This window comes from Hevea brasiliensis, chromosome 1 (assembly GCF_030052815.1).
Source record: "Hevea brasiliensis isolate MT/VB/25A 57/8 chromosome 1, ASM3005281v1, whole genome shotgun sequence".
Lineage (NCBI taxonomy): Eukaryota > Viridiplantae > Streptophyta > Magnoliopsida > Malpighiales > Euphorbiaceae > Hevea > Hevea brasiliensis.
Window position 1 is genome coordinate 16287560 of NC_079493.1, and position 144179 is coordinate 16431738.

The window sequence follows — 144179 nt, forward strand, 5'->3', positions numbered from 1 at the left end:
AGGCACCACATCACAAACTACCTCATCAGGGTACTTCCCAATGCTAAAAGGCACTACAACCTGTTTGGTAACTCTCAATTTTCCACAATCATTAAGCCATTAGAGACCATATGGCTTTGGATGTAAAGTGGTAGGCAATCCCAATTTCTCAACCAATAAGCTACTAGCAACATTGTCACATCCTACCCCTCAGTAAGATATAATATGATCCCATAGTATATCTAATGAATTACCGTATTTTGCTTACCGGTAACCCATTAAATATACTACAAGGGATTTTAAAATAATTTTCTTACTTTTCGAAGGTGGTGAGCACTTTTGGTAGGAATTAAAAACTTTCACTTAAAGTTTAAAGACTAGTTAAAATTTCTGTACATTTTTATTTTTACGCAAATTTTGAAAAATTTTCGGCAGAATGCCGTCTATATTTGGGAAAAACAATTCTTTAAACACCTATAAAAACACTTCCAATAATTTATTTCATCAAAATCAACCACTTCCACAACAAAAATCAACATCATTTCTCCCAACTCCATAATTCAAAACAATTCTCAATTCAATTGTCTTCAAAAATAATATTAAATGACTTCATTCATTACAAAACTCAAAAATAAATTTGAACATTACAATAATTTGCATTTCATTACATACCAAAATAATGTTACAAGAGTTTTTGTACAACTGCTCAAATAATTTACACACATATATTTACATGCATAATCAAAATCTAATATACAATGGTATACCTATAATATACCCGAGGCTAGTCACAAGTAGTCTTCAAGGTGTAGCTGCAGGAATCTCACTCAACTGCTCTATCTCTACTCTCACCTGCGACAGCATACAAAGCTATCGCTAAGTGGTGAACTCAGTGGTGCACAACTATAATTTAAAATGTAATACAATATACATTGACAATAATTATATCAAAAATTTTGAAATCTCGAAGTTTAACCAATTTCCAAATGTCAAAATTTTCATGCCAATAATAATAATCACTTGTTAAAATAACCTTGATCAAAATTTCAATTTGTCAAATCACAACTGAACAATAAAAATATTCCTGCAATTATAGAAATAAACAATTATTTTAACAAAATCATTTGTGCACAATCTCATTTAAAATCACAATTTCTTATCAATCAAAACCCATTCCTTATCTCACTAACTATGCAAGACTAATCCGAAAGGGCCATCTTCGGGGTGATTCTAACTCCCTATCGTCAGATAGGTCGAATAGGGATTCTAACTCCTTATGGTCGGGGAGGTCGAATCATCGTGCATAGTACACAATACAATAATGAAACTTCCGACGGGTCAATAACAAATACTTAGATCTAACCTCTAATAAGAAGAGAATCTAAGCCTGTGCACATACCATGGTATTCAAAACAAAATAAAGCTAACTTCATTGTCTCATCAACAAATGATATAGAGATGAGTAATAACCTAGTTAAGCATATATAGTGAGATATAAAACCATATCATGCATTTTTTTGGTCCTTTTTGTGAGCATAAATCACAACACAATATTAATTCAAGATCAATTTCCATATTCCACAATTTTTTTATGCTCATCACAATCCAAAAGAAAATTTTGTATTTTATTCATGCAAATTGCCCGTCACAATTCAAAATATAATTCAAACGCAATTTTTTAAACATAATTTATCCAGTCTAAAACAATATTCAATAATTGTTGAAATAATATTTCACAAAACTAAACTCATGCTTGCTATACCAATTTCAATAATCATTGAAATAAATCTCATAATTGATAAACATAGTGCATAAGGAAAAATAAAATCATTTAATTATGTAAAATACTTAAAACAAATTCAATTAAAAACTAGTTGTGCACAAACCTCTTTTGTTGACTCAATTTACTCAAACTTTTATTTTTCCTTCGAAGATCCCTTTCCAACTGAAACACATAAATTTAAAGTGCTTCAGTATCCATTTCTAATGCTTAAATTCCAACAATTTCTTTGCAGACTTATCCTACCTATTACGGTTTATAAATTTCAGGTCTTTCACATTTTTGTGTGTGGTGGCACTATTCATGGCACTATTTAAGTCAAAATGTTGACTTTTCTATTCTTAATAGGTTTATTAGTTCTAATTGCACCCATGTATCATATTTTGGATGTCAATTTTATTGGCATTGATTGCCAATTCAATTTCTAAGTCTCCTAAGAGAAATTACAATTTTTCAGTTTTGGTCCCCTATTTTCTACTGTTCCATTGGTCTGGTTACTGTGAGAATTTGGCTAAGCGTCCTTCATCAAAGTTGTTCCTTATTGTCTTAGCTTTAATTCTCTTTTTGAATCACTCCAATTGATTTTTTATAGCCCAAGTTATGCCTATTTTGCTAAGACTGGCCGGATTGGTATAACCCAGAATTCTGGACATTTTCTAGATATTGGCAGTTTTTAGTGTGTTGACTGCAGGTGAGTTTTTGGATAGGTTATGGTGAAAATTTGGGTTTATTTTCTTCATGAAAGTTGTAGGCCTATGTCTCATCTTTCCATTGATATAAGATTCAGGTCATTTGGACCTTCCTAGGCCAAGTTATGGTCATTTAAGTAACTACTATTTATTTGGTCATTTTTGTACAGGGCAGTGTGCCCTAATCCGGATTTGGCCTAATTGTTCACTAAGTTATGGTCATTTTCTGGGTATGATTCCTAAATGAAAAATGGTCTATTTTGTGTCTAGTTTCATTCCTAATTGATTTCACACCAATTGGGTTAGTAAATTTTTAGTTTTGGTCCCTGAAAGGGACCTAGGTCAAGCTATCTGCATATTGACCCTAACCAATCCGAATTGAAACTTGGTTCTAACAATTCACACACACCACAAATGGTCACAATTGACCATTTCTCAACTCAAATAAGGTCAATAGCATCAATTGACCAATTCTCAACTTTTTCTCCAATTTTTCAAAATGCTAAAACCCTAGTTACACATTTGTGTAATTCCATGCCATCAAAGTGTACATCTAATGTCTATACATCTAATTCACCTTAAACAACCAATCAAACACATCAAAATCATTCATTTCAAACCCTAACCTATGGCTGGCTGAAATTTCCTTTTTGGTCCCCCAACAATTGTTTTCTTTTGATTTTAAGTTAATTTCTAAGTTACTTACACCAAGAACACAAGTAATAAACTAAAATTTTCAATTTAACTCACTAACCTTAACTTTGAAGTTCAATCTTCACTTTCTTCCTTTTCTTCTTTTCTTTCCTTCTTCTAAAGCTTCCTCAAGTTGTTCTAATAAGTTTTTATGGATTAGTTTGGGGTCAAAGTAGGTTTTAGTGGTTGTTTTAAAGCTTGGATTCAAGCTTTCATGGTGGGTTCATCCATGGTGGTGAGAGAGAGAGGTGGGGTGACATATGAAGAAGAAGAAGAATAAAAATAGTTTTTCTTTTCTTTTTTTAGGTATTTTATGTCTTTAAAAATGCTTTTGACTTGGTCAATTTAGATAGGAAAATTAAAATTGTATTTTGACATCATTCATGATGTCATCCAATGATGTAAGCATGATGTAATAAACTTTTTCTTTTTCTTTTGCATTTATTTTTCCATTAGCTCTTTAATTTAATTCTTGATTCCAAAATTTTATTTTCTCTGATTTTATTGGACAGTTAGGTTAGGATTTTCTTTTTCCTTGCTGGTTCAATCCGGTTTGTAAGTTATTTGATATTTCTTTTGGATCCCTGACCTAATTATTTGACCTGCTTAAAAATTCTTTTATGTGATTTTCTCTTTTCCATTGTGTTCGCAATAGTCCCAAGGACTGCGGCATCACATTTTCCGATTCGAAATTCGAGTTAAGACTGACCTCGCAGTCATTTCTCGGGAAGGTCACCCATCGCTATGACTCCCGGTTTTTCTTCTTTATACTTAACTATTTAGCAATTACTAATTATTTGTATTCAGGGCTTATCTAGGTGTCTTAGATGTGGTTCTAATCCCCTTAATTGTCAAGACCGATACCGATCACCGGAACAGTAAAATATACCAGGCTATACAAATAGGGGTTTACAAACATTGCAGCAACTACTACCATCCACAATCACACTATATAGTTTTTCATTCACCAAACATCTAGTATGGAAAATATTGTCCCTTTACACCTCATCTCCATCACCCAAACTGACTTGTACACTCAAGGTGCGCATAGTGACAAGGACATTATCATCCATGGGAACTTGCTCTCTCTCATCAAGATACTCATCATCACTATCATCACTAGTACTCTTTTTAGCCTTTTCTTCACCACTCTTCCATTCTCCATCTTCTCTAATAAACATCACTCTCCTGTTTAGACACTTATTGGAATAATGCCCCCTTCCCAAACACTTGAAGCACTTCACATCCCTTACTCTATTTTCCACCTTCTTATTTTTCCCTTTTACTTTTCCTTCCATCTTCCCTTTTCCTTTCCACTCCTCCTTCTTCACTTTTGGCACATCTTTTTCAACTTTAGGTGTTTCACTCTAATTCAGTTTTCATGGTGCATTGGAAGCCGAATCGTATGATGATTGAGTGTTCCATTTACTTTTGGCAACCCACTTCCTCTTCATCTCCTTTTCTGTTTTGATGGCTACTTGCATCATTTGCTCTACCATTCTATAATTTTGCAAGTCAACCATGTAAGCAATGTCGAGATTCAACCCATTCAAGAATCAAACCATGGTGGCCTCTTCATCCTCTTCTACTTCAGCCCTAATCATGGTAATTTGCATGGCTTTGTAATACTCCTCCACACTCCTACTTCCTTAGGTAAGTTGCTGCAATCTCAACTTCACCTCTCTTCCATAGTGTGGCGGCACAAACCTTTCCCTTAAGATCTCCTTCATTTCGGCCCAAGTAGTGACACCCCTCAAGCCATATCTTTTCCTCCTTGTAAGTAATTGATCCCACCAAACCAATGCATAATCCTTGAACTCAACAGCTGCCAACTTAACTTTCTTCTCCTCACTATAATTGTGACACTAAAAAATCATCTCAATCTGCCTCTCCCATTCAATATAAGCTTTAGCATCCTCCTTGCCATGAAAAGGAGGTATTTTCATCTTTATGCTTCCCACATTGGCATCAACCCTCTCATGGTGCATCTGTCTCTCACCATAGTCATCAAATCTAAGTTTTATTTCTCCTCTGCTACCTCTAACGCCTCTCCCCCTTGGTGGCCGAAACCTCCTACCATCAAAGTGATGGTTCCCATACTCAAACACTTCCTCAAACTCATCATCATACCAATTCAACTCTTATTGCTCCTCCATCCTAAGTTCTACCCGAGTTTCCCTTCCAACTCTACCTCCATCTCCCACATGCACACCTACTTCCCCCCTCCTATTTTTGTTCTCCCTCTCATTACCCATCATTTATTCCATCATCCTATTCACATCAGCTCTCAAACCCTTCAGCTCATTCAAGTCTCTTCTCATAGTTTGCAATTCTTTAATATGAGTGGCTGTTTGGAGAGAAAGTCTCTCAAATTGTTGTGCCATGGCCTCCTTATAAACTCTTTCATCTTCAAAATTCCTCCCCTCAACTCCACTACTACTACTTGTGTTTTGTTCCATTTTGCTACAAGGAAAATGAGATTAGAAAATAAATGACTCACCCTCTCATGTGTTTAGCACACAATTAGGCTTTTACCCTCTTATGCACTCACCACTCTTGCTTTTTACCACTCAAATTCCTTCCTTTGCTTCTTTGAAGAACCCAAACACAAAACAAACAAAACACTCACAAACTTTATCAAAATATTCAAGAACGAGACGAAACAAGACGTAAATAAAAATATGTAATGAGACACAGAATCAAAGAAAAGAAGACTCCAAAATTAAAGTAATTAATATAAGTGAAAAGATTTTGTAGACTGGAAAAACTAACAACCTAAGGATCAAATATCAAGCCAAAATCCCAGAAATCATAGCCAAGTCACACAACTTTCAATAATAGCACAATGTCACCACAAGATGCAATAATTTAGTTCACTAGTCAAATGAATGAGTTTTACTTTGAAATTTTGTAGAAAAATATATCTCAAAACTAACTAATTTTTGGTAAAATTTTATAATTTTCTAGACTAGTTTGCTATGTAAACCAGAAAATATCTAGTTTGTGTCAAAAAAAATTTTCCTAACCCAAATGATAGAATTTTGAGCTGAAATTTTATCTCGAGGCTACTAAGATAGTATCTAAATAGTGAGAAAATTTTTAGGTTTTTTTGGGAGGGTTTACTATGTAAACTAGAAAATGACCAGTTTGTGTCAAAAATTTTGTTTCTAACACAAATGATGAAATTTTGAGCTGAAATTTTATCCAGAGGCTATTAAGATGATATTTAAATGGTAAGAAAATTTTCAAATTTTTCTGGGTAGGTTTACTATGTGAACCAAAAATTAGCCTGTTTGTGAGTAAAATTTGATTCAACAGCCAAACAGCATCATCTACCCCCCACAATTGATATGTAATGTTCCAAATACCTCAAAATATCACAGATTAAATTTCAAAATCAATAGCTAAGTGTAACCCCAAAAATCAATGCAAGCAACTTATCACAATTTTCCAATTCTCGCTAAACAGCAACAATCATGAACCAAACACAATCAAACAGCACATATTTTTATTCAAACTCATATTTTAATTCAATCCAACAACCAACATCAATTCTCAATCATCAGATGTATCATTAATAATTTTCTCAAGCTTGATATTCAAATTAAAGAGGTAAAAGATAGCAAGAATAAACAGATTAGCTTGAATGATTGCAACCCTAAGACAAACACAACAAAAACTCAATTTCAAGCAAAAATGAAATTTAAAACCCAATGTAGAGTGTTCGGTTATGATATGTTAATGTCAGATTTGAATGAAAAATCACTAAGGAAACAAGATATATTCAGCCAAACACATGAAAAATTTGAACAGATTTGAAGCTACTAAAATAAACCCTAGAAAAATCACTTTAGCCGAATGCTATTGTGATGAAAAAGAAACAGAACATGAATGAAGGATTCTAGGCAGAAATTAAAAGAGTAGATCTAAGGATAAATACCTTGTTTGATGCCCAATTGCTCTGATACCAAATGATGAACACTCTCAATATTCAGATTACAGACATAACATCTAAAGATGGAATTAGATCTTTTAACAACAAACAAGGCAGAATTGATAACCAATCAAGACACAATAGTAGCTAGGCTAAAGCACCTTGATTATAAAGATAAAATAAGCAAGTGGTCAATTTGCTTAAGTCCAAGTTCTATTCAAGAAACAAGGAAGAAATCATAAAGCTCTCATAATTGACGGCAATGGCTGAAAATCAATACTCTCTCAATGTTTGATCTTAGCCATCCTTATTTGATGTAGAAGATAAGTATTTATATGAGTTACAAATAACTAATCTGCCACATTGCATAAAGAAATAAAAAATAGAATATTCTAGAGGCAAGGCTCCAAGATCTAATTGTGTGAAGCTGATCTATTTGTCCTTTAAAGGCCCAAGCCTAAGCCCAATCTGATCCTCTTGGTGCCTCCAAAGTCTACTAACTAAGCTTTACAACTCTCTTGCCCTTGTAATTGGGCCCTTGAACAATGGAAGTAGCTTCGGTGGTAGCGTCTCCTCATTACATTATTGATTAATGGTGTCCCAACACATCCTTTCTATCCCAGCAAAGGTTTATGATAAGGGGACCCTCTTTCCCCATATTTGTTTTTATTGCCAGTGGAGAGATTGTCATCTATTATTCGAGATGCAAAGGCTACTAGTTTACTTCATGGTGTTACAATTGCTCGGTCTGCTCCTCTAGTGACACACTTATTCTTTGTTTATGACAATATTCTTTTTGGTTGGGCAATTATACAAGAGGCGAGAGTTGTTTCTAATTTGCTGAAGCAGTATGAGCAGGCATCGGGCCAACAGATCAACCTTGACAAAGCAAAAGCAACCACCAACCATAATGTATTAGATGCTCTTAAAGAAGATATTTGTATGGTACTTGGAGTTTGTGCTGCAAACATCCCATCCAAGTATCTTGGTCTACCTTCTATCATTGGTAGGTCTAAGAAATTGGTTTTCCAAATGGTTAAAGAAAGGGTGTGGAATAAAGTTAGTAGGTGGAAGGCTAACACACTCTCCACTGCTGGTACAAAGGTTCTCCTGAAGTTAGTGATTCAGGCCATACCATCATATGCCATGTAATGTTTTATATGACCTTTATCACTGTGTCAAGAGCTTGAGCAATTGAGTGGTTCCTTTTGATGGAACAATACAGGGGATCAAAGAAAAATTTATCAGGAAAGTTGGTCAAAACTTGCTACAGCAAAAACTTGAGGTGGAATGGGTTTTCTGTCTCTCCACAAATTCAATATGGCTATGCTCTTTAAGCATGTGTGGAGGGTTTTATGAAATCCCAATTCTTTGGATGTAACAATTCTAAAGAGCCATTATTTCACCCAGACTTCCATATTGCAGGCCTTTCATGGATATAGACCAAGTTATATATCGCATAGTATCATTCAAGCAAGGGATGCTTTGGCTCTAGGACTTAGATAGTGCATTGGGGATGGTACCAAAGTTAAATGTGGGAAGATCATTGGTTGCCTACTTAGTTTGGAGGTAAATTATGGTCCCCAGTTAGAGTTCTGCAGGTTGATGCAATACTGGTGCATTGATATCAAATGGAGAGTGGAATTTTACCTTGATCTCTGAGATTTTCCTTCCGTTTAATGCAAATCAGATTATGCAAATCCCTTTGATCTATTGAGGACCTGAAAATATGGTATATTGATTTATCTCAAAGAATAGAAGCTTACTATACGGTTCGTAGTGCTCATCATTGACATTGTGCACAACAACAACATATTTCAATTGGTACTTTTTCTTTATCTCCCTTTACATATTGGAAAATTGTATGGAATATGAATGTTATTCTAAGAGTGAGGCATTTTCTTTAGAAATTAATTAAAGATATTCTGCCAATAAAGGTTAATTTAAAATGCATAGGTGTGATCATTGATGAAATGTGTTGCCTATGTGAAGAAGAACAATAATCCACTTTTCACCTTTTTTATGAATGTCTAAGAGTGCTTGGGATATGGTATTTATGTCCTCTGAGATCGCAATGTAATTTTTATGCATCTGTTGCAGTTTAACAATTTATTTCAGTCCATGTTTGCAAATTTTATAGAATATATGGCTATCATTGCTTGGTTCATTTGGAAGAAGAGAAATGTTATTATGTTTGAAAGAAGTGAGTTTGTAGAATCTTGTTTACTCTTTAATGCAGCAATGCATTGGCAGGAATTAAAAGAGTAAAATTTAGTTCATGAATAGCGGGTTAATTGTTCCACCCATTAAGTTGGTGTCCATCTCCTCATGGATGTATAAACTTAATTCTGATGCCGTTTTGATGATTTTGATACTATTGGCATGGGAATGGTAGTCAGGGATGAACAAGGTTGTGTGTTGATGTCAGCAACAAAACGTGTTCCTATAGCTCTGGATGTGACTACGGCCTAGATTCAGGCTATGAAATTTGGCCTAGAATTGGCAATCCAAGCTGGATTTTGTAATTTAATTATTAAGGGAAACAATCAAAGTACCATGGCTAGTTTAAATGGTTCTACTGTTGTTAATCCATACCATGATCTTTGTGTTGTAGATATTTTAGCTATTTCATCTACTTTGCAAAAGGTGGAATTTCAATATTCTCTAAGAACTATGAATACGTTGACTCATAGTTTGGCTCAAGAAGCCTCTTTACACATAGACACTTGTCATGTATGGATGGAGGATGTTCCTCCTCATTTAGCTTTTGTGCTTTCTGTAGACTTTAACTTTTGTAAATGTTGTCATTTAATAGTAATTTGCCATCTATTTTCTCAAAACAAAAAATGGAATCCATAAAAAGTAGCTTGATAATAGTTAAATTAAATAGTTATATTAAAATGTATTCATAAGTAATTAAAATATATGTAATAAATATGTAAATTTATATATAAGTATTTAATCTAACTATGATTAAGCGTGTACTCCTATAAAGAAAAGTTTATAACATCTACACCCTAAACAACCAAATAGTCAAGCTCAGGTTCCACATATGATGAGTACTATATAATAAGATGGGCATGAATTGAGTGACATTCCAGAGATAATTATATTTAGGGTAATTTATAATTAAATTATCGCGGTATAGCAAAACTTACATATTAGTTTCTAATATGTTTTTGCTAACAGTTTGATTCTTAAAATTTAATTTCATTGTAAATTAATCTCTTTGATCTAAATTGACCATCAACTTTATTAAATATTTTTCAATTTAAAATAATTTAGCCTCTGAAGTTCTATTTTATTAAGAAAACACTCTCAAATATTTTATTTTATCAATAAAATAATCCCTACTTTAAACTTTAGGCTTAATCATAAAAGTCAAATCTTTGTGTGTTTTTGTGATTTAATTCAAACATTTTAATTTTAGCAAAATAAGTGAATTTTTGAAACATTTTAGAGAATATATATATATATATATATATAAGGCAAAGCTTGCTTTATAATAGTGTCACATAGCTTAATTAAATACTTTAAAAATTGCTATGACATATCCTAATTTTTAATTTTTTTTATATAAAAGTAATTTAAATTGACCATATTGACAATTTAAATAAAGTATGATAATCTAATCTAAATTGACCATCTTTATTTTTATATTTTTTTATATAAAAAATTAGATTATCATATTCAATATTAACTTTTTATTTAAATAATTTAAAATTTCAACTACAAAAATCTTATCTCATCAAAAAAACTAATTATTATTTAAATGTTTACTGCATCTTTTAAAAAATTTAAAATTTGTAAATTTACAATTATTATATTATATATCTATAAAAAATAAATAATTTTAATATATTTTTAAGTTACATAAAAAATGGTAAATTATTTTTTCAAAAAATTATATACATATAAATTATTCATAAAGTTTTAGAAATTATGTTTAAAAACATTTCTTATATTTAAAGTCTATAAATTTTAATAATAATATTTCAAAAATCATCACGTGGCATAATATTTTTTCACAATTTGTTTATCATTTTATTTATATATGACTATGTCAATTAATTTTTAAAAAATAATAAAAAATAATCTATTAATAATTTAATTATTCATCAATACTTGAAATAAAGTTATAATTAATTAAAAAATTTATCATCAACAAAATTTTATAAAATGAAAATAAAAAATACATAATAAATTTTGTTATGAAAATAAAATAATAAATAATCTCCACATTAATAAAATGACCAATTTTATCTAATTTTAAAATTTAATATGAAGAAGTGTTCCTCTACTAAGTTGGCATGACATGTAGCTTATTTTATTATAAAATGTGAGATCACACAACATTATATATTAAAAAAAAAATGAAAAAAACTCTCTCTTGTATGAGAAAAGCAAGGCAATATTAATACAAATCATAGCTAAAATTATAAACAAAAATGCAAATGTGCATCATAAGATATTGCAAAAAATTTATTCCAAACAATGACTGTTCTGGACAGCAGCATAAAACTTTATTTTGGGTAGAAAGAAAAAAAAAAAAATTTGACAACAGGTATACTTGGAGTAATAAATTACAAAGAACTTACAGGAGAGCATGATCCTCACGAACGCAGTTGTCGACTTCAGTGATCTTAGACCCACCCAACAATTGCATTACCAATCCAGAAGTAACAATGGGAGTAATCGCAGGCTCCATGAAAGTCCCACGATTGGATGTAAGAATAACAATATCCAATAAAATTGATCAGCGGTATTAGTGGCGGAGTGTATCCCATAAAGGAGCGTTTTGCTCGATCTGAGTGAAAATAAAATAAAAATATTATAAATTTAAGATACAAAATAAATAATAAAATTCATCTATTTAATATACGATTCATATATATTTATATATTGAGTTGATCATAAAAATTTTCCTTTTGCAATATACCCATAATATATGATTATCGGTAATAAAACTACTGATGATTTTTTGAATACATGGTATATCAACTTGATAGGATCACGCTTCTTCCACATTAGATTTCAAAATTGCTACTACCTTTAAAAAATTGTCTTATTTTCTCAAAATTAAAATATTTAAATTAAACGATAAAAACAGGTAAAGGTTTGACCTTTTAAGTATGATTAGATTTAAATTTTATATTTGAATAATTGTTTATTTTATATTTAAATATAAAATTTAGATATAGGAATTATTTTGCTAATAAACAAAATTTCAGAATTAAATTATTTTAAAATGAAAAATAATTAATAATGGGGACTAATTTATTAATAAAATATAAATTTAATGATTAAATTGTTACTAGAAAAACAAAACAAGAATTAACATCAGCGACTTATGGTGCATTTGACTTAACGGTTGGTTTGTATTTTAAACTCTCACAAAATTAACTATTGAATATTAATTTTTTTTAACAAAAATTAAAATTAAGTTATTTATTTAGAATGTGTCTTGCTTAAATTTAGCTAATTTTATTAAATAAATTATTTTTTCCATATTAAATCAACTTATTTTTTAATAAAGTAATTTCATTTGATATAAAAGTCAAGTAAAGCATAAGACACTGTGTGTATGCTTTCCATTATGTCAATAAAATTGAAAAAGAATTCATTTGTAAAAGAGAAAAAATTTTTGAAATTTATAATTTTTATTTTTTTAAATAAAATGTCAATAAAATCTATCTACTCCTGCAATTCATGGAAATTGAAGGTAAACGTGTTGATGAGAGAAATTTGTGAGAAGGGAAAACTAGATTAAAATTTTGGGAATTAATTTTTAAATTAATTTTCTATATATTTTTAATTTTTTTAACAAGACAAAAAAAGAAAAAGAAAAAAGATCAGATAAAATTGTATTTTCAGTCAAGGGTAATAGACCCAATTTTTTAACCAAAAAATTAAAATATTATTTTTTCTATTTTTTAATAATGAAATATTAAAACCATAATTTTAATATTAAATAATTTTTCTCATCCTATTTTTTAATTTCTTGTTCTTTTATTTTTTAATTAAAAATAATAAATAATTTTTACTATTTAAAATTTAAAAAAAATATTTTACTATTAAAAAATAATTAATATTATATCAAGTCGTAATTAGAAAATTTAATCCTTATTTAATTTTAACTTAATTTTAAATTTTTTTAACAAAGTCCCATAACTTCAGGCATAGAAATTTGGGTTGATCGGTCAATTACAATAGACATCAACACAGCAGGATTAATGAATTATGTTATAATTTAAATACAAATATAATTATTTTATTATTGTTAAAAATATTAAATTTTATTGAATTGATTTAATATGACGCGATTATTTTAATTATTGCAATTTGACATGATCTACCATGACTTACTTAAAAGTCTTTATGGAATAATATATTTATATAAAATTTACATATTAATTTTGAGGAAAAGAGCACTTTAGTACTATGTGATTTGTGCATTTATTAATAGGATCAAAGGAATTTTTTTTTTTTACACTTAAGAACTTATATTATTATGTCAATAGGATTTAAGAACAAAATTACTAAGCAGCATTAATATATGCTAACGTGGTAAGTTTATCTGAACTCTTAAACTGGCGTAATAAATAAACCCATTTATTTAGATGCATATATTAGTCTAATTATTTGCATTCTCACAATAGGGAGTAAATGTCCGCATATTTTATTTTTTCTCATTCCTCCTGACTTGACACTAGATAGATAACATAATTATATAAAACTAAATATGTGAAACCCACTTACTACACTAACTTAAGAATACAAGAAGACTTATTATATCAACATACATTGATTGTATTTAATAATTTTATTTTTAAATATTAATGACATAATAACATAAGCCCTTAAATAAAACAAAAACTATTAAAATGTACTTTTCCTTAATTTTAATTATGCATATATAAAATATAATATTAAATAAACAAGTGATATTCCTTAATTTTAATTATGCATATATAAAATATAATATTAAATAAACAAGTGATATTTCAACATTTAGTTAATTAATATTTTAACTAAAAAATTAAAATAACAAATAACTATAAAATAATATAATTTAATTTATTACATAAATTCACAAATTAAATAAATTTTAATAAATAAAATATAAACTAACTATAATAAAATAATAAATATCTAATATAATAAATAATTAGGATTATATTAATTAATTTAACATTTTTTAACAACGAGCTATTATTTGACGGATCAAAATGGGTTTTCGAGTCAAGAATTAACGTGTAACAAAAATAATGAAACACCATTACTCAAGTCACGACCCAAATTTTGGGCTGGACTGACATTAAGACTTTGTTTAGCATAAGGCCCCCAAAGATCGCAATAAGCCTAACTATCCCTAACCCAATCATAAGGCTTATAACTGTAGTCCAAATTCAAGAAATCAAACGGATAGAATCCAGCCATAAATTAAACTACCCAACATGGAGTATTAACTCACCTGACCTATAAACACAAAATAACTCAATTTGGGGAGCTCAGCTCACCTCACAATCCTTAAAATAATAAATAATTAAATGGGAGCTCAGCTCCCTCATTCAAGATAAATACTCATCTCGAACATTCCAACATACCTATATAATATGTTCACAACTTTAAAGAAATAAATTATTATAGTCCCAATCAAGATTAGAACATTACTAACGCATGCGGAGTTCTAGATTATGAATCAAGGAAATAAAATATAGCTAAGCTGCTTCTGGTAAACTACGAGAAAGGAAGTAGGTTATTCACAAAAAGAGTCCACCTGTCACTTGAGGAAAAATAGCTAAACATGGGTGAGTGTTCGACTCATAGAGTAAGATATTGATTTTAAATACAATTTCTATAACTATCTAAGCCTAATGCATTGCTATGTATGAAATGCAACATACACATATATTTCCAAACAATTCAAATAATATCCGCGTAAAAGATAATTTGGAGCACTCACATACCTGTGTGTCACGTCTAAGTATACATATATATGGGAGCTGATCCCCTATAGCTCTCTTAATTCCAACACCTGCCAGCAAGATTAACTCAAGCTAGACTTTCTCTTAATAATCCAAATGCGGGGGTCAGTGAGATCAACTCAAAGCCAAACTCACCATGACTTATCCACATATAAAGATTGGGTTCCACACTACAAAAAAAACCTCCTCTTTTGCGACAATCAATTAGCAATGACCATAAAATATCATTGCAAATTACATTATTAGTGAGGGCATTATTGTTCTTATCGCAAATAAGTCACCAAATATCAAAACAATTACAATTATATAAAATTTCATCACTAATATTATATTTTGCCCTTGCAAATAATAATATTTTGGAGGGAAAAATTGGCGCCACAACATTAGCGACGACTTGATATATATCATCGCAAAACCTATATTATATGCAATGACATAAAGAATGTTGTCACAAATACAATGGGTTTTGCGAAGGTAATTTGCATTTGTTATAAATCCATGCTTTAGTGAATTATTTATTAAGATGACCAAAAGAAGCCCTGGCAAATTGTCTTAAACCTCCTCTTTGGCTACAATTAATTAGTGATGACCATAAAATATCATTGCAAATTACATTATTAGTGAGGGCATAATTGTTATTATCGCAAATAAGTCACCAAATATCAAAACAATTACAATTATATAAAATTTTGTCACTAGTATTATATTTTGCCCTAGCAAATAATAATATTTTAGAGGGAAAAGGTGGCACCATAACATTAGTGACAACTTGATATATATCCTTGCAAAACCTATATTATATGCGATGACATAAAGAATATTGTCACAATGGCTTTTGTGAGGGTAATTTGCATTTATCATAAATATGTGCTTTAATGAATTATTTATTATGATGACCAAAAGAAGTCATCACAAATTGTCTTATTAGCAAGGGCACATACATTTCATTACAAAATACCTTAACAGTAGCGACGGCATGGTACAATCATTGCTAATACTAAATTTTCTCTTGGAGGGAAAATTTAGCTATATAAAATTAGCAAGAGCTTTACACAAGTCCTCCCTATAACTATATTAGTTGGGAAGGCAAAAAAATTTTGATGCAAGTAATTAATCAAATAATTTTAATATAAAAATTATAAATCTAAAATAATTTTAATTAATTATATGAAAATATAAAAATAATATTTTTCTATAATATTTTCATTTATTTAATTATAATTATTTTTATTTTTAATTTTAAAATTTTGAAGCTATCTAATTATACAAAAATATAAAATAATATTTCATTAATTAACTTAATTATACGCAAATGGGTCAAATTGGACATGCCTAAAAAGTGCATGTGGCAAATTGAACATCATGCCTAGAGCATGAGTTTCAATTGTAATTGCAGGACTAAATTGAGCTTAAATTTAATTCTAGGTAAATTTGATACAAAAGTTAAAAATGAGTTAAATTGGACACATTCAATAAGTATAGAGACAAATTAAGCATTATAACTTTAAACATTATTAATGCACTAACCTGATATGAGAGTGTGCCTCTTTAAGATCACCTAAAGAAAGAGACTTAATGTTGATAATGCGTTAATTAGCTCGAGAATATTTTTTATTGTAATTATCAAAGAAAAATCATAATAAATTGATCTCTCCAAACTGATAGGTAAATTTTACAAATTAAGATTAAATAATTTTTAAAAAATTTTAAAAAATTTATATTTTATACTATAATTACATAATTAATTATAATAAATAAGGTAAGATTCAATTTTAACTATGCAATATATTATGATTACTTTTTTTATTAATGAAAGCTTTAATTTAAAAAAAAAAAAAACACACTTGCTATATTCACTAATGATATGCAATCTGTTAAAATTTTTTTTGCAAAGAAATAAAAACATTGTAGTTGTTATATTATCGACATGAATTGTCTCATGTATGATTAAAATTGAATTGATAAATAAATTGCTTATTGTAATTAAATTATTATTAATTAAATATTGAAAAATAAACTCTTAAACAATTTAATTTACATATAATTAAAATTGGTAGCATCCAAGTACATTACGCTATTAGGAATGAAATATGTTGACTATTTTCGGGTATTCAATCTAATTGTACCATGTTAAAATATGTTTTGGGTTTGAGGCGAGTTTAAGTCTAAAAAGTAATATTTGTATCAAGTCCAGATTTTATGCATTGGAAATTAGGTACGGTAACGAGTAAGGTATCTGTAAAAATCACGCTACTTGAACCTAATTAATATTTACAATACTCAAACTTGTTTCAATTTATATTCTTTAATTAATAATCTCAAAAAAAAAACATTTTATTATTAATTTATATTTTAAAATTTTATAGTTCTCTAACACTTAAATTCTATTTATTTAGAATATATTATATAAAAAATTTATCAATATTATTAAAAAAAATATATATATATATATATTATAATTAATTAATTATATAAATAGGTAATGGGTAATCAACACATAAAATTCAAATCCGATATGAGTATTATTCACTAAATCTGAATCTGTCTCAAATTTGATTATATACTATCTAAACTCATTCTAAAAGGGTTCAATCGGATCCAATCAGATGCCCAAAAAAATATTACTTATTGCCATCTCTATTAAAAATCTTATATAAACCCATTTATACAAATAAATAATTAATTAATATAAAACATATATTAGGATTGGATCCGATATAAGATTTTTTGGGCATCTTGTATTAATTAATTATAAATTCTGATTGGATCTTATAATATATATTTTTAAGAGAGAAAATACAAAATTTTAAAAGGAATAATTAATTAATATAAAAATTTTAATCAATATTTCAAATTTTATATTGGAAATTTTTTTAAATATAAAAGGTAAAATTTTTTATTAATTATAAAAGGTAAAATTTTTATTAATTATAAAGGTAAAAGGTAAAGTTTTTTTAAACATCAACATAAGTAATCATATTAATTGATTTCAAATTTTCATTTGCGATGACATAGGTAATCATAATTATAAGATCCAAGAAAATAACGGGATCTTATAAACGGAATCTTATAAAAAAAGGAATTAATTGTTTTTTTTCTTTTCATTTCCTTTCTTTTCTTGTTAACTTATAGATTCTGTTATTTTCCATTCCACTAGTCTCTCTCTAATCTCACACTACACAGACATTTTTCAAACCTTAAAAAATCAATTTCTTTTTTTCCTCTTAAATCAATTAAAAAAATATCCCTTAAATGCTGCATTTTTGAAACTCATAACTATGCTTGTTTCCATGGAGATAATTTTGTACAAGGAGATTATATTCATTGTCTTTTTATCAAATAGTCGAATCTCGCCTTGATCCCAAGTAAGCAATTTCAAGAATACGAGTGTCCCTAATAAAACTTATTATCCTATTTTTTTTTAATTTCTCTCAATTATTATCGAGAAACCATTCCAAGAGAATTTGCAATCTTTTTTTTTTTTTTTTCTTCACATTTTGGATTGGTTGATGCAGTTGGGAAAACTGATTATGATATTAAGGTGAAAGCATTAGAGATATGGTTGAATCCAATTTGGAGAGGAAACGCAACTACCATCAACAATTCTAAATTTTTCATATTGAAATTTTACCTTTTTTTTTTTGTGAGTTCACTATTCTATGTTTTGATTACTATTACTTTTATTTTTTTACTTTGATCACTATAGTTTTAAATCTCTACATTGGTGAAGGAACCCTAGTCTCTTAGAACTAGGTTCTCTGGGTTCTGCACTTTGATTAATTTTAATAACTTTGGCAGCCTAATATCAATAGCAAAGCAATGTTTGCATCATATGATCATTTGTTAGGTATTAACTCTAAATATTGTATATTATATATTATATATGTATATATATATAACTGATTTAATTTATTATATCATTGCTTTTAACAGTCTTGCTAATTGGGAGCTAAATGATCAAATTTTCATTCTTAAATGTTGGTGGTAAAGAAAAACAAATTCTAAAAGTTTCAAAAATTTGTTCTTCAATTTTCCAGGTATGTAACCCTTCTCTTGATCCTCTATAAGGGGTGAGCATTCGATTCGAACCGAACCGAATTAAATTATAAAAATTGAATTTTAAATTTTAGAAATCGAATCGAACCGAAATAGATGAAAAATCGATCTGAACAGAACCGCTCTATTTCAGTTCGGTTCGGTTTAAATCGATCGATTTTGATTTTTGATTAATTTTTTAATTTAGACTTGATTTTTAAGTTATTTGGTCTAATTTTGACTTTGATTTGAACCTAATAACTATTAATCAATAAAATTAAACAATTAATATATATATATAATTAAATATAATTCATAAATTTCCCATAAAAATAAATCAATTCAAAAATCAATTTGGTTCGATTTAAATATATAAATTACTATTTAGTTCGGTTCGGTTTAACCTATTTTTTTCTCTTCAAAACCGAACCAAACCGAAATAACGAAATTTTTATAATATAAAATCAAACCGAACCGTTTAAATTTTAAAACCAAACTGATTGAACTGAATTGATTCGGTTCGGTTCAATTTTTCGATTTGAACCAAATTCTTCTAGCCCTACCCTCTATCTTACAGCCATATTATTTTCTTGATGATTAATTTTTTCAATTATAAGAAAATATTTAAATAATATTATATTTTTTATATAAATATTGAATGAGTTTAATTTAAAAAAAATAAAAAGTAGAAGAAATTAAAAAAATTTATAAAAGAAAATTAAAAAGAATTGCTTGAGTACTGTTGAACATTTCCCAAGAATTTAACTTTAATAATAATAATAATAATAATAAAATAATAATAATAATGTAATATTACAACTATATTATTTTCTTGATGATTATTTTTTTTTTGAATTATAAGAAAATATTTAAATAATATTATATTTTTTACATAAATATTGAATGAGTTTAATTTGAAAAAATAAAAAGTAAAAGAAATTAAAAAAATTTATAAAAAAAACATTAAAAAGAATTGCTTGAGTACTGTTGAACCGTTCCCAAGAATTCAACTTTAGTAATAATCCTAATTATTATGTAATATTACAACTATATTATTTTCTTGATGATTAATTTTTTTTTGAATTATAAGAAAATATTTAAATATTATTATATTTTTTATATAAATATTGAATGAGTTTAATTTCAAAAAATAAAAAATAAAAGAAATTAAAAAAATTTATAAAAAACATTAAAAAGAATTGCTTGAGTACTGTTGAACCGTTCCCAAGAATTCAACTTTAATAATAATAATAATAATAATAATAATAATAATAATAATAATAATTATTATTATTATTATTATTATTATTATTATTATTATTACAACTACATTATTTTCTTGATGGTTAATTTTTTTTGAATTATAAGAAAATATTTAAATAATATTATATTTTTTATATAAATATTGAGTGAGTTTAATTTAAAAAAATTAAAAAGTAAAAGAAATTAAAAAATTTATAAAAGAACATTAAAAAGAATTGCTTGAGTACTGTTGAATCGTTCCCAAGAATTCAACTTTAATAATAATAATAGTTATGTAACATTACAACTATATTACTTTCTTGATGATTAATTTGTTTGAATTATAAGAAAATATTTAAATAATATTATATTTTTTATATAAATATTGAATGAGTTTAATTTAAAAAAATGAAAAGTAAAAGAAATTAAAAAAATTCATAAAAAAATTAAAAATAATTGCTTGAGAACTGAGAATTCAACTTTAATAATAATAATAATAATAATAATAATAATAGATATTATATATAGAAGGTAGATAATGTGGCTTCCATTCACATGATAGGCGTTGATTTGATCCCGTCAGTTCCTCCATTTCACTTCAACGGTTTTGCTTGGGATTTTTTTTATTCCCTTTCTCCTTTGACTTTTACAAATGCGCGGGCTGATTTATTTATAAGGGTAAAAGGGAATTTTATTATTCTTAGTAAAAATGTGTCCTCTTTTAGTATAATGTAATAATGTAAGAAAGTCATTTCATAAAGAAGATTGTCTTACACAGACTTATGCTAAAAATTAAAATACTTGAAAGAATTCTCTTATTATAACTTAATATCACTGATTTAAATTAATCAAAGTGAACGACTTGAAACATAAAAGAAACAACATACTTTTTATTGAAAAGAATGAAATAATTTTTTATATAGATATATAGATATTATGTTAAAATATTAATTATTATCAGTAAAGACTTTTTAAAATTAAAATTTCACAAATGGTTAGGTATATAGAATTAATTATGAAAAATTAGAGAATAAATTCTAAGTTGTACTAGTCACCCAGTCTACCCATATTAAAAAATAATTTAAATGGCATAAAATTATTTTTATATAGTATATAGTTGAATTGAATATTTTATTTTTATTAAAAATACAATTACATTTAATTTTATTAAAAATAGTAAAATTTGAATTCAAAACTTCACAATTATGAAAATGATTTTAATACTATTAAATTAAAAATCATTGCTATAATTAATTAAATAAAAATACATATTAAAATTACTATACAAATAGCTTATAAATAATCCACATTTATTTCTGTTTTTTAGTATAATTAAGTATATCACTTGAATAGGAACAACTAAATAAAAATAATAGAAAAGAACATGAAAAGCATCGATACCAACACATTGGCATCAAGAACGATCCACTTATTTTTAATTGGGATTAGATGACATGGAATTGCACCTATCTCTTTGTTTTTTTTTTTTTTTAATTTTCTTTGTTTTAGCATTGTTTTATTTATTTACCTTTTTTAGAAAGATTTCGATTATAGTAATTTTTATTATGAACTCTAATTAAAATAATTATCTAACTTGTGTAGATATGGCATCAATAGATAAATCTTGGATGCAATTGCATAATAGGTCATGCGTTGAGTTTTTTCATGGAGTTGAAAGTTTTCTAGAATATGCATATCAACATGTGAGAGAGGAAGATATGAAAATCAAATGCACATGTATTGATTGTAATAATATATGTAGAAAGACAAGAATTGAAGTTCAAACACACCTTCTAAGGGGATTAGGTGTGATTACACTACCTGGTATCATTATGGGGAAGGCTTTAATGATGATGATGATGAGAGTGAAAACAGTGATGATGATTTAGAACAAGATGAAATACATGATTTATTGCGAGATGTCTATCCATAAATGATGTTTGAGGGGGAGTCAAGTAGTTATAACCTACAAGAGCCTAATGATGTGGCCAAAAGTTTCTATAGATTATTGAATAAGGCTAAACACCCATTATATAAAGGATGTGCCAAATACTCAAATTTGTCATTTGTGGTCAAGTTGATGCACTTAAAGAGTATAAATAAATGGAGTAACAATTGCTTTAATATGTTACTACAGTAATTGAAAGGTGCATTCCCCATGTGTAAGGAACTGCCAATATCATATTATGGAGCAAAAAAGATCATGGGCTCCATTATGAAAAGATTGACGCATGTAAAAATGATTGCATTATCTACTATAAGAAGCATGAAAAAGCAACTAATTGTCTTATTTGTGGTTTGTCAAGATGGAGATCTAGTAGTAATAGTGGCAAAAAGGGAAATAAAGGTGTCATGGAAGGTTCTTAGATATTTTCCTCTTACACCTAGACTATGACGGTTGTTTATGTCAACCAAGACAGCTACAGATATGAGATGGCATTATAAAAAATAGTTGAAAGATGGAGTCTTAAGGCATCCTGCAGATGGCTAAACATAGAAGACTTTTGATACAATTCATGAGTCTTTTACCTTAAACCCCTGAAATGTGAGGTTGGGATTATCTACTGATGGATTTAATCTGTTTGGCAATATGAGTATTAGCTACAACACTTGGCCAATTTTTTTATTCCTATATAACCTCTCTCCATGGATGTGCATGAAGAAGCAATATTTATTTATGACTTTATTGATTCTGGGCCCAAAAGGCCCCGGTAATGACATTGATGTATATATGGAACCACTAATTGATGAGTCGAAAGTGTTGTGGAAAAGTGGGGTATGCACATATGATGCTTCACTAAGGGAAAATTTTAATATGAGGGCTGCAAATTTATGGACGAACAATGATTTTCTCGCATATGGTTATGTTTCTGGGTGGAGTACAAAAGGAAATTTAGCATGTCCATGTTGTTGCAAAGAAACTTCCCATTTGAGATTGAAGCATGGTCATAAGATTTGTGGCATGGGTCATCGTCGATTTTTGCCACTTGGTCATAGATGGCATAACCAAAAGGCACAGTTTGATGGGAAAAAGGAGAGAAGAGTTGCACCAAATCGACCATCTGGTGATGATGCCTTTAATCAATTTTGCCTCTTGAAACCAATAACTTTTGGCAAAGCGAGAAGAAAGCAACAATTGTTTGGGTATGGTCGAACTCATAATTGGAAAAAACATAGTATTTTTTTTGAACTACCATTTTAGAGTACCCTTTTGCTGAGGCACAATTTATATGTTATGCATATAGAAAAAAATATTTGTAATAATGTGTTGAGAACCTTGATGAACATTGATGGTAAAACAAAAGATTCCTTAAGTGCTCGATTAGATCTAAAAGAAATGGGAATTAGGCAGGAATTTCATCCTAGAGAGGAAAATGGGAAAATTGTGTTACCCTCTTGTAACGTCCCAAGAATTTCGAGCTCTGAATAGTACTATTTTTGGTTTGTAAATAGTATTATTCAAAGTCAGCTCGAGGACTAAAAATAAAATGAAAATTAATTAAGATAAGTAGAATAAAAACCAAAGTGACCATCAAGTTATGGACTTAATCAGTATTATTGAAAAAGATAGACTATAAACCGATGAAGGGCATTTAAGTCAATTCACCTAAAGAGTTGACTTTTGACCAAAATGTCAATTAAATTAAGTGAGATTGATGTATCAGAATGGGATTTAATTAACTAAAAGGAGTATCGAATTTAATGAGGACGTAGATGGAATTATTGTATTGTAATAATTAGAATTAGAATTATATTATTTAGATATTTATGTAATAAATAAGACAAGACTATTAATTAAGGGGACACCTCATTAACACACCTCACCACCACCATCATTTCATCTCCATCATCTTCTTCTTCCCATCCCTTTTGCTGTCCTTCTCTCTCTCTTTTCCTCCATTAAAGCTTCATTTTCCAAGCTTTAAACACATGAATTCCTCTATAATTTTTATAGGAAATTAAGAGAAAACCTTGTATTAAGCTTTGATTTGAAGAAATCAAGCAAGGATTCTAAGAAATTTGAAAGATTCATGAAGAAGAATTGTTAACCAATTGAGGTAAGTTATGATTTAAGCTTAGTTAGTTGTGAATTAATGGAATTCAAGTTTGATTGTGTAGATTACTATGAATATTGATTGAAATTATAGATGTTATTGAAGGAAGGGATTTTAGTTTGGGAGAATAAGAAGGAGAGTCAAGGTTTTGGTGAAATGAAGGTTGACTAAGATTGATTAGGATTTATAATTAAGGTTAGTGCTAAGAAATTTCATGAGTTTTGAAAGCTATTGCTAATTAAGTTAGGGTTTTATACAATTAGGATTTTCATTGTATGAAGCCTATTTAATGCTATTATGCTTGTATAATGATTATTTGACATGTATTTATTGAGAAACATTAATGATATGGTGAAGAAATTAAATGAATTGATGTTGTGCATTAAGTGTGATTTTGGACAACGTGAGTCCAGTGGGATTAAATGCTTATAACTTGAGCTACATAATTCCAATTGATGTAAAACTAAAGGCAAATTAAAGGTAAGAAAATATACTAAAATTTTCAAGGAGAATGTTTGACCTAAAACTTACTGGAAGATACCTGAATTATGGCTGAAATCTGGTAATACAAAACTAAAATCCTGAAAAATGACCAAATGAATAATATGCACTAAATTGAGTCATTCTTGAACCTGTGTAATCTTGACACATAGGGGAACAATTCATATGAAGACCATGATGGTAAATTATGACTATAACCTATCCAAATTTGCTTGACAAAGTGAATCCAGAAATCTGCCTGGATTCTAGAAGTGACCTGAAAAACTGATATTTGGTCACCGGAACAGTTTTGGCAAAATGGCCATAAATTAAGCCACACAAATGCAAATTGAATGATTCTAAAGCCAAAATAAACATAAGACATAGATTTACAATTCTCATGAAGAAGGTATAGCCTAATTCCTGCTGTACCTTAGCAAAATTTATTAAGGAAATTGAGGTGCCAAACCTGAAATTTATGAAATGTAAGCATAATTTTTTAAAATGTGAATCGTGATTAAAGTCAATGGCATGTTAAGCATGAATGGCTTATGAAATTGTGTTTGGAACCTATGTTCCTATGATGAATGAGATGATGATGGAATGATAAAAGAATGATAACGAAATGATGAAATAATGAGAACATTGAATTGCTAATGATAATAAATTAGCTCGAGTATGCCTAGACAGTAGTGCAAGGGTTGGATAGATTGGCATGCCAAGAAGAGATGAGATTAGTAGTTCTACCCATGGATTCTATGCTTGGATACCATTGGCAGCCACCGAGTATCCAATATGGTTATCCCTTACTCATGATTGCTTTGAATAATCATTGGCAGGCACAGAGTGTCTGATATGATTATTCTCATAGCTTTTATGCATAATTATATTGCACACCCAGCAGATATCAATGTGTCCGACGGTATGATAACCTGAGGCACCTAGTGTCCAGTGCCATTAAAACCCGTGTATCTAGACCAAACAGTCCTGTTAAAGGTTATTCTGGGCACCGAAATAAATTAAGAAAGATGAATATCAAAATAAAGAAAAGGAAAGATCCTATGAAAATAAATATTTCTAAAGATCGTGAAAATATGGAAATATGAGAAAACGAGAGAAAAATATTGTGAAAGATATCCAAAACCGCTACATAGTTAAACAAATGAAGTGACTATAAAAGTTTGATGTTATAAATTCTATATTCTTTTAAATGATTTATGAATATTTAGATGTGCATTTTCCTTATTTCATATAAGCATGAAAATTATTTTTGTTTATATATTGTACTTTTATTATGTTAGTGCACCACTAAGCAAAAATGCTTAGCGCGATTGTTTCTCCTTGCTCAGGTCCAGGCAACAGGACCCAGTAGACTTTGGATAGGGATTTTGGACTGATCTGCAGTAGTGGTCATTGTCACCTCCACACATTATTCTAGTAGAGATCATTAGCCCACAATAGTGCAGGATCATGTGTATTGTAATTTACACAAAGTTTGTAATTAAAATTTTGAGATGTATGATAAATGCGCACATTTTGTAAATGAAGGTAACGAAGAACATTTATGTATAGAAATGGATGTGAATAGATAAGGAAATATGAGTCGTAATTTTGAAATTTTTATAAATTTGAGATTTTCCAATATGGATAATTTTATCAGAACAATTCTTTAACATGTAGAATATTAATAATACGGGAAACTCTTGCAGTTTTTATTTAAAAATTTCCTTGATTAAATTATGATGGAATTAAATTGATTATCAATTGAATAATATAAGATTAGGTGCTTTGGCATAGAGTGTGGCATTTATTTGCTCAGTTACACTGTAGATCAAGTAAGGGAGTCTTACATTTAGTGGTATCAGAGCAAGGCTTAGGCGTTCCTAGACCTAGATAGGTAGAAGGACATAGAGTGTATGTCATGCATTGCATTCATTAAGAGTTGAGGTGACAATAATACATATCCGTTCTCCTATCTATTATAGGTTAATATGGAGTCTGACCCCACCAAGCCCGAATTCCCTCAACCGGTGGATGAGGAGGTAGAGAGCCATGCTCCTGCTAGTTTTAGTGGAGGCAGGAGAGAGGGAACAACCCAGGCAGCAGCTGGCCGAGCTCTGTAGATCTTTTTCGAGTAGATGACTGAGATGCTTTGGCAGGTCATCAGAGCTATTCCATGAGCTCGATCTCCACAGAGGTCCTACTTGGAGACATTAAGGAAGTATGCAGTTGTCGACTTTAAGGGTAAGAAAGATGATGATCCAATTACCACCGAGCACTGGTTAGAGAGGACAAAGCGGGTTCTCCAGTAGCTACACTACACTTCAGAGCAGAGTTTGGAAGTTGCAGCCTCCCTTCTTCAGGAGGTTGCCTACCAGTGGTGGGACACAGTATCCAGGGTAGTGCAGCTCACGCCAGTGACATGGGAGTGCTTTTTGGCTGAGTTTAGGAAAAAGTACATTAGCCACATATATCTGGAGGCCAGGACGAGGATGTTCATTGGTTTGAGGTAGAGACAGTTGATGGTATCAGAGTATAAGTAGGAGTTTGTGTGGTTGAGCTGTTATGCACGCAAGGTTGTACCCACTGAGGTAGACATATGTCATAGGTTTGAGGAGGGGCTGAATGATAATATGAAGCTCCATATTATAACACTTCAGATTATGAATTTTTCTCAGATAGTAGAGGCAACTTTGAATGTGGACAGAGTCAGAGATAGCGAGCAGAACTACAGAGACAGACAATATAAGAGAGGCCCAAGGCAGTTTAGCTCCTTAGACATAACTAGTAAGAGGCCCAGGGGATCCCAGAGTCAAAACCAGTAATAGAGAATGAGATCATAGACTATACCCAGGAGAGGCCAGTTAGCAGCATCAGCGGCTAGTTCTTCGAGGATAGTAACCTGGGGAGCAACCCCAGTCACATGTAGTCACTGCAGCAAGAGACATAGAGGAGAGTGCTGGTACTTGACTGGGGGTTGCTTCAGATGTGGGGCCTCAGACCATTTTCAGCGAGATTGCTCCCCAGGGAATGCTCCTACCGCTCTAACACAAACTAAGAGATCCGCCCTTGCAGCCCAGAGGGGTAGGAGACTTGGTAGGATGGAGGTAGCAGGTAGTTTACAGAGAGTTGCTTCCGAGACAGTGGAGAGACTAGAGGCTAGGGCACTGGCTCGTGCCTATGCTATGAGAGCTCAAGATGAGCAGGATGCGCCTGATGTGATTCGGGGTACTTTCTTTCTCAATGATATGCCTGTGCATGCATTGGTAGACCTAGAATCCACACATTCATATAATGGAGTAACAATTGCTTTAATATGTTACTGCAGTAATTGAAAGGTGCATTCCCCATGTGTAAGGAACTGCCAATATCATATTATGGAGCAAAAAAGATAATTAAAGATCTTGGGCTTCATTATGAAAAGATTGATGTGTCACGACCCAACCTATGGGCCGGACCGGCACTAGGACCTGGGCCAGCCTAAAGCCCCCGAGGCCCGTAGTAAGCCTAACTATTCATTAACCCAACTCTAAGGCCCATTTGGGCCCAATTTCAAGAAATCAACCGGACAGAGTCCGGCCATAAAATGGACCTACCAACGGGGAGTTTTTGACTCACCCGACCTGTAAACACAGTAAATACTCAATTGGGGAGCTCAGCTCACCCTCCACATACTCATATCATCATAAAAACATATGGGAGCTCAGCTCCCTCATCCAGTCCATCAAACATGCATATCATTATACGTTTACAGGTCCAACATGGTAATAATATTACAGACCAAAATCAAATAAATACTTCTAACACATGCGGAAATTCTAGGAGTAAATAAAATTACACAAATATTGATAAACAACCTGCGAAGGAGAAAAGCAGGTTAACCACAATAAAATCCTCCTGTAGCCTGAAAAAATATTGAACAGGAGTGAGCGTTCGACTCAGAGAGTAAAATATCAATTTTAACCATAATCTCTATAACTATCTAAAACTAATGCACCCTGTGGAGTGAAATGCAACACCAGCAATAATTTCACATCATAACATCAAAAAGGTAATTTGGAGCACTCACACACCCAATAATATCAATCATAATATATGGGAGCTGATCCCCTATACAGCTCTCTTAATTCCAACTGTGCCAGCGAAGAACTCAGCTCGGACTTCCACTTAATAACCAAATCGGGGTCCCAGCGAAGAACTCAAGCCGTGTCTACCCCGAAGGACCGGGTCCCAGCGAAGATCTCAAGCCGTGTCTACCCGTCCTATCCATAGTCCACACCACATCACACGCACGCCAACGCACGCACACTGCTCCAAATTACCACAACAACATACATGGCACTTTCACAGTTATGAATGCAACATAAATCGTGCCTAAAGTTTATCTACATAGATATATGCATATAAGTGATGCATGGGCATGCTTGAACATATAATAATAGTGAAATTACAATTAAAATTAATATTTTACTCACAGACTTGACAACGGTCACTGTGGCGGCTGGGCGGAGGAAGAAGGCTGTCTCGGCTCACCTGATAATTACATTACAATTATTTAATACAAATGACTCAATACAAATCAAGAAAAGACCAAATACGTCCTAAGTCGTGCCGAAAATCCGGCAGAGTCTCCCCTATACCTAGGATCTACCCAACCTGCAAAAGGGCTCAAAACACACTTCTAAATCCAAAATCCATATATCCACAATTCAATCACATCACACAGCCCCTCCTGGGCCCATCAAATCAGTCATCCATCACAATATGTAAAATTTCAATTTAGTCCTTATAATTGATCATTTTTACAAAAACTGCCCAAATAAGCTCTAAAAATTCTAAAACTTTGCCCCGCGGTCCTTAGCAATATTACTAGGCTATTGCAAAAAGAATCATAATTTTCTGAGCTACCACGAATATTTTATGGATTTTTAATCCTATTTAAGCACTAGAAAATTATGAAAAAGCAAGGTTCGGGTTTACCTTTGCCGATTCCGACTTCGGGGACGCGCTCGGGATGTCTGATAATGGGGGGTAGCCAAAACCTCGATCCATTGAGACTTTTCCGTGGCGGAGTCATGCCGGAAATTCACGCACTGATAATCGCCGAATTTCCGCGAATCGAGGATACCTACATGAAGCCCACAACACGGGGGTTAGTACATAAATTTTTCAGAATTTTCTAACATCATTTAATGCTCGAAAAAACACTGCGAAGTTCAGTGGGACCCACCGAAAAACGGTGTCGAAAAATTTTGAAATTTATATCCCCGCGAAGCTCTCGATGAGTGGAGTGCTCTGGTACTCTCGGTTTTCTCGTAGGGTTCACGGTTTGCGAGAAATCTAGCCCGAAAATCAAAATGGGCTAAAACTTCCTGGGCAAAAATTGGACAAACCGCTCAATGGATTTCGGTGTTCTTGGTGTCTATGGAAAGCTCTCGACGAGTAGATGAGTTTAGACACAAGACCTGGTCCGATTGGTGGCCAGATCAGCCGGATTTTGGCCGGGAAGTCGAACGGTCGCGCTCGCGCGTCGCTCCACTTCGGGCGCCAAGCGGCGTTCAGGCACGGCCGTGGGGAGGTGAGGCTACGCACGCTGAAATGGGTGCAGGAGGTGGAGGAGGGAGGAGAGAGAAAAAGAGAGAGAAAGGGAGAGGGGTCGGACGCGCGCGGGGAGGAGGAAGAAAAAGAAGAAGACCAGTCCGATTCGATTTAGCCGGTTCGATTCAGGATACAAAATTTTGAATTTTTACTCTGCCTCGGGACCAAAAACGAGGTCCAAAAATTTCGAAAAAATTCTAGAAAACTCAGAAAAATTCGTAGACTCCAAATATATTTTTAGTTTTGCCACGTGGTCTTTAAATAAATTTTTAAAAATCATCAAAGTTTATATTTTCGAAAAATCGAACCCGATTTTTAAAATCCGAAAAATCTCAAATAATTTCTTAAAATTTAAATAAAATTAAAATATCAATAATACTCATAAAATAATAAAATTTAAAATTTTGGGGTGTTACATGATGCATGTAAAAATGATTGCATTATCTACTATAACAAGCATGAAAAAGCAACTAATTGTCCTATTTGTGATTTGTCAAGATGGAGATCTAGTAGTAATAGTGGCAAAAAGGGAAATAAAGGTGTCATGGAAGGTTCTTAGATATTTTCCTCTTACACCTAGACTATAACGGTTGTTTATGTCAACCAAGACAGCTGCAGATATGAGATGGCATTATGAAAAATAGGTGAAAGATGAAGTCTTAAGGCATCCTGTAGATGGCTAAACATAGAAGACTTTTGATACAATTCATGAGTCTTTTACCTTAAATCCCCGAAATGTGAGGTTGGGATTATCTAGTGATGGATTTAATCTGTTTGGCAATATGAGTATTAGCTACAACACTTGGCCAATTTTTTTATTCCTATATAAACTCTCTCCATGGATGTGCATGAAGAAGCAATATTTATTTATGACTTTACTGATTCTGGGCCCAAAAGGCCCCAATAATGACATTGATGTATATATGGAACCACTAATTGATGAGTCGAAAGTGTTGTGGAAAAGTGGGGTATGCACATATGATGCTTCACTAAGGGAAAATTTTAATATGAGGGTTGCAAATTTATGGACAAACAATGATTTTCTCGCATATGGTTATGTTTCTGGGTGTAATACAAAAGGAAAATTAGCATGTCCATGTTGTTGCAAAGAAACTTCCCATTTGAGATTGAAACATGGTCATAAGATTTGTGGCATGGGTCATCGTTGATTTTGGCCACCTGGTCATAGATGGCGTAACCAAAAGGCACAGTTTGATGGGAAAAGGGAGAGAAGAGTTGCACCAAATCGACCATTTGGTGATGATGCCTTTAATCAACTTTGCCTCTTGAAACCAATAACTTTTGGCAAAGCGAGAAGAAAGCAACAATTGTTTGGGTATGGTCGAACTCATAATTGGAAAAAACATAGTATTTTTTTTGAACTGCCATATTAGAGTACCCTTTTGCTGAGGCACATTTTATATGTTATGCATATAGAAAAAAATGTTTGTGATAATGTGTTGAGAACCTTGATGAACATTGATGGTAAAACAAAAGATTCCTTAAGTGCTCGATTAGATCTAAAAGAAATGGGAATTAGGTAGGAACTTCATCCTAGAGAGGAAAATGGGAAAATTGTGTTACCCTCTTGTAACGTCCTCAGAATTTCGAGCTCTGAATAGTACTATTTTCAGTTTGTAAATAGTATTATTCAAAGTCAGCTCGAGGACTAAAAATAAAATGAAAATTAATTAAGATAAGCAAAATAAAAATCGAAATGACCATCAGGTTATGGACTTAATTGGTATTATTAAAAAAGATAGACTATAACCCGATGAAGGGCATTTAAGTCAATTCACCTGAAGAGTTGACTTTTGACCAAAATGTCAATTAAATTAAGTAAGATTGATGTATCAGAATGGGATTTAATTAACTAAAAGGAGTACTGAATTTAATGAGGACGTAGATGGAATTATTGTATTGTAATAATTAGAATTAGAATTATATTATTTAGATATTTATGTAACAAATAAGACAAGACTATTAATTAAGGGGACACCTCATTAACACACCTCACCACCACCATCATCTCATCTCCATCATCTTCTTCTTCCCATCCCTTTTGCTGTCCTTCTCTCTCTCTTTTCCTCCATTAAAGCTTCATTTTTCAAGTTTTAAACACATGAATTCCTTCGTAATTTTTATAGGAAATTAAGAGAAAACCTTGTATTAAGCTTTGATTTGAAGAAATCAAGCAAGGATTCTAAGAAATTTGGAAGATTCGTGAAGAAGAATTGTTAACCAATTGAGGTAAGTTATGATTTAAGCTTAGTTAGTTGTGAATTAATGGAATTCAAGTTTGATTGTGGAGATTACTGTGAATATTGATTGAAATTATAGAAGTTATTGAAGGAAGGGATTTTAGTTTGGGAGAATAAGAAGGAGAGTCAAGGTTTTGGTGAATTGAAGGTTGACTGAGATTGATTAGGATTTATAATTAAGGTTAGTGCTAAGAAATTTCATGAGTTTTAAAAGCTATTGCTAATTAAGTTAGGATTTTATACAATTAGGGTTTTCATTGTATGAAGCCTATTTAATGCTATTATGCTTGTATTATGATTATTTGACATGTATTTATTGAGAAACATTAATGATATGGTGAAGAAATTAAATGAATTGATATTGTGCATTAAGTGTGATTCTGGACAACATGATTCCAGTGGGATTAAATGCTTATAACTTGAGCTACATAATTCCAATTGATGTAAAACTAAAGGCAAATTAAAGGTAAGAAAATATACTAAAATTTTCATGGAGAATGTTTGACCTAAAACTTACTGGAAGATACCAGAATTATAGCTGAAATCTGGTAATACAAAACTAAAATTCTGAAAAATGACCAAATGAACAATATGCACTAAATTGAGTAATTCTTGAACCTGTGTAATCTTGAGACAGGGGAACAATTCATATGAAGACCATGATGGTAAATTATGACTATAACCTATCCAAATTTGCTTGACAAAGTGAATCCAGAAATCTGCCTGGATTCTAGAAGTAACCTGAAAAACTGATATTTGGTCACCAGAACAGTTTTGGCAAAATGGCCATAACTCAAGCCACACAAATGCAAATTGAATGATTCTAAAGCCAAAAAAAATTAAGACATAGATTCACAATTCTTATGAAGAAGGTATAGCCTAATTCCTGCTGTACCTTAGCAAAATTTATTAAGGAAATTGAGGTGCCAAACCTGAAATTTATGAAATGTAAGCATAATTGTTTAAAATTTGAATAGTGATTAAAGTCAATGGCATGTTAAGCATGAATGGCTTATGAAATTGTGTTTGGAACCTATGTTCCCATGATGAATGAGATGATGATGGAATGATAAAAGAATGATAACGAAATGATGAAATAATGAGAACATTAAATTGCTAATGATAATAAATTAGCCTAAGTATGCCTAGACAGTAGTGCAAGGGTTGGATAGATTGGCATGCCAAGAAGAGATGAGATTAGCAGTATTACCCATGGCTTCTATGCTTGGATAGCAGCCACCGAGTGTCCGATATGGTTATCCCTTACTCATGATTGCTTTGAATAATCATTGGCAGGCATCGAGTGTCTGATATGATTATTCTCATAGCTTTTATGCCCAATTATATTGCATACCCAGCAGATATCGATGTGTCCGATGGTATGATAACCTAAGGCACCTAGTGTCCAGTGCCATTAAAACCCGTGTATCTAGTCCAAACAGTCCTGTTAAAGGATACTCTGGGCACCGAAATAAGTTAAGAAAGATGAATATCAAAATAAAGAAAAGGAAAGATCCTATGAAAATAAATATTTCCAAAGATCGTGAAAATATGGAAATATGAGAAAATGAGAGAAAAATATTGTGAAAGATATCCAAAATCGCTACGTAGTTAAACAAATGAAGTGACTATAAAAGTTTGATGTTATAAATTCTATATTCTTTTAAATGATTTATGAATATTTAGATGTGCATTTTCCTTATTTCATATAAGCATGAAAATTATTTTTGTTTATATATTATACTTTTATTATATTAGTGTACCACTAAGTAGAAATGCTTAGCGTGATTGTTTCTCCTTGCTCAGGTCCAGGCAATAGGACCCAGTAGACTTTGGATAGGGATTTTCGACTAATCTGCAGTAGTGGTCATTGTCACCTCCACACATTATTCTAATAGAGATCATTGGCCCACAATAGTGCATGATCATGTATATTGTAATTAAACACAAAGTTTGTAATTAAAATTTTGAGATGTATGATAAATGTGCACATTTTGTAAATGAAGGTAATGAAGAACATTTATGTATAGAAATGGATGTGAATAGATAAGGAAATATGAGTTGTAATTTTGAAATTTTTATAAATTTGAGATTTTCCAATATGGATAATTTTAACAAAACAATTCTTTAACATGTAGAATATTAATAATACGGGAAACTCTTGTAGTTTTTATTTAAAAATTTCCTTGATTAAATTATGATGGAATTAAATTGATTATCAATTGAATAATATAAGATTATCAATTAAATTGTAGTCATGCATTGCATTCATTAAGAGTTAAGGTGACAATAATACAGATCTGTTCTTCTATCTATTATAGGTTAATATGGAGTCTGACCCCAGCAAGCCTGAATTCCCTCAACCGATGGATGAGGAGGTAGAGAGCCATGCTCCTGCTAGTTTTAGTGGAGGCAGGAGAGAGGGAACAGCCCAGGCAGCAGCTAGCCGAGCTCTATAGATCTTTTTCGAGTAGATGACTGAGATGCTTTGGCAGGTCACCGGAGCTATTCCATGAGCTCGATCCCCACAGAGGTCCTACTTGGAGAAGTTAAAGAAGTATGGAGTTGTCGACTTTAAGGGTAAGAAAGATGGTGATCCAATTACCACCGAGCACTGGCTGGAGAGGACAGAGCGAGTTCTCCAGTAGCTACACTACACTTTAGAAAAGAGTTTGGAAGGTGCAGCCTCCCTTCTTCAGGAGGTTGCTTACCAGTGGTGGGACACAGTATCCAGGGTTGTGCAGCTCGGGCCAGTGACATGAGAGTACTTTTTGGCTGAGTTTAGGAAAAAGTACATTAGTCGCATATATCTGGAGGCCAGGAGGAGGATGTTCATTGGTTTTAGGTAGAGACAGCTGATGGTATCAGAGTATAAGCGGGAGTTTGTATGGTTGAGCTGTTATGCACGCAAGGTTGTACCCACTGAGGTAGACATATGTCATAGGTTTGAGGAGGGGCTGAATGATAATATGAAGCTCCATATTATAGCACTTTAGATTATGAATTTTTCTCAGACAGTGGAGGCAGCTTTGAATGTGGACAAAGTCAGAGATAGTGAGCAGAACTGCAGAGACAGACAGTATAAGAGAGGCCCAGGGCAGTCTAGCTCCTTAGCCATAGCTAGTAAGAGGCCCAGGGGATCCTAGAGTCAGAGTCAGTAATAGAGACCGAGATCATAGACTATACCCCAGGAGAGGCTAGTCAGCAACATCAGCGGCTAGTTCTCCGAGGACAGTAACCTGGGGAGCAGCCCCAGTCACATGTAGTCATTGCAGTAAGAGACATAGAGGAGAGTGCTATTACTTGACCGGCGGTTGCTCCAGATGTGGGGCCACAGACCATTTTCAGCGAGATTGCCCCCCAGGGAATGCTCCTACTGCTCTAACACAAACTAAGAGATCCGCCCCTGCAGCCCAGAGGAGTAGGAGACTTGGTAGGATGAAGGCAGTAGGTAGTTCATAGAGAGCTGCTTCCGAGACAGTGGATAGACTGGAGGCTAGGGCACCAGCTCGTGCCTATGCTATGAGAGCTCAAGATGAGCAGGATGCGCCTAATGTGATTTGGGGTTCTTTCTTTCTCTATGATATGCCTGTGCATGCATTGGTAGACCTAGAATCCACACATTCATATGTTTGTATTGCTTTGCCTGTAGAGAGAGGAGTTCAGATAGATGAGACTGAGCAGAATATTCTGGTCACTAACCCTTTAGGCCATAGTGTAGTAGTGAATAAGGTCTATAAGGGTTGTTCCTTAAGAATTTAGAGACATGAGTTCTTGGCCGACTTGATTGAGTTGCCATTCCATAAATTTGACATGATACTGGGGATGGATTGGTTATCGCGTCATCAGACAATAGTAGATTGTTGATTGAAGTAGATCACCTTGAAAACTACCTGTAATGAAGAAGTGACAGTTGTGGGTGAAAGGATGGGCTACTTTTCCAATGTCATATCGGCCATGGTAGCTAGGAAACTGATAAGAAAGGGCTGTGAAGCATACCTAGCACATGTGATTGATACTAGGAAGGTTGGGTCTAGTCTCTAAGATATACCCACCGTATATGACTTTTCCATATGTGTTTTTAGAGGAATTGTCTGGTTTACTACCGAAAAGAGAAGTAGAGTTTGCAATTGAAGTGATGCCGGGTACAACACCGATATCGATTGCTCCTTATAAGATAACACCGACGGAGTTAAAGGAGTTGAAAGTACAATTGCAAGAACTATTAGATAAGGGGTTTATACACCCTAGCGTATCACCGTGGGGAGCACCGGTGTTGTTTATAAAGAAGAAGGATGGGACATTGAGATTGTGCATAGACTACCAACAATTGAATGAAGCGACGGTAAAGAATAAGTATCCTTTACCTAGGATAAACGATCTGTTTAATTAGATGAAGGGAGTAGGTGTTTTCTCCAAGATTAATCTTAGATTGGGGTATCATCAACTAAGGATAAAGGAGGCGGATGTACCTAAGACTGCTTTTAGGACCTGGTATGGGCATTATGAATTTTTAGTGATGCCATTCGGGTTGATAAATGCACCAATGACATTCATGGACCTTATGAATCGTATCTTCCATCCTTATTTGGATTGGTTTGTAGTGGTCTGTATTGATGATATATTGGTGTATTCTAAGGACTGAGATGAGCATGATAAACAGTTGAGGATTGTATTGCAGACCTTGAGGGAGAAGAAGTTGTATGCTAAGTTAACCAAGTGTGAATTCTGGTTGAATGAGATTTCTTTCATTGAACACATAGTATCAGCTGATGGGATTAGAGTGGATCCCAAGAAGATAGAAGCTATAGTGGAATGAAAGCCACTTAAGAATGCAAAGGAAGTCAGTAGCTTCTTAGGATTGGCAGGTTATTATAGGAGATTTATGAAATGATTCTCTCTTATAGCAGCTCCATTGACTAAGCTACTGCACAAGAATGAGAAGTTTAACTGGAATGATAAGTGCCAAGCCAGTTTTGAGAAATTAAAGGCTATGCTTACTAAAGCGCCAGTATTGACACAACCAGTACCAGGGAGAGACTTTGTGGTCTATAGTGATGCCTCACATAATAGGCTTGGGTGCATTCTAATGCAAAAAGGAAAAGTGGTTGCTTATGCTTCTAGGCAGCTAAAATCACATGAAAAGAACTACCTTACCCACGATCTTAAATTAGTGGCAATTATATTTGCATTGACGATATAGAGGCATTACTTATATGATGAAAAGTGTTATGTCTACACAGATCACAAAAGTCTTAAATATTTACTAAGCCAGAAGGAACTCAACCTGAGGTAGAGAAGATGGATTGAGTTCTTAAAGGATTACGATTGTGTTATTGACTATCACCCTGGGAAGGCAAATGTGGTGGCAGATGCACTTAGTATAAAGTTATTGGTGACATTAAGGACCTTCAATGCTCATTTGGCTTTGACACAAGATGGGACTATATTAGCCAAATTGCAAGTAAAGTCTAGTCTACTATAGCATGTGCAAGAAGTGCAAAAGCTAGATGAGAAGTTAATGACCATTATGGGCCAAATCAAAGAGGGGAAGGAGAATGGGTATGAGATAAAGGAAGATAGGTGCTTATACTATAAAGGAAGAATGTGTGTGCGGGATGATAAAGAATTGAAGAAGAGCATTTTGAAAGAGGCACACAGTAGTTTTTATGCTATGCACCTTAGGACTACGAAGATGTATCATGATTTGAAGTCTATTTAATGGTGGCATGGTATGAAGAAGGACATTGTTTACTATGTGACAAGATGCCTAATATGTCAGCAAGTTAAAGTAGAGCACCAAGTTCCATCAGGTTTGCTACAACCTATAGCTATACCTGAGTGGAAATGGGATCATATCATGATGGATTTTGTAACACCCCTAACTCGATCTACAGTGTAGTTGAGCAAGGAATGCTACATTCTGTGCTGGAGCACCTTATCTTATCTTATTTTATTCATTATTAATTTCAATTCCATTATTAATTAACCCATAATATTTAAGTGGAGAAACTGACAGAGTTTCCCTTGTTTTATTAATATATGACCTATTAAAGTAATCACCTGTTTAATATCTTATCAATAATCACATCTTTCCAACTCATAATCTCATCATTATTCTCTAATTCAAATTATAAAACTATTTCCAATTACATCCATTTCATAATCAATTCATACATAAAATTTATTAATCTATTAATTTACATAATATCTTGTTCCATATCACATTTGCAAACTCATTTCATACATGAAATTTGCAAAATTTACTAACTTACATAATGTACCAAAATTTATTATACAAATTGGGAATTTACATTACAACTTAATAATTAATTATAATGTGCAAAAGATACACTAATATGGTTCGGTGGACCTTATGAAAATGCATTGCTGAGAGCAGGTGACACAACACGATACTACTACAGATCTGATCTCCAAATCCCAGTCCGATGTCTACTGGGCTTTATATTCAATACCTATAAGAGGGAAAAAATCTATCGCGCTAAGCATATTTCTTAGTGGTGTAATAATAAAATTAAAATAAACTGAATAATTAAAGATAATTAATATAAGTTTGTAATATCATAAGAGATGCATTTTTAATAAATAATTGAATCATGCTCATTTTGTTGATTTTTTAGGAATAATTGGTTCATTTAGAATTCTTTATGTTCATTTATTTATCATCAAATTTTCTTAACTCATTCCAATGCCCAACCTATAACAAACTAACTAGATTGGATACGCGGGTTTTACTAACACTGGGTACAAGGTACCTCAGGCCGTCACACCATTGAACACATAATGTCTACCAGGTGTGCAAAAGAATGGCATAAAAGACATAATATTAGGTATGTAACAGAATGGCTTACAAGCCATAAACACAGAATGGTATAAAAACCATGATCACAGAATGGCACAAAAGCCATAGTTATAGAATGGCATAAAGCCATAGGCAGTACTGCTAAACTCATCCCTTCTTGGCATGCCAATCTATCCAATCCATACACAATGTTTAGGCATACATGGGCAACTAGAATCATTAAATATTCACAATTCTCATTATTTCACTTTATATACTATTCATTGTTCATAGCATTGTCATTTCATTTATGATGGGAACATGAGTCCCAAATACATATTCATATGCTTTATATGTTCATCAATCCATTTTTGTTGAGTACAAGTCACATTCCAAATCATTTTATGAAGATTTTATGAATTCCAGAATTTATGCTTTAAATTCCCTAGCAATCTGGCTAAGATGCAGAATCCTTTTGGCCATACTTCCTTCATGAAAGTTGTTCCTTATTGTCTTAACTTTAATTTCCTTTTTGAATCAATCAATTTGAAGTTTTTTAGCTCTAGTTATGGTCAATTTACTAAGTATTGTTCCAGGGTACTAAACCCTGCTCTTTCCTTGTTTTCCAGAATTTCACCCAATTTTGCAACTAATATTCGAACACCTTAGGCTTAGAATTGGCATCAGATCCCTGAAACAAAGTTTTAGGCCTTTGTCTTAGATTTCTAAATCTTTTTGAATCACTTCAATTGGAGTTTTCTAAAAGAAGTTATGACCTATTAATTATCTAGAGGTCATAAGGCAACTGTGCTAGATTGTAGGAATTCTAGCATTGTCATTTCTAAATTGTTCTAACAATTTTCCTAAGTTGCCTTAAGATCTGGGTTCTGGTCAAAACACAAAAATTGTAGTTCTATGTCTTATGAGAATTTTGGCTTTGGAATTACTTCATTTTCAATTTTTTTAGCTTGAGTTATGGCATTTTTGTCAAAACTTGTTGGATACCAAAATATTAAGAATTTTCAGATTTGGTCCAGGATCAGGGCAGATTTGCTGGACCAATTTTGCCTAACAATTTAGTTGAATTAGGTTCATAATTTAGCTTTAATTCCTTCATATGAATTGTTCTCCTATGTCTCAGATTTCTATAGGTTCAAGAATCAGGTCAATTGGAGTTTCCTAGAGTGAGTTATGCACATTTTACTAATTACTGTTCATATGGTTATTTCTTCAGGTCCAGAATGTGCCATTCCGGATTTAAGCCTAATTTAGAGTAACATGTGGTCATTTTCTGGGCAACCTTCCTTCATGACATTTCTAGAATTAAGTCTTAGGTTTCATCTCCAATTAGCTTCATACTAATTGGAGCTATGTAGCTCTACTTATAGCCATTCAAACACAATGGACACAAGTGTCCAGAATTCCAACACAAGAGCCACAGTTCCAATTCATTAATTCCACCCAACAACCAACTTCAATTCTCAACCATTCTACATCAATTGGTCAATATTTGACCTCAAACACATTAATTGTACATCATATCACAAAACCCCAAAATTTCCTTCAAAACCCTAACTCTCCAATCTTCTCAATCACGCAACTCATGCAATTCAATATACCATTCTTGTATATCACCATATCTAAGCTAGAATTCAAGTTTAATTCTAATTAAACACATCAAACCCTCATTCCCCATAGGCTGGCCGAATTTCAAGTCTTTCAAATGTACATCATTTTCATCAATTTTCATTCAATTCCATCATAATTCAACTTAGTTTCAATACTAGAAGTAGAAAGAAGCTTAGAATTAGCACTAACCTCACTTGATGAGTTTCCAAGCTTGCCAAAACTTCACTTTCTCTTCTTCTTTTTGCTACTAATTACTCTAGCAAGATCAAGTGGAAAGTTTTATTGAAGGTGGCTATGGGAAATATGGTGAGAAAAGCAAGGAATTGGAGCTTAGGAAGTTAACAATGGAGGAAGACAAAGGGAGGAGGTGGTTCGGCCTGAGGAAGAAAGAAGAAGAAGATGGTGTCGTTTGATGATAAGAAGGAATTAATTTCCTTTGTCTAATATACTATTTGTCTTATTTTAATTAATTTAAAAATTAATTATAATTATTATTAATATAACAATTCCTTTAATTTCATCCATGTCCCTTCTTAAATTTTCATACATACTTCATAGTTTTAATTCATTTTCAATATTTTATTCTCACTCATTTTAGTGGACATTTAGGTCAATTGTCAATTCTGGGTATTAAATGACTAAAATGCCCCTCATCGGGTTATAATCTATCTTTTTCGATAATGACATTTAAGTCCATAATCCGATGGTCACTTTAATTTTTATACTGCTTATTTCAATTTATTTTAATTTCATTTTTAGTCCTCAAACTGGCTTTGAATAATACTATTTATGGACTAAAAATGGTACTATTCAGAGTTCCAAAGTTCAAGATGTTATAGATTTTGTCATTGGTCTTCCTCTCACACAAAAAAAGCATGATCCAGTGTGGATAATAGTAGACAGATTGACGAATTCAGCTCACTTCCTACCAATTAGAACCGACTACTCACTGAAAAAGTTAGCAGAATTGTATATAAGTGAGATAGTTCGATGACATGGGGTGCCAGTATTGATCACATTAGACCGAGACCTAAGGTTTACATCCGGGTTTTGAAAGAAGTTATAGGAAGCCTTGGATACACATTTGTATTATAGCACATCTTTTCATCCTTAGACAGATGGGTAGTCAGAAGGAGTAATCCAGATACTTGAGCATATGTTAAGAAGCTGTATTATGGAATTTGAAGGAAGTTGGGACACGTATCTCCCATTAGCAGAGTTTGCATATAATAATAGTTATCAAGCAAGTATAAAGATGGCCCCTTATGAAGCATTGTATGGGAGAAAGTGCAGGACACCCTTATGTTGGACAGAATTGGGTGAAGATAAGATTATGGGGCTAGATTTGGTGAAACAGACTGAGGAGAAGGTAAAGGTTATCAGAGCTAATTTGATAGTTGCCTTAGATAGACAAAAGCCATATGCAGATTTAAAAAGAAAAGACATAGAATATGAAGTCGGTGATAAAGTTTTCCTTAAGGTGTCCCCATGGAAAAAAAGTGTTAAGATTTGAGAAGAAGAGAAAGTTAAGCCTGAGGTTTATCGGTCCATATGAAATCATTGAACATGTGGGTTCAGTAGCCTATAAGCTAGCTTTACCAGCAAATTGGATAAGATCTACAATGTATTTCATGTCTCAATGCTAAGTAGATATAGATCGGATCCTTCACATGTCATATCAGCAGAGGCAATTGATATGCAGCCATATTTGACATATGAAGAGGAACCAATAAAAATCTTAGCTTGAGAAATCAGGGAACTGCGGAATAAGAAGATTCCATTAGTGAAGGTGCTCTGGAAACACCATAACATAGAGGAAGCCACATAGGAGAGCGAGGACACAATGAGACAGCAGTATCCTCAGCTCTTTACATTAGGTAAATTTCGAGGACGAAATTTTCTTTTAGAGGAGAAGAGTTATAACATCCCGAGAATTTTGAGCTCTGAATAGTACTATTTTCGAGATGTGAATAGTATTATTCAAAGCTAGCTTGAAAACTACAAATGAGATGAAAATTAATTAAGATAAGTAGAATAAAAACTGAAGTGACCATTAAGCTATGGACTTAATCGGTGCTATTGAAAAAGATGGACTGTAACCCGATGAAGGACATTTTGGTCAATTTACCTGAAGAGTTGACTTTTGACTAAAATTTCAATTAAATTAAGTGAGATTGATGTATCGGAATGGGATTTAATTAATTGAAAGGAGTATAAAAATTTAATGAGGACGTAGATGGAATTGTTGTATTGTAATAATTAGAATTAGAATTAGAATTGTAACACCCCTGTTTGCATAGCCTGGTATATTTCACTATTCCGGTGACCAGTGTCGGTCTGGGCAATTAAGGGGATTAAAACCATACTTAAGACAATTAGAAAAACCATAAACATAAATAATTAGTAATGTTCAATTAGTTGAGTATAAATAAGAAAAATAGACCATAAGAAGTTAAACGAGCCGAGAGTCACAGCGATGGGTGACCTTCTCGAGAACGACTGCGAAGTCATTTTAAACTCAAATTTCGAACCGTAAAATGTGACACCGCGGTCCTTAGGACCCTTATAAACACGGTGGAAAAGAGAAAATCACGAAAAAGAACTGTTAAGCCAGTTAAATAATTAGTTCAGGGAGCCGGAAGAAATATTAAAATATTTGCAAACCGGGATGAACCTGCGAGGGGCAATTTGGTCAAATGACCCTGAGAGCTGACTCCTGACCTAACTGTCAAATAAAATCGGAGAAAAGAAAATTTCGGAATCGAGAATTAAATTAAAGAACTAATAGAAAAATAAAAAAAATAAAATAAAAGAAGAGAATGGAAAAGTTAAAAGGTGATGACATCATGCATAACCTCATGCATGATGCCACAAAGAATATAATTAATTAATTTATTTATTTGGATTTTTGGTCTTCCTAAAGAGATAAAAGACAAAAGAAAAGAAAAGAAAAAAAAAATTAAAAGCCTCATCTTCCTCAAAGTGGACGTCTCCATCCTTCTCCCTTCCTCACCATTGCAAATCTCATTTTTAGCTTGCTTCAAGCTTTGAAACCCTTACCAAATCCCAACTTCTTCTATAATCACTCCATAAAACCTTATTCCCTTCCCTTGAGAAAGAAATTTAACGAGAAAGAAAGAAGAAAAGAGGAGGAAAATTGAAGATTGGATATCAAAGTTGAGGTAAACACATCAATTTGAAAGTTTGAGATTATTTGTTGTGTTTTTAGCTTGAATTACTTGTAAATAAACTTAAAATAAAAAAAATATGTGTGAGGGACTAAACTGAAATTCGTCCATCAGGGAGGGGAGAGTGATTTGCATGAGTTTGATTGAATTAAACATGTTAAGATGCTTGAATGAGTTGAAAGATTGTGTTTATATGCTTTGAATTAGTTAATTGCAATGGATTAGAGTGGTTAGGATTTGAGACCTAGGGTTTTGAGGCAAAAATTTGGAGAAATTTGTAAATGGTGTCTTTGACCTAATGTGAAGTGAAAAATGGTCATTTGTGACCAAATGAGGTGTGTTAGAAGTGTTGGAATTAAAAGCCAATTCGGATTGGATAAGGTCATGTGCTGGTAGCATGACCAAAATCTCCTTTGAGGGACCAAAAATGAAATTTTACAAGTCCAATGGATATGGGACCAATTGGGAATGAAAATAGGCACTAAATGACACAATTTTCATTTAGGAAGCATGCCCAAAAAGTGACTAAAACCTAGTGAACAAATTGACCAAAGTTGAGAAATCATAGTCTACCTCTGCACAACCTGACCAAATGAATAGTATTTGTTCATTTGGTCATAACTCGAGCTAGACAGGTCAAAATGACCTGAAATTTTACCAGTGGTTAGATGAGATATAGATCTAAAACTTTCATGAAGAACACAAACCCAAATTATGCAATTAACCAAATCAAATTACTGAGCAAAGTTGGGTCACTGAATCTGCAGATTGCAGATTTGCCATTTGAACAGTAAAGTTTCAATGGCTATAACTCTCTCTAGAAAACTCCAATTTAGGTGATTCTTGAACCGATGGAAACCTAAGGCATAGTAGAACATTTCATATGAAGAAATTTAGACCAAATTATGGACTTAACTTGATCAAATTGCTGAAAAAATTTGGAATTAATAATCTGCCAGAACAAAATTCTGCAGCATGAACAGCAAACATAATTTGCTTATAACTTGAGCTAAAAAACTCCAATTGGGGTGATTCAAAAAGGAGAATAAACTTCAGACAATAAGGAATATTTTCTATGAAGAAAGTTTTGCCAAATCCCAACAATATACTGACCAATGAAACAGTATAATTAGGGACACCAAAATTGAAAATTTGGCCATTTTGCCTAAAAGACTTAAGTTTTGAGAAAATGACTAAAACCAACAAGTTTAGTGACCAAAATGTGGTATGTGGGTGAAGTTGGAGTTCCCATACCTATTAAGCCTTAGAAAGTCAACAATTTGACTTAAATAGTATAGTGAATAGTAACCCGAAACACAAAATTTCAAGAACGTCGAGTTTAGCACGTTAGAGCTAGGTAAATGTGAAGTTAAATTTATTGTTGGATTTATGCTAAGTTATGGTACTGAAACACTGTAAAATTGTGTATTTCAGTTGAAAAGAATACCGAAACAGAACCCGAGGAGTCGAGTCAAGGCCAACAGGCGACTCGTTTGAGGTTTGTGCACAACGTATACTTTTTATAATCATTTTTTGCATACTGTTTTGAATAATGTGAAATATTGGATTATGGCATTCTTATGATGTTTTGATTTAAATTGTGAAAGTTACTGTGTATATTTGAAATGACAATGTTTAGCAAATTGTTAAGATAAGTTTTGAAACCACAGTGTCATGACCATATATTTGAACACCTCACTAGCACGACTAGTGGGGGTAATTAGTTTCGAATTTTGATTCCTTCTCTGGAGAAGTGTTGAGGTGTGCCAGTAGAAGAGGATGTGAATGGATATCCATATATTTGAGCTAGCTAGCTTTGTGATGTGATTTCTCTTTAGCCTCTGGCTATTGTGATTCTATTTGTTTCGAATGGCATGATCTAACTGTGGGTTTTATGAAATGTGTTTTAATACTTCGAAATGAACTTGGTTTGCATTAAAATTTCATAATTCATGTTTTGTGTTTAATGCTCATGTTTAGTCAAATTTTTGAATAAATGTGATTTATATTCTGCATAAAGATTATTTTAGTATGTTGTGCACCACTGAGTTCTAGTACTCAGCGATAGCTTTTATTGCTGTCGTAGATACAAAGACTAGAGGAGCAGCAGACTGAGCTGCTAAGGATTAAAGATCATTCAGCTTGAAGTTATCGGGTATAATTTACACCCTAATTATGAATATTTCTTTTGATGTATGTATTGCATATAAAAGTATGGACATGTAAATAGGTCTTGAGCAGCTTGTACAAAGTTTGTAATAAAAAAATTTAGTTTGAACTTCCTTTGATGTAAATTTTGTAATGATGTGTATATAAATTATTTTGTCTCTAATGAAATATGAGTGGAACTATTTTATTTAATTTGAATGAAATGTATTGCTAGTATTTTGAGGATTATTAAATTTTGAACGTGAGAAATTGATTGAAATGATTGTGGAGTTGTTGAAATGGATTGAGTGTGATTGTAAAATTGAAGTAGTTGTTGGGGAAAAATTTTTTGATGTGCTTTTTACAGGTATTTGAAGAACTGTTTTCTTAAAATACAGAGGGAACTCTGTCAAAATTTTTATAAAATTTACGGAAAAATAAAATGGACAAAAAAATATTAACTAGTTTTAATTTTAACTAAATGTTTTAAATACTTATTAGAAAATGCTCACCACTTATCAAAAATAAGAAAATTGTTTTAAAATCCCTTGTAGGGTACTTAATGAGTTATCGGTAGGTGAAGTTCGGTAGTTCATTAGGTATTCTATGGGATCATGTTATGCCTTACAGAGGGGTAAGGTGTGACATGTTTTAGTGGTATCAGAGCAAAATTTTTGAAGTATGTTTTAACCTATAAATTTGTGTCTTTCCTTATTAAGTACAACTGCTCAATGTCCATATTTGTTACATACTGTGCATTACATCATGAATATGAACTAACGGAGGAAAATCTCCATGTGTTACTTGTTCAGGAGATACCCTAACTTCTGACTGAGATGGAAGAAGGGGATCACTCAGTTGAGCAGTCTGTTGAAGCTGAGGCACAAGGGGAAGCCCCAGCTTTACCGAATGTAAGTGCGTCAGTAGCACCAGCCTCGCAAATGCCACAGTTTCCTGCACAGGTCGCATAGCAAATGGCTGCGATGTTTCAACAAATGGCTGGCGGTATGCCTGTTCAAGCTTCACCCCAACCACCTGTGGCACAACCACTACCTCCAGCTAGACAGTATGACAAGTTATTGAAGTATGAGGCTGCAGAATTTAAGGGTACAGTGGACCCTTTAGAGGCAGAGCAATGGCTTGAAAGAATGGACAGAGTATTTAAGAAGCTGCACTGCCAAGATGAACTGAAGTTTGAGTATTCTGTGTCGCTACTACAAGGGGATGCATATGATTGGTGGAAGACCATCCCCCACAGCTTAGCTGAACCACCAGTACTGACCTGGGATGACTTCATCAGAGAATTCAGACAGAAATACATCCCAGATGCATATGTTGATCAGAAGTTATAAGAGTTTCTGAGTCTAAAACAAGGCAACAGATCAATGGCAGAGTATGAGAGGGAGTTCTCCCGCTTAAGTCATTATGCTGGGAGTCTCCTTTCTACCAGCAAGGCAAGGTGCAAGAGATTTGATACGGGTTTGAAGCCCAGCATAAGGATGCAAGTTGTGGGATTTCGACACAGCAACTTCTCAGAGCTCATGTCTCAAGCACTTGAGTTGGAAAGAATAGAATCAGAAGCAACCCCAGTGAAAGAAAAATCAGAGAAAGCTGAGAAATCAGAAAAAGACAAGGGGAAAAAATCAGTAGAGCCGAGTTCTGGTGGGACTTCTGGGAAGAAGAAGAAATTTAATGGACCCAGCAGGGGTCGAGGTGGAAGATTTGGTAGGGGCAGATTTTCCGGACAGAGACCCCCTAGGTCTGGTCAGTAGTCGAGCAGAGGTTCACATTCTGCCCGCCCCTGTGAGACTTGTGGCAAGATTCATGGGGGATAGTGTTATTGGGCCACTGGGGCCTGCTTTAACTGCGGAGGCAAGGGTCATTTAGCAAGAGACTGCACTAGTGTTCTGTCTTCGAGATATGGTCCAGCTCCTACTACTGCCGAGGGATCTATTCAGAGTCCTGCTCCCAGAGGTTCACAGTCTATTGGCAGAGAAAGAGGCAGAGGTAGAGGCACTGCTTCAGGTAGTCAGGGCACAGTTGGTCAGTCGGCACAAGGGAGTGCTTCAGTTAGGGTTTATTCAATGAGACAGCGAGAAGAGGCTGAGACTTCTGATGTTGTAGCCAGTACATTCTCTATCTCTGAGCAAGATTTATTTGTGTTGTTTGATCCGGGTTCAACCCATTCATATGTTAGTGCTAGCATAGTGAGTTCACTTGCTGTTCCATGTGTGCAAATGGGTTTTGAAGTGCTAGTAACTAGTCCATTAGGACAAGAGGTCCGGGTCAACAAAATTTATAGAGACTGTCCTTTGGTGATCCAAGGACATGTTTTCCTATCAGACTTGATTGAAATGCCCTTCAGAGAGTATGATATCATCTTGGGCATGGATTGGTTAGCCAGGCATCATGCGATGATTGATCAGAGAGACAAGATCACTTTTGGTCTCCCTTTGTATGGTGATGTGGTAATACATGGGGAGAGACATTTACTGCCATCAAACATTATTTTGGCTGCACTAGCCAGAAGGATGATCAGAAAGGGGTGTGAAGCATACTTGGCACATGTGATAGACACCCAAGTGGGGAGTCCAGCACTAAGGGACATCCCTACTGTATGTGATTTTTCGGATGTGTTTCCTGATGAATTGCCAGGATTACCTCCAGAAAGAGAGGTGCAATTTGAAATTGATGTTATGCCTGGTGTGGATCCAATCTCTATAACACCATATAGAATGGCACCTGCAGAATTGAAAGAGTTGAAAGTGCAGTTGCAAGAGCTGCTTGATAAGGGCTTTATCCGCCCTAGTGTGTCACCTTGGGAAGCGCCAGTGTTGTTTGTTAAGAAGAAAGATGGCACTCTCCGCTTATGTATTGATTATCGACAATTGAATAAGGTGACAATAAAGAATAGATATCCATTGCCCCGCATTGATGACTTGTTTGATCAGTTGAGGGGTGCAGCTGTGTTCTCCAAAATTGACCTTAGATCAGGTTATTATCAGCTGAAAGTACAAGAGTAGAGTATTCCTAAAACTGCCTTCAGAATCCGCTATGGCCATTATGAGTTTCTAGTCATGCCATTCGGGTTAACTAATGCTCCAGCTGCTTTTATGGATCTAATGAACACTATCTTCAGACCATACCTCGACCAGTTTGTTGTGGTATTCATTGATGATATATTGGTCTATTCGAGGAATGCAGAAGAGCATGATAGACATCTGCGGATTGTACTGCAGACTTTGAGGGAAAACAACTATATGCCAAATTGTCGAAGTGTGAATTTTGGTTGAAGGAAATATCTTTCTTGGGGCATGTAGTATCAGAAGAGGGCATCAAGGTAGATCCAAGTAAGATTGAAGCTATCCTTAATTGGAGGCCACCCAGAAATGTCACAGAGATTCATAGTTTTCTGGGTTTAACTGGATACTACCGTAGATTTGTAAAGGGATTCTCCATGTTGGCATCTCCATTGACCAAGCTGCTTAGAAAAGATGTGAAATTTTAGTGGACGAATAAATGCCAACAGAGTTTTGATGAATTGAAGAAATATTTGACTGAAGCTCCAGTCCTAACTTTACCTACTCCGGGTAAAGAATACACAGTTTATAGTGATGCTTCTCACAATGGGTTAGGCTGTGTATTGATGCAAGATCGAAATGTCATTGCCTATGCATCACGCCAGCTGAAACCACATGAGAGGAATTATCCAACACATAATTTGAAGCTTGCAGCTATTGTGTTTGCTCTTAAGATCTGGAGACACTATTTGTATAGGGAAAAGTGTTACATCTACATAGATCATAAGAGTTTGAAGTATTTGGGCATCCAGAAAGAGCTGAATTTGGGACAGAGGAGATGGTTAGAGTTGATAAAAGACTATGATTGTCTGATAGACTATCAGCCAGGGAAAGCTAATGTTGTGACTGATGCCTTAAGTCGCAAGACTATGGCAAGTCTACGGGTTACTCCTTTATCTATGGTACATGAGTTGAGATCATTACATGCCAGCTTAGAGATTAATGATGACAGGCAGATAGCAGTTGCATGGCATGTACAGCCAGTGTTGATTGATCAAATCAGAATGGCTGCTCAGAATGATGAAAGATATCAGAAGCTGTTGGAAGAAGTTCGGCAGGGCAAAAAACCAGAATTCTCAATCAGAGATGATGGTCTATTGCTACACCAGGGAAGAATGTGTGTTCCTAATGATGTTGATTTGAGGCAGATCATTTTGAAGGAAGCACATGAGTCTCCTTTTGCCATGCACCCTGGTGGCACAAAAATGTATAGGGGGCTAAAGGAGAATTACTGGTGGATGGGTATGAAAAGAAATGTGGCAGAGTTTGTTTCTAAATGCCTAACTTATCAGCAAGTAAAGGCAGAGCATCAAGTACCCGCTGGGTTGTTACATCCACTACCAGTACCAGAATGGAAATGGGAAAGAATAACAATGGATTTTGTGATGGGACTTCCGAGGACACAGAAGAGTCATGATGCAGTATGGGTCATTGTTGACAGACTGACTAAGTCTTCTCATTTTCTGCCAGTCCGAATGGACTACAGTTTAGAAAGATTAGCCAAGTTGTACATTGATGAGATTGTGAGACTGCATGAAGTGCCAGTATCCATCGTATCAGACAGAGATCCTAGGTTCACTTCTAAATTCTGGGGTAGTCTTCAGAGAGCCTTAGGAACTAGATTGAGCTTCAGTACTGCATTCCACCCATAGACAGATGGCCAGTCTGAGAGGGTAATTCAGATCTTAGAGGATATGCTACAGGCTTGTGTGATTGAGTTTGAGGGCAGTTGGGATACACACTTGCCTTTGGTTGAGTTTGCTTATAACAACAGCTACCAATCAAGCATTGGAATGCCTCCATATGAAGCTTTCTATGACAGAAAATGTAGAACCCTGTTGTGTTGGGATGACGTGGGTGAAAGAAAGATGATTGGACCCAAAATTGTTCAGCAGACTGAGGAGAAGATCAGGGTGATTAGAGATCGACTTAAGACTACATCAGACCGTCAGAAGTCCTACATTGATCAGAAGAGAAGGGATATTGAGTATGCAGTGGGTGAGAAAGTTTTCCTCAAAGTTTTTCCTTGGAAGAGAATTATGAGATTCGGCAGAAAGGAGAAACTGAGTCCTCATTTTATCGGGCCATATGAGGTTCTGGAAAGAGTGGGTCCTTTGGCATATCGTTTGGCACTACCTCTAGAGTTGGAGAAGATACATAATGTCTTCCATGTGTCTATGTTAAGGAGGTATCGATCAGACCCATCTCATGTACTACCAGTAGAGGAAATTGAAGTGAATCTAGACCTCACATATGAAGAAGAACCCATACAAATTCTAGCTTATGAGGTGAAGCAGCTACGGAACAAGCAGATACCGTTGGTAAAAGTGCTGTGGAACCATCATTCAGGCCAGGAGGCTACTTGGGAACGAGAGGAGGACATGAGGAGACAGCACCCACAGTTGTTCAGAGATTGATACCAGGTAAAATTTCGAGACGAAATTTATTTAAGGGGGGAAGAATTGTAACACCCCCGTTTGCATAGCCTGGTATATTTCACTGTTCCGGTGACTGGTGTTGGTCCGGGCAATTAAGGGGATTAGAACCATACTTAAGACAATTAGATAAACCATAAACACAAATAATTAGTAATGTTCAATTAGTTGAGTATAAATAAGAAAAATAGAACATAAGAAGTTAAACGAGCCGAGAGTCACAGCGATGGGTGACCTTCCCGGGAACGATTGCGAAGTCATTTTAAACTCAAATTTCGAACCGTAAAATGTGACGCCGTGGTCCTTAGGACCCTTATAAACACGGTGGAAAAGAGAAAATCACGAAAAAGAACTGTTAAGCTAGTTAAATAATTAGGTCAGGGAGCCAGAAAAAATATTAAATTATTTGCAAACCGGGATGAATCAGCGAGGGGCAATTTGGTCAAATGACCCCGAGAGCTGACTCCTGACCTAACTGTCAAATAAAATCGGAGAAAAGAAAATTTTGAAATCGAGAATTAAATTAAAGAACTAAGAGAAAAATAAAAAAAATAAAAAAAAGAAGAGAATGGAAAAGTTAAAAGGTTGACATCATGCATGACCTCATGCATGATGCCATAAAGAATATAATTAATTAATTTATTTATTTGGATTTTTGGTCTTCCTAAGGAGATAAAAGACAAAAGAAAAGAAAAGAAAAAAAAATTAAAAGCCTCATCTTCCTCAAAGTGGACATCTCCATCCTTCTCCCTTCCTCACCATTGCAAATCTCATTTTTAGCTTGCTTCAAGCTTTGAAACCCTTACCAAATCCCAACTTCTTTTATAATCACTCCATAAAACCTTATTCCCTTCCCTTGAGAAAGAAATTTAATAAGAAAGAAAGAAGAAAAGAGGAGGAAAATTGAAGATTGGATATCAAAGTTGAGGTAAACACATCAATTTGAAAGTTTGAGATTATTTGTTGTGTTTTTAGCTTGAATTACTTGTAAAAAAACTTAAAATAAAAAAAAATATGTGTGAGGGACTAAACTAAAATTCATCCAGTAGGGAGGGGAGAGTGATTTGCATGAGTTTGATTGAGTTAAACATGTTAAGATGCTTGAATGAGTTGAAAGATTGTGTTTATATGCTTTGAATTAGTTAATTGCAATGGATTAGAGTGGTTAGGGTTTGAGACCTAGGCTTTTGAGGCAAAAATTTGGAGAAATTTGTAAATGGTGTCTTTGACCTAATGTGAAGTGAAAAATGGTCATTTGTGACCAAATGAGGTGTGTTAGAAGTGTTGGAATTAAAAGCCAATTCGGATTGGATAAGGTCATGTGCTGGCAGCATGACCAAAATCTCCTTTGAGGGACCAAAAATTAAATTTTACAAGTGCAATGGATATGGGACCAATTGGGAATGAAAAAAGGCACTAAATGACACAATTTTCATTTAGGAAGCATGCCCAAAAAGTGACTAAAACCTAGTAAACAAATTGACCAAAGTTGAGAAATCACAGTCTGCCTCTGCACAACCTGACCAAATGAACAGTATTTGTTTATTTGGTCATAACTCGAACTAGGCAGATCAAAATGACCTGAAATTTTACCAGTGGTTAGATGAGATATAGATCTAAAACTTTCATGAAGAACACAAATCCAAATTATGCAATTAACCAAATCAAATTACTGAGCAAAGTTGGGTCACTGAATCTGCAGACTGCAGATTTGCCATTTGAACAGTAAAGTTTCAATGGCTATAACTCTCTCTAGAAAACTCCGATTTAGGTGATTCTTGAACCGTTCGAAACCTAAGGCATAGTAGAACATTTCATATGAAGAAATTTAGACGAAATTATGGACCTAACTTGATCAAATTGCTGAACAAATTCGGAATTAATAATCTGTCAGAACAAAATTCTGCAGCATGAACAGTAAACATAATTTGCTTATAACTTGAGCTACAAAACTCCAATTGGGGTGATTCAAAAAGGAGAATAAACTTAAGACAATAAGGAACATTTTCTATGAAGAAAGTTTTGCCAAATTCCGACAGTAAACTAACCAATGAAATAGTACAATTAGGGACACCAAAACTTAAAATTTGGCCATTTTGCCTAAAAGACCTAAGTTTTGAGAAAATGACTAAAACCAACAAGTTTAGTGACCAAAATGTGGTATGTGGGTGAAGTTGGAGTTCCCATTCCTATTAAGCCTTAGAAAGTCAACAATTTGACTTAAATAGTGTAGTGAATAGTAACCCAAAACACAAAATTTCAAGAACGTCGAGTTTAGCACGTTAGAGCTAGGTAAAAGTGAAGTTAAATTTATTGTTGGATTTATGCTAAGTTATGGTACTGAAACACTGTAAAATTGTGTGTTTCAGTTGAAAAGAATACCGGGATAGAACCCGAGGAGTCGAGTCAAGGCCAACAGGCGACTCGTTTGAGGTTTGTGCACAACGTATACTTTTTATAATCATCTTTTGCATACTGTTTTGAATAATGTGAAACATTGGATTATGGCATTCTTATGATGTTTTGATTTAAATTGTGAAAGTTACTGTGTATATTTGAAATGACAATATTTAGTAAATTGTTAAGATAAGTTTTGAAATCACAGTGTCATGACTATATATTTGAACACCTCACTAGCACGACTAGTGGGGGTAATTAGTTTCAAATTTTGATTCCTTCTCTAGAGAAGTGTTGAGGTGTGCCAGTAGAAGAGGATGTGAATGGATATCCATATATTTGAGCTAGCTAGCCTTGTGATGTGATTTCTCTTTAGCCTCTGGCTATTGAGATTCTATTTGTTTCGAATGGCATGATCTAACTGTGGGTTTTATGAAATGTGTTTTGATACTTCGAAATGAACTTGGTTTGCATTAAAATTTCATAATTCATGTTTTGTGTTTAATGCTCATGTTTAGTCAAATTTTTGAATAAATGTGATTTATATTCTGCATAAAGATTATTTTAGTATGTTGTGCACCACTGAGTCCTAGTACTCAGCAATAGCTTTTATTGCTGTCGCTGATACAAAGACTAGAGGAGCAACAGACTAAGCTGCTAAGGATTAAAGATCATTCAGCTTGAAGTTATCAGGTATAATTTATACCCTAATTGTAAATATTTCTTTTGATGTATGTATTGCATATAAAAGTATGGACATGTAAATGGGTCTTGAGCAGCTTGTACAAAGTTTGTATGAAGTTTGTAATAAAAAAATTTAGTTTGAACTTCCTTTGATGTAAATTTTGTAATGATGTGTATATAAATTATTTTGTCTCTAATGAAATATGAGTGGAACTATTTTATTTAATTTGAATGAAATGTATTGCTAGTATTTTGAGAATTATTAAATTTTGAACTTGAGAAATTGATTGAAATGATTGTGGAGTTGTTGAAATGGATTGAGTGTGATTGTGAAATTTAAGTAGTTATTGGGGAAAAATTTTTAGAAGTGCTTTTTACAGGTATTTGAAGAACTGTTTTCTTAAAATACAGAGGGAACTCTGTCAAAATTTTTATAAAATTTGTGGAAAAATAAAATGGACAAAAAAATATTAACTAGTTTTAATTTTAACTAAATGTTTTAAATACTTATTAGAAAATGCTCACCACTTATCAAAAATAAGAAAATTGTTTTAAAATCCCTTGTAGGGTACTTAATAAGTTATCAGTAGGTGAAGTTCGGTAGTTCATTAGGTATTCTACTGGATCATGTTATGCCTTACAGAGGGGTAATGTGTGACAAGAATTATATTATTTAGATATTTATGTAACAAATAAGACAAGACTATTAATTAAGGGGACACCTCATTAATACACCTCACCACCACCATCATCTCATCTCCATCATCTTCTTCTTCCCACCCCTTTTGCCGTCCTTCTCTCTCTTTTTTCCTCCATTAAAGCTTCATTTTCCAATCTTTAAACACATGAATTCCTTCGTAATTTTTATAGGAAATTAAGAGAAAACCTTGTATTAAGCTTTGATTTGAAAAAATGAAGCAAGGATTCTAAGAAATTTTGAAGATTAATGAATAAGAATTGTTAACCAATTGAGATAAGTTATGATTTAAGCTTAGTTAATTGTGAATTAATAATTCAAGTTTGATTGTGGAGATTACTATGAATATTGATTGAAATTATGGATATTATTGAAGGAAAGGATTTTAGTTCGGGAGAACAAGAAGGAGAGTTAAGGTTTTGGTGAATTGATGGTTGACTGAGATTGATTAGGACTTATAATCAAGGTTAGTGCTAAGAAATTTCATGAGTTTTGAAAGCTATTACTGATCAAGTTAGGATTTTATACAATTAGAGTTTTCATTGTATGAAGCCTATTTAATGCTATTATGCTTGTATTATGATTATTTGATATGTATTTATTGAGAAACATTAATGCTATGTTGAAGAAATTAAATGAATTGTTATTGTGCATTAAGTGTGAATCTGGACAACATGAGTCCAGTGGGATTAAATGCTTATAACTTGAGCTACATAATTCTAATTGATGTGAAACCAAAGGAAAATTAAAGATAAGACAATATACTAAAATTTTTATGCAGAATGTTTGACTTGAAACTGACTGGAAGATACTTGAATTATGGCTAGAATCCGGTAGTTCAAAACAGAAATCTTGAAAAATGACTAAATGAATAGTACACACTAAATTTAACATAACTAACTCTACAAAACTCTAAATTGAGTAATTCTTAAATCTGTGTAATTGTGAGACATAGGGGAACAATTCATATGAAGACCATGATGGTAAATTATGACTGTAACCTATCCAAATTTACTTGACAAAGTGAGTCCAGAAATCTACCTAGATTCTGAAAGTGACCTGAAAATTTGAGATTTGGTCATCGGAGCAGTTTTGGCAAAATGGCCATAACTCAAGCTACACAAATGCAAATTGAATGATTCTAAAGCCAAAATAAACATAAGACATAGATCTACAATTCTCATGCGAAAGCTATGGCCTAATTCCTGCTGTACCTTAGCAAAATTTATTAAGGAAATTGAGGTACCAAACCTGAAATTTATGAAATGTAAGCAAAATTGTTTAAAATGTGAATTTTGATTAATGCCAATGACATGTTAAGTATGAATGGCATATGAAATTGTGTTTGAAGCTTATGTTCCCGTGATGAATGAGATGATGATGGAATGGTAAAAGAATAATAACGAAATGATGAAATAATGAGAGCATTGAATTGCTAATGATAATAAATTAGTCCGAGTATGCCTAGACAGTAGTGCAAGGGTTAGATAGATTGGCATGCCAAGAAGGGATGAGATTAGCAGTACTGCCCATGGCTTCTATGCCCGGATACCATTGGCAGGCACCGAGTGTCTGATATGCTTATCCCTTACTCATGATTGCTTTGAATAATCATTGGCAGGCACCGAGTGTCCGATATGATTATTCTCATGGCTTTATGCCCAATTATATTACATACCCGCCAAGCACCAATGTGTATGATGGTATGACAATCAGATGCACTGAGTGTCCAGTGCCAGTAAAACCCACATATCCCCTGTTAAAGGTTACTCTGGGCACCAAAATAAATTAAGAAAGTTGAATATCGAAATAAAGAAAAGGAAAGATTCTATGAAAATAAATATTTCTAAAGATCATAAAAATATGAAAATATGAGAAAACGAGAGAAAAATATTATGAAAGGTATCCAAAAGCGCTACGTAGTTAAACAAATGAAGTGACTACAAAAGTTTGATGTTATAAATTTTATATTCTTTTAAGTGATTTATGAATATTTAAATGTGCATTTTCCTTATTTCATATAAGCATGAAAATTATTTTTATTTGTATATTGTACTTTTATTATGTTAGTGCACCACTAAGCAGAAATGCTTAGCGCGATAGTTTCTCCTTGCGCAGGTCTGGGCGATAGGACCCAGTAGACTTTGGACAAGGATTTTGGACTGATCTGCAGTAGTGGTCATTGTCACCTCCACACATTATTCTGGTAGAGATAATTGGCCCACAGTAGTGCATGATCATGTGTATTGTAGTTAAACACAAAGTTTGTAATTAAATTTTTGAGATGTATGATAAATGTACACATTTTGTAAATGAAGGTAACGAAGAACGTTTATGCATAGAAATGGATGTGAATAGATAAGGAAATATGAGTTGTGAGATTTTCCAATATGAATAGTTTTAACAAAATAATTCTTTAACAGGTAGAATATTAATAATACGAGGAAACTCTTGCAGTTTCTATTTAAAAATTTCCTTGATTAAGTTATGATGAAATTAAATTGATCATCAATTGAATAAGATAAGATTAGGTGCTTTGGCATAGAGTGTGGCATTTCTTTGCTCGGCTACACTGTAGATTGGGTAAGGGGGTGTTACACCTCTGCTTGTTACACATTGTCAAAGGAAGAGAAAAAGGAATTATGCCATTGGTTAACAAACTTGAAGGTGCCAGATGGATACTTTGCAAACTTATCTCGTTGTGTTAATATTGGAGAAAGTAAAATTTCTACTATGAAGACTAATGATTGACATGTATTTTTAGAGAAAATACTACCATTGGCTATTCATGACTTATTACCTAGGCATGTGTCTGATACATTGGTTGAGTTTAGCAACCTTTTTAAGGATTTATGCTCAAAAGTGTTAAGGGTTGAGGATTTAGATAGGCTTGAGCATGAAATACCTTTAATCTTATGTAAGTTAGAAAAGATTTATCCATCAACATTTTTTGACATAATGGAACATTTAGTGATTCATTTACCTTGGGAGGCAAAAGTTAGTGGTCTAGTTCAGTATCGATGGATGTATCCAATTGAAAGGTAATTACAGTAATTAATTATTACTTTTTGTATAACTATATAGTTTATACTACAATTTTTTTTTTAAGTAATATTCATTTGATGTAGGAACTTGGAAGATTTAAAGGATAAAGTTTGTAATAAAACACATCCAGAAGGGTCTATAGCTGAGGCATATTTGACAGATGAATGTCTCATCTTTTGCTCTCGCTATTTTAATGGGATTGAAATGATTTTTAATCAATTTGATAGAAATGATGACAAAGGAGAGCACTCATTTGCCTCATACGGATTATCCATTTTGCCTTTGCCTGGTCATCATTTAGGGAAAACAATGGTGAAAGAGTTGAATGACATGCTTTGGAATGCTACCACACTTTATATCCTACATAATTGCATTGAGGTGGAGCCCTTTGTAGAGTAAGGAAGTTTAAAAGAAATTATTACAATTTTACTTCATCTATAAAGTTTATTATTAAAATTAATTTGGTATAATTCTTGTAGAGAACATAAGAAATATCTAAGTGATTTAGCGTTACCAATGTTGAGAAGGTGCATAAATATGATTTTATTCATTGGTTCAACAATAAGGTAAATTAAATTCATATCAGGTAAATGAATTTTTTTTTATCAAATTCATAAATTATATATTGAATAATTTTTTTTTAATTCCTTTGTAGATCACCCAATTATATAATAGAGGAGATGGGCAAATTGATGTGTCTATGCTTTCTTTAGCATGAGATCCTGAAAGGCAGGTTTCATATTTCTCAGGCTACTATGTTAATGGTTTTAGGTTTCATACAATACAAAGAGAAAAGAGCAAACAAACTCAAAATAGTGGAGTAGTGGTAAGAGGAAAGCATCAAGGTGGCAACATTCCTTACTATGGAGTTTTAACTGATATTATTGAACTTTATTATATAGAAGGAATAAAAGTTGTATTATTTCAATGTGATTAGTATGATATCACTCGAGAAGGTAGTGGTTATAAAAGAGATCATCATGGAATGATTGGTATTAATACATCGCGTAAGTTGAATATTGATGAGCCATTTGTGTTAGCAAGTCAAGCCACTCAAGCTTTTTATGTAAGAAGAATGAAAGATCCTGCATGGAGTTTTGTAATTGAAACCAAACCAAAAAATGTTTTTGAAGTGCCAGAGGAAGATGAACCATACCAAGAATTAGAGGCTCAACTGCATGACACCCACACTATGGATGATGGAAATGATGAGGTAAATTGGGGTAGACATGGAGTTGAGGATATGATTTATGATTAACTATGCAACAATTATTTATGTATTTTAATTTTTTAATAAAATTGGTTTAATCTACATGTTTTTATCTTTCATAATTTATGCTATAAATTTTATGGATATATTTGTTACATAAAGTATTGCCAATTTATATTTAAATATTGTATAGTAGGTGCAAATGGCAAAAAGAAATAGGAATCAAGATTATTCACAGTAAGATGCTAGGTCATCTCAATCAAGACTTCGTCTCATAGACGATGACTCTCAAGAAGAAGCTAATAAGCTAAATCCTATTCATTCATTAGGTGTTCTAGCAATGCAATCTGAACCTTTAGCTCAAGTTAGTAGTCAAGGTAATATTTATTAAATGATTGCCGTTTTTTTAATTAATATATGGCAAATACCTAACTATCTTTTTTTTTTATTGTTTATTAATCTTATGTAAAGCTTTTGCTGTTGGAAAGAAAAAAGGTCGAGGAAAGGGTAAAGGAGTAATGCCAAGACATAATACTCCTTTGGAAATTTATGATAAAATGTAAAAAAATAAAAAAAAATTGTTATTGTTCATTTATTTTGATTTAGCTTGTTGAGTAAAATTGTATGATGTTTTTTATTTTTGTAGGTTCATTACGCCTGAAGCAGTTCATGAGATTAGTAATCTCTTTCATCAGCACATACATGGGGATTGGATAAGTTTTACTGAATATCCAAAAACAGAATTGGATACTTTATTTGCTCGATTTAAAGAATCTGGATTCACATACACATGTTTTGAGGAAGAGTTAAGAGAAGTATTTACTTTGTATGTGAAGAATCGCTATACAGATTGGATGTCTAAACTGAGGAAAAAGGTGTTTGACAAATATGAGACCATTGAGGAGTGCTACAAACATTCTCCATAAAATATAACTCCTACAATTTGGGAGAAAATGGTGAAGAAGTGGAGTCAAACATAGTGGCAGGTGAATTAACTTTATCTTTTAAAGTTTGTTTCCATTTTAATTTCTTATTTTAAAGTTTATTTGTATTTTTTTCTTGTTAGTATGCAAATTAATACCATTTGTGCATTAACGAGTTATGTAGTCTCAAATTTGAGTTAGTAGCTATTACTGGTTCAGTGCCAATTATAAAATATAAGGCTGAAGTGGTATGATATTGTTTCATATCAATATTTTTTTATGAGTTTTTTAATTCATTTATTATGTATGACATATTTTCAAATGTGTAGGTAAAACAAATTGGTAAGGAACCTAGTCCTATTAAACAATGGATGAAATTCCATATGAAAAAGAATGGAGATTGGTCTACTGAAAGGCAAAGACCTTTCACGTATGATATTAATTATGTTATCTATTTTATTTTAAACTCTTTTAAATAAATATTATTTAATAATGTTAATTTTATTCAATTTTAGGATCAAATGGAGTAAAAAAAAGCAACAGCAGCATCTAATGGTGCATCAGTAAATTAATGGGAGATATATCTTGATGTAATGGGAGAACCCCGGCATGGTCATGTAATTGGCATGGGCATAGGTGTGAAGCCTAAGGATGTGTATGGCTCTTCCTCAAAGCATGGTTATAGCAAGAGTTATCAAGAAGATTGCAGAAAAGAAAATGAAGAATGGCAAAAGTGTTTAGAAAACATAGAAGAACAACATAACAAATTGAAGAATGATATACGTTTCATAGTAGAGAGTTTGTTGCAATCGCTTGGGTACTAACTACCACCCAGCCAAGCATCTGTTGCACGATCATCTCCAATGGTAATAGTATACCTTATCTTTCATATTTTGAAATATAAATGTCATTGATTAATAGTTCTTTTTGTCTTCTCTTTTTTATTTTATTAATGAATTTGAGGAAACAATTGATTGTAATTTTTCTTTTTTGCTATAATTCGAAATTTAATTGCTCATTTTTATTTTTTATTTTTTTACATATTTGTTTTTAATCCACTTTATTGTAATATGTTTTTTTGTATTGTGTGGGCTTGCATCTCCTCATTCATTTAAGTGTTAGTTGTTTTTCTGTAAATTTGTTAGTTTTATGTCAATTACATTGTATCAACATTCATTTTCTTTTTTGGGATTTTAAGTGGAATAATGCATGGTGTGATTTCAACTTGTGAATTAATTTTAGTGGATTTTTTTAGGTTTAAAATGGCTTTGTTGTATGTTTTAATTTTATGCTTTGTGTTGAAAGTTGAATTTTATTCTTATATTTCTTTTTTGAATTCTTATAAGGAATAATGTATTATGTGGAATTGACTGTTTAGGTTTTTTGGTTGAATTTGATTAATTATTATGATTAGTTTTCATAGTTTTTATTTTAATTAGATTGTTTCGTGACTAATTTTTTTTTGTCTTTGCTAATACTATAAAAATATATATATATTCTTTGTCTTTTGTAGGAGAAAAATCAAGGTGAAATTGGATACACAATGGAGACTATTTAGATAACACTTTAAACGGCAATTAGTATTTTTTGTTTTTAATTTTAAGTTTTATAACACTAACTAATCTCTTTAGTATGATTTTGTAAGAAGAAATATTATTAGAGGTTTTGAGTTGTTCCAGATTTTAAGGATATTCTTTATTTTACATTTTTATTATTAAATTTTAAAGTTTTATAAGTTCAAATTTTATCTTATTGAATGTATCCCTTATTTAAGGGAAACTATCTAATTTAAATGAAAAAAAAAAGTTAAGAAAAAATAATTAATATCAATAATTCAACAATAACATATAATGACAAAAAATTTCCAAGAAATTTATTATAACAAATTGTATGCCAATATAATTTTTGTCGCAAAAACCTTAAATATTTAAAATTATTGGCAATAATAATTTATCATATTCTGACCAATAAAAGGCTGTGGGAAATGGTGATACCCAAATATTAGCTATCAAATTATTTTTGAAGTGACGAGATAAGTTTTGTTTTGTTGCTAAAGAAATTTTTCTCACTTGTTTACTTATTAGTGACAATCTTCATGTTATTAGCAACAGACATAATCTCATTCCAAAAATATATTTATTTTTTAATTATAATTAGTGATGATTGTTGTCGCGTCGCTAATCAAAATTTTCACTCTTAGTTATTAGCAACAATTGTGGCTAGCGACAATTATCCATTTGTCGTTAAATATATTTTTAACATTCACTTACTTATTAGTGATAAATTTTATGTTAACAAGAATAAATATAAACACATCGCAATTGTAAGCTTTTGTCATTAATTATTTTTAGTGACAACATTTATCTCGTTTTTAAAATATTTCCTCGCTTACATATCTACTAGTGACAAATATTATTTTTTTAGTGACAAAACACTACTCATTGCAACTAAAGATTTTGTCGTCAATTGTCATTAGCGATGACCAATTATTCATAGCTTATAGTCACTTCATCGTCTGTTCTCATTGCTTTTAGTTTATTACCAACTACAATGAAAAATATTTACGACTAATGAAAAGTCCTCGCAAACACATAATTTGGAATGACTTCATTACAAAAGAACTATTAGCGAGGGAGGTATTTGTGACAAGCAGTGCGACCTAATATCCATCGCTAAAACAATTAGCAACAACATCCAATTAGTAGTGACAAAAACAAGTCGTAGGAAATAAGTATATTTGTTGTGGTGCCAGCGAGTCAAGCTCCAGTTGTGACTACCCGTCCTACCCATATCCATAATCACACCACATGCACACTGAAACATGCACACCGCTCCAAATTACCTTAAGGTGACATCCACAATAATTTCATTAAATAAAAATGCAATACAAGGCGTGCCTAGTATTTAACTATATAAGTATATTTATAAGTGAATGCATGAGCATGCCTTAAATATATAATAATATTGAAATTATAAATAAAATTAATATGTACTCACAAATCTACCAGATATTACTGTGGCGGTTGGGAGGAAGAATAAGGCTGATTTTGATCACCTAAATAATTATATTAATGAATTCATCAGTATCAACACAAAATAAGATTTTAAAGAGTCAAAGATGTCCTAATTTATGCCAGAAATCTAATAGAATTTCCCCTGTATCTAGGACCTACCCAATTACAAGGCAACCCAAGCAACACTTTTAAAGCTAAAGGTCTCAGGCCTACATCACAACAATATCATACGGCCCCTTTTGGGCCTACCAAACCAGATAATTCTCAAGTAACTACACAATTTAGTTATAAGGCTTAAAACTAATATTTTTTAAAAATCATCCAAATCAACTTCAAAAATTCTATAAACATGCCCCACAGTCCTTAACAATGCTATTAAACTATTGCAAAAGAAATTATAATTTTTTGGCTGCCTACGAATATATTATGAATTTTTATCCGAAGCCTGGCATCAGGTAAAAGGGGCCAATTTAGAGTTCAGGATTACTTACACCAATTTTGACACCTGGAACATGTCTGAAGCATTTGAAAATGCTGGGATCGACTGTAATATTGACTATGTTCCAAGACGGGCAGTCGGATCAGGCCGAAAACTTGGTCCTAGGCGTCAATGAGCTAACATCGATCCGATCACACCTAAACGAAGCCTAAAAATTATTAATAATTATCATATAATTATTTTTAATTTATGGGAATCAAAAAGGCCTGAAAATCTCACTAAGCGATATAGAATATCAGATGATCGCCTTCTTTAAGTGGTGTCCAATCGGAGTGAGGTCAGTCCCATCTCGAAGGTCTCGATGCTCTGAGTCCATCGGTAGTCTCGGATTACTGATCTGATGGTCGAATCGCCAAAAACTGATCAAAAACCTAAAAAAAAAATCCATTTTTTCTCTCCTCATTTTGCATGAATCCAGTGGCTAACGACAGTGAGGCTGGTTAGAAAAGCTTCCATGGGCCGAGGGGCATCGATCTGGACCAATGGGGTGGCCGGAGGATGGCCAGAACGGCCAAAATATGACCTTGAAGAATCAATTCTCTCTCCTCTCTCTCTCTCTTCGCTTGCTTGCTAACGAGCTACTATTCATCGCCATCCTACAGTGCGCTGCCACTGGCCAGGGAGGAGCTGCCGGAAGTCTCACCAGCAGTGGTGGTGGTGGGTTATCGGAAAAAAAATTGAGGGGGGGGGGGGTTATGTTCCAAAATTTGAAAATCTGATCTTTTTTTTTTTTTTTACTTTTAATTACACTTTTGGTCCATAAACTTTTCATGGTTTTTCAATCAAGTCCAAAATAACTTTCAGTTTGGTCCTAAAATATAAATATATGTATAATTAAAATAATAAAGAAAATTCAATAAATAATATTGATAATAATGATAATAGTCAAATTACTAATAATTAAATCAAATCTTAAAACTAAGGTTAAAAAAATAATGAAATAATATATTTTGTTAATTGGTTTAACATTAATATTACAAACTAATCCTTTATATTAAAATTGGATTATTAAATTTATAAAAATATGTTTAGAAATAACATCAAATATATATAAATGAAAGTTTTACAAAGATTATAAATTAATTGGATAATATTAAAATAATATTTAAATACTATATAAAAATTTTTATTTTTAAAAAATTAGGTTATTACAATCTTCCCCCCTTAAGAAAAATTTGTCCCCGAATTTTCGAAGAAACAGGAGATAAAGAAAGAAAAGTTATTAGAATAGGTGCGAGCATTGCTCCTCGGCTATGCAGAGATGGTTAAAAACACTTTGCCATGCAACTGTCCCTGCTGTAACACGCTAGCTACCATCGTCCATCTGAAACTAAGCCATTACACCCCTGTTTGGCATTGAGTTTTAGAGCCTAAAACTTCTTTTCTGAATAAAAGCACCATTTTAGATGCCATTGAGAAAAGCAATTTATAAAAAACTGTTTTATTATTTTAGTATTCTTATGACTGAAATTGATCAAATTTAGTTTTTAATTATTTTTTTAACACTCTCTAACTAGTATATTTAAAAAAGTGATTTTTTCAACAGCAATACCAAACAGGCCCTATATCTGAGTACTCGTTGATCTTTTTTTTTTTTTGATATCTCTAGTACCCACTATGCTTCCACTACATTCAGATATGATACATAGCAACACTAGCCTTTGTTCTCTTTTATTATCAATCTCTGCGATGCAAAGATGTGACCCATGCTGCTTGTTTTGCAAAACCTTGTGAAGTGCCCTTCTAAAATAACTACTTATACACGTACCTTACTTGAGATCATTGCTGATCCTATTTGACCATTGGAGTTTTGGCAAGACTTTTTATGTGTTTAAAGCACCTATACTTCTTAATTCTATGATATTATGAACTTCCCACTTGCTTTATGCCACTAACAAGGTCCTTGTACCAACTCCTATCTATCTCATAGGTAATTAGCTGTACAGAATTCCATCCAAAAACCAAACATTCCTTACACCATTTATTGACATTGAAAAATGAATTGATCCTTCCTCTGACATGACAAAAGTTTATGTATTCTCAAGCCACCCAGTCAACAACCTATCATATCCTAGTCCCTGCTTGAAACTTCATACTATCTGATGTACTTCGTGACATATTTGGCACTTGAATCAAGGCTCTACTACTCCTTTAATATGCCATTTTACCATAACTTGTTCTAAACATCCCTTAGTGTCCCTTTCATTTGAAGATATTCATCCTATTATTGTTAACTGTAACCTTTTTACTTCTTAACCCTAACTTGATTGCTAACTCCATTACTTCTAAAATTTTAACTCTGCAATTGGTTTCCACTGACACATACAGCATATAGTATCACACTACAGCACTAACCTATAACTCATTTTATGGAACTCAGGCAATCCACTATGGATGATTCTTCTTATACCTCCTTCCTAACATGACCATCAAAATATTATTATTTCCTACTATCCTTTGTAGGGAATTGCTCTTTATGGTTAGATAGGTATCCTTGAACCTATAAGTTCCACTTGAACTAATAGGGCAATGATGAACATGTGTTCTGTCATAATCCATGACAAGATACCTTACGCATTCCTTCTCCTTGATATAGCCACATCTCTTGATCCTCCTTCATTCTTGACATTATGTATGCACTTACCATCATTTTTTCCTTAGGAGATTGCGTACATACTAGTGCCCATCAAATTCTCAATTAATGGGGTCACCTTGACACTGCCTCCCTTCTTAACGCAATCTCCTAGAATCGAAACACGATCTAATTTAGAAAAAAAGAGAAATCTTCTCCTATAATTTATAGTACACCATTGTGTGATATAAACAATGTTTAGCTTGTACCCCTTAGTCTTCCTTTTTAATTTCTTCCTTTCTTTGCATTTATTGCTCTTTATTAAAAGATATCAGTTGTACCTACCCTTTGTTGTACTACTGTCCCATCTAACATATCATCTTAAAATTTACAATCCCTTTTTATTCTCTATTTGTCCTCCATATTTATTATTATTTATCTATTGCTCCTTATACTTGGTTATATTCTAGAAGATAAAGCATTAATAGATTCTTTCAGATCTACTCCAATCTTACCAACAATCACTCCTCTAATCCATTCACTTCCTAATAACTTATAATTACATCTATACCTATCTCATCCAACTTTCCTTATACTATCAATAGTCCAAAGGGTCCTTGTCCCATTGCCCTTTATTCTACCTTGGGAACATAAAATAGACAAAGTCTATTCTAAATCCTACAACTTTGAGCTCTGTGTTCTAGCTCCTAACACTACATCAACTACGACCTGCTCTGAGTTCTGTACTTCTGGGTTCTATACCTTGACAAACATTCTCCCTAATGCCGTCCTTTTCTAAGCTCTTTATCCTTACTTTTCTGTTTATCTTGTTACCTTTCCTAGAACTGTACTTTGCCTCCTCTATATCTTGACTCTACTCTTCGTAAACTTATTCTAATTTAGGCCTTTCAGTTTATTCTTTAGCCAACTCCTTTTATCTTACCCAAATCTGAACTTTAACAACTCTATTCTTTAACTCTATTCTCTTTCTTGGCCTGATTGTCATGTCAAAAACTTATATTCCTTCACTGTCTCTATCAAGTCATCAACACCTTGATGTTACTCAGAATTGGTCCTTCAACCACTCTAGCTAGGACTTCCACGGGCATTCGGGTTATGCTGCATCTGCAACCAATTGTCCAAATTTCTATTTCTACACTTCCTCTATTTATTGGCATTCTGTAATTCACCTTTGCTGACTTACTACCCTTAACATTACTTTGTTTAGAGTATACATTTATCTTAAATAATAAGAAGTTGAAAAGGAACCCAGGGAATTATAGCCATGCATTCATTGTGTGGCCTCTATTCCTATCCTTTAGACTACATACTACTCTCTACTACCTTGAGGAGGGGATCTGCAGTAATTCTATTTTCCCATATTCTCTCAATTAGCCAAAACTTAAGATACTAGGTACCCAAACCCGTCATTGATAGTTGTCGAATCCACCAGAAATTAAATTAACCGAAATTACCAGTTATGAAATATTTTTCTGCAGTAAGTGATAAATCCATGTCGAACCCTAGATACTGAATTACTAAATTTCGTGCACTTGTGTAATGGAAAAAAAAGAAAGAAACAAAGGTTGGGGGGGGGGGGGGGGGTTGTGAAACTCTAAATCAGAAGAAATCAGAAATTAAAGAACTAAAATTAATTATGAAACTCTCAAATTAAACAAACTTCAGTCCAAGATAATTCACATTCCAATGCATGATTCGATCATAGACACAAGAAATACAATTTTCTCTTATTGAATACTTAACGTAGATTTACCAAATAGCGAGGTAAAACCCCTAACTTCCCTATACTCATTAACTCGAGCCCAGCACTCTTATTAACTCAAATTATTAACTAAATTGGTATTAAGAAATCCTCATCAAATTAATAATTGCTTTAAGAGAAGGAAGTAGTTAAGTTGAACAACAATTTATGAAGTATAAATCATTTAATTCATCCTATTGTTTTCTTACGTTATTATCGAAAACTTGGATTATAATCAACAAAACCTACTTGCTACTCACGTTCAATCTTACATAACAATTACGGATTATGAAGACGAACTAGCAATGGATCTCATCAAACAATTAACTAATAGGCTTTTTTAGCAAATCATTCAATAGATCAAAAACAATAAAATCAAAAAATAATAGATATTAAAAAAGACATAAATTAAATTAAGAACCTGGTCTCACAAATCACGCGTAAGAACTAAAATCCCTTGAATTGAATTAAGAACTTAGCCACTCATATTCATGGCTTAAAGAAAAATAAAGAAGAAATCTAAAAAGAGAATGGAGAATGAAGGTCTTCTATGGTGTTCGAAGCTGCTGAATGGTGTGTCTGTATGCTGCTGCCCAATCAAAAACCTAATCCCAAAGATAGGAACTAAACTAGGAAAAGTTTTGAAATTCAAAAGACAGATTTTCAGCTTGCACTCATGTCTCTACAATCAAGGCCATTTTTTAGCCACTTCCCTTTTGAATCTGTCTCTACTGTCTTCATAAAAGTTATAGCCCTATTTCTTAGCTTTCCAGCTGGTACTCATTTTTCCAAATTCGAGGTATACAACCCAAGTTATGGGCCAAAAATTGAGACTGGTTCTGACAGAGTGTCTAGCCCATAATGACGACTTCATTGCCGTTTTTGACAATTAAAACGGCCTCATCTCGTTTCTAGCCCTTCATAGAAGTTGTCGAGGTGGCTCTTAAGGTTCAATTGGGCTTGGGCTTGCTTCATTTGGATGTCTGGAACTCTAGATACAAAATAAATACTGAAACTAGTCGTGACACATCAAGTCTGGGCTTTTGCAATAGATCCATAGCTCATTTTGTCAACCTTGGAGACTGATTTGGGCTTTGGTATCTCTTTATCATTTGTAGTGCTCTATCTTATCTTTTCAATGGATTAAATAGCACTCAATTTGGAGAACCACAACTTTAGAAAAACCTAAAAAATACAGCAAAGATAAAATGCTGAAAATTTCTCCATTTAACACAATTATTCCAACAACTATCTAAAAATATGCCTAAATGATAAATATACTTTAATCAACTGAATTATTCATAAAAATACACTAGAAAAACTAAATGTGATGAGAGTAAAATTAATAAATTATGCACTTATCAAATTCTCTTACACTTATTCCATGCTTATCCTCAAGCATAATTTAAACTCTCAATCAACTCCACTTAGAAGTTCACTTAACTTCACCTATCACAACATTCTCAAACAAAAGATTAAAAGTTTGAAAGAAGAGGCAAGTGAAGTAATAACCATCACAACAAATTCCATCAACACCATACCAATATATCAATAATTCTCCAACGCAAAACAAAAGGCTTGAAATCAATTAAGCTCACACAATTAAAGTTCCATAAAATTTTAAATCAATACACACCAAAACACGAGGCTAATTTATCAAGGCATAGCAATTATAGCTCTTTGCAAAACTTAGGGGAGATAGAAATGACCCTTTTTTTTATATTTGAAATTGGTACTTCTCTCTCGTCACAATTACTCTTTTTTTTTTTTTTTTTAACCGTCACCTTCAGAAAAGTACCTTGCTCATATCCTAGCTAGCTTTTGGCCTGAGAATCGAAATGGGGTTCATGAAGACCCCTGGTTACTTTTCTTAACTAAATAGTGGAGCAATTTTCAAGTTCAACATTTTATTTTCCCTAATTTATGAATCTACATATTATAAAGTGCCCTGATAGATTAAACAAAGTTCTAAAATATGCATGACACTAGTTTAAAGCACACATAACTAATCATTTCACCATAAAATCAAGCCTAAATGATTTATACAAGAAAAATAATTGCTCTATGGCATGGAGAAGAGAGAAAATCCATCATTAAAGTTACTATTACTTTGTTTAAAATCTCAAAAATTCAACCTAAAGTAAAAAAGTCATTTCAAGGACAAAGCACTTCTCTCCGAGAGTTAATATAGAATCATGAATCAAGCTTATGAGAACGATTTATTTATTTATTTATTTATTTATTATTATTATTATTATTATTATTATTATTATTATTTTCAAAAATTACAGCAACAAATTTCTCCTGCCCCACACTTAAAACTTACATTGTCCCCAATATAAAGCCCAAATGTAAAAGAAAAGAAAAAAAAATAAATCCTAGAAAATAAAATAAGGGAAAGAAAACAAATCTGATTGTAGCTAACAAGCCACCCATGGGTTGCCTCCCAAAAAGTGCTTTTGTTTATCGTCGTTAGCTCGACACAGGCATAGCAAACTCTTTAATCTAGATAAATTGGATCACTCAAGTTGAGCTCCTCCACTGAATGTTCCTGAAATCCCTCATAAAATGGCTTGAGTTCATGACTGTTGACCTTGAACACTTTGTTAGTTCCTAAACTTTGAATTTGAACTGCACCATAAGGAAACATATTAGTAACAACAAAGGGTCCAATCCAATGAGAACACAACTTACCAGGCATCAGCTTCAATATAGAATTAGACAACAAAACTTTTTGCCCAATCACAAACTGCTTTCTTAGTTTGTCATGGAATGCCTTTGTCTTTTCTTTATAGATCCTAGAATTCTCATAAGCCTTAAGGCAAATTTCCTCTAATTCATGCAATTGTGATATTCTTTCTAACTCATCCTCCATGCTTAACTCAAAAACATCATGCACAAATGTATTAACAACATCAATAGAAAAGACAGAATGATCATCAACAGGATACTTCATGGCATCAAAGATATTAAATTTAACAGTCTCTCCATCAAACTCTATAGTTAAGGTACCCTCATCCACATCAATTTTTGTCTTGGCAGTTTTTAGGAAAGGTCTTCCAAATAAAATGAAAGCTGAGTTTGATGAGAGAGCACTATCATCCCTCATATCCAAAATGTAAAAATCTGTAGGAAAAATCAATCCTCCAACTTGCACTAACACATCCTCAACTACTCCGAATGGGTAAGCATTAGAACGATCAGCTAACTGAATAATGACACTGATTTCTTTCAAAGGACCCAAATTTAAAGTTTGAAAAACTGAATTTGACATAACATTAATAGATGCTCCTAAATCTGTCATTGCACCTTCAAATCTAGAATCACCTATTTTGCAGAGAATAGAAAATGAACCTGGATCCTTACACTTAGGGGGTAATTTTCACTGAATTAATGCCGACATATTTTCCCCCACACTGATCTTCTCATTATTCCTCAACTTACGCTTTGTAGTGCATAATTCCTTAAGAAATTTAGCATACCTGGGGATTTGTTTGATTGCATCAAGTAAAGGTATATTAACCTCTACCTTCTTGAAAGTCTTCCAAATTTCTTTCTCTTGTTCTTCTTTCTTAGTCTTGGCCAACCTGCAGGGGAATGGAGGAAGAATGGAATTATTAACCTTATTCAGTTTAGGTTCAGTACTTATCTCAACTTTAGGAACTTCAGACTCTTTTGCTCCTTGCTTCTTCTTTTTCGTTGGCTCATATGGAGTCTGGTTATCAACTTCTTTCCCACTCTGCAACACTATAGCACTCGCATTTTCTCTGGGGTTCATAACTGCTTGGGATGGAAGCTTTCTAGAACCTTGAGCTTCCAGCTTACTCACAGATGAGGCTAACTGACCAATCTGCCTCTCTATGTTTTGAATGCTATTTTTGGTCTCCTGTTGAAATTGTTGTGTATTGTTAGCCAAAGCCTTAACAATTTCATCAAGTGACATACCTTGATTTGAGGGAGGCGGAGGTGGTAGATTCACTTGTCTCTGTTGCTGGTATTGGTTTTATACAGGTTGATTCCCATAACTCAAATTAGGATGATCTCGCCATCCTAGATTATGAGTATTAGAAAAGGGATCATACCTGCGTTGTGGCTGTCCATAATTTCCTACTGCATTAACATGTTGCATTGATTCATCCTCTTGTAATGCAGGACACATGTCAGTAGCATGACCTGAACCCGAACAAATTTCGCATACCTTAACTGTTTGCATGTTCCCTATAGCCAATTGCCTCACCAAATAAGTTAAATCAGAAATTTATTTCTCAAGGTTAGATGTACTTATCTTAATAACCTTCTTAGGTGTGTGATCCATTCTCATTCCAAACTGCTGAGAGTTTACTGCCATGTTAGCAATCAGCCTCCTTGCTTCTTTTGGTGTCTTATCAACCAAAGCTTCTCCACTAGCAGCATCTATCATACTACGATCCATTGGTAGAAGTCCCTCATAGAAATACTGAATCAACAACTGCTCACTTATTTGATGATGGGGACAGCTTGCACACAGTTTCTTAAATCGTTCTCAATACTCATACAAACTCTCTCCATTGTACTGCCAGATGCCACAAATTTCTTTTCCTATGTTGGCAACATAGGAAGCAAGAAAATACTTCTCTAGAAATATTTGCTTCATCCCATTCCATGAGTTCACAATTTCGAAAGGAAGGTAATACAACCAATCCTTAGCTGTTCCTTCTAGTGAGAAAGGAAAAGCTTAAAGCTTAATCTGGTCCTTGGAAACTCCTTGAGGTTTCATGCTGGAACACACAACATAAAATTCCTTCAAATGCTTATGTGGATCCTCACCTGCAAGACTATGAAACTTAGGCAACAAATGGATTAGTCCAGGTTTCAACTCAAAAGCAACATTTAAAACAGGGTATTTAATACACAAAGACTGTTAGTTTAGATCAGGAGCAGCAAACTCTTTCAAAGTCCTAGCAGCCATGGTTTCATTTTTGAAATTTGAATCCAAATCCGAATCCGAACTTAACTCCCTTGGAGATTGGACTCCTTCAGATGTACTCGAAATCTGCCTAGCTTGCTTAGCCAATTTTCTCAACTGTTTAGCTATTTTTTCTACTTCTGGATCAAAGATCAACTCACTAGATTGAGAAGTTCTTGTCATAAATAAAAAGAAATCAAAGTAAAAACAGAAAAATGCCTCAAAACCCTAAAAAAAAATTGAATTTGGCCTCAAGAGGGTGGGGCCAAGGAATCCTATGGATTGATTGGTCTTGATCAGAATGTCATTTCCTTCAAAATAAGAATGGGCCGCCCTCCTAATTCAACCAAAAATCTGTTGATGAATAGTAAAATTGTAAATTTTACCGAAAACCTAAAAACAACAACAACTCATAAACAAAGTGAATAACATAATATCCTCACACTAAAAACACAAAATCCAATAAACTTCAGTCCCCAGCAACGGTGCCAAAATTCTTGGTGGTTGTCGAATCCACCAGAAATTAAATTAACTAAAATTACCAGTTATGAAATATTTTCTACAGTAAGTGGTAAATTCAAGTCGAACCCTAGAGACTGAATTACTAAATTTCATGCACTTGTGTAATGGAAAAAAAAAAAAAAGAAACAAAGGTTGGGTGGGGTTTGTGAAACTCTAAATCAGAAGAAATCAGAAATTAAAGAACTAAAATTAATTATGAAACTCTCAAATTAAACAAACTTCAGTCCAAGGTAATTCACATTCCAATGCATGATTGGATCATAGACAAAAGAAATACAATTATCTCTTATTGAATACTTAACGTAGATTTACCAAACAGCGAGGTAAAACCCCTAACTTCCCTATAGTCATCAACTCGAGCCCAGCACTCTTATTGACTCTAATTATTAATTGAATTGGTATTAAGCAATCCTCATCAAATTAATAATTGCTTTAAGAAAAGAAAGTAGTTAAGCTTAACAACAATTTATAAAGCATAAATCATTTAATTTATCCTATTGTTTTCTTAGGTTATTATCGAAAACTTGGATCATAATCAATAAAACCTACTTACTACTCACGTTCAATTTTACACAACAATTACGGATTATAAAGACGAACTAGCAATTGATCTCACCAAATAATTAACTAATAAGCATTTTTAGCAAATCATTCAATAGATCAAAAACAATAAAATCAGAAAAAAATAGATATTAAAAAAGACATAAATTAAATTAAGAACCTGGTCTCACAAATCACGCATAAGAACTAGAATCCCTTGAACTGAATTAAGAACTTAGCCACTCATGTTCATGGCTTACAGAAAAATAAAGAAAAATAAAGAAGAAATCTAAAAAGCAAATGGAGAATGAAGGTCTTCTATGGTATTCGAAGCTGTTGAATGGTGTGTTTATATGCTGCTGCCCAAAGATGCCTTTATAATAAAAAACCTAATCCCAAAGATAGGAACCAAACTAGGAAAAGTTTTGAAATTCAAAAGATAGATTTTCAGCCTACACTCATGTCTCTGTAATCAAGGCCATTTTTCAGCCACTTCCCTTTCGAATCTATCTCTTTTGTCTTCATGCAAGTTGTAGCCCTATTTCTTAGCTTTCCAACGGGTACTCATTTGCCGAAATCTGAGGTCTACAACCCAAGTTACGGGCCAAAAACCAAGATTGGTTTTGATAGAGTGTTCAACCCATAATAACGACTTCATTGCCGTTTTGACAATTAAAACGACCTCATCTCACTTCTAGCCCTTCATAGAAGTCGTAGAGGTGGCTCTTAAGGTTCAATTGGGCTTAAACTTGCTTCATTTGGACGTCTGGAACTCTAGATACAAAATAAATACTGAAACTGGTCGTGACACATCAAGTATGGGCTTTTGCAATATATCCATAGTCATTTTGTCAACCTTGGAGACTGATTTGGGCTTTGGTCCCTCTTTATCATTTGTAATGCCCTATCTTAGCTTTTCAATGGATTAAACATTACTCAATTTGGAGACCCACAACTTTAGAAACACCTTAAAAATAAAGCAAAGGTCAAATGCTAAAAATTTCTCCATTTAATGCAATTATTCCAACAACTATCTAAAAAAATGCCAAAATAATAAATATACTTTAATCAACTGAATTATGCATAAAAACACACTAGAAACACTAAATGTGAAGGGAGTAAAATTAATAAATTATGCACTTATTAGTCATTCAATTCAAAGGCTTTACATCTATCATGATCTGATCACTTATGGTTCCTACAATGGGACTTGTACCCTTTCCAGGATACCTGAGCCAACAACCCTCTACCACACTCTACAGTTCCATTTAGGACACTATTTCATAGGTCACCATCACCAGTAATAACTTTCTGTCTCTCCTGAAAGGATAAGACCACCCTATATCACGCTAACTGCAAAATAGGTACTGCATCAGCCACCTTAACACAACCATGTCAAGCTATCTACTCTCTTATCATGCTATAAACCCCTTAAAGCATCATTTCACAGGCTATGAATATCATTCATAGCATCCGATCTCCTCTTAAGGAAGCAAAGTCATACTCTGTACCTTGCTGCCACACAAAAAAGAAACTATTTTTGCTAAACTTTAGGCAAAATATCAATTGTAATGCTAAAACTATCTATGACCACATATCAGAGACTAAACAGTTTCACTCTATAAGTGCTACCTTTAATTTGTGAGTATACTAAGACCTCTAATCTTATGACAACTCCTGATATAACTCTAGCTCATATTAAGGTAACCGAGTTACCAACTCTTGTTGCCACCCAACTTTAAACTTCAATATTCTAGCTAAAGGGTTTTAAACCCCTAACTAGGAGTTCCAAACTCTTCTGCAGAAATAGAACTTTGTTTTGGCATAACTATACCAAAATAAAGGTTATATGCAAACACCCTCATCATGGAACACCAGAAGGATGCACACTCTCTACACAATAATCCCATATTGATATTGTAATCTATAGCTTACTGCATAAATATTGAGAATATTGTATAGTTACTACAGTACGTCCCAACAGATTAGGTTTACCAATATCTTATCTCTCTCGAATCCACTGACATCATAAACTTACTCTAACAGGGCTATCCACTGATGACTACTAGCAGTGATACCCTCACCGCTATCTAGGGTGGCTACACTGTCATAACTCACCTTTATGTACTCATGCCTTATGCTAGATAGGCACACCACCGAGCCCCATACTGATAAAAATGCAGAACTTCTTGGAGTATGTATCCCCATGAGAGACCTCAACACATTTGCTAACTCTAGTTCACATCACCATGTACTCTACGAAAATCGAGACACTAAACTAAAGTACTCTTATACTACCTAAGGAATAACATAAAGTCTAGAAACAAGGAATTACAGAAGAAGACAAAACAGGATCCTATACTCCACATGTGATAACTCTAGGTACACACTTTCCCACGAATCTAGAGCCTAAGCTCTAATACCAACTTTGTTATGACCCAAATTCTGGACCGGACCAGCATTGGGACTTGAGTCAGCATAAGGTCCCCAAAGCCTGTAGCAAGCCTAACTATCCCTAGCCCAACCATAAGGCCTAAAATTGTAGTCCAAATTTAAGAAATCAAACAAATAGAGTCCGGCCATAAATTGGACTACCCAATAGGGAGTATTAACTCACCTGACTTGTAAATGGAAAATAACTCAATTTGGGGAGCTCAGCTCACCCTCACAATCCTCAAAATAATAAATAATCAAATGGGAGCTCAGCTCCCTCATCCAAGGTAAATACTCATCTTGAACATTCTAACATACCCATATAATATGTTCACAACTTCAAAGAAATAAATTATTACAGTCCCAATCAAGATTAGAACACTACTAGCACATGCAGTATTCTAGATTATAAATCAAGGAAATGAAATATAGCTAAGCTACTTCTGATAAACCTACGAAGAGGAAGTAGATTATTCACAAAAAGAGTCCACCTGTCACCTAAGAAAAAATAGTTGAACAGGGGTGAGCGTTGGACTCATAGAGTAAGATATTGATTTTAAATACAATTTTTATAACTATCTAAGCCTAATATATTCCTGTAGACCCTTATTTTATGATGAGTATGTGCATTGAGGCCGTGGGAAACCCGATGATGAAAAATTATATGACTGTAAGATATAATTGGAGGCAGGGAACTGAAATATTAATTCCGTGGCATGATCTTGAAAAAAAAAATAAAAAAAATAAAAAATAATATATTTTTTGGGAAATTAATTTAATTTAAATAAAATTTTATTTTGTTTAAATTTAATATGGATAGTTCTTAAATGGATCTAATTAAGTTTAATTGGTCCCCATGGGCTTAAGAAAGCTTAGTTAGAAATTTTAAATATGACCCATTTAATTTATTTTTTAAAAATTAAAATAAGAAAATACATTTTTCCCTATCCTTCTCCCGTACAAACTCTATCTCCCCCTTTGGCCTCACTCTTTTCCTCACTCCTTATTGGTGCCACCCCCTTTCCTTCTCTTCCTATTAGTTGGAACACCTCACCCATATCCCAGTTTCACCCAAATTCCTCAATCCCAGTTGTTTAAGTTATCTGAACCTTATCACACTAAGACTTAAAACCCTACTACACCTCTTCCTCACTCCCTATTGGTGCCTTCCCCTTCCCCTCTCTTCCTATTAGTTGAAACACCTCATCCATATCTTAGTCTCACCCAAATTCTACAATCCTAGTTGTTTAAGTTATCTGAACTTTATCACCCTTGGACTCCAAACCCTATCACACCTTTCTCCCAAGACTCTATAAATACCCTACTGGAGAAAAAAAAAAAAAAGAAAAAAGAAGGAGGAGGAGGAGAAGACAAAAAAAGAAAAAAAAGAGAAAAAAATTTAAAGAGAGAAATAGTCAAAATTTCTTTTAATTCTTTCTTTCTTGCGATATTTCTTGAAGGTTAGTTCTTTTATTTTCTTTTCAAGATCTATGCCATGTAATGTTTAATTTTATGTTCCTTGCTTGTAATTTATTTTATATGTTCATATAGATCATGTAATCATGTTTAATTTGAGGGGATACACAATTCTGCACATGTTTAGTTTTTTATCTCTCATATTTTTATTAATTTTTGTTATTTTTTGAATCTGTAAAAAATTTGTAAAAATTATATTCGTATTCGACACGAAATTCTATTAATTTTAGGCTCAAGAATCACTAAAAAAGCTTCAATATTTTGTAAGTTATGGCTATTTGAATTTATGGTTCCTGTAAAATCGGATTTGCAGGATACCCGACTTGCGGAGCCCATATCTCCCTTGTTTCTTAATATTTTTGTGTAAATCTGGTGTCTAAAATTAATTTTGGAATCTATGAATCTTTTCCAATTAGTTTCACATTCATATCTATTATGATTGGTGAGCTAGGAATTTTACAAAAAAATAGTATGATTCTATTACTAGAAAAAGTTATGATTTGTGTAGACCATTCAGATAGGGTTTTATTTGGTTTATAAATTTTATGATGTTGTATGATGTTTTGGATATCTCCTGTAATTTTTTCATGATTTTTAACCATGTCTAACTATTTTTCAAAAATCAAATTTCTTGCTACTATCAATTAACCAGAATATGAGAATTGTATATTTATGTATGTTCTTGTGTGTTCTTGAGTTCTAATTGATATTTGATTTATTTTTCTAAGTTCTCTTAATTCAAGAAGTGTTATGAAGTATTTAGATCATGTTAGACGACCTGAACCCTTAAGTAGTTGTAACTAATTAGGAATTTTAACCCCCTTTAGGAGACTAGAGTTAGAATCCAATGTGAATTGTTATTAGTATTTTCTTATTTTCTTTAGTTTCTTTATTTTTTTATTACAAATAAAATTGGTAAGTAGCCCTAAGGTAAGTACCAAAGAGGGCATTTGCGTGGAGCTTATGTGGAGCTAAACGGGGGTAAGCCAAGGATATCATTGCCATACTAGAAGAGAATACCCTTTTTTAAGGGTAGCTTACCCCAATGGCAACTGCATTTATCAACAGGTAAGTAGCCCTAAACTCCTCAAAAAACCATTGGTATGAAATTGTAGTAATAATAGAATTTTTATTTGGTAAATTAAAATTAACTTTGTTTTTAATTTAATTGACTTTTGCATGTAATTAATTTAAATAAATACTTTGTAAATTAAAATTAATCTTGTTTGTAAATTAAACTAACATTGGCATATAAAATAAATTTAATTTAATACTTGGTAATTGTAAAATAAATTTGCATGTTAGAAATCTTTATTAGGTTGTGATTGTTTGGGCCTTATGTGATATTAAAATAAATTACACATATACATAATTAACTTAGTTCAATTATCCTTAGGGTAACTTGGTGAAAATTAATTAATTAGGTTAAATAGAAACTTAGGGTTATTTGAAATTGAATTTGTTTGTAAATTAAATTCTCAATAATAAATTAATTTTAGTCATATGGTAAATATCATTTAAATAATTAGCAACCCCATAGATAGGAATTATTTATGCATGAAAATTGTTTGTAAACAATAACCCTTTTGTGAATTACTTGCGTGTGCAGGATTACAATTGCATTTTTAGGGTAAAGTTTAATAAAAGAATAATAAATAAGACTTTTAGAAACATTAGTAGGGGACTGGCACTCAAAATAACGTGGTTAGACTAGGCGTAAGGGGTACCTAACACCTTCCCCTTATGTACCCGCTATTCCTAACCTAGACATTGGGCTACGATAATGATGGTTATGGAAACTCTGTAAGGAGTAAGTTGCTATCCATGACCATCGAAAGAAACACTAAATATGTCCCGATTTTTACCCAGGTGGCGACTCCTGTCTATCTCTGCCTTCGTAGCATAAATCCTTAGTATCGTGGTAGTGTTATGGGAAGACGGTACTTACCAGTGGCTTGATTCTATTAGGATTGTATGAAGTGCATGCCTAGGAAATGCTGTCTAAGGAGGTGGTAGTTAAGTGAGACCATTGTGACTCCACTATCTTTCCTGGGCATCACCTGGTGCATTTTATATAATTCTAGTGGATGATATTTCACCTCATGCCCCCCCTCCTACAACTCCTATGTATGAAATGCAATATACATATATATTTCCAAACAATTCAAATAATATTCGTACAAAAGATAATTTAAAGCACTCACACACTCGTGTGTCACATCAAAGTATACATATATATGGGAGTTTAAGCCATGACACAAAATTTCCGATCAATGCCGTGTTGTACACCACGACAAAGCAATCTACAACCCCATTAATCGAAATCAATGAGGGAGGTGGCTAGCTAGCTAATGAGTACTCATCCGATCTCAACCTCAACTGGCAAGCCAGAGAGGGAGGAAAATAAACGATCTCAACCCCATAAATGGAGGAGGAATAATGTGATACTGTCATGCTAAGTGTGAACATAAAATCAATTCAAAACAATTTATTCAAATAATTTATTGGAAATCTGGTAAATTTTCAAAGTCATATTCACAATCATAAATGGCAACACAATTCGTAATTAACTCAAGAAAAATCAAATTTTTAAGAATCATATATTTAAACAACAATTACTGTGCACAGACCTGACGTGAGTCGCCTCTAGGCCTTGACTCAGTCTCTCAGAGCTTCCAAGTCTTTTTCAGCTGAAACACACAATTTCACAGTATTTCAGTACCATAACTTAGCATAAATCCAAAAATAAATTTCACTTCATTTTTACCTAGCTTTAATGTGCTAAATTCGACGTTCTCGAAGTTTTTGTGTTTTGGGTTACTATTCACTACACTATTCAAGTCAATTGGTTGACTTTTTAAGGCTTAATAGGTATGGGAACTCCAAGTTCACCCACATACCACATTTTAGTCATTAAATTTGTTGGTTTTGGTCATTTTCTCAAAGCTTAAGTCCTTCAAGCAAAATTGTCAAATTTTCAGTTTTGTTGCTCCTAGTTGCACTGTTCCATTGGTCAATCTACTGTACGAATTTGGCAAACCTTCCTTCATAGAAAATGTTTCTTATTGTCTTAAGTTTATTCTCATTTTTGGATCACCCCAATTGGAGTTTTGTAGCTCAAGTTATGGCCATTTGAACCAGGGCTGCCGGATTGGAAATAACCTAGATTTTCTGGGCAATTTTGGTGCTGGCAGATTTGGGTCACCAACTTGGGGTGGCCAAATGGCTTCGTTTCTGGCAGAATTTGGACTTATGTTCTTCATGAAAGTTTTAGGTCTATATCTCATCTAACCACTGGTAAAATTTCAGGTCAATTTGACCTGCCTAGCTTGAGTTATGACCAAATGAACAAATACTGTTCATTTGGTTAGTTTGTACAGTGGTAGACTGCACTTATCCAACTTTGGTCAATTTGTTTACTAGGTTTTGGTCACTTTTTAGGCATGATTCCTAAATGAAAATTGTGTCATTTTATGTCTATTTTCATCCCCAATTGGTTCCATATCAATTGGACTTGTAAAATTTAATTTTTGGTCCTTTAAAGTTGACTTAGTTATGCTGCCAGCAGCATGACCATACACCCTCCTAATTTAGCTTCAATTCCAACAATTCAAACACAACTCATTTGGTCACAATTGACCATTTTTCACTTCACAATAGGCCAAACACACCATTTACTCGTTTCTCCAAATTTTGCCTCAAAACCCTAGGCCTCCAAACCCTAATCACACTAAATTGTTGAATTTAATCACATTTAAGCATTTCAATCTTAACCATTCAACTAAATAAGGTTTTTAAACTCATTCAAATGCATCAAACCATACAAAATCATGCTCCCATTCAAGCTGGCCGAAAATTCAGTTTGGTCCTCCCCCCATTTTTTTTATTTCATTTCATTAGTTTCTAAGCTCATTTCAACAACTAATTATGCATTTAAAATGGAAAATAACAAGTTAACATACTAACCTCTATTAAAACTTCAAATCTCTATCTTTTGCTCTTCTTTCTTCTTGTAATCTTCTTCTTAGGTTGCAATAACAAGCTCTAGTAAGGTTTTTAGAGGAGTTATGAAGGTTGAGTGAAGGAAAATTAAGCTTAAGTGTAAGCTTAAATGAAGAACTTTTATGGAGGAATTTGGGAAGAGTGAGGCGGCAAAGAGAGGTGGAAGATGACTAAATGCTTTTTTTTTTTCTTTTCTTTTCTTTTATCTAATTTTGGCTTATGGAAGACCATAAAAATCTAAATTAATAAATAAATTAATTAATTTTTTTATGGCATCATGCATGAGATCATGCATGATGTCATCACCTTTTTACTTTTTTATTTTCCTCTTATTTTATTTTATTTTATTTTCTATTAGTTCTTTAATTTAATTCTCGATTCTAAAATTTTCTTTTCTCCAATTTTATTTGACAGTTAGGTCAGGAGTCAACTCTCTGGTTCAATTGACCAAATTGCCCCTCGCCGGTTCATCCCGGTTTGCAAATAATTCCATATTTCTTTCAGCTCCTTGACCTAATTATTTGACTGACTTAACAATTCTTTTTCATGATTTTCTCTTTTCCACTGTGTTCATAAGGGTCCTAAGGACCGCAGTGTCACATTTTACGGTTCGAAATTTGAGTTTAAAATGACTTCGCAGTCGTTCCCGAGGACATCACCCATCGCTTTGACTCTCGGCTCGTTTAACTTCTTATGTTCTGTTTTTCTTATTTATACTTAACTAATTGAACATTACTAATTATTTGTGTTTATGGTTTCTCTAGTTGTCTTAAGTATGGTTCTAATCCCCTTAATTGTCCGGACCAACACCGATCATCGGAACAGTGAAATATACCAGGCTATACAATAGGGGTGTTACAATTCTCCCCCCCTTAAATAAATTTCGTCTCGAAATTTTACCTGGTATCAATCTCTGAATAGCTGTGGGTGTTGTCTCCTCATGTCCTCCTCTCGTTCCCAAGTAGCTTCTTGGCCCGAATGATGGTTCCACAGCACTTTTATCAATGGTATCTGCTTGTTCCGTAGCTGCTTCACCTCATAAGCCAGAATCTTTATGGGTTCTTCTTCATATGTGAGGTTTGGATTCACTTCAATTTCTTCTACTGGTAGTATATGAGATGTGTCTGATCGATACCTCCTTAACATAGACACATGGAAGACGTTATGTATCTTCTCCAACTCTGGAGGTAGTGCCGAACGATAAGCCAAAGGACCCACTCTTTCCAATACCTCATATGGCCCGATAAAACGAGGACTTAGTTTCCCCTTCTTGCTGAATCTCATAATCCTCTTCCAAGGAGAAACCTTGAGGAAAACTTTCTCACCCACTACATACTCAATATCCCTTCTTTTCAAATCAATATAGGACTTCTGATGATCTGATGCAGCTTTAAGTCGATCTTTGATCACCCTAATTTTCTCTTCAGTCTGTTGAACAATTTCGGGTCCAATCATTTTTCTTTCACCCACGTCATCCCAACACAACGGGGTTCTACATTTTCTGCCATACAAAGCTTCATATGGAGGCATCCCAATGCTTAATTGGTAGCTGTTGTTGTAAGAAAACTCAATCAAAGGCAAGTGTGTATCCCAACTACCCTCAAACTCAATCACACAAGCCCATAGCATGTCCTCCAAGATCTGAATTACCCTCTCAGACTAGCCATCTGTCTGTGGGTGGAATGCAGTACTGAAGTTCAATCTAGTTCCTAGGGCTCTCTGAAGACTACCCCAGAATCTAGAAGTGAACCTAGGATCTCTGTCTGATACAATGGATACTGGCACTCCATGAAGTCTCACAATCTCATCGATGTACAACCTGGCCAATCTGTCCAAACTGTAGTCCATTCAAATTGGCAGAAAATGAGCAGACTTAGTCAGTCTATCGACAATGACCCATACTGCATCATGACTCTTCTGTGTCTTTGGAAGTCCCATTACAAAATCCATTGTTATTCTCTCCCATTTTCATTCTGGCACTGGTAGTGGATGTAACAACCCAGTTGGTACTTGATGCTCTGCCTTTACTTGCTGACAAGTCAGGCATTTGGATACAAACTCTGCCACATCTCTTTTTAAACCCATCCACCAGTAATGCTCCTTTAGCCCTATATACATTTTTCTACCACCAGGGTGCATAGCAAAAGGAGACTCATGTGCTTCCTTCAAAATGATCTGCCTCAAATCAACATTATTAGGAACACATATTCTACCCTGGTGTAGCAGTAGACCATCATCTCTGATTAAAAACTCTGGTTTCTTGCCCTGTCTGACTTCTTCCAACGACGATACTTTTCATCATTACGGCGACCATTCTGATCTGATCAATCAACACTGGCTATACATGCCATGCAACTGCTGTCTGCCCCTCATCATTAATCTTTAAACTGGCATGTAATGATCTTAATTCATGTACCAAATACAAAGGAGTAACCCGTAGACTTGCCATAGTCTTGCGACTTAAGGCGTCAGCCACAACATTAGCTTTCCCTGGCTGATAGTCTATCAGACAATCATAGTCTTTTATCAACTCTAACCATCTCCTCTATCTCAAATTCAACTCTTTCTAGGTGCCCAAATACTTCAAACTCTTATGATCTGTGTAGATGTAACACTTCTCCCCATACAAATAATGTCTCCAGATCTTAAGAGCAAACACAATAGCTGCAAGCTCCAAATCATGTGTTGGATAATTCCTCTCATGCGGTTTTAGCTGGCGTGATGCATAGGCAATAACATTTCGATCTTGTATCAACACACAACCTAACCCATTGTGAGAAGCATCGCTGTAAATTGTATATTCTTTACCCGGTGTAGGTAAAGTCAGGATTGGAGCCTCTGTCTTCAATTCATCAAAACTTTGCTGGCATTTGTCCGTCCACTGAAATTTCACATCCTTTCTAAGTAGCTTGGTCAATGAAGATGCTAACATGGAGAATCCTTTCACAAATCAACGGTAGTATCCAGCTAACCCCAGAAAACTGCGAATCTCTGTGACATTTCTGGGTGGCTTCCAATTAAGGATGGCTTCAATCTTGCTAGGATCTACCTTAATACCCTCTGCTGATACTATGTGCCCTAAAAAGGATATCTCCTTCAGCCAAAATTCACATTTCGACAATTTAGCATATAGCTGTTTCTCCCTCAAAGTCTGCACTACAATCCGCAGATGTCTATCATGCTCTTCTGCATTCCTCAAATAGACCAATATATCATCGATAAATACCACAACAAGCTGGTCGAGGTGTGGTCTGAAGATAGTGTTCATCAGATCCATAAAAGCAGCCGGAGCATTAGTTAACCCGAATGGCATGACCAAGAACTCATAATGGCCATAGTGGGTTCTAAAGGCAGTTTTAGGTATACTCTGCTCTTGTACTATCAATTGATAATAACCTGATCTCAGGTCAATTTTAGAGAACACGGTTGCACCTCTCAACTGATCAAATAAGTCATCAATACGGGGCAATGGATATCTGTTCTTTATTGTCACCTTATTCAACTGCCGATAGTCAATGCATAACCGAAGAGTGCCATCCTTCTTCTTAACAAACAATACTGGCTCTCCCCAAGGTGACACACTAGGGCGGATAAAGCACTTATCAAGCAGCTCTTGCAACTGTACTTTTAATTCTTTTAGTTCTGTTGGTGCCATTCTGTATGGTGTTATGGAGATTGGGTCCACACCAGGCATAACATCAATTTCAAACTGCACTTCTCTTTCTGGAGGTAATCCTAGCAATTCATCAGGAAATACATCCAGAAAGTCACATACAGTAGGAATGTCCTCCAATGCTGGACTCTCCACTTGGGTGTCTATCACATGTGCCAGGTACGCCTCACACCCTTTCTTAATCATTTTTCTAGCCAGTGCAGCTGAAATGATGTTTGAAGGTAATAACTGTCTCTCCCCATGTATTACTACATCATCATACTGAGGAAGACCAAAAGTGACTGTCTTCAGTCTACAGTCAATCATCGCATGATGCCTGGCTAACCAATCCATGCCCAAGATAATGTCATAATCTCTGAAGGGCATTTCAATTAAATCAGATAGAAAAGTATGTCCTTGGATCACCAAAGGACAGCCTATTTACCCTGACCTTCTGGCCTAATGGACTAGTTACTAGCACATCATAGTCCATTGGTACACACTGAATAGCAGTAGAACACATCACACTAGCACTAACATACGAATGTGTGGAGCCAGGATCAAATAACACATGTACATCTTGGTCAAGGATGGAAAAATTACGGCTACAACGTCGATGTTTCACCTCCTCCCTCGATGCATGGTATACACTGATGGTGCACCACTGGTACTTGGTGGTTAACAGTGCTTTGACTTCCAGGAGTGTTACCAGGACCCCTACCTCTGCCTCTACCTCTAGCAGCTGATTGTGACCCTCTAGGTGCAGAGACTTGGGTTGATCCTTCAGATGAAGCAGAAGGTCCAGACCGGCGCAGACTAGTGCAATCCTTAGCGAAATGTCTGCTCCCTCCACAGTTAAAACATGCACCGGTAGCTTTGAAACAAATCCCACCATGAGTTCTACCACAAGTTTCACACAGCCGTACTGATAGAGCTCCTTAGGGTGCCTGCTGGGTCTGCTGACCAGACCGGGGTGGTCGTTGGCCAGAAAATCTGCCTCTGCCAGATCTATGGGAGCTGGATCCCCCAAAATGTTTCCTCTTTCCAGAATCGCTCTCAGATGCTTGTCCCGTAGTCTTTTCAGTCTTTTCTTTCTCTTGTGTACCCTTCTTCACTGCCCCTTCTGATTCTATCCTTTCCAGTTCCAGGGCCTGTGAGATCAATTCAGCGAAATTCTGATGTCTGAAACCCACGACTTGCATTCTCAAATTCGGCCTTAATCCGGACTCAAACCTCTTACATCTGTCTCTGGGGGTGGAGACTAAGCTTCCAGCATAGTTGCTTAGCCTTGAGAAGTCTCTCACATATTCTGCTATGGTTCTGTCCCCTTGTTTCAAACTCAAGAATTCTTGTAATTTCATATCTACATATGCATCAGGAACCCATTTCTGCCTGAATTCCCTCAGGAAGTCTGTCCATGTCAGCACAGGTGGCTCAACTAGGCTGTGGGGGATGGTAATTCATATGCATCCCCTTATAACAAGGAAACAGAATACTCGAACTTCATCTCTTCCGTACACTGCAGTTTTCTGAAAACTCGTTCCATTCTTTCCAACCACTGTTCTGCCTCCAGTGGATCCACAGTGCCTTTGAACTCGGTGGCCCTAAATTTCATCAACTTTTCATATTGTCGAGTTGAGGACTGTAGTTGTGTTACAGGTACTGGCATTTGAGCTTGGGGTGGCACATTACCCGCCATTTGTTGGAAAAACGCAGCCATCTGCTGTACAAATTGAGCAGGGAACTGCGGTGCTGGAGCAGGAGCTGAAGTGGCTGACCCACTCACGTTTTGGAGTGTTGGGGCTTCCCCTTGAACCTCTGCCTCAACAGATTGTTCTTTGGAATGATCTCTTCCTTCCATTCCGTTTTCCCCAAATTTTCTACTTCCTGAGATCAAACACAAGGAGGTTGACCTCCGTTAGTGCATATTCATTATGTAAATATGTCATATGTATCAATTAAAGACACTTGAGCAGTTGTACTTATCAACAAGATATTCATATGCATAGTCAAAATTTATTGAAAAACCATGCTCTGATACCACTAAAACATGTCACACCTTACCCCTCCGTAAGGTGTAACATGATCCCGTAGAATACTTAATGAACTACCGAACTTCACCTACCAATAACTCATTAAGTATCCTACAAGGGATTTTAAAACAATTTTTTTACATTTTGGAAGTGGTGAGCATTTTGGTAGGAATTAAAAACCATTTATTCAAAGTTTAAATACTAGTAAAAATTTTTGTCCATTTTAATTTTGCCGTAAATTTCATAAAAATTTTGACAGAGTTCCGTTTGTAATTGGAGAAAACAGTTCTTCAAATACCTGAGAAAAACACTTCCAAAAATTTTTCACAACTCCCAACCTCCAATAAATCTCAATCAACTCAATTCAAATCACTTCAAAGTAATTCCACAATACAAATCAAAATTCATCATCTCAAAATATTTAATACTTCATTCACAAGGCATAAAACATGAAATTCACATGTACAAATATTAAATTTACAGAAGGAAATCCAAAATAATATTATTACAATTTATTTACAACTGCTCAACTTACATTGATACATACAACATTTCTATATTTACATCAAAATTATCTACAAGGTTATAAAATAATACCCGTACAAAATGATCGATGTGGTCCACAATTCGATAGCAGCTCACTCTGCTGCTTTCTCCTTACTCTTATCTGCAACAGCAAAATAAGCTATCGCTGAGTATAAAATTACTCAGTGGTGCACAATAAAAATTTAAAATGCAATACATAAATCGTTCATTGATGAAACACAATTTGAATACTTCTTAATCACATTTCACAAATATCAAAGCTCATAATAACACCATTTAGTCAAATAATTTATTAAACACAGTGTTGCCAAAATCATATACACTTAAGTCATGACACTAAATTTCCGATCAATGCCGTGTTGTACACCACGACAAAGCAATCTACAACCCCATTAATCGAAATCAATGAGGGAGGTGGCTAGCTAGCTAATGAGTACTCATCCGATCTCAACCTCAACTGGCAAGCCAGAGAGGGAGGAAAATAAACGATCTCAACCCCATAAATGGAGGAGGAATAATGTGATACTGTCATGCTAAGTGTGAACATAAAATCAATTCAAAACAATTTATTCAAATAATTTATTGGAAATCTGGTAAATTTTCAAAGTCATATTCACAATCATAAATGGCAACACAATTCGTAATTAACTCAAGAAAAATCAAATTTTCAAGAATCATATATTTAAACAACAATTACTGTGCACAGACCTGACGTGAGTCGCCTCTAGGCCTTGACTTAGTTTCTCAGAGCTTCCAAGTCTTTTTCAGCTGAAACACACAATTTCACAGTGTTTCAGTACCATAACTTAGCATAAATCCAAAAATAAATTTCACTTTATTTTTACCTAGCTTTAATGTGCTAAATTCGACGTTCTCGAAGTTTTTGTGTTTTGGGTTACTATTCACTACACTATTCAAGTCAATTTATTGACTTTTTAAGGCTTAATAGGTATGGGAACTCCAACTTCACCCACATACCACATTTTGGTCATTAAATTTGTTGGTTTTGGTCATTTTCTCAAAGCTTAAGTCCTTCAAGCAAAATTGTCAAATTTTCAATTTTGGTGCTCCTAGTTGCACTGTTCTATTGGTCAATCTACTGTTAGAATTTGGCAAACCTTCCTTCATAGAAAATGTTCCTTATTGTATTAAGTTTATTTTAATTTTTGGATCACCCCAATTGGAGTTTTGTAGCTCAAGTTATGGCCATTTGAACCAGGGCTGCCGGATTGGAAACAACCCAGATTTTCTGGGCAATTTTGGTGCTGGCAGATTTGGGTCACCAACTTGGGGTGGCCAAATGGATTGGTTTCTGGAAGAATTTGGACTTGTGTTCTTCATGAAAGTTTTAGGTCTATATCTCATCTAACCACTGGTAAAATTTCAGGTCAATTTGACCTGCCTAGCTTGAGTTATGACCAAATGAATAAATACTGTTCATTTGGTCAGTTTGTACAGTTGCAGACTGCACTTATCCAACTTTGGTCAATTTGTTCACTAGGTTTTGGTCACTTTTTGGGCATGGTTCCTAAATGAAAATTGCGTCATTTTATGTCTATTTTCATCCCCAATTGGTGCCATATCAATTGGACTTGTAAAATTTCATTTTTGGTCCTTCAAAGTTGACTTGGTCATGCTGCCAGCAGCATGACCATACACCCTCCGAATTTAGCTTCAATTCCAACAATTCAAACACAACTCATTTGGTCACAATTGACCATTTTTCACTTCACAATAGGTCAAACACACCATTTACTCATTTCTCCAAATTTTGCCTCAAAACCCTAGGCCTCCAAACCCTAATCACACTAAATTGTTGCATTTAATCACATTTAAGCATTTCAATCTTAACCATTCAACTAAATAAGGTTTTTAAACTCATTCAAATGCATCAAACCATACAAAATCATGCTCCCCTTCAAGCTGGCCGAAAATTCAGTTTGGTCCTCCCCCCATATTTTTATTTCATTTCATTAGTTTCTAAGCTCATTTCAACAACTAATTATGCATTTAAAATGGAAAATAACAAGTTAACATACTAACCTCTATTAAAACTTCAAATCTCTATCTTTTTCTCTTCTTTCTTCTTGTAATCTTCTTCTTAAGTTGCAATAACAAGCTCTAATAAGGTTTTTAGGGGAGTTATGAAGGTTGAGTGAAGGAAAATTAAGCTTAAGTGTAAGCTTAAATGAAGAACTTTCATGGAGGAATTTGGGAAGAGTGAGGCGGCAAAGAGAGGTGGAAGATGACTAAATGCTTTTTTTTTTCTTTTCTTTTCTTTTATCTAATTTTGGCTTATGGAAGACCATAAAAATCTAAATTAATAAATAAATAAATTAATTTTTTTATGGCATCATGCATGAGATCATGCATGATGTCATCACCTTTTTACTTTTTCATTTTCCTCTTTTTTTATTTTATTTTTTTTTCTATTAGTTCTTTAATTTAATTATCGATTCCAAAATTTTCTTTTCTCCGATTTTATTTGACAATTAGGTCAGGAGTCAGCTCTCGGGGTCAATTGACCAAATTGCCCCTCGCCGGTTCATCCCGATTTGCAAATAATTCCATATTTCTTTTGGCTCCCTAACCTAATTATTTGACTGACTTAACAGTTCTTTTTCATGATTTTCTCTTTTCCATTGTGTTCATAAGGGTCCTAAGGACCGCAGTGTCACATTTTACGGTTCGAAATTTGAGTTTAAAATGACTTCGCAGTCGTTCCCGAGGAGGTCACCTATCGCTGTGACTCTCGGCTCGTTTAACTTCTTATGTTCTGTTTTTCTTATTTATTTAACTAATTGAACATTACTAATTATTTGTGTTTATGATTTCTCTAGTTGTCTTAAGTATGGTTCTAATCCCCTTAATTGTCCGGACCGACACCGGTCACCGGAACAGTGAAATATACCAGGCTATACAAATAGGGGTGTTACAAACTCAAAGTTGTACTCACCCTCGACTTATCCACATATAAGGATCGGGTCCAAGCGAGTCAAGCTCCAGCCATGACTACCTGTCCTACCCATATCCATAATCACACCACACGTATGCTGATACACACATATCGCTCCAAATTACCTTAAGGTGACATCCACAATAGTTTCATCAAATAAAAATGCAATACAAGGTGTGCCTAGTATTTAACTACATAAATATATTTATAAGTGAATGTATAAGCATGCCTTGAATATATAATAATATTGAAATTATAAATAAAATTAATATCTACTCATAAGTCTATCAGATATCACTGTGGCAACTGGGAGGAAGAATAAGACTAATTCTGATCACCTAAATAATTATGTTAATGAATTCATCAGTATCAACACAAAATAAGAGTTTAAAGAGTTAAAAATGTCCTAATTTATGCTGTAAATCCGATAGAGTTTCTCCTGTATTTAAAACCTACCCAACCTGCAAGGCAACTCAAACAACACTTCTAAAATCAAAGGCCTCAGGCTCACATCACAACAACATCATACGGGCCCTTCTAGGCTTGCCAAATCAGATAATTCTCAAGTAACTACATAATTTAGTTATAAGGTTTAAAACTAATATTTTTCAAAAATCATCCAAACTAACATAAAAAATTCCATAAACATGTCCCACAGTCCCTAATGATACTATTAAATTATTGCAAAAGGAATTATAATTTTCTGGCTGCTTACGAATATTTTATGTATTTTTATCCTAAGCCTGACATTAGGTAAATAGAGCAATTTAGAGTTCGGGATTACCTACGCCAATTTTGACACCTGGAATGTGTCCGAGGCGTCTAAAAATACTGGGATCGACTATAATATTGACTATGTTCTAGGACGGCTACCGAACAACCGGATCAGGTCGAAAACTCAGTTTCGAGCACTAGTGAGCTAACAATGATCCGATCACACCTAAATAAAGCCCCAAAATTATTAATAATTATCATATAATTATTTTTAATTTATGAGAATTAAAAAGGCTCGAAAATATTGCCAAATGATATACACCGTCCGATGATCGTCTTTTTCAAACAGTGTCTAATTAGAGTGGGGCTGGTCTCATCTCAAAGGCCTTAATGCCCTGAGTCCATCGGTGGCCTAGGATCACTGATCCGATGGTCGGATCACCAGAAATCTAATAAGAAAGCTAGAAAAAACTCATTTTTTTCTCTCCTTATTTTGCATGAATCAGGTGGCTACCGGTGGTATCACAACCTACTCCTCCGTAAGGCATAACATGATCCCGTAGTACACCTAATGAATTACCGTACTTTGCCTACCGGTAACCCATTAAATATACTATAAGGGATTTTAAAATAATTTCCATTCATTTTTAAGTTGGTGGGTAATTTTTATCAAGTATTAAAAACCTTTAATTAACACTAAGTCATAAATCAAATTCTCGATTAAAATCCAGTGTTACAAAAATTTTTCAAAATTTCGGCAGAGTGCCAGCTGTATTTTGACAAAACAATTCTTCAAAACCTGGAAAGAAACACACTTCCAATATTTTTACTCAACCATAACTTCAATACAAATCCATTTCATCTCACAATCTCATACAAGAAGCTCAACTCAAAATCAACCTCAATTCGAAACATCTCATTTCAAAAAGAAATAATTTATCATTCACAAATTACAAAAATTTAATTATTTACATTAATTACAAAACTCATAAATAAATTTGAATATTGCAATAATTTGCATTTTAATTACATACCTAAAATAATATTACAAAAGTTCTTGTACAACTGCTCAAATAAATTATATACATATAATTACATGCATACATCAAAATCTATATACAAGGGTATACTTATGATATATCTGGAGCTAATCCGAATGTGTCTTCAAAGCGCAGCTATAGGAAATCTCACTCGGCAGCTCTATCTTTACTTTCACTTGTGACATCATACAAAGCTATCGCTGAGTGGTGAACTCAGTGGTGAACTCAGTGGTGCACAACTATAATTTAAAATGTAATATAATATAAATTAATAAAATTAAAGCAAATAATTTCAAAATCTTGAAATTCATCAAAATTTCAAAAATCAAAATATTCATTGCCAATAATATAAATCATTTGTTTAAACAACCTTGATCAGTAAATTAAATTTATCAAATCATAACTAGACATTCAAAGTAATTTCAGCAATTTATGGAAATAGATATTAATTTAAATCAAATTAAGTATACTCAAATCTTATTTAAAATCACAATTCCTTACTATTCCAAAACCCATTCTTTATTTTACTAACTATGCAAGACTAATCCGTAAGGGCCATCTTCGGGGCGATTCTAACTCCCTATAGGCGGAGAGGTCAAATCGAGATTTTAATTCCCTATGGTCGGGGAGGTCAAATCATCGTTCACAGTACACACCACAATAATGCAACTTCCGAAAGGGCCAATGAAAAACTTAGATCTAATCCCTAATAAGAGGAGAATCTAAGCCTGTGCATGTACCATGGTAATCAAAACAAAGCTAACTCCATTGTCTCCTCAACAAATGAGAGAGATGGGTAATAACCTAGTCAAGCATCTATAGTGAAATATAAAACAATATCATGAATCTCTTTGTCCTTCTTTGTGAGCATAAATCACAACACAATTCAGTTCGATGTTAATTCCAATATCCAATAATTTTTATGCCCATCACAATTCAAAACATCAATATGTATTTTTTTTTTTCATGCAAATCCCATTTCAATCACAAATTTCTGAAACTGGATTCATTCAATCCATATCAAAAATAAAATCATAACTTAATCATTTTCCCACAAGTAAACTCATTTATACCATAACACATTTCAATAATTATTGAAATAAATTCAATAATTGGTAAACATAGTACATAAAGAAACTAAAATCCTTTAATCAGATAAAATATGCAAAACTTTAACAATGTAAAACTAGTTGTGCACAAACCTCTTTATGACTAGTTTACTCTAAATTTTGATTTTTCCTTAAAGATCCCTTTCCAGTCTCTTTTTCAACTGAAACAAACAGTTTACAATATTTCAGTACCATATCTCATAATAAATCCATTAATTTATTTCATGCCTACTTAATTATAGCCTTAAATTTGCTTGAAATAGTATCCTTTGAATTTTGCATTTTGGGTCACTATTCATTACACTATTCAAGTCAAAATGTTAACTTTTTCCTACTAAATAGGTTTATTAATTCTAATTGCACTCATATACCACATTTTGGGTGTCAATTTTGTTGGCATTGATTGCCAATTCAATTTCTAATTTCCCTAGGTACAAATCCAAAAATTTAGTTTTGGGTCATAAGTTTCTACTATTCCATTGGTCTGTCTATAGTGAAATTTTAGCTAAATGTCCTCCATCAAAGTTGTTCCTTAATGTCTTAGCTTTAATTCCCTTTTTGAATCACTCCATTTGGAGTTTTTTAGCCCAAGATATGGCCATTTTCCTAAGGCTGGCCAGATTTGTATCTACCCAGAATTCTGGGCAGGTTTTTGGTTCTGGCAGTTTTGGGCAACCAACTTTGGGTGGCAAAATGACTTGGTTATTGGTAGAATTTGGGTTGGTTTTCTTCATAAAAGTTGTAGTAATATGTCATATCTTTCCAATGCCATAAGACGCAGGTCATTTAGACCTTCCTAGGCCAAGTTATAGCCAAATGAATAAATACTATTCATTTGGTCATTTTTGTACAGTGACAGTGTACATTACCTGGATTTGACCTAATTGTTCACTATCTTAATATCATTTTCTGGGCATAGTTTCTACATGAAAATTGTGTCATTATGTGTCTATTTTCATCTCCAATTGGCCTCACACCAATTGGAGAGGCAGAATTATAGTTTTGCTCCTTGAAAGGGACCTAGGTCAAACTGTCCAGTAATGACCCCTCACCAATCCGAATTTCATTGCAATTCTAATCACTCCAACACATCTCAATTGGTCCCAATTGACCGTTTTAAACCTCACTTAGGTCAAAGTATATTAATTTACTAAATTCTCAAATTTTCTCCCCAAAACCCTAAGGTTATAAACCATTATTTTCTAATTTGCTCAATCCATGAAATTAAAGTGTTCTATTAACATATACATACTCAATTAAATTTTCATACATAATTAATTGAAGGAAAACACATCAATTTCATACCCTCCATGGCTGGCCGAAATTCTTGTCTCTCTCTCTACTTACATAATTCTTTCAATTTTTAAGCCATTTACTAGTTATTCAACTCATTTTTAATGCATATAACTTAATTTAAACTAAGAGAGAGACTTACCTTAAATAGAGCTCTTCAATCTCTTCAAACTCTTAAAATTTATCCTTTCTTCCACTTTCAATATTTAACCCAAGGTAAAATTTCAAGATTTTATATTGCAATTTAAGGGAATTATGGAAGGGACTTGAAAATTTTCAAGCTTTCAAGCTTTAAAAATGGAGGAAGAAAAAAGATAAGAGAGAGAGGAAAAGGATACGTTGGCCGGCCAAGGAAGATGAAAGAAGAGATTTTTACTTTTCAATTCCATTTTCGACTTTTATGTGTTAATTATCCAAAATTATATTATGTTTTTAGGTCATGCTTATGTCACTTGATGATGACATAAATCTCTTTTACTTTTCTTTTCTTTTCTTTTGGTTTTTCATAACTTATTCAATTTAATTATATATATCACGATTTTAATTTCTCACATTTTATTTGACAGTTAAGTCATGAGTCACCTCTAGGGGTGAATTGACCAATTTGCCCCTCACCGGTCTGATCCAGTTTGCCAATAATTTAGTATTTCTTTTGGAACCCTGACCTAATTATTTGATCTAGTTCTCAACCTTTTTCTGTGATTTTCATATTTCCCCTAGCTTTGCAATTTTTCCTAGGACTGCGGTGCCACAATGCCCCGTACAAAATTAGGGTTTTGACTAATCTCGCAGTCACTTCTCGGTGAGTTCACCCATCGCTGTAACCCCGACTCATTTAACTTTTTATGCTTTGTTTTTCTTATTTATACTTGACCTTCTGATAATCACTATTTATTTTCACTCAGGGCTTTTCTTAGTGACTTAATTATGATTCTAATCCTCTTAATTGTTCGGATCGACACCGGTCACCAGAACAGTGATTTACACAGGACTATACATATAGAGGTGTTACAATTCTCTCCCCCCCCCCTGTAACACTCCTATTTTTATAGCCTAGTATATTTCACTGTTCCGGTGACCGGTGTCGGTCCAGACAATTAAGGGGATTAGAACCATACTTAAGACAACTAGAGAAACCATAAACACAAATAATTAGCAATGTTCAATTAGTTAAGTATAAATAAGAAAAACAGAACATAAGAAGTTAAACGAGCCGAGAGTCACAGCGATGGGTGACCTCCTCGGGAACGACTGCGAAGTCATTTTAAACTCAAATTTCAAACCATAAAATGTGACGCCGCGGTCCTTAGGACCATTATAAACACAGTGGAAAAGAGAAAATCACGAAAAAGAACTGTTAAGCCAGTCAAATAATTAGGTCAGAGAGCCGAAAGAAATATGGAATTATTTGCAAACTGGGATGAACCGGCGAGGGGCAATTTGGTCAATTGACCCCGAGAGCTGACTCCTGACCTAACTGTCAAATAAAATCGGAGAAAAGAAAATTTTGGAATCGAGAATTAAATTAAAGAACTAATAGAAAAAACAAAGAGAAAAGACGAAAATGAAAAAGTAAAAAGGTGATGACATCATGCATGACCTCATGCATGATGCCATAAAAAAAATTAATTAATTGAATTATTAAATTAGATTTTTATGGTCTTCCATAAGCCAAAATTTATAAAAGAAAAGAAAAGAAAAAAAAAATTAATAGAAAGCTCTTCTTCTTCCCTTTGCCGCCTCACTTCCTCCCTAGGTCCTCCATGAAAGTTCTTCATTTAAGCTTACACTTAAGCTTAATTTTCCTTACTTAACCTTAATAACCCTCATAAAAACCTCACTAGAGCTTGTTATTGCTACTTAATAAGAAGATTACTAGAAGAAAGAAGAACAAAAGATAGAGATTTGAAGATCTAAGAAAGGTTAGCATGCTAACTTACAATTTATTACTTTAAATGCATATTTAGTTGTTGAAATGAGCTTAGAAACTAATGAAATAAAATAAAAATATGGGGGAGGACCAAACTGAAATTTCGGCCAGGTTGAAGGGGAGTATGATTTTGTATGGTTTCATGGATTTGAATGAGTTTAAAAACCTTATTTAGTTGAATGGTTAAGATTGAAATGCTTAAATGTGATTGAATGCAACAATTTAGTGTGATTAGGGTTTGGAGGCCTAGGGTTTTGAGGAAAAAAATTTGGAGAAATGAGTAAATGATGTGTTTGACCTATTGTGAAGTGAAAAATGGTCAATTGTGACCAAATGAGTTGTGTGGGAATGGTTGGAAATTAAGTTAAATTCGGAGGGTGTATGGTCATGCTACTGGCAGCATGACCAAGTCAACTTTGAAGGACCAAAAATGAAATTTTACAAGTCCAATTGATATGGCACCAATTGGGGATGAAAATAGACATAAAATGACACAATTTTCATTTAGGAACCATTCCCAAAAAGTGACCAAAACCTAGTGAACAAATTGACCAAAGTTGAGTAAGAGCAGTTTGCCACTGTACAAACTGACCAAATGAACAGTGTTTGTTCATTTGGTCATAACTCGAGCTAGGCAGGTCAAATTGACCTGAAATTTTACCAGTGGTTAGATGAGATATAGACCTAAAACTTTCATGAAGAAAATAAGCCCAAATTCTGCCAGAAACCAAGCCATTTGGCCGCCCCAAGTTGGTGACCCAAATCTGCCAGCACCAAAATTGCCCAGAAAATCTGGGTTGTTTCCAAACCGGCAGCCTGGTTCAAATGGCCATAACTTGAGCTACAAAACTCCAATTGGGGTGATTCAAAAATGAGAATAAACTTAAGATAATAAGGAATATTTTCTATGAAGGAAGTTTTGCCAAATTTCAACAGTAAAATTACCAATGGAACAGTGCAACTTGGAGCACCAAAACTGAAAATGTGACAATTTGGCCAAAAGGACTTAAGCTTTGAGAAAATGACCTAAACCAACAAATTTAATGACCAAAATGTGGTATGTGGGTGAAGTTGGAGTTCCCATACCTATTAAGCCTTAAAAAGTCAACAATTTGACTTGAATAGTGTAGTGAATAGTAACCCGAAACACAAAAACTTCGAGAACGTCGAAATTAGCACATTAAAGCTAGGTAAAAATGAAGTGAAATTTATTTTTGGATTTATGCTAAGTTATGGTACTGAAACACTGTGAAACTGTGTGTTTCAGCTGAAAAAGACTTGGAGGCTCGGAGAGACTGAGTCAAGGCTTAGAGGCAACTCACGTCAGGTTTGTGCACAGTAATTTTTGTTTAAATATATGATTCTTGTAAATTTTATTTTTCTTGAGTTAATTACGAATTGTGCTGCCATTTATGATTGTGAATACGACTTTGAAAATTTACCAGATTTTCAGTAAATTATTTGAATAAATTGTTTTGAATTGATTTTATGTTCACACTTAGCATTACAGTATCACATTATTCCTCCTCCATTTATGGGGTTGAGATCGTTTATTTTCTTCCCTCTTTGGCTTGCCAGTTGAGGTTGAGATCGGATGAGTACTCATTAGCTAGCTAGCCACCTCCCTCATTGATTTCGATTAATGGGGTTGTAGATTGTTTTTTCGTGGTGTACAACATGGCATTGATCGGAAATTTTGTGTCATGGCTTAAGTTGTATATGATTTTGGCAACAATGTGTTTAATGAATTATTTGACTAAATGGTGTTATTATGAGCTTTGATATTTGTGAAATGTGATTGAGAAGTATTCAAATTGTGTTTCATCAATGAATGATTTATGTATTGCATTTTAAATTTTTATTGTGCACCATTGAGTATTTTATACTCAGCGATAGCTTATTTTGCTGTCGCAGATAAGAGCAAGGAAAAAGCAGCTGAGTGAGCTGCTATTAAATCGAGGACTACTCTGGTCTTTTTGTACGGGTATTATTTTATACCCTTGTAGTTAGTTTTGATGTAAATATAATAATGTTGTATATATCAATGTAAGTTGAGCAGTTGTAAATAAATTGTAATAATATTATTTTTGGATTTCCTTCTGTAAATTAATATTTGTACATGTGAATTTCATGTTTTATGCCTTGTGAATGAAGTATTAAATATTTTGAGATGATGAATTTTGATTTGTATTGTTCTTTGAAGTGATTTGAATTGAGTTGATTGAGATTTATTGGAGGTTGAGAGTTGTGAAAAATTTTTAGAAGTGTTTTTCTCAGGTATTTGAAGAACTGTTTTCTCCAATTACAAATGGAACTCTGTCAAAATTTTTATAAAATTTGCAGCAAAATTAAAATGGATAAAAATTTTTACTAGTATTTAAATTTTGAATAAATGGTTTTTAATTCCTACCAAAATGCTCACCACTTCCAAAATGTAAGAAAATTGTTTTAAAATCCCTTGTAGGGTACTTAATGAGTTATCGGTAGGTGAAGTTTGGTAGTTCATTAAGTATTCTACGGGATCATGTTATGCCTTACGGAGGGGTAAGGTGTGACATGTTTTAGTAGTATCAGAGCATGGTTTTTTAATAAATTTTGACTAGGTGTATGAATATTTTATTGATAAGTACAACTGCTCAAGTGTCTTTAATTGATACATATGACATATTTACATCATGAATATGCACTAACGGAGGTCAACCTCCTTGTGTTTGATCTCAGGAAGTAGAAAATTTGGGAAAATGGAATGGAAGGAGGAGATCATTCCGAAGAACAATCTGTTGAGGCTGAGGTTCAAGGGGAAGCCCCAGCACTCCAGAACGTGAGTGGGTTAGCCACTCCAGCTCCTGCTCCAGCACCGCAGTTCCCTGCTCAATTTGTACAGCAGATGGCTGCGTTTTTCCAGCAAATGGTGGGTAATGTGCCACCCCAAGCTCAAATGCCAGTACCTGTAGCACAACCACAGCCCTCAGCTAGGCAATATGAAAAATTGATGAAATTTGGGGCCACCGAGTTTAAAGGCACTGTGGATCCACTGGAGGCAGAACAGTGGTTGGAAAGAATGGAACGAGTTTTCAGAAAACTGCAGTGTATGGAAGAGATGAAGTTCGAGTATTCTGTTTCCTTGTTACAAGGGGATGCATATGAATTACCATCCCCCACAGCCTGGTTGAGCCACCTATGCTGACATGGACAGACTTCCTAAGGGAATTCAGGCAGAAATGGGTTCCTGATGCATATGTAGATATGAAATTACAAGAATTCTTGAGTTTGAAACAAGGGGACAAAACCATAGCAAAATATGAGAGAGACTTCTCAAGGCTAAGCTACTATACTGGAAGCTTAGTCTCCACCCCCAGAGACAGATGTAAGAGGTTTGAGTCCGGATTAAGGCCGAATTTGAGAATGCAAGTCGTGGGTTTTCGACATCAGAATTTTGTTGAATTTATCTCACAGGCCCTGGAACTGGAAAGGATAGAATCAGAAGGGGCAGTGAAGAAAGGTACACAAGAAAAAGAGAAGATTGAAAAGACTATGGGACAAGCATCTGAGAGTGGTTCTGGAAAGAGGAAACAGTTTGGGGGATCCAGCTCCCGTAGATCTGGCAGAGGCAGATTTTCTGGCCAACGACCACCCTGGTCTGGTCAGCAGACCTAGCAGACACCCCGAGGAGCTCTATCAGTCCGGCAGTGTGAAACTTATGGTAAAACTTATGGTGGGGTTTGTTTCAAGGCCACCGGTGCATGTTTTAACTGTGGAGGGAGCGGACATTTCGCTAAAGATTGCACTAGTCTGCGCCGGTCTGGATCTTTTGCTACATCTGAAGGATCAGCCCAAGTCTCTGCACTTAGAGGGTCACAGTCAGCTGCTAGAGGTAGAGGCAGAGGTAGGGGTCCTGGTAAAACTCCTAGAAGTCAAAGCACTATTAACTAGCCAGTACCCAGTGACGCACCAATTAGAGTGTATACCATGCGTCAGAGGGAGGAAGCTGAAACATCAGATGTTGTAGCTGGTAATTTTTCCATCCTTGACCAAGATGTACATGTGTTATTTTATCCTGGCTCCACACATTCGTATGTTAGTGCTAGTGTGATGTGTTCTACTGCTATTCCGTGTGTACCAATGGACTATGATGTGCTAGTAACTAGTCCATTAGGCCAGGAGGTCAGAGTAAATAGGCTATATAGGGACTGTCCTTTGGTGATCCAAGGACATATTTTTCTATCTGATTTAATTGAAATGCCCTTTAGAGATTATGACATTATCTTGGGCATGGATTGGTTAGCCAGGCATCATGCGATGATTGACTGTAGACTGAAGATAGTCACTTTTGGTCTTCCTTAGTATGGTGATGTAGTAATACACGGGGAGAGGCAGTTATTGCCTTCAAATATCATTTCAGCTGCACTGGCCAGAAAAATGATTAGAAAATGGTGTGAGGCGTACTTGGCACATGTGATAGACACCCAAGTGGGGAGTCCAGCATTGGAGGACATTCCTACTGTATGTGACTTTCCGGATGTATTTCCTGATGAATTGCCAGGATTACCTCCAGAAAGAGAAGTGCAGTTTGAAATTGATGTTATGCATGGTGTGGACCCAATCTCCATAACACCATACAGAATGGCATCAGCAGAACTAAAAGAATTGAAGGTACAGTTGCAAGAGCTGCTTGATAAGGGCTTTATCTGCCCTAGTGTGTCACCTTGGGGAGCGCCAGTATTGTTTGTTAAGAAGAAGGATGGCACTCTCCGGTTATGCATTGACTATCGGCAGTTGAATAAGGTGACAATAAAGAACAGATATCCATTGCCCCGTATTGATGACTTATTTGATCAGTTGAGAGGTGCAACTGTGTTCTCCAAAATTGACCTGAGATCAGGCTATTATCAGTTGAAAGTACAAGAGCAGAGTATACCTAAAACTGCCTTCAGAACCCGCTATGGCCATTATGAGTTCTTGGTCATGCCATTTGGGTTAACTAATGCTCATACGCTTTTATGGATCTGATGAACACTATCTTCAGACCATACCTCGACCAGTTTGTTGTGGTATTTATCGATGATATATTGATCTATTCGAGGAATGCAGAAGAGCATGATAGACATCTGCGGATTGTACTGTAGACTTTGAGAGAGAAACAACTATACGCCAAATTGTCGAGATATGAATTTTGGTTGAAGGAGATATCCTTTTTGGGGCACATAGTATCAGCAGAGGGTATTAAGGTAGATCCTAGCAAGATTGAAGCTGTCCTTAATTGGAAGCCACCCAGAAATGTCACAGAGATTTGCAGTCAAGTTATTGGATACTATCGTCGATTTGTGAAGGGATTCTCCATGTTGGCATCTCCATTGACCAAGCTACTTAGAAAGGATGTGAAATTTCAGTGGACGGACAAATGCCAGCAAAGTTTTGATGAATTGAAAAGATGTTTGACTGAGGCTCCAGTCCTGACTTTACCTACACCGGGTAAAGAATATACAGTTTACAGCGATGCTTCTCATAATGGGTTAGGTTGTGTGTTGATGCAAGATCGAAATGTTATTGCCTATGCATCACGCCAGCTAAAACCGCATGAGAAGAATTATCCAACACATGATTTGGAGCTTGCAGCTATTGTGTTTGCTCTTAAGATCTAGAGACATTATTTGTATGGGGAGAAGTGTTACATCTACACAGATCATAAGAGTTTGAAGTATTTGGGCACCTAGAAAGAGTTGAATTTGAGACAGAGGAGATGGTTAGAGTTGATAAAAGACTATGATTGTCTGATAGACTATCAGCCAGGGAAAGCTAATGTTGTAGCTGACGCCCTAAGTCGCAAGACTATGGCAAGTCTGCAGGTTACCCCTTTGTCTTTGGTACATGAGTTGAGATCATTACATGCCAGTTTAGAGATTAATAATGAGGGGCAGACAGCAGTTGCATGGCATGTACAGCCAGTGTTAATTGATCAGATCAGAATGGCTGCTCAGAATGATGAAAGGTATCATAAGCTGTTGGAAGAAGTCCGGCAGGGCAAGAAACCAGAGTTCTCAATCAGAAATGATGGTCTACTGCTACACCAGGGTAGAATATGTGTTCCTAATGATGTTGATTTGAGGCAGATCATTTTGAAGGAAGCACACGAGTCTCCTTTTGCCATGCACCCTAGTGGTACAAAAATGTATAGAGGGCTAAAGGAGCATTACTGGTGGATGGGTATGAAAAGAGATGTGGCAGAGTTTGTATCCAAATGCCTGACTTGTCAGCCAGTAAAGGCAGAGCATCAAGTACCAACTGGGTTATTACATCCACTACTAGTGCCAGAATGGAAATGGGAGAGAATAATAATGGATTTTGTGATGGGACTTCCAAAGACACAGAAGAGTCATGATGCAGTGTGGATCATTGTCGACAGACTGACTAAATCTGCTCATTTTCTACCAGTCCAAATGGACTACAGTTTAGACAGATTGGCCAGGTCGTACATTGATGAGATTGTGAAACTTCATAGAGTGCCAGTATCCATTGTATCAGACAGAGATCCTAGGTTCACTTCTAGATTCTGGGGTAGTCTTCAGAGAGCCCTAGGAACTAGATTGAACTTCAGTACGACATTCCACCCACAGACAGATGGCCAGTCTGAGAGGGTAATTCAGATCTTGGAGGACATGCTACAGGCTTGTGTGATTGAGTTTAAGGGTAGTTGGGATACACACTTGCCTTTGATTAAGTTTGCTTACGACAACAGCTACCAATCAAGCATTGGGATGCCTCCATATGAAGCTTTGTATGGCAGAAAATGTAGAACCCCATTGTGTTGGGATGACGTGGGTGAAAGAAAAATGATTGGACCCGAAATTGTTCAATAGACTAAAGAGAAAATTAGGGTGATCAAAGATCGACTTAAAGTCGCATCGCATCCGTAAGTCCTATATTGATTTGAAAAGAAGGGATATTGAGTATGCAGTGGGTGAGAAAGTTTTCCTCAAGGTTTCTCCTTGGAAGAGGATTATGAGATTCGGCAGGAAGGGGAAACTAAGTCCTCATTTTATCGGGCCATATGAGGTATTGGAAAGAGTGGGTCCTTTGGCTTATCGTTTGGCACTACCTCCAGAGTTGGAGAAGATACATAACGTCTTCCATGTGTCTATGTTGAGGAGGTATCGATCAGACCCATCTCATGTACTACCAGTAGAGGAAATTGAAGTGAATCCAAACCTCACATATGAAGAAGAACCCATAAAGATTCTGGCTTATGAAGTGAAGCAGCTACGGAACAAGCAGATACCATTGGTAAAAGTGCTGTGGAACCATCATTCGGGCCAAGAAACTACTTGGGAACAAGAGGAGGACATGAGGAGACAACACCCACAAATGCTCGTAGATTGATACTGTAAAATTTCGAGACGAAATTTATTTAAGGGGGGGAGAATTGTAACACCCCTATTTGTATAGCCTGGTATATTTCACTGTTCCGGTGACCGGTGTTGGTCCGGACAATTAAGGGGATTAGAACCATACTTAAGACAACTAGAGAAACCATAAACACAAATAATTAGCAATGTTCAATTAGTTAAGTATAAATAAGAAAAACAGAACATAAGAAGTTAAACGAGCCGAGAGTCACAAAGAATGGGTGACCTCCTCGAACGATCACGAAGTCATTTTAAACTCAAATTTCAACCGTAAATGTGACGCCGTGTCCTTAGGACCATTATAAACACAAAGGAAAAGAGAAAATCATGAAAAAGAAGCGTTAAGCTACCAAATAATTAGGTCGTGGAGCGGAAGAAATATAGAATTATTTGCAAACCGGATGAACAGCGAGGGGCAATTTGGTCAATTGACCCGAGAGTCGACTCGACCTAATCACAAATAAAATCGGAGAAAAGAAAATTTCAGAATCGAGAATTAAATTAAAGAACTAATAGAAAAATAAGAAAAAAAGAGAAAAGAGGAAAATGAAAAAGTAAAAAGGTGATGACATCATGCATGACCTCATGCATGATGCCATAAAAAAATTAATTAATTGAATTATTAAATTAGATTTTTATGGTTTTCCATAAGCCAAAATTTATAAAAGAAAAGAAAAGAAAAAAAAATAATAGAAAGCTCTTCTTGTTCCCTTTGCCGCCTTACTTCCTCCCTAGGTCCTCCATGAAAGTTCTTCATTTAAGCTTACACTTAAGCTTAATTTTCCTTACTCAACCTTAATAACCCTCATAAAAACCTTACTAGAGCTTGTTATTGCTACTTAATAAGAAGATTACAAGAAGAAAGAAGAACAAAAGATAGAGATTTGAAGATCTAAGAAAGGTTAGTGTGCTAACTTACAATTTATTACTTTAAATGCATATTTAGTTGTTGAAATGAGCTTAGAAACTAATGAAATAAAATAAAAATATGGGGGAGGACCAAACTGAAATTTTGGCCAGGTTGAAGGGGAGTATGATTTTGTATGGTTTCATGGATTTGAATGAGTTTAAAAACCTTATTTAGTTGAATGGTTAAGATTGAAATGCTTAAATGTGATTGAATGCAACAATTTAGTGTGATTAGGGTTTGGAGGCCTAGGGTTTTGAGGCAAAAATTTAGAGAAATGAGTAAATGATGTGTTTGATCTATTGTGAAGTGAAAAATGGTCAATTGTGACCAAATGAGTTGTGTGGGAATGGTTGGAAATTAAGTTAAATTTGGAGGGTGTATGGTCATGCTGCTGGCAGCATGACCAAGTCAACTTTGAAGGACCAAAAATGAAATTTTACAAGTCCAATTAATATGGCACCAATTGGGGATGAAAATAGACATAAAATGACACAATTTTCATTTAGGAACCATGCCCAAAAAGTGACCAAAACCTAGTGAACAAATTGACCAAAGTTGAGTAAGAGCAGTCTGCCACTGTACAAACTGACCAAATGAACAGTGTTTGTTCATTTGGTCATAACTCGAGCTAGCCAGGTCAAATTGACCTGAAATTTTACCAGTGGTTAGATGAGATATAGACCTAAAACTTTCATGAAGAACACAAGTCCAAATTCTGCCAGAAACTAAGCCATTTGGTCACCCCAAGTTGGTGACCCAAATCTGCCAGCACCAAAATTGCCCAGAAAATCTGGGTTGTTTCCAAACCGGCAGCCCTGGTTCAAATGGCCATAACTTGAGCTACAAAACTCCAATTGGGGTGATTCAAAAATGAGAATAAACTTAAGACAATAAGGAATATTTTTTATGAAGGAAGTTTTGCCAAATTCCAACAGTAAAATTACCAATAGAACAGTGCAACTTGGAGCACCAAAACTGAAAATGTGACAATTTGGCCAAAAGGACTTAAGCTTGAGAAAATGACCTAAACTAACAAATTTAATGACCAAAATGTGGTATGTGGGTGAAGTTGGAGTTCCCATACCTATTAAGCCTTAAAAAGTCAACAATTTGACTTGAATAGTGTAGTGAATAGTAACCCGAAACACAAAAACTTCGAGAACGTCGAAATTAGCACATTAAAACTAGGTAAAAATAAAGTGAAATTTATTTTTGGATTTATGCTAAGTTATGGTACTGAAACACTGTGAAACTGTGTGTTTCAGCTGAAAAAGACTTGGAGGCTCGGAGAGACTGAGTCAAGGCCTAGAGGCGACTCACGTCAGGTCTGTGCACAGTAATTTTTGTTTAAATATATGATTCTTGTAAATTTGATTTTTCTTGAGTTAATTACGAATTGTATTGCCATTTATGATTGTGAATATGAGTTTGAAAATTTACCAGATTTCCAGTAAATTATTTGAATAAATTGTTTTGAATTGATTTTATGTTCACACTTAGCATGACAGTATCACATTATTCCTCCTCCATTTATGGGGTTGAGATCGTTTATTTTCTTCCCTCTCTGGCTTGCCAGTTGAGGTTCAGATCGGATGAGTACTCATTAGCTAGCTAGCCACCTCCCTCATTGATTTCGATTAATGGGGTTGTAGATTGCTTTGTCGTGGTGTAAAACACGGCATTGATCAGAAATTTTGTGTCATGGCTTAAGTTGTGTATGATTTTGGCAACACTGTATTTAATGAATTATTTGACTAAATTGTGTTATTATGAGCTTTGATATTTGTGAAATGTGATTGAGAAGTATTCAAATTGTGTTTCATCAATGAATAATTTATGTATTGCATTTTAAATTTTTATTGTGCACCACTGAGTATTTTATACTCAGCGATAGCTTATTTTGCTATCCCAGATAAGAGCAAGGAGAAAATAGCAGAGTGAGCTGCTATTAAATCGAGGACTACTCTGGTCTTTTTGTACGGATATTATTTTATACCCTTGTAGTTAGTTTTGATGTAAATATAATAATGTTGTATGTATCAATGTAAGTTGAGCAGTTTTAAATAAATTATAATAATATTATTTTTGGATTTCCTTCTGTAAATTAATATTTGTACATGTGAATTTCATGTTTTATGCCTTGTGAATGAAGTATTAAATATTTTGAGATGATGAATTTTGATTTGTATTGTGGAATTACTTTGAAGTGATTTGAATTGAGTTGATTGAGATTTATTGGAGGTTGAGAGTTGTGAAAAATTTTTGGAAGTGTTTTTCTCAGGTATTTGAAGAACTGTTTTCTCCAATTACAAACGGAACTCTGTCAAAATTTTTATAAAATTTGCGACAAAATTAAAATGGACAAAAATTTTTACTAGTATTTAAACTTTGAATAAATGGTTTTTAATTCCTACCAAAATGCTTACCACTTTCAAAATGTAAGAAAATTGTTTTAAAATCCCTTGTAGGGTACTTAATGAGTTATCGGTAGGTGAAGTTCGATAGTTCATTAAGTATTCTACAGGATCATATTATGCCTTACGGAGGGGTAAGGTGTGACACCCCCCCCCCCCCTTAAAAGAAATTTCGTCCTTGAAATTTTTGCCCACTGTCAGTCCTTAATCATCCTTATGGGTTGTTTTATTACGTCTTTGTCACATTTTCATGTGGCTTTATAGTCTGAATGATGGTCCATAACACTTTACTCAATGGTGTTTGTTTATTTCTTACTGGTCACGTCCCATGTGCTCTCCATACTACTTATTTTAACTTGAATTAGGGACAACAAAGGTTGATCCTTATCCCATAATTTTGAGCTCCATGGTTGGGCTCTTAACACTGTCATAAGTTAACTTACTCCGAAACTCACTCTTCTATGTTATTTCCTTAATATCATTCCTTATTTTTACTTTTTATTTACTTCTTTTTCCTTGACTCGACTGTCGAGTCAAAGTTTAGCACCTCTTATTATCCCTAATAAATCCTCTATACTTCAATTTCTTTGTTATATTGAGCCAACTATTCAAATTTTCACTTCCACATTTCTTTAATCTATCGATATTCTATAACTTATTTTTCACTAATTTAGAATCATTACTTCCTTTTTTGCTGAATGATAACCTATCCTTTAATACCTTAAGAAGGGAGCCTACCGACCTGTCCTTTTTCTCTTGTCACATACCAATTATAATCTAGTCATTATGGTCTGCATAATAGAATTGGCTCTTTCTAAGAAATACCTGGTCAATTATTCTTATCTTATCCTTGTCTTAATTAGAACATCATTTTACAAGCTATGATGATCATCCATAACATCCTGCCCTATTCAGGGGAATAAAATTTTTCTTTTTGCATTGTTGTTATACTATTATAATACGGTTTTTTGCTAGACTTTAGGTGAAAAATCCATAACAATACCAAAATAACTGTAAATCCCATATCCGAGACCGGATGACCTTGCACTATCAATGTTATCTTTAATTTATGACTATACCGAAATCTTTAGTCTTATAGTAATTCCGAACGTATTATAGTTTGGGTTAGATAACTAAGTCAATGACTCTAGCTATCTTATAACTATAACCTTTCGATATTCTAACTTTAGAGTTTTAAACCCCTAAGTAGGATTTCCAAACTCATTTCCAATAATAAAATTATGTCCTGGCATAATTATACCAAAACAAATGCCGTGGGCAATTATTCTCATCTTGGTGTACTATCAGGTAGTACGTAGCTCTACACAATAATCTCAAGTCAGTACTGTAATCTGCAGCTTATAGTACAAATATTAAGAACATTACATAGTTACTACGATACATTCCAATAGATCAAACTTTCCTACATTTTATTCTTTTCGAATTCACTAATATCCAAAACTTATTCTGATTACCATATCCATTGACAATTACTAGCAGTAACATCTTTGCCCTCATCTAGAGTAATTCTATTACTGTAACTTATTTTTAGGTCCTCTTACTTTACATTAAATAGGCTAACTAATTAACTTTATAAATTCTTGTGTGCTAGCAAATACTTTTCGCTGACTAACTTTTCCAAAACTAATTTCAATTACACTTATTATTGTAATCCTTATCTTAAAGGACTAATCATTGATGCATCAAAATAGCAATAGAATACATAATTCTAACACTAACATACAAATAAGTAGTACTGGGATCAAATAATAACTAATTATTTCCTCTAAAAATTAAAGACTTACTAGCAACTACATCCGAAGTTTCTGTTTTTTCTCCATGGCACATAGTGAACGCTCTAACTGGTGCGCTACTATATTTGTCGCAAGGTATTTTGCGGTTGCCTGGACAAAGCTCTTCACCGAAGTGGGAAAAGTGAGGAGTCGCCACTTTAATTTTGAGGAAAATTAAAGAAAACCATTTGTAAAGGTAAAGTAAAAAGCAACCACTTTGAAAATAGAGATTCTAGGTTCGGGGTCCGTAAACGGGTGGGGAAGGTGTTAGGCACCCTACCTCATCCCACAGTGAGGGTAAATAGATTTAATGTTATGCTCTTCATAAGTTAAAAAGATAATTAGAGGGTTGGGATAGTGATGATGTTAATCCTTTGTGCGACATAAAGGAATATTTGATATTTCACTTATTTTGGATTGCCTCAAGAACACAAGTTCATGAGATGGCCCTTTAGTGAATAGGTGTCGAGTAAAGTTATCTTGTGTATTGGAGTAGTATTATTTTTAATTTGGGTTTTGTTAAGAGAGCTCAGATAAGGAGTTTCTACTGATCTCTAAGTAGATTTTATTAAGAGTTTTAAGTAGGAGACTGTGGATAAGAACTCTCCTTCGATCTTCACAGATTTTATTAAGGTTTTGACTGAGAATGGGTAAGAACTCTCCCCTGACCTCTTAAAGCATTTCATTTAAAGTTCCTTAGTGGAGGATCTCATATAAGAACTCTCCTCTGACCTCCGTATTTTATTTGAATGAGAATCAGGTAAGAACTCTCCCCTGACCTCTTAGAGTATTCGGTTTAAAATTTTAAATGAAGGATCTCGGATAAGAACTCTCCTCCGATCTTCATGTTTTATCAAAATGAGGATCAGGTAAGAACTCTCCCCTGACCTCTTAGAGTATTCGGTTTAAATTTTTAAATGAGGATCTCGAATAAGAACTCTCCTCCGATCTCCATGTTTTATTTAAATGAGGATCAGGTAAGAACTCTTCCCTGACCTCTTAAAGTGTTTGTTAGGATCGTATATCGTAAGGATTTTAAACTATGGATTCTAGTGCCAGAGAGCGCTAGAAACCCGCGTGAAGCTTTTTTAAACCCACTGAGCCTTATGACTAGAGGGTGGATATAAGACTGAACTCCTCGCCGATCTCCTATATGATCGCCTTATTAGAATTCTTTGACCGATGATATCCGATCTCTTTTGGTTACTAGTCCGAAACCCGATCTCATCTCAATTCCCACTCTATTATGTTATCTCCTGGGCTCGTTTCGTAGCTTGACCTCATAACTTTTTCCTCTGATCTACTATTCAACCTTTTGTTATTCTTATTTGTTTGAGGAAAAACTTTCATGTCAAGATACTTCTACCAATATATATTTTTAAGTTACCCACAATTTGCCCATGACCAGAACACCTATTTTCGAAGGAAATGAAAACTAAGAAGAAATAAATAAAGTTTACGAATGAATAGAAGAAGTAAACTCAAGAAATAATTATCAACCTAAATAATCTACGTTGGGATTTTTAGTGCAACTGAACTTAAAGGAAATTTTGAGAATAAAAGTAGAGAAAATAAACACGAGCATTCGGTAATGTTACAGTCTAGACACTTACCTGTGGGAGATTGAGGCTATTGAACTAACTCTGGGACCACAAATATTATAGAGTTGTAAGCTAATGTTCCAAGGACTAATACTTACTTCGAAATAACGAGAACCAGATCGGAATACAGTTGAGCCGAAGTGATGATAACCGGGTCGGAATGAGATCAAGCTTGGAGAATAATACACTGGTATTTGGGTGGTGGAAACGAGACTGAAAAAAATGGTATCGCAGAGTAAATGAACAGACTAAAAATGAAGAATTTCAGGGTCCAAAACTCCATAAATGGAGATACTTAAGAAAACTAGTTTCTGAAGTTTCTCGATTTTATGCAAGCTTAGAACGGTAAAGTAGCAAGACTGAATTAAATTTCAGAGCCTTTCCACTATAATCACCACCACCTTTTTCATCCTTCCTCTCTACAGTATTGCATGTAGCTATTTATAGGGAACGGGTGCTCTTAATGAAGGGTCAGGATCTCCCTGGGGGAGACAGAGGGTTTGGATTCAAAGGTACATGATCCGATGTCTGAGAATTAAAAGGGGATCAAAATGGAGGGCTAAAATCCTATTCAGAATATCTGTCCTTTCTCCTTTTAATCCAACGGCTCAGGGTCTTACCTACTAGATGGATCTGAGGGCTGGGAATAAAAAGCACTGATCTTGTCGTCTACCTTTCGATCCAAGGGCTTCGGGTTCATCCTTACAAATACGATCAACGGTTGAGATCAAGGTGTACAGGACTGTTGTAACTGTTTCGGCGTCTGTCAGCTAGGAGGGCTTTTCTGCAAATGAGGCGTGCGGTGAAGATTTGGTCCGCCTGCAATGCCTTAACTAACTTGGCACTAATTATGAGGAGAGTTGATTGGAGGTTATTTTATCTTCTTCGTGCTTTCGGATCTTTATTCCTTTTGATCTCTTTATTATAACCCTTTCCTTTTTCGATCTTACTCACATCGGGTCCCCCATCGCTTCCCGATCTCTCCCATTCTAGATTCTTCCCCTTTATCCGACCTGCCTTGGTCAACGTAAATTAATTCTTCAGTTACCGATGCATCTGCTTCGGTTTTCATATGCAATAAATGCTCAGGCCCTATATATATGCACCAGCGAAAAAGTTCCTTCACACTTCATTTCTCCTCCTTCCATTTCTCCATTTCTCCCATTCTAGCTCCTCCGGTAACAATTATGACCATGGTGACTGCTTTTGATCTTTTTTCGACTGTTTTCTTTGCCCTTCGCCTAAAAATTTACGATCCCGGTGATCGGAGAACCATGAGAACCATATTTGATGACAGTGAAGGAACCGGACTAATTTACCGATCAAGATCAAAAGTGACGATTATGTCGATCTCGAATCAGTCTACCAGTATAATTGGTGGGCCGATCTCAGGTAAGAGCACTGCTAATTTCAATCTTAATGTCGGTGACCGCCTCTTGAAGTTCATGTGGCTCTTCACCACATCAGGCATCCCGACTGCAGCTCGGTTATGGTCGATGACATCGACGATGACTCCGCTCACCATCATGAGAGTCATAGTTACCCTATCTGAGCTGCACATCTATCCAATACTTGTGGCCGGCTTTCTGATCAAACACATCTTTTAATTCAGCCACAAAACTAGGCTTTGACATAGGCCGCTACTAGGTGAGATGTAGTGCCGATCTCTAGAGATCGCCTAAATAATGTAATCCGATCTTTTGAGATCTCCCAATTGATGTAATCCGATCTTTTGAGATCGCCCAACTGATGTAATCCGATCTTTTGAAATGAAATGAAATTGTATTTAAACATCTTGTTTCATTATCGTACTATTTTCTGATCTCTGATAAGTGCATCCGACCTGGTTGCTATTTGCCGATCCCTGAGTTTGAAATTTGACTTTAGTAAGCCGATCTCATTTGTTTGAATTTATTGTTCTGTTTCTGGAACCTTCCGCGACGTGTCAGGAAAGCGAACCAATTCCGCTAGCCGATCCACTGCTTGGGACTTTGTGAGCATTAAATGCTCAGACGGGTATAAATAGGGGGAGGGTCAATCAGTTGCTCCCTTATGTCACTTTCAGCACTTTGCTAGCAATTTTAACATTCTCTCGTTTCTTCAAGTATTTCCGGCACCGATCACATTCTGATAAGGATTTTGATTCTTTTCTTAGTTAAACTTCTTTTGTTTTCTTGAAAATGAGTGGCACCGAGGGTCAGAGAACTGCGAGCCCGCCTTCTGTCCATATTTCATGGACCTCGAAAGAGGGCGACGTAATTAGATCAGGTGGTCAAACCAGTAAGGCCCTCGTTCTGGTAACTGGTCTGGCTGTCAGACTGAGGCGAGGGGCATCTTTCAGAAGAGAAAACTTCCCAATAGACGAATTTCCTTCAGTCCTGAGGGAAATCGATCTTCAATCTATAAGTCAGGAGTACAATCTGTGGATCAACTCCTTTGAACTGATCAAATGCCATGGCGATCATCGGGCCGATCATTTCTTTGATGAGAGCGATCTCATCATGGTGTATGAAGAGCAACTGAAGGCCGGCCTCCGTTTTCCTTTGGACGAATTTTACAAAGCCGTCATGAAATTCCACCATGTCTCAGAAGCTCAAGTGCACCCAAACTCCTGGCGAACTCTAATAGCTTTCCGAGGCCTCTGTTGAGCTAAGGGACTGGAACCCACGGCTAAAGTCTTTGCCGAACTGCACAGGCTCGCTCGAAGGAAGGATAATGAGTTCTGGTTCTTTCAGGCTAAGCCTAACTGCTCTCTCTTTACCAATCTCCCTTCTTCATTGAAGAATTGGAAGAATTGGTTCTTCATTTTGAGGAGCAAGATTCAGAACGGCTTTGAGGGCATCCCACGAAGTTGGCAACACCTAATCGCTCCGATCCCAAAAAAGATCACCTTAAGTAAGAACAAAGATGCCATAGTAAAAGAGTTAAAGTCTCAGGCGTCCACTCAAAAATTCTCATGCTTAGACGCGGTGATGGCCGAACTAAAGTATTGGATGATGCGGCTGATCACTGACGAAGAATACGAGCTTCAGCTCTCTGACCTCGGCCCTGGTACTACCCATATCTGTGGTCTCTGAATCTTGGCAAACTCACTAACTTCTTCTTTGTGTAGGTATGGCGGGCGGCGATGCTTCCAAGGAGAGCCATAAGCGAAAGAGGGAGGTCTCTAGAAAAGTGAGAGCGATGATGGGGGCCACCATTGTTGATGCTCAGGCCCCTCGTCGTGAATCAGTAGAGGTGCCGAGCTCTCCTTCCCGATCTCAGGAGCAACCGATCCCTGAGGTAGAGGTCATCGCTCCTGCTCCTCAGCAAATCGAGCTTCCACCTCCCCTTCCTCCTCCGATCTCTTCCAATGTGGAAGGGGAGTCTTATGGTCCCACAGTCAGGACGCTTTCCCAGGGTGCTCAACTCTTAATCCAATCGCTGGAAAGGAACCGTTCTACTAAAGGGAATCCCGGCCTAGCCAAAGTCATGGGAGCTTCCATTTGCTTCCAAGAAGATCAGAACAGGTTGGCAGAGGAGAGCTTTGATGATATCTTAGCTCAGAAAATGAGCTTAGGCTTAGAGGCCATTGCAAACCAGCACATACTTAGAGAGAAAGCCCACGGCTTGAAGAAAGAGATCCTTAAGGCGATCCAAGATGCCTTCGCTGCACAAGCTCAGCTCTCCTCTGCTAATGACTACATCGCCAAAATGGAAGATCAGATAAAACATTATGAGGAGAGGATAGCGGAGGTGGAACGAGAACTTGAAGACTCTCGAGCTGGTTGGTTTGTCGATCTCACTCATTATGCTGAAGACCTTCAGGCGAAGGAGGAAGAGCTCTGAGCCAAGGATGAGGAGCTCCAAGCTAAAGAAGAGGAGAGCACCACAAAGGAGGTCGAGGCTTATGTGAACGCCCATAATGACCTTCTGGCCGAGCTGAGGAAGTGGTATCCTGAAGAGGACTTTTCCTGGATGAATGAGCTCGCCCCAGAGGCCGATAATGAGAGCGATGAGGAGCCCAAGAGAGAGAGAGAGAAAATGAGAGAAACGACAATGTACCTGGAGAATAGGCTGGGGAAACCCTCCAGCCAAATGACTTGTAAATTTTATTTTGATATGCAATGAAGTCCTTTTTATTCAATTTTTTGATGAGATCGAAAAGTGTCCAAATTGTATGAGTACTTAATCGCTTTGAACTTATTGGACAGTAAACTTAAAAGCAACCATTAACCTAAGTATAAGAGGTCTGAAAAACATTGTAAGTATAAGATCGAACTAAGCCATGACCCAAACTCCAGGTAAAACTTTAGAACTTTAGAATTGGAAAGACTTGATTCGAATTCTTAAGATCGGAATCATCATTAAATCGGAAAGACATCTTAACTTTATTTTAAGAAATATCTGGGATATACAAATGAGAAACCCGATTCTAGCATTAGATAAGTGACTTTCCACAATATTTATAAAGAGAGATCGGGAGGCAAGACTGGATGGTACGGAGACTTGAAATTAATTCGAACCCCTCTGATAAGAGATCGGAAAACAATCAACTAAGTATGGGATTGGTTTATTTCCTGATCGAGCAATTGATGTGTTTGGAAAGATCATTTGTGATCGAAGGACATTGGCTGGGAGTCAATTTTAAAGTCCCTTAACCTCGGTGATCGACCAAAATATGGTGTCGACAGCTGCCCCTCTTTGCATAATTTCTATTGAAGGGAATAAAATTTTCCTGTATATGAATTATGTAAAGATTCATACCCATATTTTGGGCGATAGGGGTATGAAAATTGAAATGCTGAGAATCAAAATTTAACTTGGAAGTTATAAGCTGGAAACTAAAATCAACTTAGATCAAGGAACCAGAGGTCGATAACTTGAAATTCTAAATGCAAGATATTAAAATCAACTTGGATCAAGGAACCAGAGGTTGATGATAGAAAATTTTAAATGCAAGAAATTAAAATTAACTTGGATCAAGGAACCAGAGGTTGATGACATGAAATTTTAAATGCTGAAAATTAAAATCAACTTGGATTAAGGAACCAGAGGTCGATAACATGAATTTAAATGCAAGAAATTAAAATTAACTTGGATCAAGGAACCAAAGGTTGATAACATGAAATTTTAAATGCTGGAAATTAAAATCAACTTGGATCAAGGAACCAGAGGTTGATAACAAGAATTTAAATGCAAGAAATTAAAATCAACTTGGATCGAGGAACCAGAGGTTGGTAGCAGGAATTTAAATGCAAGAAATTAATATCAACTTGGATTTTGGTAGCAGGAATTTAAATGCAAGAAATTAATATCAACTTGGATTAAGGAACCAGAGGTTGATGACAGGAAATTTTAAATGCAAGAAATTAAAATCAACTTGGATCAAGGAACCAGAGGTTGATAACATAAATTTAAATGCTGGAAATTAAAATCAACTTGGATCAAGGAACCAGAGGTTGATAACAGGAAATTTTAAATGCAAGAAATTAAAATCAACTTGGATCAAGGAACCAAAGGATGATAACATGAAATTTTAAATGCTGAAAATTAAAATCAACTTGGATCAAGGAACTAGAGGTTGATAACAAGAATTTAAATGCAAGAAATTAAAATCAACTTGGATCGAGGAACCAGAGGTTGATAGCAAGAATTTAAATGCAAGAAATTGATATCAACTTGGATCAAGGAACCAGAGATTGATGACAGGAAATTTTAAATGCAAGAAATTAAAATCAACTTGGATCAAGGAACCAGAGGTTAATAACATGAATTTAAATGCTGGAAATTAAAATCAACTTGGATCAAGGAACCAGAGGTTGATAACAGGAAATTTTAAATGCAAGAAATTAAAATCAACTTGGATCAAGGAACTAGAGGTTGATAACATGAAATTTTAAATGCTGGAAATTAAAATCAACTTGGATCAAGGAACCAGAGGTTGATAACAAGAATTTAAATGCAAGAAATTAAAATCAACTTGGATTGAGGAACTAGAGGTTGATAGCAGCATTTTAAATGCAAGAAATTAATATCAACTTGGATCAAGGAACCAAAGGTTGATGATAGGAAATTTTAAATGCAAGAAATTAAAATCAACTTGGATCAAGGAACCAGAGGTTGATAACATGAATTTAAATGCTGGAAATTAAAATAAACTTAGATCAAGGAACCAGAGGTTGATAACAGGAAATTTTAAATGCAAGAAATTAAAATCAACTTGGATCAAGGAACCAGAGGTTGATGACAAGAAATTAAATGCTGGAAATTAAAATGCTGACAAAGCAAGGCTAATTTGACCCGAGAAGTTTTTCCATGTTAAAGTGTACTTAACAGGATTTTGAAGATAAATGATTAATGGAGAACCAGTCCCAAGACTTAACCCACCATTTTCTTTTCTTACTCACTTCCCGGGATGCAATTTCTATTCTCGACTTCCTTCTTATATTGCGAAAAGCGCCCTTGCAGGTTTTCACTTTCCCCTCTGCATAGTTGACTAGAAGCACCCTTCCGGGTTTTCACCCCTAGTTTGTTTATTTATTTATTTTGCAAATCTCATAGCAAAGTACATGAGGTTATCAATATTCAAATCCTAATCTTATGACAAAATTAAAACAAATTAATAGCGCATAAAATAAAGGTATAGAAGAAAGATAACATTAAAGTGTGGGTATATAAGAAAGATAAATCAGAGTGTAAGTAAGAAATATAAATTGGAGTGAAAGAATGACTTTATTATGGCTTGAGAATAAAGGTACAATTTAAAAAAAAGGTACAAGAATGGCTCTCACAAATTCCTTGTAGTCAACTTCGAACTCCCTTAACTGCCATCATTTCAAGTAATGTTCATACCGTGGTGACTTATTTCCTTTTCTGGTCCTGTATTCCCTTCCTTATTTCTCCATCTTCTAGCTCTAAGAGTGCCCTTTCAGGTTTTCACCCCTAATTTTTTTTTTTTAGGGTGCCTTTTCGGGTTTTCACACTTCACTCATTTTATAGAAAGTGCCTTTGCGGGTTTTTCGCCCTCTTTCGCACATTTTGCTAGGAGCGCCCTTTCGGGTTTTCATCCCTACCCCTTTTTTTTTTTTTTAGGCATAATACCTTTTAACAGCATCTGTATTCATGGGTCTTGGGAATTCTTCGCCGTCCATGTGGGTCAAGATCAGTGCACCACCAGAAAATGCCTTTTTAACCACATAGGGTCCCTCATAAGTTGGCGACCATTTGCCCCTGGCATCATTTTGATTCAGAAGAATATTTTTCAGGACCAAATCTCCTGGTTGGAATTCGCACAGGCGAATGCCTTTGTTAAATGCCCTAGCCATTCTTCTTTGGTATAATTGCCCATGACACGATGTTGCTAGCCTTTTCTCATCCAGCAAATTCAATTGGTCTAGCCTTGATTGGATCCATTCTGACTCATCGATTCCTGATTCTTTCAGAATTCTTAGGGAAGGAATCTCTACTTCAATAGACAAAACAACCTCCATTCCATAAGGAGTTGCCCTAGTTGATGTCCTTACAAAGGTCCGGTATGCATGAACAGCGTAGGGAAGCATATCATGCCAATCTCTATAGGTGACGGTCATTTTTCGGATTATTCTCTTAAGATTTTTGTTAGCGGTTTCTACCGTTCCATTCATCTGGGGATGATATGGTGAAGAATTGAGATGTTGGATTTTGAATTGGTCACATAAACTTTGGACCTTCGAACCATTCAAATTCTTGGCGTTGTCAGTGATGATTTCGCTGGGGAGGTCATGTCAGCAGATGACATTATTTCAGAGAAATTTGAGGAATGTATTCTGCGTGATGTAGGCATATGACATCTCTTCGACCCATTTAGAAAAGTAGTCAATAGCTACCAAGATGAACCTATGCCCATTGGATGCCTTGGGATTAATGGGACCAATTACGTCGATGCCACACATTGCGAAAGGCCAAGGTGAGATGAGATTGAACAATTGATGAGGCGGAATGTTTATTGGATCTATATAGTAGTCCAAAAGTATCCCCGTCTCATGATTTGCTTGGCCATCATATGTCCATTAGCATGGGTTGTGCAATTTCCCTCATGAGTCTCAAAAGGATCCTCCTTGCTTCTTTTGCATCTACGCATCTCAACAATTCACCATTGGAGCTCTTTTTGTACAGAATTTCACCGTTGGGGAAGTATCCCAAAGCTAATCGCCTGATCATTCTCCTTTTGTTTCTGCTTGCCCCCGGAGGGTATTCCCTGGTTTTGACGTAAACCTGAGTATCATGGGACCAAGGTTTGCCATCAGTTTTTTTCTCGACCATGAAATAGTAAGCTGGCTCATCCCTTGCTCTGATCTATAATATCTGAGTTGTCTGCCCTTCTTCCATTTGAGTCATGACAGCCAGAGTGGCTAGGGCATCGGCAAATTGATTCTTATCCCGACTGAGGTGGGTGAAAGAAATTTCTTCAAATTTCTTGATCAATTCCAGCAGGTACTTTTGATATGAGATCAGCTTCGGGTCCTTGGTTTGCCATTCTCCCTTGACTTGATAAATGATCAAGGCCGAATCTCCTTACACCTCTAACTTTCTGACTTTCATTTCGATGGCAGCCTGTAAACCCATCACACAAGCTTCGTATTCTGCGACATTGTTTGTGCAGTCAAATCTTAACTTGATAGCTATCGGGAAGTGTTTTCCATCAGGGGATATCAACACAGCTCTGATCCCATTACCAGACAAATTGACAACTCCGTCAAAATACATTTCCCATACATCAGCTGGTTCATTTTCCTTGCCGCTGACTTCATTAGCATGCTCATCATGGAATTCGAAATCCAAGGCTTTATAATTTTGGATAGGGTTTTCTGCGAGGAGATCAGCAATTACGCTCCCTTTTACTGCTTTTCTGGTCATATAGACAATATCATATTGAGAGAGTATGACCTGCCATTTTGCTATCGTCCCTGGCACGAATGGGCTTTCAAATACATACTTGATGGGATCCATCTGGGAGATGAGCCATGTCTTATGATTCAACATGTAGTGTTTAAGCTGATTCGCCGCCTAGGCCAATGCGCAACAAGTTTTCTCTAGGAATGAGTACCTTGACTCGCAATCATTGAATTTCTTGCTCAAGTAATAAATAGCCCTCTCTTTTCGACCTATGTCATCATGCTGCCCTAGAACACACCCCATCAAGCTCTGTTGAACTGCCATGTACAGAATCAACCGCCTTCCTACCACTGTAGGGGCCAATATTGGCGGATTTGATAGGTACTGTTTGATTTTCTTGAAAGCCTCTTGACAAACTTAGTCCCATCGAGTGGTGTCGTTCTTTTTGAGTAACTTAAAGATGGGCTCAGCTTTAGCAGTGAGGTTGGAAATAAACCTCGAGATGTAGTTCAGCTTTCCCAGGAAACTGCGCACCTCCTTTTTTGTCTTTGGAGATGCCATTTCTTGAATGGCTCGAACTTTGTCTGGATCCACTTCTATTCCCTTTTCACTCACTATGAATCCCAATAGCTTTCTAGATCTAGCTCCAAACACACACTTGGCTAGGTTCAATTTTAGCTGATACTTCCTGAGTCTTTCGAATACTTTCGTCAGCACTTGTACATGACTTTCTCCCTCTCTGGACTTGATGATCATATCATCCACATACACCTCCACCTCTTTGTGCATCATGTCATGGAATAATGTAACCATAGGGTGTTGGTAGGTAGCTCCAGCATTCTTTAACCCAAATGGCATGACCCGATAACAAAATACCCCCCATTGAGTGATAAAAGTCTTCTTCATCCATGGGAATTTGGTTGTACCCGGATGTCCCGTCAATGCACGAACATTTACCCAATCCCGCAACGTTGTCTACTAGCACGTCTATGTGTGGGAGAGGGAAATCATCCTTCAAGCTTGCTTTATTGAGATCCCTGTAGTCAACACATACCCTGACTCTCCCATCCTTCTTTATTACCGGGACAACATTAGCTATCCACTGAGGGTACTTGACTACTTCCAGAAATCTAGCATCATACTGCTTTTTGACTTCATCCCTAACTTTAAGCAGGGTGTCGAGATTCATTCTTCTTAGCTTCTGCTTTACTGGAATTGTCCCAGGAATTAGGGGAATCTTGTGTGTCACTATCTGAGGGTCTAATCCGGTCATATCGTCGTAGCTCCATGAAAATACATCCAAGAATTCTTTGAGCAAACTGACCATATCTTCTAATTCTCCACTTCCCACAATCTTAAGTTCCCTCTTTATTTCTTCAGTGCCTAGGTTTATGGTGTGCGTTTCGTCCCTGCAAGGCACTAGGGAAGGTTCGTCTCTTTCACCTCGTTCTTCTCTAGGTTCTTCTTCAGAATCACATGAAGCAATAGCAGTTATAGGAGTTTCAAAGTTAACGTAAGGAACTTCTGAGTCAATTGAATTATTATGTGTGAATTGGTCAATGGTCCTGAAGAAATGAAAATGGAGTATATTAAAAAAATTGGCTTTCAATGGCAAAAGAAAAAGAGAATAGGACACAAAATGCGCTTAGTTAATCCATTAATACTTTAATCATAAGAAAAGGGTCCATTTACAGCATTACACTTGTCACCATGGACAAAATGATCAAGTGTTGATAACAAAATGTACTTTACTCGAGATTGAGCACAGGAAGGTCTTCTGCTTCCCAATTATCCAACTCTTGCCCCTCAGCCATTGGGGAGATTAGGGCTTCATATAGGGAGTCTAGTTATATGACGTCAATGGATGGCTCTTCGGGAAATTCTTCACCTCCCCCAGATCCTCAATGGCCGATTTGGTGAAGATATCTGTGATTTTTGGGACAACTTTCATTTTCCCGATTCTCTGGTTAAACCTTTGATCCCGGAGTGTGTTCCTCATCCTGAATCACCCATCCATGAGAGCATCCTCCTCATATCCTAGACCGAAGCGCCCAATCTTCTGAATAGCTGGTATGGGTTCAACAATACCCTGTAAAGCAGCGCCTAATCCCTTGCCTTTTTCATATTCGCTCTTAAGCATTACTTTTACCACCATAGCTGTAGCCCCTTCTTCTCTCAGGGTAGCTTCTTGCAACTCTAGTGCCTGGAAAGAACTTTCCAAGGACTTCTCAGTTGTTTCCATGTAAGGGACTGATTGCGGCTTAGTGAACAGCATGGCTTCTTCCCCTCTTACTGTGATGATCCTGCCACCCATAATGTATTTAATTCTCTGGTGCAGGGTCGAAGGTACGACATTTGCTAAATGGATCCAGGGTCTCCCTAGTAGCATGGTGTATGCAGGTTCAATGTCCATCACTTGGAATGTGACGTTGAAAGTGCATGCCCCAATTTGGAGCTGCAAATCGATGTCTCCAAGCACCTCCCTCCTTGTGTCGTCAAAGGCTCTTATCACAATAGCACTTTGGCGGATATCTGATGAATCAACAGGTAATCTGGCTAAGGTGGCATTAGGTAAGACATTAAGAGCGGATCCGTTGTCAACCAAGACTTTGGCGACTATGCACCTTTTACATTTAGCTGTCACATGCAAAGCTTTAGTGTGCTTCAAGCCAGCTGGGTCTATCTCTTCTTCCGAGAAAGTGACGAAACTAGATGCTTGTATTTGCCCCACTATTTTCTCGAATTGCCCCAACGTGATATCGAGGTTTACAAAAGCTTGATCCAGAATCTTTTGCAGAGCTTGGCGATGCACTTCCGAGCTCAGGATCAATGACAGCAATGAAATCCGGGCAAGCATCTTCCTCAGTTGCTTGACAACATGGTATTCACTTTGTTTCATTATTTGAAGCAACAACTCCTCTTCTCCCCTTGGTTCAGTAGGTTCTCCTTTCTCAACCTTCTCAAACTCCTCCTCCATGTTCTCTTGTGGCTCTCCCATTTTCGCTTTCCCCTTCTTCTTTTCCCTCTCTTCATTCCCGTAACATCTCCCACTTTGGGTTATAAATTCTACCTCTTGCTCTAGCGGGAAGGGGTTACTGGTTGTTTCTGGGTTTGATTGGGGAATAGCATTATTGGATGGTCCAGCGTAAGTCATTTTAAAATGCTCATGAGGAGCAAAGCACGGTCTGGGAGGAGTGATTCGTTGAACTTGAGCCTGGTCAAGGGTAGGAGTTGGAGTGCTGCTGGATGTACTTTGAGTAAATACCTAGAGATTGTAATTCCAAGGTATTGCGTGGGTGTTGGTGACTGGGAGTTGAGGTGGGGTTCGGATGACTGTTATCGGCGGTGGTATTGGTGCGCTGGGAGCAGAAAAGGTTAATCTGGGATTGGGGGTGGAGGCATTCTGGCCAAATCTAGCTGTGTTCACTTCACCCTCTACCTTTGACCTCTTTTGATATCTCAAAATTTTGAGGGATAGCATCCTCTGGACCTCTTGCTAGAATCCCTCACAGTTGCGCAGCTCATGATTAGCTGTTCCTCCATGGTAAGGGCATCCCGTATGAATTTCTGACCCTGATGCCTGAGGGAAAAGGTAGCCTTCCCTTACTGTCATTGCAAAAATTTCCTCGAAGTGAGGAATTAGTTGATCTACCTTCACAGTTGACTTTTCATCCTCAGGTTCTACCATGTTCACACCACTGCCCATACCATGATTGGGCAAGAGGTTTGAAGTGACATTGGGGAGAGAACTATTTCCTTCAATCTTCAACCATCCTTTTCTAATCAGGGCCTGTACTCTTCCCCTAAGAGCTCCGCAATTATCAGTCGAGTGCCTGAGTGCCCCTCCATGATATTCACATCGGGCATTGGCGTCATACCACCTGGGATATGGTGGCTGAATTGGATCAAGGGGGATCGGCACTATTTGATTTATACCGAGGAGGTATCAGTATATTTCACTGAGTGAGAGGGGGAGAGGTGGATCAGGATTTCTCTACAGTCTAGGATTATTTTGGGGAGGAGGTGGTCTTGGTTGAACAGGTTGAGGAGGCGGTCTGGGTTGGTAAGCTGCTTGCGGTGGATACTGTGGGCATAGGTGAGGATAATTTGGAAAAGGAGATGGAACTTTAGCTATTGTCAGACCATGAGCAAGAGGATATGGCCGAAAATTATTCTGAGAAAAGGAGGTTGGTTTTTTCGGGTGATGGAGTGCACATCACCTTCTTTCTTTTTACCAAAGCTGGCAGTCTTCTTTGCAGGATTCTTAGTCAAATCCTGCAATCGTCCTAACCATAGGTTAGCTTCAATTCTTTTGCCAGCTTGGATGATATCTAAAAAGTTATTGGAGGTATTTCTAATCATCAAATTGAAATACGGAGCTTTTAAGTTTTCAATGAATAGGGAGCAGAGTTCATTGTTAGTCACTGGAGGATACACTTCCGCTGCTTTCTCTCTCCATCTCTGGGCATACTCCTTAAAGCTTTCTCTTTCTCTCTGCACTAGATTTTGAAGGTCTCTCCTTATGGAGGCAACATCACAGTTGAATTTGTATTGTTTCAGGAAAGCGTCGGCCAAATCTTTCCAGGAGCGCAGTTTGCTCCTGTCTAGTTGAATGCACCATCTCAAGGCTGCCTCGGAGAGACTCTCATGGAAGAAGTGGACCAGGAGTCTATCATCTTCTGTAAGGGCGGACATCTTGGCGATGTAAGTAGCCAGGTGAATGCGAGGGTCTGAATTCCCAGTGTATTTTTCGAAGTCCGGGACTTTGAATTTGGGTGGCACTACCACATCCGGCACCAACCTTAGTGATGACACATCTACCGAACCATACATATTCAGGCCCTCTATTGCCCTTAATCTTTCTTCAAGAGCAGAGAGCTTCTCATTCTCTCTCGCTCTGCTCTCTCCTACTGTGTGAGCTATCCCCTCTGTTGGGAGATAAGGGGTAGGGTGAACTGGAGGGATCAGGATAAAAGGGTGTAGCTCGGTATTTGAGACAGCCAAGTAATAGGGGAAAGGTAAGTCATTATTTAGGAGGGTTGGATTGATAGTAATTGTCGGATCCGGAATAAGTGGCTGAAAAGTAAAAGAGGTTGAAGCTTGGTAAGAATCAACTGTTGCAAGAAGTGGGGGAGGTAATGGTAAATTTGGTTCTGATGCAGGCTTATTTTGGAACATCTCCTTCATCAGTTTCATGAGCTCTGATACTTGATCTCTCAATTCAGAAACTTGTCCCTGTAGGTTTTGGACTTGTTCCTGATCTTCCATTATCTTCTTTGTTCGTAATCTTGTTAAATACACTCGTCTCGGTCAAACTGCTTGTTCGTTCAGGCTTACTTTGCTTGAAGCAATGTTGATTTCCTGTGGGAAAAATCATTAAATGAATTTCAAATTTTGTTAAAAATTAAAGATCCTAATTTGGACAAAGGATATGGTGGCATCTGAAAGCCAGGAATGGGATCTATAGAAGGATAATTGCATCAATTTTGTCATGGCATTGCTCGATAGTCTAACGGTAAATGACTGGATCGAATGCGTGTCTATGATATTTGTCCTTATGGCACATTCATCTTTTTGCATAACCCTAATGAGGATAGTTCTTGCAGGAGTCATACTATTTATTCACAATTTTGCTAGACAATGGTCCAAAGTGATTCATTGATCAAATAGTTCATACATATATTTTACAATTGCCTAGGCTCAGGGAGACTTTTTAGAATGCAATGGCATCTTTTGAGATACTCGTAGAGCCTTTCTTCTTGTCGGGCGGGGTTGAATGTTCTCAAGGCGTATTTGGATTCTGGCAAGGGCTCTTGTTTCCCTTGTGCTATCATTCTCTCCAGTTGGTCAACATTTTCTCTTAGCTCTTGATGGAGAGTAACTTGTCTTTTTTTTTCTTTTCTTTCCTTAGCACACTCCATCAAAATATCATGATAAGCTGTGCTTGCTCTTTTAGTTCAAGCTTCTTCTTTTTGCCCTCTTGTTTATACTCTTCCATGAGTATCTCTTGGTATTTCATTTTCCCTTGCAATTTGTCATTCCGAACTCCTGCCTCCTTACTGTGCCTTGGAGGGAGATCTTTTCCCTTTCCCACCACGTTTCTTATTTCTCAAATTCCACATTTTCTGTCGTTGCTTCTTTCCTGAGCCTTTTTACCTCCCTTTCGAGGATTTATAGTCGGTCCTCCAACTGGTTTATCTATTCTAGTAATTGCTGGTTCTCAATATTCGATCTTTGTAGAGAGCTGACCAAACGAGCATTAGCTTCTTCTGAAAGGGTGTTCTGATGGGGGATGCTACCTTCAGGTTCTGTTGGCTTGGCAGTTGGGTATCCTTGATTCCTACTAACCCTCCATCTAAGGTAATCTTCCGTAGCACCTGGCCCTTTAGGCTATCTCTCGATTATAATAATGCTCTCCCAGGATTTGCGGAATACTTTCAATTCTTCCTCGCTGCGAAGCTCATGATAGAAATAACCTTGATGGTATTCTTCAACACCGGGTGCGGATTGGGTTAAACTGAACTACCTCATTACCAAAGTCAGGGCGTAACTCGTGTATCCGGTCACTCCGATCAAAGATACCAAATGATTACTCCCCGTACTAAACAAAATAGGTTGACCCAACCTCCACAATTTCCTCCAGCAGTAGTTGTGACTGTTGAAGCTTAGAATCCGCCCTTGCCACTGCAGCTCGTTCTTTGGACTGATTGCTAATCTAGTCATTTTCTCAATAAGAGGCTGGTTAGTATACCAAGTTAATCCCTTAGTCTCTAGAGGACACATATGACTGAGGATCCAAAGGTGTAACAATTGAGAACAGCACTTAATAGATCCCCTGCCTTGTCATCGATAATAAGTAAGAGTCAATAGGGTCTCTGCAAGGATTGCCGATATTGGGTTAACCTTTTTCTTTTCTACTACCCAGAACACTTCCGTAACACTACAAGTTATAATTCCTAAAGGCCCTGGAAATAAGATTAGGCCATAGATCCCCAAAGTTAGTGCCAACGAAGCTTGCTCCCATTGTTCGTTCTGGATGTACAGGTCCAACTGCTTCTTGAGGTAGGTCCAATACCACCCATGTGTGTTCCCTTTGATAGTTTCTCTTGCCTTTGCTTCCTCTGGGGGGATCCCCAACATATGCGCGAACCGTTTCCAAGTTTGCCTATGCTCGAGGTGTAGGTAGATCCAATTCTGTGCCACATAAGGAATCTCTAGCAGCGCCTGATATTCTTCCATAGTGGGGGTCGTATCGATGTCGTTGAAGGAGAACACCCCATACTTGGGATTCCAAATTGATAGCATGGCCTTTAGTGCCAGAACTTGGACTTTTACCCATATCAAGGTCGCAATCCTTCCATATTTTTGCTCGAACTTTGCCTTGACATGATCGGGAAGCGATTTCCAACTACTGGATAGACCCTCGAGACCGGTCATTCTGACTTCAACCTTTCTTGGGTCTAACGGAGGTAACAGGCCAGTATCTGCCCCGATAAATCACTTTGTGGGGACACTGAACTATGAGGCAGTCTGGACCATGGTCTAGCATTTTGTTTTTGTCTAGGAACTTCTTCTATCGACTAACTCGAGGATGCCATGTTAAAATTGACGTTTATTCTTTTACAGACCCTAATTCTGTGATGCCTGTAGAGAAAACTCGTTAGCAGGACAAATTCAAGTAATTTTGAATTATACCGTTGGCAGGGCGATACCTACACATCTATCAAAGTAGGAAGATGTGTAAATCATCCTAACAGTATGATTCAAAATTACCCTCAAAACTAAAAGAAAACATAAGAAAACACAAACAGAGTAGGGTAAAAGCAAGTATGTCCCTTTTGTCCTAAAATAGAGAGAATCCTAGTACCGGGTAAGTGCTATCTGATTGAATAGTTCTCTCTTATGAGGTAGTTTGCTACGGCTTCCAGCTACTGTGATAGTTTAGCTCAAGGTCTAATTTTCTAAAAGCCACAGGATTCCAAATTGCCCCTACTATAGACAGTAGAGCCTCATTCCATCACCATGATACTAACGGGAGAATTTCACAGGTATCGCAGTAGATGGAGCGAGTTTCAATCTAAGCAGAAGCCTTCATGGATACTAACAGGGTAAAACCCACGGGTATTGCTACATGACTCCCTCCTACTTCCCTAAAGGGTAAGAAAGCCCAGGTATAGGGCTGAAGTATGTGAGGACATTGTGTAAGTAATCGGTGTGTGAAGGGACACATTTACCTCTTCCCTTCATGGGGGATTTTTTTTGACGAAAGTTGCTGTGGGAGGTAAGACAATCAAAATAAGCAAGAATGGTAAGAAAGCATAATAACAAATCAATATATCAAGATTTTCAAATTTTGCAAATTAAACCCCCCTCTAATTATGATTTCAATTTATATGAACATAAAACTAAATCTGTTCCTAGACCTCTAAACCAGGGTATTTAAAAATCTCCTTAGCGAACTCGCCAAGCTGTCGCAAGGTATTTTGCGGCCGCCTGGACGAAGCTCTTCACCGAAGTGGGAAAAGTGAGGAGTTGCCACTTTAATTTTGAGGGAAATTAAAGAAAACCATTTGTGAAGGTAAATTAAAAAGCAACCACTTCGAAAACAGAGATTCTAGGTTCGGGGTCCGTAAACGGGTGGGAAAGGTGTTAGGCACCCTACCTCGTCCCTCAGTGAGGGTAAACAGATTTAATGTTATGCTCTTTAAAAGTTAAAAAGATAATTAGAGGGTTGGGATAGTGATGATCTTAATCCTTTATGCGACATAAAGGAATATTTGATATTTCACTTATTTTGGTTTGCCCCAAGAACACAAGTTCATGAGATGGCCCTTTAGTGAATAGGTATCGAGTAAAGTTATCTTGTGTATTGGAGTTGTGTTATTTTTAATTTGGGTTTTGTTAAGAGAGCTCGGATAAGGAGTTTCTACCGATCTCTATGTAGATTTTGTTAAGAGTTTTAAGCGGGAGACTGCGGATAAGAACTCTCCTCCGATCTCCATAGATTTTATTAAGGTTTTGACTGAGAATCGGGTAAAAACTCTCCCTCGACCTCTTAAAGCATTTGATTTAAAGTTCCTTAGTGGAGGATCTCGGATAAGAACTCTCCTCTGACCTCCGTGTTTTATTTGAATGAGAATCAGGTAAGAACTCTCCCCCGACCTCTAGAGTATTCGGTTTAAAATTTTAAATGAAGGATCTCAGATAAGAACTCTCCTCTGATCTCCATGTTTTATTTAAATGAGGATCAGGTAAGAACTCTCCCCTGACCTCTTGGAGTATTCAGTTTAAAATTTTAAATGAGGGATCTCAAATAAGAACTCTCCTCCAATCTCCATGTTTTATTTAAATGAGGATCAGGTAAGAACTCTCCCCTGACCTCTTAAAGTGTTTGTTAGGATCGTATATCGTAAGGATTTTAAACTAAGGATTCTGGCACCAGAGAGCGCCAGAAACTCGCGTGAAGCTTTTTTAAACCCTCTAAGCCTTATGACTAGAGGGTGGATATAAGACCGAACTCCTCGCCGATCTCCTATATGATTGCCTTATCAAAATTCTTTGACCAGCGATATCCGATCTCTTTTGGTTACTAGTCTGGGACCCGATCTCATCTCGATTCCTGCTCTATTATGTTATCTTCTGGGCTCATTTCGTAGCCTGCCCTCATAACTTTTTCCTCTGATCTACTATTCAACCTTTTGTTATTCTTATTTGTTTGAGGAAAAACTTTCACGTTAAGATACTTCTACCAATTTATTTTTTTAAGTTACCTACAATTTGCCCAGGACCAGAACACCTATTTTAGAAGGAAATGAAAACTAAGAAGAAATAAATAAAGTTTATGAATGAATAGAAGAAGTAAACTCAAGAAATAATTATTAGCCTGAATAATCTACATTCGGATTTTTAGTGCAACTGAACTTAATGGAAATTTCAAGAATAAAAGTAGAGAAAAGAAAACACTAGCATTCGGTAAAGTGACAATCTAGACACTTACCTGTGGGAGGTTGAGGCTATTGAACTAACTCTGGGACCACAAATATTGTAGAGCTGCAAGCTGATAGTCCAGGGAGTAATACTTACTTCGAAATAACGAGAACCAAATCGAAATACAGTTGAGCCGAAGCGACGATAACCGAGTCAGAATGAGATCAAGCTTGGAGAATAATACACTGGTATTTGGGTGGTGGAAATGAGACTAAAAAAAAATGGTATTACAGAGTAAATGAATAGACTGAAAATGAAGAATTTCAGGGTCTAAAACTCCATAAATGGAGATACTTAAGAAAACTAGTTTCTGAAGTTTCTCGATTTTATGCAAGCTTAGAATGGCAAAGTAGCAAGACTGAATTAACTTTCAGAGCCTTTCCACTATAATCACCACCACCTTTTTCGTCCGTCCTCTCTACAATATTGCATGCATGTATTTATAGGGAATGGGTGCTCTTAATGAAGGGTCAGGATCTCCCTTGGGGAGACAGAGGGTTTGGATTCAAAGGTACATGATTCGATGTCTGAGAATTAAAGGGGATCAAAATGGAGAGCTGAGATCCTATTCAGAATATCTGTCCTTTCTCTTTTTAATCCAACGGCTCAGGGTCTTGCCTACAAGATGGATCTGAGGGCTGGGAATAAAAAGCGCCGATCCTGTCGTCTACCTTTTAATCGAAGGGCTCTAGGTTTATCCTTACAAATACGATCAACGGTTGAGATCAAGGTGTACAGGATTGTCATAACTGTTTCGGCGTCTGTCAGCTAGGAGGGCTTTTCTGCAAATGAGGAGTGCGGTGAAGATTTGGTCCACCTACAATGCCTTAATTAACTCGGCACTAATTATGAAGAGAGTTGATTGGAGATTATTTTATCTTCTTCGTGCTTTCTGATCTCTATTCCTTTCGATCTTAATGTCGGTGATCACCTCTTGAAGTTTATTTGGCTCCTCACCACATCGGGCGTCCCGACTGCAGCTCGGTTCTAGTCGATAACATCGACGATGACTCCGCTCACCATCATGAGAGTCATAGTCACCCTATCTGAGCTGCACATCTATCAAATACTTGTGGCCTGCTTTCTGATCAAACACATCTTTTGATTCAGCCATAAGACTAGGCTTTGACATAGGCCGCTACTAGGTGTGATGTAGTGCCAATCTCTAGAGATCGCCTAAATAATGTAATCTGATCTTTTGAGATCTCCTAATTGATGTAATCCGATCTTTTGAGATCCCCCAACTAATGTAATCCGATCTTTTGAAATGAAAATTTAAACATCTTATTTCATTATCATATTATTTTCTGATCTCTGATAAGTGCATCTGATCTGGTCACTATTTGCCGATCCCTGAGTTTGAAATTTGACTTTAGTAAGCCGATCTCATTTGTTTGAATTTATTGTTGTGTTTCTGGAACCTTCAGGGACGTGTCAAGAAAGCGAGCCGATTCCTCTAACTAATGCACTGCTTGGGACTTTGTGAGCATTAAATGCTCAGACAGGTATAAATAGAGGGAGGGTTAATCAGTTGCTCTCTTATGTCACTTTCAGCACTTTGCTAGCAATTTTAACATTCTCTCATTTCTTCAAGTATTTCCGGCACCGATCACATTCCGGTAAGGATTTTGATTCTTTTCTTAGTTAAACTTCTTTTGTTTTCTTAAAAATGAGCGGCGCCAAGGGTCAGAGAGCTGCGAGCCTGCCTTCTGTCCATGTTTCGTGGACCTCAAAAGAGGGCAACGTAATCAGATCAGGTGGTCAAAACAGCACGGCCCTTATTCCGATAATTGGTCCGGCTGCCAAACCGAGGCGAGGGGCATCTTCCAGAAGAGAAAACTTGCCAGTGGACGAATTTCCTTCGGTCCTGAGGGAAACTGATCTTCAATCTATAAGTCAGGAGTACAATCTGCAGATCGACTCCTTTAAACTAATCAAATGCCATGGCGATCATCGGGCCGATCACTTCTTCAATGAGAGCGATCTCATCATGCTGTATGAAGAGCAACTGAAGGCCGGCCTCCGTTTTCCTTTAGATGAATTTTACAAAGTCGTCCTAAAATTCCACCATGTCTTGGTAGCTCAAGTGCACCTGAACTCCTAGCGAACTCTAATAGCTTTCCGGGGCCTCTGTCGAGCTAAGGGACTGGAACCCACAGCTAAAGTCTTTGCCGAACTACACAGGCTCGCCCGAAAGAAGGATGATGAGTTCTGGTTCTTTCAGGCTAAGCCTAACTGTTCTCTCTTTACCGATCTCCCTTCTTCATTGAAGAATTGGAAGAACCGGTTCTTTATTTTGAGGAGCAAGATTCGGAATGGCTTTGAGGGCATCCCACGAAGTTGGCAACACCTGGTCGCTCCGATCCCAAAAAAGATCGCCTTAAGTAAGGACGAAGACGCCGTAGTGAAAGAGTTAAAGTCTCAGGCGTCCACTCAGAAATTCTCGTGCTTAGACATGGTGATGGCCGAACTAAAGTATTGGATTATGTGGCTGATCACTGATGAAGAATACAAGCTTCAGCTCTCTGACCTCAGCCTTGGTACTACCTATATCTCTGGTCTCTGAATCTTAGCGAACTCACTAACTTCTTCTATGTGCAGGTATGGCGGGCGATGATGCTTCCAAGGAGAGCCGTAAGTGAAAGAGGGAGGTCTTCAGAAAAGTAAGGGCGATGAAGGGTGCCACCATTGTTGATGCTCAGACCCCTCATCATGAATCAGTAAAGGTGCCGAGCTCTCCTCCCCGATCTCAGGAGCAGCCGATCCCTGAGGTAGAGGTCATTGCTCCTGCTCCTCAGCAAATCGAGCTTCCACCTCCCCCTCCTCCTTCGATCTCTTCCAATGTGGAAGGGGAGTCTTATGATCCCACAGTCAGGATGCTTTCTCGGGGTGCTCAAATCCTAATCCAATCGCTAGAAAGGAATCGCTCTACTAGAGGGAATCCCGGCCTGGCCAAAGTCATGGGAGATTCTATTTGCTTCCAAGAAGATCGGAACAGGTTGGCAGAGGAGAGCTTTGATGATATCTTAGCTCAGACAATAAGCTTAGGCTTAGAGGCCATTGCAAACCAGCACATACTCAGAGAGAAAGCCCACAACTTGAAGAAAGAGATCCTTAAGGCGGTCCAAGATGCCTCCGCTACACAAGCTCAGCTCTCCTCTGCTAATGACTACATCGCCAGAATGGAAGATCAGATGAAACATTATGAGGAGAGGATAGCAGAGGTGGAACAAGAACTTAAAGACTCTCGAGCTGGTTGGTCTGCCGATCTCGCTCGTTATGCTGAAGACCTTCGGGCGAAGGAGGAAAAGCTCCAAGCCAAGGATGAGGAGCTATAAGCTAAAGAAGAGGAGAGCACCACAAAGGAGGCCGGGGCTTATGTGAACGCCCATAATGACCTTCTGGCCGAGCTGAGGAAGCGGTATCCTGAAGAGGACTTTTCCTGGATGAATGAGCTCACCCCAGAGGCCGAAGATGAGATCGATGATGAGCCCGAGAGAGAGAGAGAAAATGAGAAACGATGATGTACCTAGAGAACAGGCTGGGGGAGACCCTCCAGCCGAATGACTTGTAAAGTTTATTTTGATATGCAATGAAGTCCTTTTTATTCAATTTTTTGATGAGATCGGAAAGTGTCCAAATTGTATGAGTACTTAATTGCTTTGAACGTGTTGGACAGTAAACTTAAAAGCAACCATTAACCTAAGTATAAGAGGTCTGAAAAACATTATAAACATGAGATTGGACTAAAACATGACCCAAACTCTGGTAGAACTTTAGAACATTAGAATTGGAAAGACTTAATTCGAATTCTTAAGATCAGAATCATCATTAAATCGGACAGACATCTTAACTTTATTTTAAGGAATATCTGGGACATACAAATGAGGAACCCGATTCTAGCATTAGATAAGTGACTTTCCACAATATTTGTAAAGAGAGATCGGGAGGCAAGACTGGATGGTATGGAGACTTGAAATTGGTTCGAACCCCTCTGATAAGAGATCGAAAAACAATCAACTAAGTGTGGGATCGGTTTATTTCCTGATCGAGCAATCGATGTGTTTGGAAAGATCATTTGTGATCGAAGGACGTCAGCTGGGAGTCGATTTTAAAGTCCCTTAACCTCGGTGATCGGCGAAAATATGGTGTCTATAATATTCGGGTTGATTCACTGTGTTATGGTTGTGAGGAGTATCAACTCTATTTCTATCATGGCCTCTACTAACTGTCTGTGAACTCCGAAGAGTAGAGTGATGTACTCTAGTACAATCTCTAGCAAAATATCCAAGCTTTCCACAATTGTAGCCGGCTCCAATAGCCTTATGATAAATACTCCAGTGTAACTTACCACATACCTCACAAACACGGATAGGGTAGGAACTTCTGATTCTTTGCTGACTAGTTCTCGATTGCTTCTGCCCTGAAGATCCGCCTCTTTCATATACATGAGTTTGGGGTTCCTCAAATTCTTTTCTCTTCCCCAAATTTCTACTCAAACTCTGACCCATAGGTCTTTCACTTTTCTCCATTTCATACTGCCCTTGTGGGGGTTCGGTTTGTACTTGGGCTTGAGCTGACAGACTATCAGCTATTTATTGAAAGAAAGTAGCCATTTGTTGAGCCATTTGTGCTGTAATTTATACTAGCGGAACTGGTACAATCAGGCCTTCAACACTCTAGGGAAATGGGGCCTCACCTTATGCCTCAACTGTAACTTATTGTTCTACTATTTTATCTCCCTCTTCCATTTCTATTCACAAAATCTTCTTTTCCTGGGACAACCTACATAAGGACATTTCTCTCCGTTAGTTCATATTTATGATGCAAATATACTATATGTATCAAACATTTGAGCAGTTGTATTTACCGATAAAATATTTCAAATTCACAATTCAAAATTTATTTTAAAACCATTGCTCTGATACCACTAAACATGTCACACCACTTTGATACCACTAAACATGTCACACCCTACTCCTCCGTAAGGCATAACACAATCCCGTAGTACACCTAATGAATTGCCGTACTTCACCTACTGGTAACCCATTAAATATACTACAAGAGATTTTAAAATAATTTTCGTTCATTTTTAAGTTGATGGGTAATTTTGATCAAGTATTAAAAACCTTTAATTGACACTAAGTCATAAATCAAATTCTCAATTAAAATATGGTATTAATAAAATTTTTCAAAATTTCGACAGAGAGTCGACTGTATTTTGAGAAAACAGTTCTTCAAAACCTGGAAAGAAACACACTTCCAATATTTTTACTCAACCATAACTCCAATACAAATCCATTTCATCTCACAATCTCATACAAGAAGCTCAACTCAAAATCAACTGCAATTCGAAGCATCTCATTTCAAAAAGAAATAATTTATCATTCACAAATTACAAAAATTTAATTATTTACATGAATTACAAAACCCAGAAATAAATTTGAATATTACAATAATTTGCATTTAATTACATACCCAAAATAATATTATAAAAGTTCTTATACAACTACTCAAATAAATTACATATAGATAATTACATGCATACATCAAAATCTATGTACAAGGGTATACTTGTGATATACCCGGAGCTAATCCGAATGTGTCTTCAAGGCGCAGCTACAGGAAATCTCACTTGGCTACTCTATCTTTACTTTCATCTGCGATAGCATACAAAGCTATCACTGAGTGGTGAACTCAGTGGTGCACAACTATAATTTAAAATGTAATACAATATACATTGACAAAATTATAGCAAATAATTTGGAAATCTTGAAATTCATCAAAATTTCAAAAATTAAAATATTCATTACCAATAATATAAATCATTTGTTTAAACGACCTTGATCAATAAATTAAATTTATCAAATTATAATTGGACATTCAAAGTAATTCTAGCAAATCATGGAAATAGATATTAATTTAAATCAAATTAAGTATACTCAAATCTCATTTAAAATCACAATTCCTTACTATTCAAAAACCCATTCTTTATCTCACTAACTATGCAAGACTAATCCGTAAGGGCCATCTTCGGGGCGATTCTAACTCTCTATGGGCGGGGAGGTCGAATTGGGATTCTAACTCCCTATGGTCGGGGAGGTCGAATCATCGTGCACAGTACACACCACAATAATGCAACTTTCGAAAGGGCCAATGAAAAACTTATATCTAACATCTAATAAGAGGAGAATCTAAGCCTGTGCACGTACCATGGTAATCAAAATAAAACTAACTTCATTGTCTCCTCAACAAATGAGAGAGACGAGTAATAACCTAATCAAGCCTCTATAGTGAGATATAAAACAATATCATGGATCTCTTTATCTTTTTTTTGTGAGCATAAATCACAACACAATTTAATTCAATGTCAATTCCAATATCTAATAATTTTTATGCCCATCACAATTCAAAACATAAATTTGTATTTTTTTTTTTCATGTAAATCCCATTTCAATCACAAATTTCTGAAACTGGATTCATTCAATCCATATCAAAAATAAAATCATAACTTAATCATTTTCCCACAACTAAACTCATTTATACAATAACATATTTCAATAATCATTGAAATAAATTCAATAATTGGTAAACATAATACATAAAGAAACTAAAATCCTTTAATCAGATAAAATATGCAAAACTTTAACAATGTAAAACTAGTTGTGCACAAACCTCTTTGTTCACTAGTTTACTCAAAATTTCGATTTTTTCTTGAAGATCCCTTTCCAATCTCTTTTTCAGCTGAAACACACAGTTTACAGTATTTCAGTACTAGATCTCATAATAAATCCATTAATTTATTTTATGCCTACTTAATTGTAGACTTAAATTTGCTTGAATTGGTATCCTTTGAATTTTGCAATTTGGGTCACTATTCATTGCACTATTCAAGTCAAAATGTTGACTTTTTCCTACTAAATAGGTTTATTAATTCTAATTGCACTCATATACCACATTATGGGTGTCAATTTTGTTGGCATTGATTGCCAATTCAATTTCTAATTTCCCTAGGTACAAATCCAAAAATTTAATTTTGGGTCACAAGTTTCTACTATTCCATTAGTCTGTCTATAGTGAAATTTTGGCTAAATGTCCTTCATCAAAGTTGTTCCTTAATGTCTTAGCTTTAATTACCTTTTAGAATCACTCCATTTGGAGTTTTTTAGCCCAAGATATGGCCATTTTCCTAAGGCTGGCCAGATTTGTATCTACCCAGAATTCTAGGCAGGTTTTTGGTTCTGGCAGTTTTGGGCAATCAACTTTGGGTGGAAAAATGACTTGGTTATGGGCAGAATTTGGGTTGGTGTTCTTCATAAAAGTTGTAGTACAATGTCATATCTTTCCAATTCCACAAAAATCAGGTCATTTGGACCTTCCTAGACCATGTTATGGCCAAATGAACAAATACTGTTTATTTAGTCATTTTTGTACAGTGGCAGTGTACATTACCCAGATTTGACCTATTTGTTCACTATCTTAATGTCATTTTCTGGGTATGGTTTCTACATGAAAATTGTGTCATTATATGTCTATTTTCATCTCCAATTGGCCTCATACCAATTAGAGTGGCAAAATTACAGTTTTGATCCTTGAAAGGGACCTAGGTCAAACTATCCAGTAATGACCCCTCACCAATCCGAATTTCATTGCAATTCTAATCACTCTAACACATCTCAATTGGTCCCAATTGACCATTTTAAACCTCACTTAGGTCAAAGTACATTAATTTACCAAATTCTCAAATTTTCTCCCCAAAATCCTAAGGTTATAAACCCTAATTGTCTAATTTGCACAATCCATGAAATTAAAGTGTTCTATTAACATATACATACTCAATTAAATTTGCATGCATAATTAATTGAAGGAAAACACATCAATTTCATACCGTCCATGGCTGGCTGAAATTCTTGTCTCTCTCTCTACTTACATAATTCTTTCAATTTTTAAGCCATTTACTAGTTATTCAACTCATTTTCAATGCATATAACTTAATTTAAACTAAGAGAGAGACTTACCTTAAATAGAGCTCTTCAATCTCTTCAAACTCTTAAAATTTCTCCTTTCTTCCACTTTCAATATGTAACCCAAGGTAAAATTTCAAGATTTTATGTTGCAATTTAACGGAATTATGGAAGGGACTTGAAAATTTTCAAACTTTCAAGCTTTAAAAATGGAGGAAGAAAAAAGATAAGAGAGAGAGGAAAATGATATATTGGCCGGCCAAGGAAGATGAAAGAAGAGATTTTTACTTTTCAATTCCATTTTTGACTTTTTTGTGTTAATTATCCAAAATTTTAAAATTTCCAAAATTATATTATGTTTTTAGGTCATGCTTACTTTTCTTTTCTTTTCTTTTGGTTTTTCATAACTTATTCAATTTAATTATATGTTTCACAATTTTAATTTCTCACATTTTATTGGAGAGTTAAGTCATGTGTCACCTCTAGAGGTGAATTGACTAATTTGTCCCTCATCGGTCTGATCCAGTTTGCCAATAATTTAGTATTTCTTTTAGAACCCTGACCTAATTATTTGATCTGGTTCTCAACCTTTTTCTATGATTTTCACATTTCCCCTAGCTTCGCAACTTTTCCTAGGACTACGGTGTCACAATGCCCCGTACGAAATTAGGGTTTTGACTGATCTAGCAGTCACTTCCCGGTGCGGTCACCCATCGCTGTGACCCCTGAGTCATTTAACCTTTTTTGCTTTGTTTTTCTTATTTATACTTGAACTTCTGGTAATCACTATTTATTTTTATTCAGGGCTTTTCTCAGTGACTTAAATATGATTCTAATCCTCTTAATTATCCGGACCTACACCGATCACCGAAACAGTGATTTACACAGGACTATACATATAGGGGTGTTACAGGTGGTGAGGCTAGTCGGAAAAGCCTCCATGGCCTGATAGGCATCGATCTGGACTAGTGCGGTGGTCGAAGGATGGCCAAAATGGCCAGAAAATGGCCTTGAAGAATCAGTTCTCTCTCCTCTCTCTCTCTCTCTCTCTCTCTCTCTTCGCTTCCTCGTTGGCGAGCTGTTGTCCCTCACCGTCGTCTGGCCATGGAAGAGCTGCTGGAAGTCTCACTGACAGTGCTAGATGGTGGGTTGTTAGAAAAAGAAAATGAAGAGAGAAGGGGGGGAGTGGGGAGGGAGAGTGAGTGAACGAGAGAAATGACGGGGAGAGGTTCTATTCAAAGATTTGAAAATCTGATCTTTTTTTTATTAACTTTTAATTACACTTTTAGTCCTTAAACATTTCATGATTTTTCAATCAAGTCCAAAATAACTTTCAATTGGGCCTAAAATATAAATATTTGTATAATTAGAATAATAAAGAAAATACAATATATAATATTGATAATAATGATAATAATCAAATTACGAACAATTAAATCAAATCTTAAAACTAAGGTTAAAAAAATAATGAAATAATATATTTTGTTAATTGGTTTAACATTAATATTAAAAACTACTCCTTTAAATTAAAATTGGATTATTAATTAAATAATTTATAAAATATGTTTAGAAATAATATCAAATATATATAAATGAAAGTTTTACAAGGATTATAAATTAGTTAGATAATATTTAAATAATATTTAAATACTATATAAAAATATAAAATTTTTATTTTTAAAAAAATCAGGTTATTACAACTCATTTAACACTTTTAATCTTTATAAAATAAAATATTACATAAAATTTACAATCTAATTTTAATCAAGCATAAATTTAATGCATATAAAAATATACAATCTAACATTAAATAAATAAATGATATTTCAACATCTAGCTAATCAATATTTTAATTAAAAATTTAAAATAAATAATTGTAAAATAATATAATTTTTAATTGATTACATAAATTCACAAATTAAATAAACTTTAATAAAGAAAAGTATAAATCAACTATAACAAGGTATCAAATATCTAATATAATAAATAATTAGGTTTGTTGGACCTAGGGGTCTTAATCCATATTTTGATGATAATAAATAATTAGTGTGCTACTAATATACCTTGAAAATGTTTGTGTTGAGATTGTAGGTCTCAAGTTCAAAATTGAGAAATTGCTTCAAATCAAGATTGAAAGAAAGCAAGAAATTAAAGCAAAGATCAAGAAGACACTATAATGTAAATTTTCTTTTATCTTGTGAATCTTAAATGGTTGGTTTTGATGGCTTAAGTCTAGGTTTCTCTAAACTTCTTAGTGTCTTTATTTTTAACTTTTCCTTAACCAAGGGGAGTCAAATGAAATTTTGCCTTTTGGAAAATGCAAATTTGTTTTGAAAGTGTTTTCATTAAAAAATTTATCAAATTAGAGTTTCAACGATTCAAAAGGATCAAAAATTTGAGTTCAAGTCAAAAAGTTATGAGTTTGTGAATCTCTAAACTTTTTAGAGTCTTTATTTTTAACTTTTCTTGATCAAAGAGGATTAAAGTGAAATTTTCACTTTTGAGAAATGTAAATTTGTTTTTGGAAGTATTTTCATTGAAAAATTTATTAAATTAGCTTTCCAATGGTTCAAACAGATCGAAAATCCAAGTTCGGATAAAAAAGTTGAGTCTTTGAAGCCTAAGTGCCCTTTTGTCCAATGAGCACTTCAACAGCTGAAAGTGAGAACTTTGACAGCCGAAGTTCACTCCTTAAATGGTAGTTTTTGAGTGTTTAAACTCTTTTTGTCTAAAGAGCACTTCAACAGTCGAAAGTGGAAATTTTGATAGCCGAAGTTCACTTTTTGAATGGTATTTTTTGGCGCTCCAACCTTCGACAGTCGAAGTAAAGAACTTCAGCAACTGAACTAGGGTTTTCGAAACTCAATAAAATAGAGTTTTTGATGGTTGAATGACTATATTTACATTTAATGCATCCCCGACAGTTATTTTCTTACCGAAACTATAAATAGAAACTATTTATGACTAGAGGAAGAGAACAACAACTATTTCTTGAGAATTTATTGTGTTTAAAAGATTTTTTCTTTTTCATTTTCTCTAGAACTTGAACTACCATAATTGATTATTAAGACCTTGATATTTTGAGCTGTAATTTCTTTGTTCTGAGAGTTAGTTCAAGGTTGTTATGAGCATTCATTGTAACTTGAGTGTGATAGAGCATTAAATTACTCTTGAGTGTGAAGGGATTTGTAAAAGAGCAAGAGTTTTCTCTTGTAGTGATTATAAGGGGTTTATTATTCACCCAAAGAAGAATTTTAGTGAAGTTAACTCTCAATGAGGGCCTTAAGGAGAGGACCTAGGCTTGGGATAGTTGAACCTCTATAAATTTCTTATGTTCATTCTTCTTTTCTCTCTTCCTTTTGCTTTTTCTCAAAATTCCCTCTTAGCCTTCAAAATTTTTAACTAACACCCAATTCACCTCCCCCCTCTTAGGTTGCTACAAGGGACAATAAGGTTTATATATTTATTTATTTATTTATATTTTTTAATAATATGAATTGTGGGTTGATGGGTCAAAATCACATAATAATATATATATATATAATTATTATGTAATATATAATGGCTATGGCTATAAGCTAACTTTCCTTTTGTGAATGTTTCAAAAAATGATTTTAGAATTCGATTGAATCTAAGATACGAATAGTTGGTTTACATTATGGAAAGGGACGTGTATATGGAATATTAAGTATTAACTAGTTACATATGAGTTAAAAGATATATCTAATATGCCTGACTATTGGAGATTTAGATAGGGATTCCAATAAAAGTCCTTTCTTTTCGTTTGTAACTGTGAATTGAATATTGAATAAACAGATTAAATCAAGAAAAAAAACGAAGAGTTTGAATTCAAAAAATGATTCGTAACAAAGAAAGAAATGGAAAAACAAAAAAGTTGTATGAATTCACAAAAACTTTGTGAATAGGAACTCAAAAATAAATATCAAAGTAGTTCTGATGATTCAATAATATTATTGCTTCAATTCGGAGTTCTTTGTTACTTCGACTGAATGAAAATCTTATTGATGGGATGAATAATTAAGTCATAATTTATTGGTCAATTGTATCATTAACCATTTCTTTATTTTATTTTGGTGCGAGGAACTTATAATGAATCCATTGATTTCTGCCGCTTCCATTATTGCTGCTGGGTTGGCCGTTGGGCTTGCTTCTATTGGACCTAGGGTTGGTCAAGGTACTGCTGCGGGCCAAGCTGTAGAAGGTATCGCAAGACGACCCGAGGCAAAGGGAAAACTACGAGGTACTTTATTGCTTAGTCTGGCTTTTATGGAAGCTTTAACGATTTATGGACTAGTTGTAGCATTAGCACTATTTTTTGTGAATCCTTTTGTTTAATCTATAAAAAAAAATACGTATTTTTTTATTGCCTTGGACTCACTGCTTGTTTTTTCGAATTATAAATTATATTAAGATTTAATTCCTACAATTACTTATTTATTTTTATTGGGACAATAACCCACGGGAAGGACTGATTTGAGGATGAAGAATTAGTATACTAACTCTTTTTTTTCCTTCCCACTTCTTAGTCCAATCGAAACCTTTTTTAAGGAAATGTTGTAACAGGATATATCATTTTCGTTTTGCAATTAATACGAGACCTATTACCGAATTCTCGAATTCTAAACAGAATTTTAATAAGAATAATATTTATTAGTATTAGAGATTTCAAATTGAAAATTGAAAAAAAATGCATTTATAATTCGAATATAAATCAAATATTTTTTTTACTCTATTTAAAAATAGAATACAAAAAAAAAACAAGAACAATAATAAACAATAACATATAAAATACAATAACATATACACATATAAAATAAAAATAAAAATAATATAAATAAATAAAATATAGAAATAAAATATATAGAATAAGAAAAAAAAATAGATAATTAGTCTGTCTATAGTCTATAAGAAAAGAGGAGATCATATGAAAAATGTAACCGATTCTTTCATTTCCTTAGGTCACTGGCCATTCGCCAGGAGTTTCGGGTTTAATATCGATATTTTAGGAACAAATCTAATAAATCTAAGTGTAGTCCTTAGTGTATTGATTTTTTTGGAAAGGGAGAATTAAGTGATTTATTAGATAATCGAAAACAAAGGATTTTGGTACTATTCGAAATTTAGAAAAATTACGCGAGGGGGCTATTGAACAGCTGGAAAAAGCCTGAGCCCGCTTACGAAAAGTGGAAATATAAGCAGATCAATTTCGAACGAATGGAT